The sequence below is a fragment of the Saccostrea cucullata genome, unplaced genomic scaffold (assembly GCF_032062105.1).
Source record: "Saccostrea cucullata isolate Sc308-1 unplaced genomic scaffold, CSIRO_AGI_Scuc_v1 ctg748, whole genome shotgun sequence".
Classification (NCBI taxonomy): Eukaryota; Metazoa; Mollusca; class Bivalvia; order Ostreida; family Ostreidae; genus Saccostrea; species Saccostrea cuccullata.
This window is the reverse complement of record NW_026924513.1, coordinates 128,682-233,164: the sequence shown is the minus strand read 5'-3', so window position 1 is coordinate 233,164 and position 104,483 is coordinate 128,682. Positions and strand designations below refer to the sequence as shown.

At 32.7% G+C, this 104,483-nt stretch overlaps 7 protein-coding genes across 9 annotated transcripts; 4 read left to right on the top strand and 3 right to left on the bottom strand.

Moving 5' to 3' along the window:
* The first annotated feature begins 4,666 nt into the window (after nucleotides 1-4,666).
* Nucleotides 4,667-13,266, top strand: LOC134266614 (vitamin D(3) 25-hydroxylase-like). 3 transcript variants are annotated; one of them, XM_062748835.1, is made up of 7 exons: nucleotides 4,667-4,786; nucleotides 7,199-7,295; nucleotides 7,847-8,013; nucleotides 8,194-8,718; nucleotides 9,462-9,902; nucleotides 12,283-12,463; nucleotides 13,188-13,257. In XM_062748835.1, the coding sequence occupies exons 2-7, from the start codon at nucleotides 7,201-7,203 to the stop codon at nucleotides 13,213-13,215; spliced, it is 1,437 nt and encodes a 478-aa protein (XP_062604819.1). In that variant the 5' UTR covers nucleotides 4,667-4,786; nucleotides 7,199-7,200; the 3' UTR covers nucleotides 13,216-13,257. The 3 variants fall into 3 exon arrangements, with proteins under 3 accessions (XP_062604819.1, XP_062604817.1, XP_062604818.1); XM_062748833.1 differs by lacking the exon at nucleotides 4,667-4,786 and adding an exon at nucleotides 4,952-5,768 and having other exon boundaries at nucleotides 13,188-13,255; XM_062748834.1 differs by lacking the exons at nucleotides 4,667-4,786; nucleotides 12,283-12,463 and having other exon boundaries at nucleotides 7,058-7,295; nucleotides 13,188-13,266.
* A 9,609-nt stretch (nucleotides 13,267-22,875) lies between these two features.
* Nucleotides 22,876-26,035, top strand: LOC134266604 (cytochrome P450 2D28-like). Its single transcript, XM_062748824.1, has 5 exons — nucleotides 22,876-22,967; nucleotides 23,279-23,445; nucleotides 23,852-24,376; nucleotides 25,084-25,524; nucleotides 25,851-26,035. The coding sequence occupies exons 1-5, from the start codon at nucleotides 22,948-22,950 to the stop codon at nucleotides 26,033-26,035; spliced, it is 1,338 nt and encodes a 445-aa protein (XP_062604808.1). The 5' UTR covers nucleotides 22,876-22,947.
* A 6,948-nt stretch (nucleotides 26,036-32,983) lies between these two features.
* On the top strand, nucleotides 32,984-34,406 carry LOC134266603 (cytochrome P450 2D28-like). The gene is made up of 2 exons (XM_062748823.1): nucleotides 32,984-33,476; nucleotides 34,186-34,406. Exons 1-2 carry the CDS (start codon nucleotides 32,984-32,986, stop codon nucleotides 34,404-34,406), a joined length of 714 nt encoding a protein of 237 aa, XP_062604807.1.
* A 1,210-nt stretch (nucleotides 34,407-35,616) lies between these two features.
* LOC134266613 (uncharacterized) lies at nucleotides 35,617-48,458 on the bottom strand. Its single transcript, XM_062748832.1, has 21 exons — nucleotides 48,069-48,458; nucleotides 46,978-47,137; nucleotides 45,998-46,064; nucleotides 45,810-45,885; nucleotides 45,530-45,625; nucleotides 44,641-44,716; nucleotides 44,367-44,550; nucleotides 41,035-41,101; nucleotides 40,874-40,940; nucleotides 40,548-40,625; nucleotides 38,990-39,092; nucleotides 38,781-38,879; nucleotides 38,534-38,587; nucleotides 38,356-38,423; nucleotides 38,057-38,241; nucleotides 37,887-37,943; nucleotides 37,631-37,691; nucleotides 37,402-37,530; nucleotides 36,229-36,336; nucleotides 36,061-36,138; nucleotides 35,617-35,782 (listed from the first exon to the last, which is right to left on the bottom strand). Exons 1-21 carry the CDS (start codon nucleotides 48,126-48,128, stop codon nucleotides 35,700-35,702), a joined length of 1,956 nt encoding a protein of 651 aa, XP_062604816.1. The 5' UTR covers nucleotides 48,129-48,458; the 3' UTR covers nucleotides 35,617-35,699.
* Nucleotides 48,459-49,768: 1,310 nt separating this feature from the next.
* Nucleotides 49,769-52,850, bottom strand: LOC134266598 (uncharacterized). The gene is made up of 4 exons (XM_062748820.1): nucleotides 52,490-52,850; nucleotides 51,925-52,037; nucleotides 51,590-51,640; nucleotides 49,769-50,495 (listed from the first exon to the last, which is right to left on the bottom strand). The coding sequence occupies exons 1-4, from the start codon at nucleotides 52,771-52,773 to the stop codon at nucleotides 50,107-50,109; spliced, it is 837 nt and encodes a 278-aa protein (XP_062604804.1). The 5' UTR covers nucleotides 52,774-52,850; the 3' UTR covers nucleotides 49,769-50,106.
* A 2,133-nt stretch (nucleotides 52,851-54,983) lies between these two features.
* Nucleotides 54,984-61,006, top strand: LOC134266602 (uncharacterized). Its single transcript, XM_062748822.1, has 2 exons — nucleotides 54,984-55,131; nucleotides 59,267-61,006. Exon 2 carries the CDS (start codon nucleotides 59,267-59,269, stop codon nucleotides 61,004-61,006), a length of 1,740 nt encoding a protein of 579 aa, XP_062604806.1. The 5' UTR covers nucleotides 54,984-55,131.
* Nucleotides 61,007-61,318: 312 nt separating this feature from the next.
* On the bottom strand, nucleotides 61,319-95,283 carry LOC134266611 (pleckstrin homology domain-containing family G member 7-like). The gene is made up of 17 exons (XM_062748831.1): nucleotides 95,022-95,283; nucleotides 85,918-86,034; nucleotides 78,488-78,564; nucleotides 72,087-72,244; nucleotides 70,617-70,663; nucleotides 70,305-70,403; nucleotides 69,882-70,034; nucleotides 67,723-67,818; nucleotides 66,645-66,746; nucleotides 66,106-66,222; nucleotides 64,948-65,122; nucleotides 64,676-64,791; nucleotides 64,141-64,234; nucleotides 63,506-63,585; nucleotides 63,160-63,271; nucleotides 62,883-62,980; nucleotides 61,319-62,478 (listed from the first exon to the last, which is right to left on the bottom strand). The coding sequence occupies exons 1-17, from the start codon at nucleotides 95,121-95,123 to the stop codon at nucleotides 62,281-62,283; spliced, it is 1,941 nt and encodes a 646-aa protein (XP_062604815.1). The 5' UTR covers nucleotides 95,124-95,283; the 3' UTR covers nucleotides 61,319-62,280.
* Between the last annotated feature and the right edge of the window lie 9,200 nt (nucleotides 95,284-104,483).

Here is a 104,483-nt window from a genome sequence, read left to right as displayed (position 1 = left end):
GTGGCAATTAGAGTAAGAATAGATTTGAATACGATATATTTTTTTCATATTCCATAGAAATCTTTCATTTACTGGGTTCGTTTTCAGGACCAAGAAACTGCGTGGGTCAACGATTGGCTGAAATGGAAATGTTTCTTTTCGTCACTGCCTTAGTGCAGAAATTTGACATCGAAAACGAGGCCGATACCCCACTTCCATCCCTACGAGGAACGTATAAAGGGGCACACATCACGATTCCTTATAAAACGTGCTTAAAAAAGAGAGCGCAGTGAGAATTCAGGACAATTGTTTAGTATAACTGCATTGAGAAAGTTTTTTTATATTCATATTGATTCCATACCACTTTTATTAATTGTCATACTCAAAAGTATCACCTATATATAATTGCCTATAAAATATATCTTAAGTCCTGTGTATGGCACGCCAAACTCACAAAAGTGAGCTAAAAATAGTTTCACAGTTGATAAACTAGGTTTATGGACTGTAAACTATAGGTTACAAACCGTGAACTATAGTTTTCATATGTAAATCAATATTTAACGGTTGTTAACTATAGTTTACGAATGCCAATCTGAGTATATCTGTCTGTAATAAAACGTTAACACCAGATTTTGTTGATAAACAAAGATGCACGTCTGTAAACTATAATTTAAAGTCGTGAACTATAGTTAAGAGTCGTTAATCATAGTTTCACAAAACGTGAAACTATACTTCTCAGATCGTTAACTATAGTTAAGAGTTGTAAACCATAGTCTACATATGAAGAAACTGTATTTATCCCATGTTTACCCCTTTATCCTGTGGATATACCTCATGTGATATCGTTTTCATATCCCACACTTAAGTGCAGTTATGACATCGCAATGGTTTTTGCATTAGCATGATGAAGTAAAATATAGCGGAGTCTCATATATAAACAGTGTAAAACATGGGTTGTGAAGTATTAAACATGGGATAAAAAGAATCTCCCATGGTTTGTAGCTGGTTTTGATTTTTATACAACTCGTTGTGTGTTTTTATCCCCTCGCCAAGGCTCGGGGATAAAAATCACACAACTCTTTGGATAAAAATCATATCCAGCTACAAACCATGGGGGATCCTATATATATCTGATAATCTATGTTTTGTAATCGCAAATGATTGTTTTCAGTGTTTGGTATAGTTAACAGTTCTGAAATATAGATTATAGGGTTAACTATGGTTTACAGATGTAAAATATAGATTAACGATGTTAACTTTAGTTTCTACCCGTAAACTATAATTTACAACCGATAAATTTAGTTTATCGACTGGGAAACTATGTTTAGCTCAATTTTATGAATATGGCGTTCCATACCTGTGTATAGTTTATTCTTAAATATTCCTAATTCATTGCTGGAATTTCAATGAGTAAAACTTAAACTGATAACACACAATACATATTTTTAAGTCTATATGATTTAATTATATATATATATTTTAAAGAAATACCTCATATATTATATCAATGACCAATTAAGAACATGTGTAAAATTATGTTTTTTAAGGTGAAATATCCCTCTGCTCCAAAGTTCACCATCTTTTTTTAAAATTCCTATTTTTGATTTTCATCAAGAACAACAGCATTAGATTCAAATGGAAAATAGTTAAAGTATGAAGCGCTGTTTATTTTTTTTCAGAAAGGAATACTATGTCTTATCATGAGGTGAAAAATTATGATATGGTAAATAGAAAAATCAATAATATTTTAGCTTACAATAAAATTAAAGATATGAGGTATATATGAAAATTATATTTTCATCATAATTTGCAAATATTGTCCTATACTCAGCACTCAGGGCCATTTAGCAGGGAGGGATCTTCTTTCGTGCCAGCGCCTACTGCGACACGAGACCTCGGTTTATACGGCCTCATCCGAAGGACCGGTCTCCACGTCCCAAAGTAGTATATGTATTCGAGCCTGCGACGTAAGGATCCACTCCTTACTTTGAATTCAAGAGCAGACACTCTAACCTATGTGCCACGCTGGCGACTAAATAGTTTGAAGTATTTGACATAATATTTTCCTTTGATATTGTGTAAATGTAGAATATCTTTCCAACGAATGAGTCATTTGGAACCTTTTTGGCTACCCAATTTAAGCTTTTCATTACAATATATCACCGAATTAATCTATGATTATTGTGCAAGCATATGCTTTTGATATTTATTCCTTGATTCTTTTTGTCAAACAAACTATGACTACAGAAAATGTCTTTGAAAAGAATATGCATAAGCTTTAAATTCAGGAAATTTGAAAGGGACCATATCTAAGGTAACCGCAAACAGGCGGAGATATTTAAATCACATAAATGTGGAAACAAATAGCACATGTGATTTTTTCAAAATCAGATTCTACACTACCAATTAAAATGGAGAAGAGAAAATTGTGTAGTATTATGGTGCACAAATAAAAAATGATTCCAGTGTTCAGGAATGAGGTAGATGTCTCACCCTGCAAACTGTACTGCACAGACGACGTGAGTCTATATTTACTATAATCACACTGTAGATACCAGTATTCTTTCAAAACACACCTAACGAAATATATACAAAATAAGATAGGACACATATAATTTTTAAACCATATTAAAATTTGCGCAAAAAATCTTCGATGGTCTAATTTGAAAGTTCGATAGATACTGCCACAATAGAAACCTCCAATGACAAACAATGAAATGTTCAATGAAAGCGTTATTGTGTATTGAACTGTGGAATGTCACGTGAGTAAAGTAATTATAATATAAATCGTTGACACTCACGGATCTCTTAATTTAGTGGCTAAATTGGCCGTAGTTTGGAGACCTTTTCAAAGAATTAGATATGAGCCGCAATTTGTCCAACGTTGTCCTTTAGATATGTTAAGGGTTAAATTGAAATACACATTTTGTGCAAATGTGATCAATGGACAAGTTGTGGCTCGATGCAAACAATGTCGTTGAAAACTGGTATACATATAAATAACAATAGAAATGTGACAAACATGTTAGACCCCCGTCTCAAAAGCCAGTGTCGCTTGGTATTACTTACTTAAACACTTCCATGTTATATACTAGTAATTTACCAAGACCTGCTCTTAAGGGGGGACCTACGTTGTTCTACGTCATGACAGCGTTATTTGACATCACAATAGATACATTTATATTGTACCATTTGACTTTTGCAACTGGGATGTAGACCAAACATTGTTTATAGACAGCAATTTACAAAAATAACTGTTTAAGTTTGTGTTTATTTATAGGGTTTGATAATATAAGAATTCTCTTCCGTTGGTTGATAGCTCGTAGCGATTTCAGTAGTGAAAAAAAACCACGATAACATGATGATATTAGTGCAAAAAGAAAAGATAAAATTCAGCAAAGAAAGCAGCTTAAATAAAAAAAAAAATTCTTGTTTACTAGTAATTTAGGCATTACATTAATTGCATATCCTCGATAAACTAAAATAAAATTCTAAAAATATACTTGTTCCTTTATTTGCTTATTGATTATTAGACTTAATCATGCTATATATAAGTATTGGTTGTTGACGGAGAGAAAAAATGTAGGAGTACATGCACAGAACGATCGGAATGAAGAAGAAAAGATTACATCAGTGCAATTTATTACTAGTGAAATCAGAATGCTTGTTTTTCGCAAAATATGTTGGTCAGTGCTTACGTACCTTTGTCTTAGTGCGGAAAGGTGAATATTTGTAAATTTAAGAAAACTTCATATTTCTCGTTTATTTTATCACAAACGTATTTGTTTCTTTATTAAAATTACAGATAATTCATTTCTTCAAAACTTATGACTTACAACATTTTCACACAAAGACCTTTTCATATATTGCCTATTATGCATGATGGAATTGTTAAAAATACGACAGAAAATGGAGTGGTTCTTACATTCCGTCATAAATTTCATGCAAGATGAATTGCAATCAATTTGCCTTCAATTTTAAAGATAAAAATCAAATATTTTAAATGCATGTTAATGTTGAATGTGATTTGACATTTTTGGATCTTTTTAGTGCATTATTATTCTGTAGAAAAAAATGACTGAAAATAATCGTATTGTTTTTGCACGTTCTCTTGTGTAAAAATTAGCATATAAAGTTATTCTTTGAATGCTTTAAAATTGAAAATTTCATACACAGAATTTTCGGACATAGGTTCACCTATTGTTTAATACCTGTCAAACATAAAGTCAATGAACTTTGGGATATTTTTTTGCGGAAAACACCGGATCCCAACTCTCATAGCTTAAGTTCACTCATCCTTTATACGAATATCCTTAGAAAATTAAAAGACAAATTTTAAATATCTTCCAATAATATATTAGACTGTTTACACTCGATTAGAACCTACAATTCTTTGTAAGGAGGTCTATCTGGCCTACATGGGTAAAGATATGGAATTGTTTAATATCTGAAACATCATTTAAATTAAATAACTAGATTCATAAATAAAAAAGTTTTTAATGACGGAATTGCAATCATTGTTTGAAATTATCACAGTATTTTTATTATTTGGTGAATAAAAACCCGTACTTTGCAGATTAATCGCCCTGATTTATATAACATCACATTTTGAAACAGATATAGCGCTTAAGATATTGAAAAAAAAAAATCAGAATTTTTTTTCATGCAATAAGAAGGAACCATTAAATCCAAAGAAACTTTATAGCAATTCTTTTTAAAAGTATAATTCTAGAAATCTGTTCTCTGGTTTTCAAGCAATTTAATAGAAAAAAAGATCTGACACCGGTGAACAGGCTATTGGGTACAGGTATTTTTGTTTGCTCATATTTTGCTTTAAAAATTCTACTAAGCAATACATTCAAGTCAACTAAAGAAAATATAAATGAAATATAATTTTATGAATACATTTACAGTGTATTTATCAGCTAAATTGCTTTTTCCTTGAAAAGCCGCATTCTTTCTTTTGACATATGTCCGAGGGGTCGAATCTTTCATAGCTGGACACATACGATTGTGAAAAGTTAATTGGACGTTGTTTTTATTTGTTGTTGATTTTTTTGCGGATAAGAGCAGAAAACATTACAAAACATTAAAAATACTATGAAAATGGAAATTTCTAATAGTAGCTGCATAGCAAAACTACAAATAAGATATCAATGGGACAAAAAGCTGACACTTAACACAATTCAGTGATATTATTACACGAGAAAATACAGTAACTATAAATGTCCATTGGAAAGTATACCTCGTACATTCAATTAATTGCGCAAAACTTGTTTCATTTCTAATACTGCAAAACGTCGCCTAATGTGGGGCAGTGCTTGGAGCATTTGCTGCATCACTGCGTCAAATGGGGGCGAGCTTAAAGACTTGGGCTTGAATAAAACTGCGGTACAAAGACAAGACAAACGTCCTTTAAAAGAGACCAAACACCGAGGTCCCGTTTGGCAGAATGTGTCTGTGTGAAATTTTTCAAAACCCTTAGGAGCCAAGTACAAGTCTCAATTTGCAATCCTCCACAGGCAAGTGGTGGTGTCGTAACAAAGTGAAAATGTCACATTTCGTTACGTTTCACAAACAAACAAAATGAAAAGAACCTGCTTGTACATGAATTGACTTTGACAGTAAACAGTAAACAGGATTTGGTGTTCACATACCAAGTCCGGTAAAGCAGGATTTCGGAGATCAACTCTCACATGCAATTACATACATATTTACTTGTTAAACGCAATTGATTACTGTTGTATTGCATTATTGTTCACTGTTCAGGCTAACAACCAGAAGAGAAGGTAGGTTTATTGTATAAAATGACCTAATTTTATCTTACATTTACTTCTTTTTGGTATGCAATCAATAAATAATTGTCCAGAATAACATACTTCAGAATTATACGGATGTTTGTTTTAATATCGAGCATATATGACCAATATAATTTTATGTATAATGTTGTTCATATTCATATAAATTATTAAAAAGTTGAATTTTTTGATAAATAGACACATCTATGTAATCACACTCACAACCGTCCATCCACACTCACTCCCACCCTCTCACACCTACACACGCACACACACACACACACACCCTCACACACACACACACACACACACACACAAATTTTACAGTTGGGTAAAATGCTATTTTACAATGAAGTATACGGAGATAACGAACACTCTTCAGGCTAAAAATAGTATAAACACTATGATAAACGTGATGAAATTTAACTTCCAATCTTTAACTTCTCTTACTTATGCAGTAACATACCTTCATCCACTGCTTATACAGTTTTTACCTCTCGTTGATTCGATACTCAAGAGCATTATCTACGTATGTACAATTTCTAAAAAGAATGAATGAATGAATGAACAACACACGAAGAAGGCAAATAAATATACAGTCATAAGTCACACTTTTACAATGGTTTCGTAACGTTTTCCTTTTCAGCCCCGAAGTGTGTCGTAATTAAGGAGAATAATTACGGAATTATTTACATACTCCGTAATTATTGTTTAATTTGTCGAGTGCAGTAAATCGCTGGTTTCCGAATTACATTTCAGCTTAGATGACTTAACAAATTTTGAATTAGCTGTTCGTTTATATATACTTTTTGTATATATTACTCTAATAAGGTAAATAAATACATGTACTCATAGCTTTAAAATGCTTTGGTGATTCTCATTGTACAGTCATTATTTAATAAATTAATACTGATTGATTGAATAGGGTCTATTGTTTAACGTTCTTCTCGAGAGCCGCAACCACTTGCTGGTAGAGAGCTGCAAATTTTGTCCTATACTCGGTACTTATAATTAGGACTATTGAGCAGGGAAAGATTTTTTTCGTGCCAGCACCCACTGCTACATTGGACCTCGGTTTTTACGGTCTCATAATAGATTAAGCACTTTATTTGTTTTTAAACTGAAGTCAAAAATTGACTCATACATCATTATTTTAGAGGAAATTACTTTGTGAATCATTTCACATATGTTCAGCATACATTGTTAACATAAGGCCAGAATCTGATTTAAAAAATGTAACTATTGCTCAAAGGTCATACATTTTACCTCCAATAAAGATATGCATGAACTCTTGTTCGTCGGTTGTGAAGTGTTAGTTAGCTTATGCCCGATAACAATCACAATACCACAAAGCGTTTTGATATTGTATTATATAACATTCGTTATTCATTAGTAATTGATTCATTTGTATTGATTTTCAGATATGTCTAGCCGGTGCTACGGCAATTTGCCTCCTCGGGAACCGGGATATCCCCTAATAGGAAACGTTGGTTTTAAAGCCGAGATTCCAGAAATTTTGTAAGAACAACTAAATTAAAGAAACGAAGATGTGTTTATGAAACTCTGATACCCAAGTATGGCAGTATTTGGTAAAGGTCGAAGTTTTCAACTGCAAATCAAATTCCTAGATCAAGGGATAAAAATATTCTTACCAAATGAATGTACTTGTTCTCAATAATATACACGTATCTGTATAATATGAAGGCTCAAGGACAAACAATAATAGTCATGACCAAGGTTAAAGCTTTTTAGAATCCGGTTCAAACACTGATGTCAAGGTCAAATGTAAGGTACCAAAAAGGTGACCTTCTGATAAAAACAGACAAGCCCAAGCATAAACACACATAAAATATGAGAGCTCTAAGATCCAATCAAATTTAATATTATTAGCAATATACGCTAAAGTTTTTACGGACAAACAGACAGGTAGACACTCCTAATCTTCGATACAAGGGGTACACAATTAAATTAATATAAAAAAATCAAATTTTGTTCTATTTCAAATCAATATTGATGATTAAGGTTTCACTGGTACTTTAAGAAAATAGTGTTGAATTGAAAAATTTCAGAAATCTATGGCAAAAACATGGAGACTTGTTTACATTGAAAGTATTTGGACAGACCATAATCGTAGCTTGTGGACACCAAACGTTACATGAGATGCTGGAGAAACATGGAGAATATTGTTGTGAACACCCTTGTGTATATGGATACACTGAATATTTTGAAAGTTCAGGTATAAATATTATGTTGTTTGTATCCACCAAATTGATATGTAAAATATGGTCATTGCAAATATGTCCTTTGTATGTATTAGGAAAAAGCAAATATCTTAAATAAGATATGCTATTGTCTTTAAGTTAATGATTTATCATTGCATTATAAAATGGATAAAATAATGTGTCAACTTATCTAGGTATAATTGGTGCCTTTGAAAATGTCTGGTATGTTCAGAGGAAATTCTTAAAAGACACATTGACATCAATAGATTCCGGAGGCTCAAATCTAGAGACCCATGTAGCCAATGAAGTCCCAGATTTTATTAATCATGTAGAAAATAGTGGAGGTCAACCTTTCAGTATTGATGAATTGCTAAAGAAAAGTCATTACAACATCGTCTCATCTATCATATTTGGGAAAAGATTCGAACTTGGAGATGCCACATTGACACGGCTTGTGGAATTGGTTTATGAATCGACAATTAATACTCCAGATCAAGCAGTCTTGTCTTTCTTTGAGTGGATGAAATACCTCCCAGGAGATTGTTTAAAAGTAAGACGTCAGCGATATCTTATCGACCAGATTTTAGCAATTATACAACAGGAGGTAGATGAACACAAGAAAGTCGAAGAAAAACCGAATTCTACAGACCTGATTTATAGCTTTTTTAAAGAACAGGAAAGGAGAAAACAAAGCAATGAGAATCTGGTTGGCTTCCAAGGTATTCTTATCTTTTCTGAATGAAAAAGTAAAGTTGATCAATCTTCAACTGTAAAATCACATATTTTCGTGGGTCATTTTTTCGTGGTTTGGGTAAAAGTTCTTGTTTCGTGGGGATTTGATTTCGTGGATGAAGAATTGTTTTATAATAATGCATGCAACAGTGAAAATTTCGTGGTGGACATGAATTCGTGGCTCTCTTCATACCTTGAAAACAATGAAAATTAACCCCCACGAAATTTTGTGATTTCACAGTATTTCCTTAAAATCTGCACGGATTATGAATGGGGCAAAACCCGTATCACTGAAAATACGAGAAAAGGATCGGGTGCTAAGTTGAAGTAAGCATCGTCTGCCGATCAGATGTAACCGCTGTAAGGCATCTGTACTGATCCGATACTTAACACGATACCCATAGGATAAAATGTCAAGATATGTCACTATAACGATCAAAAAATTTGTGAATGGTCTGTATTGAATTCAGAATTGATTATTACCAGATGTATATATTGCGTAACAATCAGATTAAAAATAAAACACCAATTGCAGGTGAAAATGGAATATAAGGAAATATATTTTATTTATTCATTCGTGTTTAAGTGTAATACATTTGAACTATTATTGATAATTTAATTCAGAAAGGTTTTGGGATGAACAAAATTTGAAAACTGGGCAATTTTTTTCTTTTATGATTATATATTATATTAAAATGACGTCAATCTATACACTATACGTTTTGAACAGACCGAGACTTGCTTCTGATGGGATATGGACTTCTCCTCGGTAGCATTGGCGGTATTCTGGCCCTTCAGTGGGCGGTGCTTTACCTGATGCATCATCCCAAAGTTGTCTCTCGCATGCAGCGAGAAATTGAGGAAAACGTTGGAAACAGCCGCCCTCCTACCATGGCAGATAAACCACGTCTTCCCTACTGTCAAGCGGTGATGTACGAGGTACTCCGAGCAGCATCAGTAATCCAAGTTTCCCCGACTCATTGCATTTCCACTGATTTAACGATAAATGGCTACCATCTAAAGAAAGACTCGTGGATACTGTTTGCGTTCTGTACGGTCAACATGGATCCGTCTATTTTTAAAGAACCAGAAACATTTAATCCAGATCGTTTCATTAATGAAGATGGCCAAGTATTTGGTTTTGAGAAGGTCAACGTATCTTTCTCTATAGGTTTGTATTACGCATTTTCCATTTATTCATACGTGTAAGTGTAGGAAATGAAATTGTAATGATTTGATTTAGAACTGGGGTATTTGATATCAAGAGTAAACATAGCACATATTTGCTTCAATTAATTTGATTTTATTTTGCACGGATCATCTCATATAATTTAATCTAATCACCAAAATGACGTTTAGTTTTAACCCCTCGACTATCAGAATTGAAATAAAATTTATTCCGTAATGTGACTTTTTCGTTCGAGGATTTGATTTGTAAATTATTATAAACGGAAGTTTTTTTTTGAATCTGTACATGTGATCTTAAAAGAAGATATTTAAAAGCTTAATGTATGTCTTTAATGATTTAAGTTCTTTATGATAATTAGAATACGAAGAAAATTGTATTACTATATATACTCAACAAAAAAAGAAACGCATATATTCAGATTAAACATGATAATCTAAGTTTTCAGTTTAAACCTTAATTTTTAAAGTGACTTAAGAGTGTGTTGTGATGAAAATCAAATAAGCCCTATGTTCCAAATTGACGTGTTAGGTTGATGTCATTGTCGTCGCCTCTAAATTCTAGAGGCATAAGTCTTTAACAATCCATATGTCCTTTGCGACCCCTCAGCGCTAGTGGATTTCCAATGTACGGACGTCTTTCACGAATACCAGCTCCTCTCAGTCTTTTAAGAACAATTGTGCATTCTATGCTGATTTCAGCAGTTTGTACAGCAGTTCCGAGTCGATTGCGCAGGTGCTGATGGAGGATCTGACGGTCCTTTCTGGGTGTGTAACCCGCAAACGGCGAGTTCTAGGTCTGTCATCTGTGTTTCTAGCTGAAGGAGACGTGCGTTTAACTGCTGCAAAACCGATTGATGTACACCAAATGCAGTTGCAACTTGCAGTTGCGTAGTTCCGGTTAGAATCATTATTAGAGCCTTATTGTGTACATCTTTGTTAATGCGTGGCATTGCAGCATCAACATTGCAATCAAAGCAAAAATATGGGCTTAATAGGAATGATTATTGTTTCTTTAAATCCAAAATTTCATTGAAATTAGACCCCCGAATTACCAGAAATCATGCAAAACACTATTTTCATAAACATTATTAATCAAGGGAAATAATTCAACAATTTGTGTTTAAAACCCCATGGTGAACTTTAAATAGGTCACAGGTATATAATGATAAAACGATGTCTGTTCCATATGCTTTTTAGCTCACCTGAGCCGAAGGCTCGAGTGAGCTTTTCTGATCAACGTTTGTCCGTTGTATGTCGTTGTCGTTGTAGTCGTCGTCGTAAACTTTTCACATTTTCATCTTCTTCTCAAGAACCATTGGGACAATTTAAACCAAACTTGCCACAAAGTTTCCTTGAGTGAAGGGGATTCAAGTTTGTTCAAATGAGGGGCCAAGCCCTTTTCCAAGGAGAGATAATTATGAATTAATGAAAAATGAATGACGTCTTTTAAAACTCTTCTCCTCCATAACCAATGGGCCAAGAAAGATGAAACTCATGTGGAAGCATCCTCAGGTAGTGAAGATTCAAGTTTGTTCAAATCATGACCCCTGGGGGTAGGGCGGGGCCATAATGGCTGATCAAATTTTTCCATAGAAATATACCGGGGGGGGGGGAGGGTATAGGAAAAATCTTTAAAAATTTTCTTCTCCAAAACCACTGGACCAGGAAAGATGAAATTCATGTGGAAGCATCCACAGGTAGCTTAAATTCAATTTTGTTCAAATCAAGACCCCCGGGGGTAGGGTGGGGCCAAAATGGACGATTTAAGTTTTCCATAGAAATGAATACATCAGAATTTTTTTTAAACTCTTCTTTTTAAGAACCATGAAGCCATGATTGGTCATATCTTTATGTAAGCATCCTCACGTAGTGTTGATTCAAGTCTGTTCAAGTCATGGACCAGAAGTAGGGTTTGGATAGGGTGGGCCACAATTGGGGATCAAAGTTTTGCCTAGAAATATAATGGAAATTTTTTTCCCCATAGAATAGATAAGCCATGATTAATCATACTGATATGGACGCACTCTCAGGCAGTAAAAAGTCAAACTGGTTCAAATGAGGGCTCCCAGGGGTAGCTGGGCCACAATGGGGGGGGGGGGTGTCAAATGAATAAATATAAAAAAAATCATCTGCTCAAAAGTAGTTGGTAGTTTAAAATTCCTGACACCCCTCCCCCATGTAAACTTCTCAATACTGAGGTGATTTCTTCTTTATTTCCTAGCCAATGTGCTCAGGTGAGCAATGTGGCCCATGGGCCTCTTGTTCAAAATTTCTTTGATGAGTAAAAATTATGCGTTTCTTTTTTTGTTGAGTATATTTTTCATATTGCATAAAAATCCTTCATTTAATTGGTTCTTTTTCAGGACCAAGAAACTGTGTTGGCGAACAATTGGCTAAAATGGAAATGTTTCTTCTCATCACTGCCCTAGTGCAGAAATTTGACATTGTGAACGAGGCCGATACCCCATTACCATCCTTAGAGGGAATGTATGATGGGGCACACCTCGTCATCCCTTATAAAGCGTGCTTAAAAAAAAGAGTGCAGTGAGAATTCAGAACAAGTTTTTATTTCAACTGCATTGAAAATGATATTTTATATTCGTATTGATTGTATACCACTTTTGTTAAGCGTCATACTCAAATGTATCACCTATATGTACTTGCGTATAAAGTATATCTGAGGCCCTGAATACATAATATCCTCAATGACTGCATGAATAACATCCAACTGTTTCTCAGTTTCTTTTGTTTATCAATTGCTATACTCTGAAATATAAAATTTCTAATCCATTACCGTAATTTCAATTTGTAAAGCTTTAACTGATGCAAATTATATTAAAGTTTTTAAAAAATTCAAGATTTGATTATGATTATACATTTAGAAAATATCTGACATATATTATGTCAATGACTAATTAAAACATTAACAAAAGTATGCTATTTAAGACGTAAAACAGACAGCGGAATACAAACACGTGAAATAGAGAGAGAGAGAGAGATATCAGGTGGGGCGATTGCTTCGTTTCAAAGCGACAGGAATCATATTTGACTTTGTTAAAAGACCCAACCGAAAGAAATAGTAAAACATTATACATTTATTGTCGGACCCAAGAACCAAAGTGTCTGCCTGAGGCCGTTAGGCCGAAGGCAGACAGTTTGGTTTGAGGGTCGACAAAACGCATTTTGCCCGAGGACTCAGTCAATAAATGTTTTGTTTTACCTTTCATTTTATTTATTATGTAATTTGTACTGTTTTCCTTGACCTCAGGTCCTCATCGTTGAACACCAGTGAATGAAAATGAGATTAGGCTCCGCTATTCTGTGACGTAGGTAAACGGTCCAAAATCTCACCAACCGGTCCAACATCTCACTCAGTGGTCAAACACTATTTTTTATGCCCACTCATCAAAACAAAAGAAATAGGTAGAACATGAATATTGTAGACTCCAAAATTACTTGTATTATAAAAGGCGCTCTCTAATGTTGCATGGCAAGAGTGGCGAACTGTGCTGATGACGTTCCACGAGGCTTGAGGAAACCGAGATAATTTACAGCGAAAATAATGGATGTTCCCAGGGTTTGTAATCCATATTGTGTATATTAAGGAATATAGCAATGTTTATGCACTATAAATGCAAAAAGTTTCAAATTATCGAGTCACAAATTCAAACATAACATAATCATTGTGTAAATGAAGAATTTATAGGCATACCCTTAGAAAATTAAAAGATCAAATCTCTATCGATTATATTTTAATCTGTTTACAATCGATTCGAAACTTAGTTTTTATGATGGCTCATATGGCCTACATTGGTAAAGACATGGCATAATAGATACGTCAAACGATGGGCCAGATATGGAAAAGAAGACGTTGACACCTTGTCAGTATGGTTAAATGTATCAGATCGATGTTAAAGTCGGGTATTAAAATCCTTCTGTGTTCAATAATCCAGAAGTGAAAAAAGAATTAGATTGATTACATGATCAGTACGTATTGGTTACTGCCGACAAAGCAGGTACATGTAACAACATTGTCTTCGTTTGTAAGGCTCATTATATAAACTGTATTTTAGAAGAAATTGGATTTAATTCTACGGGGGTAAACCTACTTATACTCAAACATTCCTTTCTAAGGTAGAAATTTTAATACCACAGAGCTAAAATGATTTGAACTACCCTATATGTATTGGATTCCGAAACTTCATAAAAATCCTTACAAACAAAGATACATTGCGGGTTCCTGTAAATGTTCAACAAGCCTCTTTCCTTTCTCCTCACTAAGATATTGACAGTTGTGAAGGAAAAACTTCAAGAGTACTGTGCAACAATATATTAAAGAAGTGGTGTGAATCAGATGTGGATACTCAAAAATTTCAAAGAACTTTTGGACAATTTGAAATCACAAGATTTACCAAAATCAGTAGCTTAAAAACTTACGATTTTTCAACTTAATACACGCCCCGTGGGGATCCGGGTTAGAATAGGTCCTCAGTACCCCCTTGCTTGTCGAAAAAGGCGACTATATGGGGCGGTCCTTCGGATGAGACCGTATGAACCGAGGCCCCGTGTCACAGCAGGTATGGCACGATAAAGATCCCTCCCTGCTCAAAGACCGTAAGTGCCGAGCATAGGCCTAAATTTGCAGCCCTTCACCGGCAATGGTGACGTCTCCATATCACTGAAATATTCTGGAGAGGGACGTTAAACAGTATACAATCAATCAATTAACTTAATACACAACCATTCCTCGCGATGAATTAAGTCCAGGCTTTTTGATATCATTGACAGCTGCTTTTTCAATAAAAATGAATCTCGGAAATTTACTTATCTGGTCATTGGTTATTTGCAAAATTATTTTTTTAAAACACATTCTGATTGCACACACAAGTACTCTGAAGTTGACATCAAAGAGTTACTTGAGTTTCTGATTGACAATATCTATGTGGTTTTTGGAGACCAGGCATTCAAACAATCTATTGGAATTCCCATGGGTAACAATTGTGCTCCGTTATAAGCAGACCAGGACTTGTGCAAAATCTTATGCGTGAAAAGAAGAAAACACTTTCTGTGGCCTTCTACTTGACATTTTGATATATCGATGACGCATTGCCAATTAACAGTGGTAATTTCCATTCCTACGTCGATACGATATATCCTGGTAAACTTAAGACAAAATATACCACAAATTCTAATACATCTGTTTCATACTTGGATATTTTACTAGAAAAAGACGTTAATGGTAATTTAACAACAAGCTCTATGATAAACATGATGCCTTTAACTTTTCTCTCATCAACTTCCCTTACTTATGCAGCAATATACCTTCATCACCTGCATACGAAGTATATATATCTCAGTTGATTCGATACGCAAGAGCATGCCCTACGTAAGAACAGTTTCTAAAACGACATAATTCATTGTCAAGCAAGTTGATAAAAGAATAATAGCAGTGTCGTTTAAAGTAAAAATTTATCGTTAAGTTAAATGCTGACTTACGTTTTTCATACTTATTGTTAGTCCATTAATTTTTATAACGCACTTTGAAAAATTACGCACATTGAAAAAAAAATCAAAGTGCGGTAAATTTGGGACCAAATCAACGCACTTTGCAAAAATAAAATTTCTTTTCAAAGTGCGTTAATATCGACCATATTAACGCACTTTGAAAAAAATGTGTATGGCTTGGTCAATATTCTTGCAAATCGTAAGTATAATAAATAATTGAATCTTTTTAATAACTCTTCGATGATGAGGTTACTTCAGTATGTGAAAGTGAGCGATTTTTATTTTTCTATGCTTTGAAAATTCTTTCTGTCTTAATTAAGAGGGCCGAGTGGGTTTTAGTGTGTGAAAACTATATTTTTATGCCATATATCACTTACAATAACCCCAGTGTACATGCCAAGTTCGAGGAAAATCTACCGTCCAGGTATTTTTAAGGCATCGTCTAAAAACACAGGTACATTTACTAGAGGATTATGTAGGAAAAGCCAATTTTTTGCACTTAATCAAAGCAAATTATACAAATACTGCAATAGAGTTTTTGTCCAAAGTATACTATTTGATAACAAATACTATATTGTATATTATATATTATGTAAGAAACACAAAATTCTACCGTCTTGTTACCGGAGGGAGCGTATCAAAATGCTAAAAATTAACGAATTTTACTGTAAATATCGAGTACTACAAAATCTGATGGGTGCAAAGGATTTATATGAAAACATAATACAAATAAAGGGAATAATCTCAAATTTCAATGTTTTAAATTTCAATAGCGTATATTTATCAAATTTTCTTTAATAACATTTTATTACCGCTTTCTTTGAGAGCTCCAGCTTATCATAACGTCAAAACACACTGTAACAACGTCAACCTACCTATCAAATGCAAAATCGGTTGAAATCAATTATATAAAATTTTGATTATATTTTTGAACCCGTAATTCCTTAATTGTGTTTTATCAATTAAGCGAAAAAAGTTGCATCAAAACAGTAAATACGCTTCATTTTACTACGATGCGCGAAATATTGTGCAATGAAAACCACAGTCGGCCCCCTTAATTGATTATTTTTATTTTTTTTCCAGTTTGCATGCATATTATGTAAACTAAATTAATTGAAAGTTTCAACGTCATATCATTTATGCAAATACATATATTTGTGTGTAATATAGGCATCGATACCAGGAAGGGGGGGGGGCTTAGGCACACAAATATTCTGCAAAGATAAACTTATAAAAGGCATTGAAAATTGGGCTTACCTTGAGAAGGGGGGGGGGGCAAAAAGCTGACACAATTCTAGTGCTATCCTTAAACAAAACATAATTATAAAAGCAAAATTGGGACGAACAGCCACGTACAATCAATCAAACGAAACTTGTTACTTATCTAATGCTCCAAAAACTCGCCTAGGTGGGACAATGCTTGAAACATTTGCTCTATAACAGCTTTGAAAGGGGGCAAGCATTACGTCGCGAGTTCGAATCAAACTATAGTACAAAGAGAAAGGTCCTTTGTACCACAAACCGAGGTCCCGTTCCGGAGTAAGGGCCTTCGTGAAAATGATCTCTCATTGCTCAAAACTCCTAAACGCTCAGAACAAATTTTAATTTGCAATCCTCCACAGGCAAGTGCTGGTGTCGTAATAGAAGCAGAACATTCCATATTTCGGAACGTTCAACAAACACACAAAATAACAAGAACCTGGTCGTACAGTCATGTTCTGTCTTTTGTAAACAGGATTTTGTGTTCATTTAGTGAGTCCGGTAAAGCCGGATTTCGGCGGTCAGTCTTCACATGCTATTCCATACATATTTACTTGTTAAACGTAATTGATTACTGTTGTATTGCATTATTGTTCATAGTTCAGTATAACAATAAGAAGAAACGGTAGGTTTAGTGTATAGAATATCTCCTATATTTATCTTACTTTTGACAGTCTTTTTGTCATCAATCAATATCATTATTAATTGTCCAGAATGATATGCTTCAAAACAGTGAAATCACAAATTTTCGCGGGGTTTAATTTTCGTTGTTTTTGAGGTCTGATTAGACCGACGAATTTATGTCAACGAAAATTTGACCCAAGGAAAATATGTGATTTCACGGTATTTTACGGATGTTTGTTGTATTTTGTAGCATAATATATAACCGGATGAAAGTAATTTTTTTGTGAATCGTTGAACATTTCCATATGAATTGTTAACTTTGTCTGTAAAAACACAAACCCGATTCAAACACTCCCACACCCGTATCCGTCCTTGCACACTCACATACCGTTATTGTGGCTCACATGCATACACACAAACAAATTTTACAGTCGGGTACATTTCTATTTGACAATAAAATATATGGAGATAACAAACAGTATTCATAATCAAAGTTCATAGAACAATAAAAACTAGGAGCAGAGCAAACACAGACCTCCAAAACATCAGAAGTGGGATCAGGTGCCAGTTGGGAGTGAGCATCCCTTGCCGACCGGTCACACCCGTTGTCTGCTCCTTCTCTTATTTGGGAAATGACTGAAAAATCAGTCACCAATACGTGGTGTATATAATAGACTAACAATTAGTATAAAAACCTCAGTCGGCATTTGACTCAATGACAAATATAATTGTATTTGCCGACATGGTCACTGTATCGACCACAGAACTTACGCAATGAAGACTTTAAATGCTTATAATCTCGTTTCATCAACTTGTTTGTTAAAGCTGACATGAATTCTTAAAAACACAACATTTTCATCTATGTACGACTTGTTTCATACCAACTATAGCCGTATTCCGCCATATTTCTTTCAGATACATTGTCTCATTGTAACGATATATACCCCGATGCGGTCGTTACACTTGATTGATTTTTTGGCTTGGGTATCGACTTGTGCACATCTCCGATGGTAAAGAACATGAGAACACATTAGGTGTTCGAGACATTTCAAAAGCACAACAAACAACATAATAATCATATTTCTGAATAATTATTGATTTGAATCAAAAGGAAAAAAAATGCAAGTTTGGAAGAGAAATTTAGATGCAAGAGTACGTATTTTACAGTGCGCAAATTTATGCAGAATAAACTTGAAATAAAAAGCAGTAAAATCTGCAAACATAATTTGAAATTATATCATTTGAATGGAACAAAACAACCTACGTCTTTGATTTGCAGGTCCTAAAGATGCAATTGATGCATATCGAGAAAACGCCTCGAACGCTGTAAACGTATCCATACCTGGAAATAGGTTACTGCATCGGTTAGAAGATATGCACAAGTCAAGTGATATACACCCTGAATCCCATTTATTGAAATATGCATCACAAAAAAAGAAATAAACTCCATAAAAGCTCAATAGTAAACACACTGTCATTACTCCGTACAGTCGATACACTGAGTCCGTGCTGATCAAATTTTGGTCAGGGAAAATATCACAAGTGGAAAGAGAAGGTATTTGCGCGGCTGAAAAGGGGGGGGGGTTAAAGTATTATAACTGCTGTTCATAAGCTATAATTGTGAATTGTCTATCTACATGTAGTTCTAACATTCTATACAAAGTCATGTATATAGTCTGCAGTTGGTTTGCATCGCAAAATTCATTTGTCAATTATAACTGATTGTTTTAGTACTAATCTCCAATCGAAACCAAGTAATTTTTATGTGTACATCTAAACGTTCTTTAACACACACGGAGAAAGGCCATCCCCTGTTCAATTTCACATTTAGGCATTTGGGTTTTTTAGGCGCGGGTGGGGGGGCATGCAAAAATAATTGACATGACCGTTATTTAAATATTCTTGGAAGACTGACATTTCTGCCGAATTCAATTTTGAGATTTTTTTTAAATGGGTCACTCCGACCACAAAGTATATGCATTTTGAGGGATGTAACTGTATTATGTTGTTACAGTGAGTCTTTCGAGACTTCAGTATTCCTGCTTGAGAGTCTAGCTTTTTTTTCGTATAAAAATAATTTCTTTAGAAGTATTTGAGAAATAATTTTAAGAGCTGGGGTAGGGATACTTGACACTGGTTGAATACGGATAATTTTTATTAATTCTTTTGTATATTGAACTCTCTCTCTCTCTCTTTCCCTCTCCTATCCGTTAGGGCAATAATAGGTATAAGATCCTACGCACTTTGTGATGTTCCATTTATTAAGCCTTAGAACTGATCAAGAATTTTTCTCAGGCGGGATGTCGAAACATAAATTGAATAATAATTTTAATTTGGACAAGAAATTAACCCACACGCCCAAATTGAAATAGAAACTAGAGATATTGTGAGCAATGAGCTCTCTAAATGATACCCCGCCTCTCATATGATTATAATGGCAAAGTCCATATTTTGCTGTTGTCGCTAAACCCAAAATATGTGTCGAATCAAAAAGCAGGCACGTAGCACCGTAATTTAAAGTGTTGGCCAGGCAGAGATTTTTTTTCATTACCTGAAAAAGTTGACAAGCAAAAAAAAAGAACAAAACAAAACAAAACAAAACCACACCTTCAATTAACATTTCCTATAGTATAAGTTAGGTGGCGGAAAAAAGTGGGGGGGCTCCCCCCCCCCCCCCCCACCCCCGTTGCTTCACCCCTGAAAAGTAAAATAAGATTTGCACAATGGTAATATGTAATAAACCTAAGATTCTGTGAAAGTTTCATTAAAATTCACCAAGTGGTACAAGATGATTTGCGGATAAGAGATTGGTACCCCAACGCGTATGAGACAGACGCACGGACAGACGGACGGACATAACGGTTACTATATACCCTCCCACTTTTCAAGCCGGGAATATAATAAACGTGAAATATACATCACAGGAATGGGAACATTGGGAACTTTCTCAAATTCCTTCTCAAACGTACGTGTCGAACCTGGCCTGGACAACAGACAAAAAAAGAGAATTTGTAAAAAGCTAATTGTAGGTAGAATGTGGAATGGGGAGTTTGCTCTCTCTTCTTATATGCTTTTTCTAATAATCATTAATTATTTATGTCTAGAAATTTAATTCACATTTAATTTTATTTTCATTATCATTGCACCACAGAAGCAAACTCATTTATTATACCCCTCGCAATAAGTTGCGTGAGGTATAATGTTTTTGACCCGTCAGTCAGTCTTTTTTTTTTTTCATTTTTTGGTTTCAGGTGGGTTACCCCAACTTCTCATAAAACACTGCACAGAGTTTTGTCGAACTTTGCAGATATTTATAGGAGAAAATGTGTGTGTAGATATGCACATCACCAGAAAATTCAGAATTCTTACATTTAGATTTTGGCCATATCTCGAATATAGAGATGAGCAATTTGTCAGCGCAATTCCTCATAAACCGCTGCACACAATTTCGTCAAACTTTGCAGATATTTAGGACACAATGTGTATAGATGAGCATATTACATGTAATGGAAATTACGATTCATTTATTTTTTTCTGGGAATTTCAGCACTTCGACTTTTGGGGGAGCGTGGGGTATGTGAACTTGCTCTCTTTTTTTCTTTCATTATGCACAAAATTATAAATAACTTTAAATCAAATTATATTAGGTCTACTAAAGCCTATACACAGTATTTATTTCATGATAATTAATCTGTTTCAGACGTTTTTCAGAAATATTTTAATGAGAGTGTTGATATGCATGTTTAATACCCCCCCCCCCTCCTATCACAGGAAAATATCTTCAAAAGGTACGAATGATTTGCAATCATGCATGCTTTTTTTTTCAAATAAATTTAATGAAGTTAAACCATGTATAATCATAATTTTTATTTACTACATTTACAAACAAGAGCAATGTTTATTTTTGAAAAAAAATTCAATCAACCCCACTCAGCTTTCAACCTTTGATATTTTCCCTGGCCAAATAAAATGATCGGCATGGGCCACGTGTGTCCAAGCATCTTTTACTTTTGAGTTAGCAATGGATTACATGACTTCTGAGATGCATTTTTCAATAAAAGTAAAATAGGATAATTCTTTCGACATGTGCACATCCCTGTAACGAAAGCAGTATTCAGGTAAATGTTTTATCACTGCGTTTGACGCGTTTTCTCGACCTGCATGGATTTTTGCTGTACATAAATGTATTCCGTGTTAGTGTACTTTTTATATTGCAGCAAATGCATTCAAAAATAATTTAATTCTTTATAGTTCTATTTTTGTTGAATTTTTACTTTTCAAACATGTATTGGTCGTTTATGGACTTTTAAAAACTATGCTATCGGAGATGTGTACATGTCGACAGCCAGACTAGAAAATCACTCAAGTGAAACAATTCGTCAAGGCTATATATAGCAGGTACAGGTGGCCAAAAATCTTCGATTAAATATGGCGGAATCGAACAAATATGTCGGACAAGGGCGTACAGGAATGTAGTAAGTCGTACAAAGATGAAAACTGATGCCTTTTTAAGAGTTCATGTCAGCTTTAATAATTAACCTCGTTTAGAAATTGTACATATATAGAGCGTACTCTTGCTTGTCGAATCAACTCACCACTACTATTGTTATTGAGCTTTAAATTCAAGGCAGTAGGTTTATTCATTCAAAGGTTCATGGTAGCCTAGTGGTAGAGCGTGATCGGGAGGCCCAGGTTCGATTCTCGTTCCCGGCGCCGCGCCAAACCTAAGACGTAAAAATAGGTAGTGACTGTTCCTAAGACGTAAAAATAGGTAGTGACTGTTCCTTCGCCAAGCGCTCGGCATCAGAAGTGAAAGTCACGGGTCTTTCGGATATGACCTTTAAAACGTAGGTCACGTGTCACGGTAGGCACTGGCACGATAAAGAACCCTCACTGCTCAATGGCCCTGAGTGCCGAGTATAGGTCTAAATTTGAAGCCCTTCACCGGCATACGGTGACGTCTCCATATGAGTGAAAAATTCTCAAGAGGGACGTTAAACAATGTACAATCAATCAATCGATCAAAGGTTAAAAAGTAGACCCGGTTTAAAAAATAATATGTACAGAAAGAAGGGTATTGCTCTAGTCTGTTTTCCTTTGAAAAATGTGTTTCCAGACCTTTCTGAAAGATTTTTATGATTTTAAACAGAAATGTTTGAGGGAGGGTGTTTATTACAGTCTACTTTATCTTTGCTTTTGTGATTAATCGTGGTGAAAATTGGAGCTCACTAGTGACAATTTCTCCAAAATCGCCCGAAACGATTGAATCTTCTACACCCACAAACTTTTTTTTTTACCTTTTATGGCTATTTGTATCAATGCACGCAGTGGATCTTACAAGAACAATTGACCAATCATTAAATGAATAGCAATGTATAAGCAAACTACATATCTTTATTACTTCGAACACGTAATTTAGATTTGTTCAGAACAATCTTTGATCGATATGATTTCCTTTAGATAACCGTTCGTAAATGTAGCTCTTTTCTGTACATAAGATTGTAATAAGCTACTGCAATTTTAAATAAATATTCACCAAACATCGATGCTTTATATTTTTAGACATGTGTTGCAGAGGCCAGTCCAATTTGCCACCGAGGGAACCAGGGTATCCCCTAATAGGAAATCTTAATTTTAAAATGGAGACACCAGTCATTCTGTAAGAGTAATAAGTAGATAAAGAAAATTGCAACTTCTAATTACTTTTTATTTGAATTTTTCTTAATTTTCAAAATAAAAATTAATTATAAAAACATTTATTCCATTTAAAGTATTTCCATACTCACAGTTTCATTGGTGAAAAGTAGAGAAACTTCATTCATATTCTTTATTACAACTTTAGAAAAGCATTCATCCAAAATATATATTTCTTTTGTGTGTATAAATAAGAAATATTGAAACAGTTTCTGAAAAAATATGACATAACAGAAAGATGGTAATAAAATTGTTTATACAAAGATTTTCTCCCAGAAATTTATGGCAAAAACATGGCGACTTGTTCACGTTAAAAATGTTTGGCCATCCCTTGATCGTAGTGTGTGGTTCTCAAACTTTACACGAAGTTCTGGTGAAGAATGAAGAACATACCTTTGAACATCCAGATCATTATGTCAACAAAGAATTTTTCGAAAGATCAGGTCTGTAGATTTACAAATATGATAGAAATTTAAAGAAAAGAATTGGTCTAAATTGTATTACCTGGGTTGCCAACGTCAGGATGACTGACGTCAAAAAAAAAAATCCGCTTGACGCAATGTTTAATATATAAATTATTTGAAGGCATTTTAAAAGGAGAACTTGTCGTTTTCTAAACTAAATGGTTGATTTAAATATAATGAATGAATTAATGCTATTTAATTCATTCCTTAAATACAATTGGTTTAACATGCATATGTAACTATTGGTTAGAAAAAGAATCCTTAAATAATATGAAAAATAATCTTTCGTTTTATAAAGAAAATGGTAAATTAAGTCTAAAGGTAATTATAACAAAATAAAGTATGGTGTGAACAATGAATTCAAAGCGGTAAATGTTCATTTCAGGCATACTTGGGGCGTTCGGAGAAATTTGGCGTATGCAAAGGATATTCGCCATCGCTATGTTGAAAAGCATAGATTCAGGAAGCTCAAATCTAGAATCTCGTGTACTCACTGAAGTCGAAGAATTTATAACACAAGCAGAAAAATTTGGAGGCCAGTCTTTCAAGATTAATGATTTGGTAAATATATACCATTACAACATCGTCTCATCTCTCATATTTGGGAAGAGATTCAAACATGGAGATGCCACACTGAAACGCCTTATAGAGTTGATAAGCGAGGCAGTAACTAACACTGCTCACCAAGCGCCTACCTCTGTCCTTCCATGCCTGAGATTTCTTCCGGGGGATAAGTTTAAAGTTAAACGCCACCGACATGTCGTGGACGGAATTCTAGACATTATGCAGAAGGCCGTGGATGAACACAAGAAAATTCCAGAGGAACCGAATTCTACCGACATTATTTACAGTTTCTTTAAGGAACAAGAACGGAGAAAGCAAAACAATGAAGATCTAGTCGGCTTCACTGGTATATCATGTCAATAGTTTAATTCTTTCTACATTTTCTTATCAACATCAAGTACATACGCACGTATTGCTATAAAACAAAACTTCGGCACATGAAGACATATATTGTAAAATTCTACCCGCAAACTGTAAGATGACATAATTAAAATTAATATTCTAGTATATCAACTTTATATGTTTTAAATTGAACTAGGAATATAAGTAAAAAGCGAGGGTAAAGAGTGAATTTGTCGAAGAGAGGTCTGCAAAGAAACAGGTTATAGTAAAAGAATAAGTCAACAATCTCGATTGAAGTCATTATTTCATTATTTTTAATAAATAAAGTCCACATTTTCGCGAATGTTGGAGGATAACCTCCGAGGTCGAGAAATGTAGTTTGAAAGATAAAAGCCGAGGAGTTAGCTTTCAAATAGCATTTTGAGACCGAGTAGAACGATACAATGGGGAATGCTCAGTCCTTAATTGAACTTGATATATTACCTGATGTTTTTATGCTTAGTGTTTGTCCTCTTCATATTTTTTATTGTTGATTTGGATTATGTGTTTTTTAAATTTGATATCATTTAAGTTATTTTAAAGGAATTGTAAAAACATCCTTGATTATTTTTCTCATAATACCTTTTTTTTTTTTGGATTTTCTCATACATGTATCAAAATGATCTATTAAAATTCTTAATATATGTATGACAAAAGGAATTTTTCTTACAGACCGTGATTTACTAATAATGGGATACGGTCTTTTGTTTGGTGGACTCGGCGCTCCTCATACACTCCAATGGTCAGTTTTATATCTGATGCACTATCCTGAAGTCGTCTCTCGCATGCAGAAAGAAATTGAAGAAAATATAGAAAACGATCGCTTCCCTAATATGGAAGATAAGCCACGCCTCCCTTTCTGTCAGGCTGTGGGGTGGGAGGTTCTCAGAATAGCGTCAGTGGTATATGTCGCCCCCTCACATGCTTCGTCATCTGATTTAACGATAAATGGCTACACTATACCCAAAGGCGCATATTTGCTACCAGCCTTATGTAGTGTCAACATGGATCCAACTATCTTCAAAGAACCAAACACTTTTAACCCGAGTCGCTTCATTAACGAAGATGGTCAATTGTTTGGTTTCGAGAACGTCAAAACCTCCTTCTCATTAGGTTTGTACAATGCACTCTGTTAGAGGAAATATATATGTATTCTCTATGTAAGAAAATAAGCTATAGACTTTCTTGTAGCTACGTTTCATACATGTAGTTGTTGATTTGCTTCAATCACAGCACTATAGAAGAAGGGTGATTCCTTATATTCCATTGGGTCCACACGTTGAACTCGTTGAAAATACACAACGTTTGAGTTTAAAATTTATTCTTTTGAATATTTTCACGTAAAACAAAATACGTGTTCACCGAGTTCAAGTTCTACAGTTTAATTTGAGACGAATGTCCAGTAGAAATATTCTTTTAATTTCTATTATTTTTTCCAGGACCAAGGAATTGTTTAGGTCAATGGTTAGCGGAAATGGAAATCTTTCTTTTCATTACTACCATAGTGCAGAAATTTGACATCGAAAACGAGGCCGATACCCCAGTTCCATCCTTAGAGGGAATATATAAAGGGATACACGTCACCGGCCCTTATAATGTGTTTCTGAAGAAGAGAGTGCAGTGAGAATTCAGAACATTGCATCCCACTTTCATTGTGTTTCAATACACTCAAAAATACATTTTCATGCCAATGATCATTATCAGACTTTAGGATTAAAAAAAAAAATTATTTAACAAGATATAACAAATTATAGTATTTTTTTTTTTTTTTGAAACGTTGATTTCAAGCCCTTTTATCCAAAAACAGGCAAATTGTAGGGAGGGAGGGAGAAAATTTATTGGTAGTGGCTTTTCGAGGTTTTTTTCCAAATACCGATAAAAGAATGCATAATTTGATGAATTCTTAAAGCTGACTTCTAATTGTTTTCAAGTCATGAGAATTGCTTTCCACTAAAGTAATATTATTTCTTGTTCAGACGATAAATTTAAAAACTTATAATTATGGACCAAAAGTTTGTATGCTCCCTTTTTCAATTAAATAAGATCATTCATTAAAATCTGTAAATTCAGACGGGAAAGGAGTAAAGAATATTGAATACCTTCAAAATATTGGCTCATGGGTCACATGGTCAACTGAACATGGTATACTTAGTTCAACAAGTACATGTACTGTGTAAATTTTAGAATAACGTCGGCTTTTTCCCTTTAATAAACTATTATGAAGGATTGTGCATTTTAAGAAGCAATCATCGTAGTTTATGAGACGCATATCAAATTTAATCAATAATGTTTGAATCCTTTAAGTACCGCGGTATACTGTATAGAATATTGCTGTATAGAGTACTTGAGCCTCAATCATCGAGATCGAGAGTCATGGGGTTGTCGTACATGTATACCTTCATGAGTAGAATCATCGTAGTACCAAAGAAAGACAACGACCAACCTTCAATCCCAAAAGGGCATCCAAACAATACCAAACCAGGAGCAGAGCAAACCGGGCCAACATGCAATGGAGGAAAGAGCACCAAAAGTTGCCATGAATGGGAAAACGGAAAAAATCTCTCGACAACCCAGTGTGAAAATAATAACCCAACAATTAGTATGCAAAATTAAGTCAGCATTTGAATTAATGATAGATTAAATTTGCTGACAGGATCATTGTATCGACCATAGAACTTAAGAAATGATGACTTTTTACCAGACTGTTGATAATTTTATTTCATCAACTTAATTTACAATAAGTGAACTTGTTATAGAAATTGGTTTTCATTTTCGTACAAAATGCTCTGGCGTATTTGAAATTGGTCCAGTGATCCTGGAGAAGAAAATGATGGCTCTGTAAAAGGACGCCGACAACAGAAACAAGAGGCCCACGGGCCTTATAGGTCACCTGAGTATCGTGCAACAACTTTCAAACAATTAAAATTGGTTTGTGTTTTAAACCATGAAATTCACAATTCACAATTTTGAAAGAGGCACCATTGCTCATCATAATGATAAACTTAGCATGCTTACTCTATTTACCTAATACCCAGATGTAGATCAGAGTAACAAAGATAAAATGCACTTCCACTTTATAACCAGTTGTGCACCTCATCCCAAAGGAACCACTGACCCTGGGGCCACATATTTCAAAATTTTGCAAATTTTATCATAAAATGGTTGATTAATACTAAAGAGCAGATTTCAAAGCATTAATTTATTTTCAGACTATGAACCCCCCCCCCCCCCCCCCCCCCCCCCCCCCAGACCAGGGGGCATAAAAATAACCATTTTGCTAGATGCACCTTTCTTCATCATAAATATATATACTTGGATCATTGGCATAAAACCCAGGAGCAAAGGAAAAGATTTTCTAAGAATTAATGCATTTTCACTATATAATAGACCACGCCCTAATACCAGAACCCCTGATCCTTGGGCCATAAAATTCAAAATTTTGGTAGAGGCACTCTTTCTTAACATAACTATGAACTTAATTAGTTTATTTAATACCCAGAATCAGAATAAAATATTTTCAAAGAATTAATACAATTTCACTATCTGATCAATAGAGCCCCGCCCTAACACCATAACCCCTGACCCTGGGGCCATAAAATTCACAATTTTGGAAGTGGCACTCTTACTCATCATAACTATATGTTTAGTTAGTTCATTTAATACCCAGAAGCAGAGAAGAAGATTTTCAAAGAATAAATGCATTTTCACAATATGATCAATAGAGCCCCGCCCTAACACCAGAACCCCTGACCCTAGGGCCATAAAATTCAGAATTTTGGTAGAGGCACTCTTGCTAAACATAACTATGTACCTAGTTAATTTACTTAATACCCAAGAGCAGAGAAGAAGATTTTCAAAGAAATAATGCATTTTTACTATATAATCTATATAGCCCCGCCCTAGCATAAAAACCCCTGACCCTGGGGCCATGAATTTCACAATTTTGGTAGAGGACTCAATACTCATTATGCCAACAGTTTGCCTGTTTGATGTCCAGGAGTAAAGAAGAAGATTTTTAAAGATTGCAATAATTTTGGTGGTTTTGGCCCCACCCCTCAGGCCCCAAGGGGGCAGTGACCATAAAATTTACAATTTTTGTTCCCCTTTACCCATAAATGCTGTATACCAAATTTGGTTGAAATTGGTTCAATGGTTTCAGAGAAGAAGCTGAAAATGTTCAAATGTTAACACACGACGAACGACGGACAAACACAGATAGCAATAGGTCAGCTGAGTTACTCTGGTGACCTAATAAATTTTGATCAGAAAAGTCGACTTGAGCCTTCGGCTCTGATGAGTTAAAAAATATTCATATCCGTCTTCCTGTACGAAATGAAAATGGCAGGGTGGTAAGGGTACAACAACTCGTTTAATATCCCAAAGATTTTCAATAGCATTTTGATAATTTAAGTTTTTAAGATTATTCAAAAAAATGCATAGGTAAGTAAAACTTATTGCTTTTTTATTGTTATCTCACTTTCATTCAATGTCATTTGCACAATTGTCATGTTTCGAGTCCTAAAAGTTGTCATAAGTCCTGAAGGCCTTCCAGCATATTTTCAATATCTCTGAATGAACTTTCAACTTCTTTTGATAATTTATTTTTGGGGTCTGTAATATAGAAAAAAAACATGTCCACTGTTGAAATTTTCCAAGACATATGCGCATATTTTAACATCCATTATTTAATATATAACACTTACTAGCATTGCTTATTGTCTAACAATTTTTCTAGTGTACAATGTAGTTTATTTTTCTAATGACATTAAATTCTTATAATCTCGTTTCATCAACTTGTTTGTTAATAATTTACCTCGTTTAGATATTGTACATATGTAGAGCGTACTCTTGCTTGTCGAATCAACTCACCACTACTATTGTTATTGTGCTTTAAATTCAAGACAGTAGGTTTAATCATTCGAAGGTTAAAGAGTAGACCCGGTTTTATAAAATACTAGTAATATGTACAGAAAGAAGGGTATTGGTATAGTCTGTTTCCCTTTGCAAAATGTGTTTCCAGACCTTTCTGAAAGATTTTTATGATTTTAAACAGAAATGTTTGGGGGAGGGTGTGTATTACAGTCTACTTTATCTTTGCTTTTGTGATTAATCGTGGTGAAAATTGGAGCTCACTAGTGACAATTTCTCCAAAATCGCCCGAAACGATTAAATTTTCTACACCCATAAACTTTTTTTTTTTTACCTTTTATGGCTATTTGCCAAGTATATTTTTAGTTTCTACATAAATAGTGTAATAAAAATTCAAATAAAAAAATGGGGGTCAATATGCTTCTTTTGGCGCTACAGTGCATTTAATAAGACCTTTTTGCACTTAAATTTGTGTCTTATCAAAAATAACATTTTCGACGTTTTCCGTCCAATATTTTTATCAAATTAAAGCATGAAACAAAATGAATTTTAAGTCTGTTTAAAAAAAAGACACTTTAATATTGTGACTGAGAAAAAGTTTCAAACTGCTTCGCATGATCAATTATTTGACCTTTTTGCACTAATAAAATGTGATTTTTCTGGCATTGAAAATTTAATAAGCAAGAAAAATTATTTTAAAGTCTTAAACTTTTTCTGATTTTAAGCAAATAGGTCAAAGTTATCTTGAATATTTAAAAAAGAACATCAAAAGTTGGGGTATATGATGTAAATTTTCAGATAAAGCTAAAAAAGTGTCAATTTTACGGTAAAATTGGCTCAATTTTTTCCCGGATTTTAAGAATATATTTACTATATTTGTCACAATTTGCTGATAGAATTCATAAGAAATAATTAAATAGTTATTTCAGAACCAGCAAAACACATTTCACTGCAAAAAACAGCTTTATGTGCAACCAGCATGGAAAAATAGGAATCCAAAATTAACAATTTTGGACTGTTATAGTTCAAAAGGGAAATCCTATCATTTTCGTCTAAAAAACCTTCCGCCACAAAATATAGTCCCAAGCTTAATTCTACTTGAATCATATTTATCGCGGGGTTTTTTTCATTGAATATAGTTCGATTTGCGTTGTAGAATTAAGATTTAATGTTAGAACATAAAAATGATGCAATATTTAATGAATAAAGGATAGGTCCAAAATCCGCTCAAAATCTCAGGATCGAACGTCCTTAATGCACGTAGTGGATCTTACAAGAACAATTGACCAATCGATCATTAAATGGATAGCAATGTATAAGCAAACTACACATTTATATTACTTCGAACACGTGATTTAATTTGTTCAGAACAATCTTTGATCAATATATTTTCCTTTAGATAACCGTTCGTAAATGTAGCTCTTTTCAGTACATAAGATTGTAATAAGTTACTGTAATTTTAATAAAACATATACCAAACATCGATGCTTTTATATTTTTAGACATGTGTTGCAGAGGCCAGCCCAATTTGCCACCGAGGGAAAGAGGGTATCCCCTAATAGGAAATCTTAATTTTAAAATGGAGACACCAGTCATTCTGTAAGATTAATAAGTAGATAAAGAGAATTGCAACTTCTTATGACTATTTTTTTTTTTTAAATTTTCTTATTTTTCAAAATAAAAAATAATTATGAAAACATTTTTTCCATTTAAAGTTTTTCCATACTCACAGTTTCATTGGTGAAAAGTAGAGAAACTTTATTCATATTCTTTATTACAACTTTAGAAAAGCATTCATCCAAAATATATATATTTTTTATGTGTATAAATAAGAAATATTGAAACATTTTCTGAAAACATATGACATAACAAGAGGATGGAAATAAAATTGTTTATACAAAGATTTTCTCCCAGAAATTTATGGCAAAAACATGGCGACTTGTTCACGTTAAAAATGTTTGGCCATCCCTTGATCGTAGTGTGTGTTCTCAAACTTTACACGAAGTTCTGGTGAAGAATGATGAACATACCTTTGAACATCCAGATCATTATGTCAACAAAGAATTTTTCGAAAGATCAGGTCTGTAGATTTACAAATATGATAGAAATGAGTACTAACATAAAAAACATACATGTCTGTGTCAATAATTTAATATTGGTTGAAACATGTAATTGGATCTGAAAAAAATTGGTCTAAATTGTATTACTTTGGTTACCAACGTCAGGATGACTGACGTCAAAAGGAAAACAAATCCGTTTGACGCAATGTTTAATATATGAATTATTTGAAGGCATTTTAAAAGGAGAACTTGTCTTGTTTTCTACACTAAATGGTTGAAAGTTAAGGTAGAATGCCACACCAATTTTTTATTTTATAGATCTTTGAGTCATCCTTTATAAACAATGGTTTCAGTATTGAAAGGCCGATATTAGCTCTTAATTATTTTATATGAATTTTTTTGTATTTTTTCAAAGAAAATGAAAAAAAAATTATTTATATCCAAATAAGTTGTTTTCGCGTTAAAAGTCTGCTATAAATGAATGCATCATATGATTATCTTATAAAATATGTAAAGAAAGCCTGGTTAGACTTTTTAATTTTTTTATATAAAAAATTATTAATGAAAATAAAAGTCATTATTTGTGAATATTTTTTAAATCTATGGTTAAAAACACCATTAAACTAGTCACAACTAAGGACAACATGTTTGTCAATCATATTTTAAAAAGAAATTGAAACGAAATTGAGAAATTTTAGAGAATTAATTTTTTTAATATTTGGACCTAACCCGATTGAATTTAAACTGATCCCGATCAAAATTAACACAAAATGAATAAAATGCTAATTTATTGCCTCTTAATGTATTTACAATGAAGAAATCTATTTTATTGTCAGTTTCCATAATGTTTTAACCCTTATAACACCTAATCAGACTAGTGTTCTTAGGAAAATGTTATTTATTTCCAATAATTGTACAATTATGGTCGGGATCGGTTTAATTTTGATCGGGATTGGCCAAAATTAAAAAAAATTAATTTCTCTTAAATTTGGCTATTTCGTTTCAATTTCTTTTATAAATATGATTAATGAAATGTTCTCCCCAGTTGTGACTGGTTTTAAGAAGATTTTAACCACAAGTTTAAAAAATATTCACAAATTATGTGTTTTATTTTCATAAATAATTTTTCATAAAAAACATTAAAAAGTCTTATCAGACTTTCTTTACATATTTTATTAGGTACTTATGTGATGCATTCATTTACAGCAAAATTTTTACAAGAAAGAATCTAATTTGGATGAATTTTTTTTTTTTTCATTTTCTTTGAAAAAATACAAAAAAATTCATATAAGATAATTTAGAGCTAATGTTGGCCTTTCAATGCTGAAACCATTGTTTAAAAAGGTTGACTCAGATATCTATAAATTAAAAAGTTGGTGTGGCATTCCTCCTTAAATTATAATGAATGAATTAATGCTATTTAATTCATTCCTTAAATACAATTGGTTTAACATGCATATGTAACTATTGGTTAGAAAAAGAATCCTTAAATAATGTGAAAAATAATCTTTTGTTTTATAAAAAAAATGGTAAAATTAGGTCTAAAGGTAATTATAACAAAATTAAGTATGGTATGAACAATGAATTCAAAGCGGTAAATGTTCATTTCAGGCATACTTGGGGCGTTCGGAGAAATTTGGCGTATGCAAAGGATATTCGCCGTCGCTACGTTGAAAAGCATAGATTCAGAAAGCTCAAATCTAGAATCTCGTGTACTCACTGAAGTCGAAGAATTTATAACACAAGCAGAAAAATTTGGAGGCCAGTCTTTCAAGATTAATGATTTGGTAAATATATACCATTACAACATCGTCTCATCTCTCATATTTGGGAAGAGATTCAAACATGGAGATGCCACACTGAAACGCCTTATAGAGTTGATAAGCGAGGCAATTACTAACACTGCTCACCAAGCGCCTACCTCTGTCCTTCCATGTCTGAGATTTCTTCCGGGGGATAAGTTTAAAGTTAAACGCCACTGGCATGTCGTGGACGGAATTCTAGACATTATGCAGAAGGCCGTGGATGAACACAAGAAAATTCCAGAGGAACCGAATTCTACCGACATTATTTACAGTTTCTTTAAGGAACAAGAACGGAGAAAGCAAAACAATGAAGATCTAGTCGGCTTCACTGGTATATCATGTCAATATATAGTTTAATTCTTTCTACATTTTCTTATGAACATCAAGTACATACGCACGTATTGCTATAAAACAAAACTTCGGCACATGAAGACATATATTGTAAAATTCTACCCGCAAACTGTAAGATGACATAATTAAAATTAATACACTAGTATATCAACTTTAGATGTTTTAAATTGAACTAGGAATATAAGTAAAAAGCGAAGGTAAAGAGTGAATTTGTCGAAGAGAGGTCTGCAAAGAAACAGGTTATAGTAAAAGAATTAGTCAGCAATCTCGATTGAAGTCATTATTTCATTATTTTTAATAGATAAAGTCCACATTTTCGCGAATGTTGGAGGATAACCTCCGAGGTCGAGAAATGTAGTTTGAAAGATAAAAGCCGAGGAGTTAGCTTTCAAATAGCATTTTGAGACCGAGTAAAATGATACAGTGGGGAATGCTCAGTCCTTAATTGAACTTGATATATTACTTGATGTTTTTATGCTTAGTGTTTGTCCTCTTCATATTTTTTATTGTTAATTTGGATTATGTGTTTTTTAAATTTAATATCATTTAAGTTATTTTAAAGGAATTGTAAAAACATCCTTGATTATTTTTCTCATAATACCTTTTTTTTTTTGATTTTCTCAAACATGTATCAAAATGATCTATTAAAATTCTTAATATATGTATGACAAAAGGAATTTTTCTTACAGACCGTGATTTACTAATAATGGGATACGGTCTTTTGTTTGGTGGACTCGGCGCTCCTCATACACTCCAATGGTCAGTTTTATATCTGATGCACTATCCTGAAGTCGTCTCTCGCATGCAGAAAGAAATTGAAGAAAATATAGAAAACGATCGCTTCCCTAATATGGAAAATAAGCCACGCCTCCCTTTCTGTCAGGGAGGGAGGGAGAAAATTTATTGGTAGTGGCTTTTCGAGGTTTTTTTCCAAATACCGATAAAAGAATGCATAATTTGATGAATTCTTAAAGCTGACTTCTAATTGTTTTCAAGTCATGAGAATTGCTTTCCACTAAAGTAATATTATTTCTTGTTCAGACGATAAATTTAAAAACTTATAATTATGGACCAAAAGTTTGTATGCTCCCTTTTTCAATTAAATAAGATCATTCATTAAAATCTGTAAATTCAGACGGGAAAGGAGTAAAGAATATTGAATACCTTCAAAATATTGGCTCATGGGTCACATGGTCAACTGAACATGGTATACTTAGTTCAACAAGTACATGTACTGTGTAAATTTTAGAATAACGTCGGCCTTTTCCCTTTAATATCCTGTTATGAAGGATTGTGCATTTTAAGAAGCAAGCATCGTAGTTTATGAGACGCATATCAAATTTAATCAATAATGTTTGAATCCTTTAAGTACCGCGGTATACTGTATAGAGTATTGCTGTATAGAGTACTTGAGCCTCAATCATCGAGATCGAGAGTCATGGGGTTGTAGTACATGTATACCTTCATGAATAGAATCATCGTAGTACCAAAGAAAGACAACGACCAACATTCAATCCCAAAAGGGCATCCAAACAATACCAAACCAGGAGCAGAGCAAACCGGGCCAACATGCAATGGAGGAAAGAGCACCATAAGTTGCCATGAATGGGAAAACGGAAAAAATCTCTCGACAACCCAGTGTGAAAATAATAACCCAACAATTAGTATGCAAAATTAAGTCAGCATTTGAATTAATGATAGATTAAATTTGCTGACAGGATCATTGAATCGACCATAGAACTTAAGAAATGGTGACTTTTTACCAGACTGTTGATTAATTTTATTTCATCAACTTATCTACAATAAGTGAACTTGTTATAGAAATTGGTTTTCATTTTCGTACAAAATGCTCTGGTGTAGTTGAAATTGGTCCAGTGATCCTGGAGAAGAAAATGATGGCTCTGTAAAAGGACGCCGACAACAGAAATAAATTTTGATCAGAAAAGTCGACTCGAGCCTTCGGCTCTGATGAGTTAAAAAATATTCATATCCGTCTTTGTGTACGAAATGAAAATGGCAGGGTGGTAAGGGTACAACAACTCGTTTAATATCCCAAAGATTTTCAATAGCATTTTGATAATTTAAGTTTTCAAGTTTATTAAAAAAAATGCATAGGTAAGTAAAACTTATTGCTTTTTTATTTTTATCTAACTTTCATTCAATGTCATTTGCACAATTGTCATGTTTCGAGTCCTAAAAGTTGTCATAAGTCCTGAAGGCCTTCCAGCATATTTTCAATATCTCTGAATGAACTTTCAACTTCTTTTGATAATTTATTTTTGGGCTCTGTAATATAAAAAAAAAACATGTCCACTGTTGAAATTTTCTAAGACATATGCGCATATTTTAACATCCATTATTTAATATATAACACTTACTTGCATTGCTTATTGTCTCGGAATTTTTCTAATGTACAATGCAGTTTATTTTTCTAATGTAGTAAACAGTGTTGAAACACATATCTTAATTCTTAAAAAAAATAATTCCTTATACTTCATCAATATAATAATAACAAATAATATAAAGAAAATAAAATAATTTTTTAAAAAACATTTCAAACTTACTTATTTGTATGGGGTGTGGAAAAGGTAGAACAACTTCAGGGTGTTCCACGCCTCGTACACAAACATCATATGTTCCCACTAAAATATATTAAAGAATCAAATTAAATTTGACCTTTACTAGGACTTAAAACTCATATTATAGGTATCAAAAGAGAGCCTAAACCGTACCTGAGTTAAGTGATATGTTTTTGAACACAGCAGTAGAATATGTGGGTGACGTAGTTCCATTACAACATAGCTGCACCTTTGTTTTGCCATGACATATTGGTTTGGCACCTAGAGACACAATACTTCAATTCAATAAAAAGTATGCTTATATGATGAATTTTTTTATTTAAAAAAATCTCAGATTAAGGAAATAAAATATATCTTTTAACTCTTTTATGCAGTTACATCTTTGTAAATTTTAATATTTATGAAACATTTCTAGTCAGATGTATATTTTTCTACTTTTAATGTACAAGACATCATGATCAGTATGTAATTTGTATATATAAAAAATCTTATCGGAAATATGAATATACTCGTATTGTTGCCAATTCTTACATTTTGACGGATATTACTTAAAAATGTCGTAAGAGATGCCTCAAGGATACTAGTATATGCTTCATAGATTCTTGAACAAAATTATACTTTGAATATACCGAATATGTTACATGGTGTCTCTGGTTGGATTTTTATTGTTGAATAGAATTGAACAAATCACGTCTAACTCCTTTGAAGCAATGAATAGACGATTGGGTAAAATAAAATGCTTCAGTTACATCAGTGTAGTGATTCATTTTATCTTTCCTCTGTTTTGATGGGGAATATATCACACCCAGAAAGTTCAGAATATAGTATAAAGGGAAAAAGGCATACCTCATTTACAGTAAAACTCGCTTACGTTGTACAACCACGATTGAAACTAATTTATCCAGTTATCCAATTTTTCCATTTTCATGACATATACTATTTGAACATTCCAAATTCAACTGAAAAAAAAAATTGCTTTTTTATGATTTTAATATGAAGCTTCAATTGTCAAAGTAAAAAAAAATGCTTTTTATAATTTTATTATGAAGCATATTTTCCAACAGTGTCTTGCAAAATACATCATAGATTAAAAATTTCAGAAATCCCTACCAAATTTGTCTAGAAAGGCAACATGTTTTCTATTACCTTTTTAGAGTAAAGTATGAAACAATTGATGTAAATTCGCCAAAAGAATTTCAAAAACACTTAACAGGGCGATAACATGTTATTCATACAAACAAGAGAATCTCTTTATCAACAATCAGAAAAAATTACTTGAAGTGCAACAATATCCACATCGTAATGTGTTTCCATTTGATTTCTCACCTTGAAAATAGAACTCCACCGACTCTGTGCAGGCAACATCTCCTCTGACGACGATATCTGGGAGATTCTCACCGACGTCAGCACTAACAGCAGGTGTGCGCTCCCATTTTAAAGATTTTAATACAAACTCTGTAAAAAATATTTTCCCTGATATAAAAACAATTTATTATGCATTTTATTACATAACTCGACAAATCGTCCAAATATCTTCATTTATAATGACGGAGACCTTTTTTCTTGCATTTCTTTATTTCTTGCATGACTTTCTCTAAATCTGAATCATCAGTTATCTGAAAGGAATCGATGCCTTAAATAAGACTCGAGGAATATAGACAGATAAAAAAGATAAGAATCCGATAACTGCACTATAGAGGAATATTTACAATGAAAAAATTGGCAACATTTTAAATTGATTTATTAATTAAAGAAACGTATGATTAACCAAAAAATATAAAAGATCTGAAAATAAGAAAATTTGAACTCACTAATTCACGTATTTTTGTTTCATCCATGAGTAGAAATTTCCTGTAATTATTATATCCCTAAAGAAAACCAAAAAAGTAAGAAAGAGAAGACAAAAAAAATTACAGTTTGTAAAGAAAATTATGTCTCTTGTGCTAAAATACATTATTATGTCATTTTTTAAGTAACATACCGCCTTTATTACTGTATCAGAGTATTTCTGTAAATTTAAATGCTCAAAAAATTCAATAATCCGATTGTCTGTTCCACAAAACTCCACTGCTTGAAAACAAGTACACTGGCCCCCATAGTTTGATTTGACATTAATCCTCCAGAATTGTGACTTGGATGTAAATCCAGTAAATTTTTGAGGAACTCCTAAAATAAACATGCCTATTAAAAAGGGTGAATTTTGAATCCATCAGAATGTATAAAACCAATTACATTTTCAAAAGTATACATATGTATAATGGATGTTTTTGAAACTCTTACCAGGGTCTTTTGCATTCTGACTGCCTTGTAAAGAACACGTAAAAACGTGGTTAGTTGTCCATGGTCCTCTACAAGCAGTAAAATTGGTATTACTTCTGATTTTCAATTCTTGTAAAAAAAAATCCACAACTTATAAAAAGTGATCTATTCCACAACTCAGTGTTTTCAATGAACTTACAGAAGGTTTTCTGCTGTTTGTAATTCAAATGTTTTCACCATTTGAGGACTTGACCTTTTCAGAGAAAAAAAAGTTACCTTAGAACTGTTTGTGTAACAAGAATGTCATAAAAAAGCATTTCAAGAATCGTAACTCAGAATACCTGAACTGCTTGGAATTAAAAGGGATTGAATACTCAGAAAGTCTTTTTTTTAAACTAAGAATTTTTCAAACTCAGAATTCTCGCTTTATAATTCCTAGTACTCACCATCCATATATAATAATGCCTGTTAAAGTGTAGATACTGTGAAAATCAAACACTGACCATGCTTCTGTTATCGCAGGAATAACCCAAAATGTACAGAGACTACCTACAATTGGGAAGAAAAAGAGGATAAATAAACTATTCTAATAGGCATTTTCAACCTTATAAAAAAAATAAAAATGATAAATTACTTCAACTCATATACAAGTAACTTGCCATCTAGTAGATTGGTGTTTGGGCTGTTTGCTGTGCATTCATTACAGAAATCAGGACTGTTCCTGGTCCAGGAAGGATCTGTCTCTATTGGGGGATAATCTACAAAATATTAAAGTGGGATAGTCTACAAAATATTAAGGTGAGTTAGTCTACAAAATATCAAGGAGGGATAATCTACAAAATATCAAGGTGGATAGTCTCTAAACAATTATCAAAGGAAAGTCTACAAAAAATGAACGACGGATAATCTACAAAATATTAAGGTGGGAAAGTCTACAAAAATATTAAGGTTAGATAGTCTACAAAATACATGTATTAAGGTATTCAATCCCTAATAGCAACAGATTCAATGAAACTGAATAAATAAAAGATGTGTAGGTGTTGAATACTCTGTATATTTAGACACAAATCCCATTTATTACTTTTAGCATTAAGGGCGGGATGTACGTGTCCTAATTTATGACCTTGAATTTTGGTAAGAGTTATCTTCCCCTAATTTTTAATTAATAAAAAATCAATTTTGAAAAAAACTTGAAAGGGCAAAAAATTATTTTAAATTGTCATTCTATTTTTAATGTTTCAATGCATCTTTCCATCGCAGTATTTAATGATATATTTATTATTTGAAGTTTTACTTTTATTTTTAAAGAATGCTTTTTCTTTTAGACTTCAATGCAATCTTTGTTAATTAATTAATGCTTAATTAGTGAAACTTCTGAAACTTTCTCGTGGGAAATCTTTTCCTACTAAAATTTGCTTTAATTTAATATGAGAGTGTTATGTACATAAAGGCCATTTAAGGGTAGAGAATTTGGTCTCATTAGGGATGGAAATCCTTAAGGTGGGATAGTCTACAAAATATTATAGTGGGATAGTCTACAAAATATTAAGGTGGGATAGTCTACAAAATATTAAGGTAAGAAAGTCTACAAAAAATATTAACTTGAAGGTGGGATAGTAAAATGAAAGAGGGACATTCTTAAAGCTTCAAAAAATGAACAAGGGATAATTTACAAAAAAAACCTAAGCAGAGGATTGGCTATAAAGAGTGAAAAGGGAATACTAGTAGTCCACAAACAAAGACTGAACGAGGAGTGGGTATACAGTCTGCATAAATGAACAAATGAACGTCTACAAAAGTAAGCAACAGATAGTTTACAAACAAGACCGAGGGATAGTCTACCAAAAATGAACAATGGATAGTCTACAAAACTGAAAGAGTGGATTGTCACCAAAACAGAAAAAATGGATAGTCTAAAAAACAGAAGGAAGGGAATGTCTACAAATTAAGTACAGCGTTACAACTGCAAATGGTGGCGTCTCAGTATGAGTGAGAAAATCTTAAACTGACATGAAATAAACAAACAACAAAACAGGGGGAAAATGATCCTCTCCAAAAAAGACATCTAAAGTTCTTTGCTGGATACAAATGCTGCTCAAGATGCATGAAAGAAAATATTTATTTACTCGTATTTATTTCATTGTTATATTTTCTCATTTGAAAGGCCTTACACATTTACTTCCAACTTTGGCATTTTAAATGTCTATATTTACCTTTTAAATCTACGTGGACTTTCCCGGAGGAAACTTTCATAAACTTTGGCATTTTCGTAGGACCTTTTTTCTTGTACTCTAGAATTCAACATGTTAAAGATTTATCAGTATCCAAAACACTGCCTCAGCACAATGACAATGGCGTGACATAATTTATAGGTTACATGTAATCTAATTGTTTCACTATCACATCAGATGATGGCTCGTCTAGGATTAGGATACAGAAATACAACCCTGGAAACTTACTGAAAATATGTTTTTTTTTAAATCAAAACAAATCTACGTTAGCAATCAAATCGCACAACTATTATTGTAATTGGACAAACCGTTAAACATTTTGGTGAATTCCTCTGACTTTTTAGGCGGGAGTTGTGACGATATAGAATAAGGAGTCTACAAAATCAAAAATAATACCTTTACAAAAAAGAAGACTTTAATGTATCAAATAAATCAACTCAAACTATACGTTGTAGAAGGTCTAACACACCTCTTGTTTTGCATTTTCTTTTCCTGGATCAGCTCCATACTTAAGCAGCTCCTCAACTACATTCACCCTTAAAATAAAATAATATTTTGAGAAACCTCAGTTGATTATTAAACGATATTTACAGTGTCTAGTATATATAGTAGAAAGTTTTGAGGCAATGATGACCAAATACGGAAAAAATAATTTATTAAATCATGTAGGGATGTCAACGAATAGTCGACTATTCGACTGTCAGTCGAATGGACCGACGATCGAATAAGGAAACAACATTCGAATACTAGTTTTAGATAAATGCAAGAAAATGGGGTGATAATGAAATTTTCATCTCAAAATTGAAAAAGGGTCCTTCCTCAAACTATACAGCTGTAAAGTGTACGTTTTCAGACGAATAAAAACAGTCACAGTATAAAAATAATTTTCCACATTGTACATATGGAAAATACAGTAATTACATACTGCGATTATTATTTCTCAATCACTGACTTTTTTTGTTATTGTACGTATTAAATTATGCAACGCTTTACTGGACCATAAAATTATTTAATTGACTTGTATCAACTATATTTATAAACTCTAGGAATTTCAAATGCTTAGGAACACACAATATTTGCATAGCCGTGAAGTTTTAAAGTTCAATAATTATTAAAACAACAATCTTACATATAAGACATTTTGATATATAGCTTGGGCAATCATTAATTAAAACACAGTATTTAACATTTTCATCGGAGGATTTGGAAAGTGTGTGTTTACAATTCCCCATTTCCAATTTATTTCAATTTTCCAATTTATTTGAATTAATAAGCTTTCAAAAAAATGTGCTATTATATAAATATTGCATGTAGTTGAGTGTAACATTGAAAATTTTCACCCCAAGAAAACCATTGTCAACCGAGGCGCAGCCGAAGTTGACAATGGTTTTCGAGGGGTGAAAATTTTCAATGTTAACCCACCACATGCAATATTTATTATATTATACTGAATGTTTTATACAAAGACATATTACAGTGAACCGTGCGCGCATAAATTCCGCGCAGTCGCTATTTTTTGTAATACCACCCGTCGTCAAGCAATGTTGACTGTTGCTACGCAGGAGGGCGTGGCTTCATTATTCAGCGGGTAGTAGTGTTTTTTATCAAATGTTTCTCGACGAATCAGATTCAAGTAATTTACATGAAAGTATAATATAAAAAAATAAATGCTCCGAATAGTCGACTGTCGTTCGAATAATGCTATCCAATGTTCGACTAAGGAAAGTTAATATTTTGACATCCCTAATTTAAATGTATTAAAGGATACAACAATAAACAAAATCGAACAAATTTGGAGGAAGAAAAGGCTATCTAAATGAATCTCACAGGCTTCTTCGTCTATTTTACATAACTTCTGCAATACCTTTATCAACGTCGACAATGTTGCATATAATGCATCCGGGAGTTTATTTGCCATATTTTATTGAGAACGTACCGACTTTAAGGGTTAATAGAAAAGGATTTCAATAGCAATGCTGCAAAATGGATCATTACAATTACGAGGGGTTATCAAAAAGTTCGTGGACTGAGGCGATAAAATTAATACTACGTAGTCTGTGCTTCCAAAATTTATAAGGAACATAAAACAACAAAAAATAAAGAAATGTTGAAATTTTTAGCTTCATACGTTCATTATTTGCCAAATTATAATAAAATAAAAACGACATTATATGATCACCCGGCGCTGTCGTCGTTTAATTTTATGACGTCCCAAAGCATCGTATTTTTCAAAGTCCGATTCTTCTACCTCATACACTTATCGTGATGAAGTTTCCTGGAGTTGAGTAAGGACTTAAACCCTTCTTGTTTGTATGCCTTTACAATGTCATGAAAGGCGGCTTTCAATGCATATAATATTGCGTATGGATTTATACATTGGGAGAGATCCTTGCTTGATTGTGTCAATACAGTTTGCTTTTTGTGTTCAATATCAACCACAAATAACCAACGTCATTTTTGACGTGAATGATTTTTCGTACCATGAGTACAAATCGACATAAACTGTTCATTCCTTTTCTCTCGGAATCTATTTTGGCATTAAAAACAAGTCCTCTGGATGCATTTTATTTCCCTGTAGCCAGATTTAACATTTTGTAGGTGTATAACAGTTTTTTCAGGCACAAAACTTTATGAAATGTTGGAAAAAGAACTCCCTTCCCCCTTTTGACGTCATCTGAAAGCCCTTTATTTTTGGACATTCCAGACAAAATGTACGATAACATTTTATAGAACTTACCGAATGATGTAAAAATTACAAATTTTACAGGGTAATACCGTCCCATCACAAACCAGAATTAATGGGATTTTTTGATGTCAGATGTTCATAACAAAGGAGTTTTCCTCGGTAATACCGAGGGCGAAAAAAAAGTCATTTTCGAGGTTGCGCCGCCTAAACAAATCATTGCTTTCAAAAACACTATTAATTTTTTTAAAAAAATAAGATCTATGATTTGTGGTTTTTTCTATAGATAGAAAAGATGATGCTAACTAGATGTTTTAAAATTCATTACTATGCCTAAAGCGGTTTTAATTTTATTGCGCCAGTCCACGAACTTTTTGATAACCCCTCGTAATTAAAAAGCAATTTAAAAAATCCATGTCAAGTAAATTCACTGTGACTTATGCTCATTTTTATATTAAGGTCATACGCAATGTAGTTTGAACTTTATTGGGTTCTTCCCTGGAGTTGAAGAGTTCCACTAAATGAAGGACCCGTGTGCAATACTTTTAATGTCTATATATGGATTTGTACAGGTCTTCTAAAATAAGTTTTGATGAAAAAAAAATCTGGAATTTATGTTTTGTAATATTTGTACATTTTTCTTTGAATAATGCAAAAATTTTCACAATTTGATATCTTTTCAAAACCCCTGGTAACGCATGCTGATTTTTTGTCTAAGAACATGTAATGATATTGTACGTTTAAATTTAGAATATCTTGAAAAATTATCAGTAGGTGAGGTACGTTGCGTACATGTATGTCCTTAAACATACTCAATAAGAGAAATTTACACACGATATGAAGATACTCTGAATGATCAGATATCTGAAATAAATTAAAATTTTTGTAGAGATATTTCTACCCGTAGTTAGTATCTGACTTCCTCATGTCAAATTTGATCTGAGGTTTAAATCTTGCAGTTTCATCACATCTATTATCTTGGTACAAAGGAATTTTATAATAATATGCACTGGATTGCCAAATACAATTTTCTGTAACCGAATGACGTTAAGGACCATTTAACTATCAAAAGTATATTTAACATACTGTACTATCTAAAGTATGCATAATCAACAAACCTTAAAAACCTCGTGGCTTCATGGAGAGCACACGTTTTGCGATCCGGGTTGATGCAGTTGGGGTTAACCCCGAAATCTAGAAGTAGCTGTACGATATCCGTGTGACCTCTGATGGCTGCCTCAACAATGGCGGACGTGTTTCCGGTCAAACTTGAATCACTATCCATCAGACAAGATACGAGGTCTATAATATATTAAGACGAATATATTTGAATTTTTAGTTTTGCAGAATATGTATGAATGACATGGCATAAGATGGGAAATGACGTCAGACCTTTTCTATTGTACATTGCAGCAACATCCAATGGGAGTTCTCCCTTTTTGTTCACTAACGTGGTATCAGCATCTGCCTTGAATATGAAAAAATAATTTGATAACAAATTAAAACGAATAAAACAAAAACTTGTATAATTTATACATATTTCGAGGATTTTAAACAAACTGATGTTTTCCTTGTTTGCTTTATTTTAAATCATGTCACAACAACACTTTAACTGTAACAATATCAATGTTTGAAATTTAAGGACAGATGATACGAACAAATTCTGTCAAAAAATTTTAAAATAACAACTTGAGTCATGTTTTCATGAGTAGAATGAACAAGTTTGACGGCGTAGTTTTCAATTTTTCATTCATAGTTTCACAATAATGAGATTTGAAGTGAAAAACATTATTTTGTAAAGGTTAATAAGGATGGTTGTTGAAATGAACAATTTTGAATATCATAAAAGGTTTACAATTTCTTTGTATTTTAGAAGTTTATCATTATCATCATTTGCAACAAAAATAGGCTCAGAAATACATAGTTACCAATCCAGGCATCCATTTTTTGTTAATAATTAAATAATCCCCATTATTTGAAAACAAAAATTACTATGTGTGCAAAGCTTATATTCACTCCAAGATAGCATACCAGACTTTTAAATGTAATATTTAAAAATATAACGATGTGTTCAGGTAATTTAGATGACGGTATAGGGTTGTGTCGCGCTACATCTTAATCTTTACAAAAGAAAGATTTGCTTTAGACAGAGTGTCATCATTACAGTGCATCTTGAAACTGCGGGAATGATTGGAGTAATAAAAACATGCAAAAGTATAGTGTATACAATTGCTTAATCGTGCAGAATGAGAAGGGTCGGTCATTCCCGGTATGCACGTACCCGTAATAAGGTGTGCACGAGTTGCACGCTGTCGTCTGCTCGACTCTGACAGACCACGTGAAGTGGCGTGTTTCCATCACTGTTCTGTATATTAACCTACAATGAAATACAAATTTTAGATACTTAATTGATGCTCGTTTTACGTAAAGTCATATCTTACAAACAATCTCAAAAATGGGAGAAGAACTATCAATAGAGTTAGTAGCTACATGTATGCTGTCTACAAGATTAATCAACACAACATGTTTCCGTTGAAATCTGAATTGTACTAAAGCTATACCTTTGCACAGTTTCGAAGCAATATATACACAATATCTAGTCTCCCCATGAACGCAGCCAAATGTAATGGTGTGTTCCTGTTGAAAAACAAAGCTTCATTTTAACATCAACAAAACAATGAAATATGGTTTTATGTCTAATTAACACACATAAGATTTAATATATATAATTCTGGCATGTATACTTTACCCTTTTTGATCGGCAAGATTGACGCTCGCTGAGTAAAATAATAATGTTTCCATGATTTCTTTATTGCCTAGAAATAGAAAATGAACATTTTACATATTGACTATACCGTCAAAATGTTAAAGCATGTATGCTTTGAAGAATGACGACAAAATTAAAAACGATAGAAACAATAGGTCTTTCGACCACAGCCTTCCCCAAAGTACCCAAGCCTGGCTGTTATTTTTCTTGATATTTTCCTTTTTTTTAATTCAAAAAAGGTGTGGTCTCACCCATTCTCCAAGGGGGGTCATTACATAACTTCAATTCACAAATCAATATTACTAACATGAATTTTATGTTCTGAAGAGTGATTTTCATTTCTTTTCAAGTGTACACACACTTAATGAAACTTTTGGTCTCCCTTTCCATATCTTACCTAATTGCAAAGACCATTATTTTGACATGGAGACGTGAATCCGCATAAATAGGAAACGTTTGCATCTGAATTTAGGTTGGTATTCTCTCACTGTACTTAAAGCCATTTAAAAAATAATACCCCACGCATCCCCATTCCCCATTGTAAATGTTTAACCCACCCTGCCTGTGCTAAACACAATTTCAACATAAAACGAATATACACTGGGATGTTTGCACGTTAAAATTAGCATCATAGCAGTGCTTTATTTATATCAATTCCTTTTTAATTTCCTCCGAAAATCGAAAATGTTTTTCTCTATACATTCCACGACGACTGTAGAATTTGTCTGTTTGTTGTCCTAGATCCCTTTTTTCATGGTTTTAACAAAACTGTCTAATTATAATTAAGACAACGGGTGTCAGATCAGAAATACTCACTAGAACCTATGGATTAGAACTAGTCAGTACAATGCTTAGTAAAACATATATCAAACATTTTTTAAACATTTATTTCTTGAAAGATAATAATAAAAATATACACATAAAATATACTGTATAAAATAATATAGATTATTGAACATTACCATTGAGGACGGAGATTATAAGGGGGGTGTATCCCGTGCCATTTTCTTTACAGTTGATATCCACGTGCACCACTTGCATCCGGATGCGCCCTCCTAGAGCGCCGGAAGTGGGCACATCTACCTTCTTGATCTGGAATTCCTTCTCCGGAAGTAAGAGTTTCTTTAAGTTAAAAAAAAATACATTTTAAGAAAAGTCTGAAGGGGGGAAAACGTGACTAAATTACTCTAAGAGGGATTTTTTTTTGCATAAAACCTATAAAGAAATCGAGGATATTAATTTAGCCGCATGGGTTTCTACAATAAGCAGTTATCAGTTTATACTGTTCGTGTAAATTACAGTTATGCACACAATACACATGCTTAATATTTCGATCAATTCAATTTAAAGAAAAATATTAACTTTTTTCCCCAGTGCAACATACACTTAAAATTTAGAGTATCTTAGCCACAAACTACATTTAGTGATAAACAAAGAGGCGGAGTCCTCATTTGATAATTAAAGTATCATTGACGCTCACAGTTTTAAATTAGATACTTCAGTTTAATGATAAACATATGTAAGTGCTGATAAAAGAGTATACAGTTATGCTGACATTATTTTACACAGTTTAAATCTCTATGTTTATAATACACGGAGAATCACTTTTGAGAATAATTTATTTTTAATCCCAATATTTTGTAAGATCAAAATTATACCACCAGTGTTTGGTAAAGATTTGTTTATAAGATATATGGAGTTTAAAGAAAAAACTGTTTTAAAAATACTTGATACCTTACATGTGTAAAAAAAAAAGTGGTTTATAAAACATGTTAAGAATTTTATATAGAGAAAGTAGAATCAATTTACATCCATTGTACATTGTCGTATCTGAAAACCATCAAAGCGTAAAAGATGAATGAAAATGTAAACGCTGTATGATATACACATACAAGCTCAAAAAGTTGGTCAGTAGAGACACTTTTTTAAATATTGTAAATTACAATAAATGGACACAAAGGAATTAATGAGTATTTTTTTTCCTCCTAGCTTATACCTCGTGTTTTATCAACAGAGCTCGCAATTAAGTCACTTCCGGGTCCCCATGACTTACCTGTAATTTTTTCTCGTCGTTGTTGTGAACTGTCTTTAGAAGTTCTTCTTCCTTCCCCATCCTCCTCACCGGAAAGGAGATGCCGACTTTTTGTTTACGTCCTGTATATTTCCTCCTTCCCGAGAAATGAAGTATCCAGGAAGTAAGGTGTAAATTTCAGGAGTGTGTCACAATACCGCGGTGGATTCTATTTCGAGACCAGGAGATGTCATCTTTTGTTTACCTGTACGTCGTGACTCGATTGATAAATAACGACACGAGAAAACGTATACATAAAACTCAAGTAGACACTGGTTTTCGTAATGCTATTCAAAAAATGTACAAGTACTGAACGTTTAGTTTATAAACACCGGATTTGGATAATTGCATTCACTTAACCTTGTAAAGCCTTTTAAGTTTTGTTTATTCTTCCTTTTTAGGAGCGGATCACATTTGACGAATCAAACATGTGATGCACTTCCCGTGTGCATTTTTAAGCAATCTGTCTCCGATATGCTGTGGAATGCTTGATGTTAATTGTTATATCTAATATGCCGAAGCAAAACAAACAAATAATGAGGTGGCATTGCCTATGAAAGTCGAGCGCTTATTTGGGCTCTAAACTTCACAGTGCATTCAAGAATAAAACTGAAGTGCTCTAGAGTAGAGGCACTTGTCAAAATTGGACAAGGACATCAGAGCAATTCGTGTCTGTAAAGCACAGATAATTTGTACTCCATATTTAGACGGAAAACTCCCGATGATACTCTATTTATGATTAATTTACAGATATGTAATTGTCTATGTATCGTCTTCCTTATTCTACAATATTAAACACAAATCGTAAAGTGCATTAACAACTCAATACATGTATATGTTAGCCTATTTAGGTGCCGTTGACTGTTGGAATGGTCACACTGATGCTTAAAAAATTATCCTTAAATGAAATCCATAAATGAAAAAAAAAGCATTAAAAATATTCGAGTTCCATGAGAATACATTGAAATTTTGATCCAATGAAACATCTACAAAATCAAATGTCCACGTCTAAAATTACTAGAATTTGTTTTACTCTAAACAATCTATTCCGAATAATCAGATTTCTCAATCATGGTGAAGATCTGATGAAAGTTTAAAGGCGTACCTCTGACAGTTTGAAAAAGTCTACATAACTTCCACGCAAAATGAAGAATTATAATTTTCACGAATACACTAGATCCATCTATGCTTTTTTGTGTGAAGGCGTGTGTGTAGGGGGGTGGGTGATTGTGGATAACATAGGACGCAAATACGTCCAGAGAACTTATTACAAAATCTTGTAAGCGGACAACTGAAATACATTCCCGCGAACCTGTGAAGTTTTGATTGACCACGAACGTTTATATATAATTACCCACATTAGAGTTACTTTGTAATTAATTATTTTAAATATTTCAATGTGAATCTCACAGTAATCTCACAGTAATTGTAATGAAATATGAAAAATCTTTGTTCGATACATTAATCGACTCTGTCAGCAAATACAATCTATCATTAAGTCAAATGCTGACCGCCTTGTTATATACTTATGCTAAACTATGATTTACAGACTCAGTTGTCTACTAATTTTCACGTTTCTTCTTCAATAATGACAAGGAATACAATATTAATGCAGATGATGTTTACTCATCCATGGTACCAAGCTACGAGCCATAAAACTTAGACGTACTGCTCATTTATGATCCTAGTCTGAATTTTACATATTAAAAAGGAAAATATAGTGGAAAAGTGAGAGATCAAAATGAACACGTCTAAGTTTTATGGTCCCGAATCCTGATCCTACATGTTCTAGTACCTGTGATGTCTTAGAGGTCTGTGTTTGCTCTGTTTTGTTATAATTGTTGGAATGGACAATTGAGCCTGAATAATGTTCGTTTTCTTCATATTTCATTCCACCAAGATTTTTCCGATTCTCATCTCAATATCAATACGACTCCAATCTAAATTATGAAGACTTACAAGAGTACATTGTTCAGAATTCAAAAAAGTGTATTTCGTACCATTGGAATTATGAATAAATTCAGCGAATCAAAAATCCCGTGAAAGATGTATCACCACCAATGGTAGCCTGACCAGTTATACCATAAACTCTCAACCATACGGTATCACCTGCAGACAGAACAGCAGTAGCCATGGAACTAGACACAACCCAGTGATCTCCTCCGTGCCCACTGCAGTAAGTTCTTCCTAGCTGAGTGGAGTCCTTAACAATCTCGACAGATAAATAGGATTGGTTGTCGCAGTTAATAGAATAGAAAAAGACATAAAGCCCTGGTATCCTGGCTGCAAATACACCGTTTGTATGCAGACTTCCTCCGATGTTTTGTCTTATATCACTGAGAGCAATCGTCTGTCCAACGGTCATTTTCTCATCACTTCCACCGTGAAATGCAGTAAATGCTACACGATCTGAAAGGTATGATTTTTGCAAAATTTAGCAGGTTTTGTTTCGGAACCAACTACGTCCCGTTTTTAGCATACCTACTTTTGTTTACATATGAAGCAGAATTTATTCAAAATCTTGTACAAGAGATGAAGAAAACAATTGTGGCCTTCAACTCGACATTTAGGTTTCGATGAAGTATTATCAACTAATAATAGTTACATGTATTGGCATTCATTATATGTCGACAAAGAAATTGAGATTTAAGACAAATATATTATATATCTGTCTGACCTATTTGTTCTATATTTGATAATTAATTTACTAGAAAATGCCGTAAATGGTAGTCTAACAAAAAACCTTGTCAATTTCCCTTACTTATGTAGAAATGCAGTAATATTGTACAGTATTATAGTAGTATCACCTTCAAATGGGGTTCATACCTCCCAACTGATTTGATTTGCGATAGTATGCTCTACGTATGAACAATTTCTAAAACGAAGTAAGTTATTCACAAAACAGTTAATTAAACAGGAATATCAATTATACCATTAGAAATCATAATTTGGTTCCATGGTCGATGCAATGACCTTGTCAGCGAATACAGTCTATTATTATGTCAATTATATACTGATGTACGTTTTTCATACTAACTGTTAGGCCATCATCTACACACTGATCGAATAGTAGATGTATTTTCCATTACCATTATTTCCCGTCATCAAGACAAGGAGCACCGTGGGTGTAAGCGATCAGCAAGGGATGCTCACTCCTCAACAGAACCAGATCCCACCTCTAATGTTCTAGAGGTCCATGTGTGCTCTGCCCTTGATTTGTATTGTTTGAATTGGCTATTGAGCTTAAATATATTGTACATGGTCCTACTCAGGTAGCTGAATTATTGTGAGGGTGGGACATAATAACCTTCTACAGATCTAGAGTCCTTGAAATGTCATCTAATTAACTGGTGTAACCAGCCAATGACTTTCTAGTTGTCTAAATTGTTCAGTTCTAGATAGTTATGCTTTCTCGTTCCCACTTTAAATATCAATATATAACAAATTTTTGTATTATGATAATCTTTCAATTAAAACTGACTGGTTTTATCATAGAGTCGTACCTTCTGGAAGACTCCCAGTCAATAGTCGAATTGCTCTGCTTCTCAAATGTTCTGAAAAATTAAGAGATAAAAAAAAACATAAAGTAAAACGAAATAGATTTTTTTCAATTTCTGTACCAATTAATTATCGAAGGGTTCGACTCATAGTAGAGAATAAGTTCAATCAAACATCCATCAGTATAATTTCTGTGCCAATATTTGTGTAGATAAGGATAAAATTTATATTTTTAAATTTTGCATTTACTTTTATCACAGTAAATGAAAAACTGACAACATAATAGATTTTAAGGCTGATTTATCATTCAAATGCTCTAAAAAATTGTATGAAAACATACCGTGCAGTTCCTCATGCTGGGCATCCGTGGATAATTTTGCGGAGCTTTGAGATGAGTCACCCTCCTGCTTTTGAGAGTCCTTGGTGCTTACTTCATGTTGGCTCAACTCGACTCTAAAATGTTCATTTAGCTGTTGAAAAATTGATAAAATTTTCTATATCAATGTAAAGCACACTACGTCATAAGATCATTTTTTGTGTTTTGAGGAGGGTTATATTTTGAAATTTAATTTCATGGATGACTGTCACTTTAAATTCTCTTCAGAGCGCGAAAACAACGAAAATTAATTTGATAACTAATGATATCTGTAAATAATATACAATTATATCTCAGTTTCCCGATCATGACAAAGATCACACAGAGGATGTGACCAGTCGGCAGGGGATGCTCACTCTCCCATGGCACCTGATCCCACCGCTGATGTTTTGAAGGTCAGTCTTTGCTCTGTTCCTGTTTGTATTGCTTAATGGGCTTGAGAACTTTTCCTTATCACGATATTTAATTTCTTAATATTTACCCTTACGCATTAGAATTTTTTTTTATAAATAATATCCTTTCATTTTACCTCGAGATGTTGTTTGGATGGGATACGTGTTGTTGTTTCTGTTCTTGTAATGTATTTTTCAGCAACTGAAGCTCATGACCTTGCTCTACATACGCATTTTCAAGGAAATCGTTTTTCTTCTGAAGTTCTTGAACACTTGCTTGCAATGATCGCAGTAAAGTAGACTGCTCAGCAACCACGGCTCTTAGTGCTTCAATATCAGAGTGAATTTCAGATGAGTGAACGGAATTTATAATCCCAGGTGCAAAGAAAATAAAAAGCAGGCACCAAGTTACCCTGAACATATCTTGAGGTAACTACTTTCTCTACTCAGATTTGTTACACAGACGTCTTTGGTTAACGGAACGTTGACCTGTCGTCCTGTTAGTACAGTCAAGGTAATCCTTATCACGATCTATAAGCTTAGAGTCAAAGTTAATCAATACAAGACAAAGGATTAAACAGTATATCATGATAAAGAAAAAACGTTTATTTAATCACTATATCTCTGAAAATGTATTTTAATCTCTTTTTAATTTATAAAGATACTGAATTACATTTATAAACTAGAGATACTGTAAGCAATGAGATTACTAAATGATACCCCAGCCTTCCATATGAACATAATGGTAGTGTCCATGTTTTGCTATGGGAAACCAAATATATATAAAAAGTAAAACAGGAGGTACGCAATATGTAATAAAGATTCTGTGAAAGTATCATCAAATTTCATGCAGTGGTATGAGAGGAGTTGCAGATAAGAGATGGGTACCCAAAGCGTAACAGAGGGATGAACGAACGTACAGACGGACGAACATCTTGATTATTGTATGCCCTCCCGCTTTTCAAGCGGGGGTTTAATGATGTAAAACATAATTATGAAGTCAGATATATTATAAAATTAAATTTAATGAGGTACGGACAATAAAAGTGGAATTAATGTAATACATGTATTTATAAATCATAAGAGCAACTTTCCCGTAAAAATATCAAATTGTCCTTGCCAACTTCCGCTGAGAATTACTATCTTTTCTACCTTTTTCTGGTAATTGTTGCCATGGAAATTGATAGAACGACATTTTATGATGTATAAAATACTGAAGACAAAAACTTTAAAAACGAGAATAATAGTGCAAAGGGAAACGATAACGAACAGTAATATAGCTTCAAATGTCTGAAGACATAGAAATCTGTAAATTCCTAGGAGATGGGATACGGTGCTTAGGATGAGTAAGCATCCCATGTCGACCGGACACATCTGTTCTGAACCTTGTATTTCAGATACACATTTTTGAGATGGTAAGAGAAAAAGGGGCAGGCCAAAAACAACATATAAGAGATAGAGATGATTTGGAAGGAAATAGAGAAAAAAAGCAAAAGATAGGACTGGGTGGGGGGGAGGGGGGGGGACTGTGTGGTTGCCTTATGTGCTACCTGACATGATGGGACCTAAGTCTCGTAAGTGAGTTTCTTTTCTTAGGGACATATCAGAGTTATATTCGTATTTTTAAAAAAAGACTAGAATCATGATGCAATATGCTTTATCAGCTGCCGATCAGGGAAAACATTTTGTTATAAATCTCTCTGAGGCATTCTTTATCTATTAAACTGTTAAAGTTTCTATCAAATTGAATGTACAAATAATGTTAACGACAATTGATACTACATGTAAGTAATCAGGTTTCATTATTAATAACTTTAGAGATTACATGTATCTGCCTATCTTGGGAAATCTAATTATATAGTTTAACGAACATACCATATTAAACTTTTTGGAACTGCTCTGAAATGTGTTATTAAAGATTGCGTTATACTACATGTAGTAATTTAGTTTTCTTTACCTATGTATTACAGCGTCCACAAAATATGTGCCGCTAATCAACTTTTCTATTTAGCAATAAATTATAATTACTTTAATTAACAGTTCATTTATGTCTTTCACATGTTCGTCGTTCTTTACTCATACGTTTTTAAAAGCATTTGACAATTTTTGACACATATTAATTATAACTTGAAATATTCAGATATGAGACATGTAATTAAAACACAACTGTTATTTATTGCAATCAATCTGCAAATTACACATGTACATCCTTTTTTTTTTCAGAGAAAAAAATAAACTGACAACATTGCATATTTAAATTCGTCTAATTATTTGATGAAGGAAACAAATCATGCGTTTGACTTAAGTCAATATTACATACTAATGAAGTTGGATCCCTAAAAGTAATTTTTTAGGTAATTATTTCCTAATTTTACTTTCTAATATATTCCACTCGAGTACGGTAGTTGATCAAATCAACTACATGGTAAAATAATAGATTTTATTTGCATCCACGTCCAAAGGGAAATTAATCTGAGTTAGTCTAACACTTGCCTGCAAACGATGTTATTGATCGCACCATACTCACTGTCTATCATTTTACATTGAAAAGGAAAGTAGAATTATTCGGATATTCTCTGGATTTATGCTGAGGAGATTGATAAACTATCGGTTGAAATTCATTATTTTTCAGTTAGCTTGGTTATCTGTCTCTGGTTATGCTTGCCTTGACGTGAAACAGCCAGGGAACAATGATTCAATATAAAGGTGTGACTTAAATCGAGATACTATCATCAACGAATTAAATGGTAAACTTTTTACCAAAAAATCTCCAAAAGAGGTATGTACTTTCTTGTTTACAACCATCTAAATCAATGCTGAGTTATATTTTTTATGTGTCAACGCTATTGATTAAATATGCATATATCTAAGTGTAAACCACAAATACGTTTTGTATCAGCAGCTATAATATTGATTATTTATCCCAAAAAAATGAAGCAGAAATTTTTCCATTTGAAATTAAACTTGGGATGCAGTTTTAAAATAATGGTGCTTCTAGCTATAGAAGGATATATTTTATGTGGTGTGTATTTCCCAGATAGCAGGATGTTATTGGACCTTTGTTGGGCCAACAACGCTCCTTATGTTGGGCCACTGTTTGAATTCAACATTGGGCCATCGGTAATTTGCTCATCGGCCCTTAATCAAACCAACTTGTTGGCTTATTGTTGGACCAATGTAACAGTTAAAATTGGGCCACTGTTGGGCCATTGTATTATTTCAGTATTGGGCAAACGTCATTTTTGAACAATTGGGCCATTGTAAGCAACTAATGTTGGGCCAACGGTAATTTGCTCATCGGCCCTTAATCAAACCAACTTATTGGCTTATTGTTGGGCCAATGTAACAGTTAATATTGGGCCACTGTTGGGCCATTGTATTTTTTCAATGTTGGGCAAACGTCATTTTTGTACAGTTGGGCCATTGTAAGCAATTAATGTTGGGCCATCGGTATTTTGCTCATCGGCCCTTAATCAAACCAACTTGTTGGCTTATTGTTGGACCAACGAACGGATATCATTGAGCCATTGTTGGGCCACTTATTCTTTCAATATCAGGAAAACATCATTTTTGGGCCAACGTTGGTTTGTATCTTATTGGCTCTCCATCATGACAACTCATTTGCTCTTCACTGGTTGGCCATTTGTCCTCAAAATTGACAAACAAATATATACAATAAGGTTATACTAGTTTTGTAATACAGTTAAATGGTAAAAGCCTTTAATACTATCTATATATGCTATATATGCTAGATTAATAGTTTAATACATATTCTCAATATTCTCATAGAATTGCCATCAACAAGTATTGCATTGTAAGTAGCTCTACATTAATTAAAAAAAACTGTGAAAAAAGAAATCAAAATATAAAATTCAATTATAACATACTATAATTTTATTGCTCAGTGCATGAAGAAAACATTAATAAAGAATTAAAAGTGGATGCTCACTTCAAGCTATACATGTAGGGTTACATGACTGTATACTCCCTCTCTGATGTAAATTATGCACAAGTTCAGTAAATTACAGGTATCAATAAGCACGTCTAACAAATAAACAAAGCCCTCCTAGCTGTTCTTAAAATAATACTAGAATGAATCCCGTCATTTTGTTTACTTACAGAAAAAATTTTTCTGGCATCTGCATCGAGTTTATAACCAACAAACAGACATAAAAAAAAGTAGAACTACAGGAATGTCATACTATATCACAGAAAAAAGTTAGGCACTGCCACTTTCCATCTGATCCCTCTCCTAAGTCTCCATTTCCTCTTCCCGAGTCTCCTCCTCCCCTTTCTTTTCTTCTCTGTCCGTTTCTTCCTCCCTCATCCCTGTCCTTGGCATACCTTAGCCATTCTTTGATTGTGTTCTCCATGTCTTTTTAGAATCTCCAGTAGCACTAGAATTGTAATATTTGGTACTTAATATATTTGTTACTTTTCTCAGTAAAGAGTAAACATACGATTAAATTTACAAGTATATCACTATATGTTTAAGCTGTCAATTAAGGAATAACCGTCTTTTTTGTTTCATGGTGTGATTAAGTGATTAGCTTGCGTGATGAAGGCATTTATGCATAATATTTATACGCTTGATATCATCATCAAAACAATTTTGATTCAATGTTGCCCCATATAAAATACATGTATTGAAAATTTGTCGTTACACTGAACAAATTTTAAATGAAAGAACCCAATTAATTTTTAGTACTGAATAAATTTTGTTTTAACTTCAGCAAATTCAACATTTTCAAAATGTTTGATCATGTTCTCGACGTTAAGTGTATATAAGTAAATTAAGTGGTAGACTTCGGAAATGTATTCTACTAGACACAAATTTCAATTTAAATAACGAGCAAATTATTAATTGTTTTAACTGTATCAAAACACATTTTTATACTTTCATTTATTTTTCTTGTATATAAACAAAAAATTTAATCACTGATTATTTATTTTGTTTCGATAAATTATGAGAATTTTAAATTTTTTTTTAGCTAGCTTGATTTTTCAAGTAGGATTGGTTGTAGATTTATTTCTGATTGTAGAGACGATCAGATTTGTTAATATACAGATTTGTAACAATCAAATGTTTATACACATTGGCCCAACGTTGGTCCAATATATCGGACCAACATATGACCAAGGAGCAAAATGACACTGGGCCAACGGCATTTGCCAACATCGGCCCAATGTTCTTGTTGACGTTTCGCCAACAATGTCGCATTTATTTGGCCAATGTTGGCGCGACGTTGGGCCAATATCTGTAGAAATAACACTCTACATTGGGCCAACGTTGGCCCAACATATCGGGCCAACATTGGGTCGATGAGCAAACTTAAATTGGGTCAATGCCATTTGCCAAAATTGGCCCGATGTAACCGATTACATTGGCCCAACGTTGGCCCAATGTAAGCATGCTATCTGTACAGTGTTGACCCAACAGCACCTGGCCTCTGCATTCCCCGTGTCTGATTTACACAGATTTGTACATGATATCGTTTAAAAACTAAACGTTAATTCAGCTGTGCCGGGCAAACATATTATTAATACTTACAAAGTGAGTGCAGATATGCAAGGTATCAGTCTCATTACGCTCGTGTCAGATTAAAAATGGCGCGGATATTACAAGAAGCCCGGTTGTTGTCTACCCATGATGCTCAGTCCGATTCATGGTATATTGGGCCAACGTAGGGCCGATGCCAATCTCCAAACAAATATTTTCTCTCATGATAATAGTTTTATGATATAATGCCAACAGTAAGCCCAAAATTAGCGCACTATTATACATGACCAGCTATCAATATTCCATGTTGGGCCATTGTTGGCCCAATCAAGGTAACCCAACATAGATAATAGAACCATAATGTAAGATTTGGCCAACGGTGTTCTGCTATCTGGGTTATTACAAATAAATAAGCATATACACAATTCAAAAAATAGAATAAAACACTCTTTGGTGCTTGATCTCTTAAGTGCAAAGTTAAAATGTTGAAAATATCATATCTAAACAAAAGCAGTCATCCACTGATAAGCATGGACATAGAAAGTCCTCTCAATTATTTCAGAATGTACCAACGTTGTCCTAACGTAAAGCTCAGCAGCTAATTATAAAATTGACTCCATCAATTAGTTGGCAGTATAATAATTGGGCCAACGTTGGCCCAATATAAATATCCCATCTTTGAAGACCTAAACAAAATAACACTTGTGTGTATTACAAACATTGGGCCAACGTTGGGCCAACATACTACTGCCAACTTGATAGGACACGTTCTTTAAGGGTGTATTACAAACAATGGGCCAACGTTGGGCCAACATACTACTACCAACTTGATAAGGCACTTTCTTTAAGGATGTATTACAAACATTGTGCCAACGTTGGGCCAACATACTACTACCAACTTGATAAGACTCGTTCTGTAAGGGTGAATTAGAAACAATGGGCCAACGTTGGGCCAACATAATACTACCAACTTGATAAGGCACTTTCTTTAAGGATGTATTACAAACATTGTGCCAACGTTGGGCCAACATACTACTACAAACTTGATAAGGCACTTTCTTTAAGGGTGTATTACAAACAATGGGCCAACGTTGGGCCAACATACTACTACCAACTTGTAAATACACTTTCTTTAAGGGTGTATTATAAACATTGGTCCAACGTTGGGCCAACGCCATGATCCTTCCTTCTTTGGAAACTAAAGTGAATGGAAGTTGCTTACGTTGGACCAACAATGGGCCAGCATAGGAATTCCGTCATGGTCGAGAAGGTTGACTTGGTAACATTGGTCTAACGTTGGCCCAACGTTGTTCCCCCAACGCCAACCATACAACCTTTAACAAATGTTGGCCCAACATAGTCATGCTATCTGGGTTAATAACTGTTAGATGTTTAATTTAATTGTACATTGCAGATGTTTTATTCCCATGGATTAGTGGTAAAACTCTGCGACCTTTGTCCTGAACCCTTGAGTCTGTTCTGTACAATTTGTAACAAAGGACTCTGTACTTCCTGTTTATCTGGGCACTTAGAGACAGAAAACATAGGTGGCCATTTTGTTTGTCGGTACAGAGAGAGATTTACCGGGATGTGCAAAGGATATGTGTGTAGAATACACACAAAAGATAAGTGTGAATGGATGTGTACCACTTGTTTTCAGCCTGTGTGTGACATATGTTTAAAGGTCCATACAGAGCATAATGCGATAAAAATACACACATTAATAAAGCAGAATATCAAACAACTAAAAGACGATCTTTCTGTATTAAACACAAACTTTAAACCATGTTACGAGAAGATGAAAAAAGACATAAATTCATGTATTGGGACGCTGACAGGGAAAATCGATACTGTAAGTCATGTTTTGGCGCACTTTTCAAATAATCAAACCTCACAACGATCTGCCTTTAAGTTTGAATGGAGAGAATGTTCCCGGCAGCTATTAAGGAGAGTAGATACTGCATTGAAAAAGTTCAATGTAACTCTACCTCAGGACATTTTATTTCTTGCTCTTAAGATTGAAAGAAGGACAAAAATTTTAGATGATTATTTGAAAGAAATAACAAGAAGCCTTCTGGACTATAACTTTCTACAAAAATTATGTGTTCGTGTAAACTTCGATCCAATTATAGCAAGATTAAATCCCCAAAAGTGCATTATCGAAGTACGTAAAACAATTGAATCATATAAAGCGAAATATTCAGATAGAAAACAAGAAAGTAGGAAATTAGAATTAAACTATAACTGTTATAAAGATCCATCATATTTATCAGAGCGTCCACACCTTTATCAAAAACCAGTGAAAAAATCTACAATTATCAGAAAGAGTGAAAAAAAGCTTTCTATTACAAACGTATACAATGATTCTTCTCATTTTCTCGTTAATACTGCGGAAGGTCCAGTGCACTTGGTAACAGTACTTGTTTTTGCTCATAATGGAACATCCCGTATGCATGGTCTGACAGTACAGAATCTCCATGGCAAAGTTTTATGTGAAAGAGTTACTGATCTTATAGCTCAGACAAGTCCTCTACACTGTGCTCTGACACCTACACCTAATCAGAAATACCTCCTAGCCGTCTATGATGTGCTTATGGAATTTTATCTGGAAGAATCTTCTGTTAAAACATTGCATGAAGAACCATACTGGAAGTACGTAGATATAAGCTGTACATACACAGGCTTCCTACTCACAGTCCAGGAGAAAAAACGAAGAGGTCATCAACGAGAATACAGGATTTCAAGATGCGATTACAGCGGAAGGGTACTACAGGTGATTAAATTTGATAGGAATTTTGTTATTGACCCGTTCAAAATTCAGGAGGATTTACGTGGTGATATTTGGCTCATAGATAAAAGTGCAGGTAGTCTGCTTATTCTAGATCCGGCAGGAAAATCAGAAGGCACATATCTAGCCAGAGATATGGGAAAACCACGTCTTCTTCTGTGTGACGGATTTGGAAACACTGTTGTCTACAGTAGTGGACCGCCAGCTATTCATTTTATTGGTGAAAATTTGACGGAGACGCAACCAATCAAATTGAGAAAAACAGTAATAAGAAGTCTATGTTGTGACAATGAAGGGAGACTAATCTGCTTGTGTGGCTCTGGCGAGGAGGAGTTTGAAATTCAAACTTTTACTTGTGTACAATAATGCCTTATGTTCAATAAGGCGTTACACATCTATTTTAGCTCATAATTTTAAGGGCATAAGAAACGTACATTGCCTTTTTTTTCAATACTGATTTTATCATCACTAATCCACGTTCGTTCATTTGAACGGAATAATTTTAACCAAATTCTAGATTTTCTTTTTCTCACAAAAAGGCCTTAGATTGTTTTTTTTTCAATTTCAATTCATCAAAAGAATTGAGCCGAAATATGTTCTTTAATTTTCACATTCAATACGAAAATACAAAATAAAGTTTCAAATTTAATATTCAACAAACATGTTAACATCAATGAATACAGCATGATTCAAAACAACAATAATAAGATATAAAGGACAATAAAAGACAACAACAATATAAAAAAATGTTACATGTATATCATTTTAAATAAGATCTGTGAGAAAGAAAAAGGATCACAGAATTGAAATAGAATGACAACGTATATAATCTGAGAAATTTCGTATAACGTCAGATTTTGATAACTACAAACACAAAATCTGGAAAGCTTTTGGCCGACATCTAGCTTTTTAAAAATCTAGTTGTAACGTGTTTTATTGGAAATCATTACGTCATCTCAAAATGGTAGACAGAACATTGAATATGAAATTCGAATTCTAATTCTAATATCATTGTAAGTATCACAGTAAGCGGTTAGGTAGACAAAACTCGTAAGTATCGATAACTTAATTATCCAGGGTTTCAAACTAAAATTGTCCCTTTTTTTGAAAAATATGAAATAAATTTAACCAGATGAGTACATGTATTTAATCGATACAAAACAAGCTTATTATAATATTCATAAAATCATCTTGCTGCAAAAGAAAAATATTATTTTCTTACTATGTCTGCAAAAAAATATATTAATCGTATTTTTTTAAAGTGGAATCTAGTTTATATTAATAATTAACATACATAGATCTCTTAATTGGTGCGATTTCGAGGGGGAAAATCGGACATTTCCAGTGATGTTAAATCGAACGATAACATTGTGAAAATGAAAAACAAAATTATAAATGACCTTCAAGCACATATCGGTATTTTTGATGACACACATTTTGACATGCTCTTTGGATAAAAATTCATTTGAAGAGAATGAAGGACGAACATCATGGAAACATTGTGAAATTGTAAATAGGATGATGTTTTGCTGTATATTGTAGATTTTGAATCTTTCATATTATAAATTCACTGAGTATTTGCGTATGTCAAAGTTTACTTTCACCCAGTAAGTATTATTAATACTAAATAAAAGACAATGTTATTCACTACATGTAAATAATGTGTCCATGGAAATGGATTTCTTTTTGTGATTCCTGAGCATGCGTATTCGTCGCCTCGTTTTGGGTGACTGTTCTTTGACCGGAACAGGATCTGAAGCCTCGATCTCCAGACATGGATCTTTTCTCACCAGGTAGCATTTTGATTTGGCGTCACTTAATTTTGATATCCACATATCCTGGTAAACAAGATGATAATTGAATTATTAAAATTCACAGAGATAAAATTACTGGTATTTAGTATGAATCATTTTATTGCAAAAGAAAGGGATTTAGACAACTTCAGCTACATGTATATTTAATTTGAATGTTAAATTTTGTTGTAACACAGTAACTATGGCTTACTTTTGTTCATTTCTTGTATTTACTCGTCTAGTAAACTTGAAGTGCTAACTTGTTTGAACACATCTTAATATCTAGTTCACAAAGTATATTTGTTTTATCAGTTCTGTGATACTTAGATATTACAAATAAAACTGTTTGTATTGGTTTTTACTTAAATACAAAATTATCATTCAAACCATACTAAATACTATAATTCTAACCATTGAGTATAATAAACAGTATTATTCATAATTATTACCTTTGTAAACTCTGAGGGACACTGGAGCGTATATAATCCTATGACTTGTTGTAATGTACCCACTTGTACCAAAACTAACGAATTCTTTATACTACTTCCTAAAGTAAAGCTGATTAATATTACAACAGAGGATTATCTCAAAGAAAGCATAAATAGAAAAACAAAAGAACAAATTTTGTTAGATGAGAACATAAAAAAATTGATAATTTTTATGTGATCTTTTTTCCAAGCATGGGATTAATTTTCTAGATACATGTTTATAAAAATGGGAGTGTACCTGAGTTGTCATATGTGTCCACGTCGTGAATCTTTAGACATCTTAGTTCAATAGGCTGTCTGTATACAACGTAAACAGATTTATTGTCTGTTTGACCGAGATCAGACGGTTTCTAAAATGAGGCGAACATTTAAAATTCTTTTATCAGCTTGACAAATCAGTACTTATGAATTTGGATGCTTTGATAAAAATGATATACAATTGTGCATATATTTTCTTACGATCATAGATACATTCACAATTTTCAAATTGTTGAATGATATATTTTTTTCTAATCATCAGAAATGCATTTTGTATGAAAAAAATCTAAACTGATTGGACATAATTTTTTCTGATTTAAACTCACCTTTCTTCCTCGTTTGGTTTTTGTTATTAACAGCAAGTCATCAAATAAAAAGAGATAAACATCAACATTTTTCGTTGTTTCTGAAATAAATTTCAATCTATTATATCTGCAAATGAAAATGATATACTAGTGGAACAGACGGGGACATCAAGATGGTTCGAAAAATTTAATCTGTGATACTAGTATTAGAAATTACAAATGGCCAAACGTCTCGACAACCTATTAAAATTTAGCAGTAACTTTTAATACACACTATGAACTGCTTTGACTTATGCATATTGTCAGGCAAAATATATATTTTTTATCATTTGCCAGATTCGTGGTTCTGGGGTATGTCATTTATTAATCGAAATGAATAATTTACACATTGCTAAGTGCACAAAGTTATATTTACAAACAGGTATAAATCCTCTGACCAAACTTAATTTTCACAATAAAGAAGATTTTCTGATCAATTTGCTTCAATGAAGGCAACTTCAGTGAACTAATTACCTAACTGACATAAATCAACAACATGATAATAGGATCGAATAACAGTTACATTTATGAAAATAAAAGTTTCCCTGGAAAATTGTAATTCATTTAACATGTTTAAAAATGTAAAAATAAATATTTTTTTTTCAACTGATACTTACGAATAAGAGTAAGTGGGCCTTCGTGGAGTAGGAGCCGGTGTGGACAGGACAGAAGTAAGGGACAAGGTTGTGATGAAAACGATGAGCGTAAACACTACAACGATATATTGTGATGAAAACTAAGATTGTAAACTCTGCTACTATAGATTACTATGAAAAAGAAGAATATGAACAGAAGAAATGAGCCTAAACATTACAACGATATATTATGATGAAAATGAAGAGTGTATATACAACAACGATGGATTGTGAAGAGAAGTATATATGAATAGAAAAACATGATTTTGTTGTTTTATTCAATTTAAGTAAACAAAGAGAATAGAATGCAAAAAGATTTACACTGATAAACAGTAAGGCTATTGTCATAAATGAATGGTAAAACTTATTTTGTCAATATACACAAATAGTTTTAAAACGAAAGATTTAATCAGATTTTCGATTTTTCAACCGAAGATTGAAAAGTTTGTTAGTAAGGTAATTAAAGAGTATAAAACATAGCTAAATATTGATTCACAATTATGTGTTGGGAACTAACCTCTGGAATGTATGTACGAGGATCGAGATCAGTCACAATGGGCCACACGATCTGTTGTCGGAGTTCCTGTAGACGCTGTGTGTTCCGCTCTCTCCTCATTTTTTCATCTAAGCACTCTACAACGTACAGAAACATAACCCGGGTCTGAATCGATTTTAAGTATAATATACATGACTGTACTCTTAACATCTTTATTCTTTCGAGAAAGGGATTTTATTCTTCTTAAATGCGTTGTGTGATGTTTCAAATCAATTATGTTCAACCTTACTTACGCAGTGATATTTCTACTTTGCCGATAGTCAACGCCAAAATACTTTTATCATAATCTGATGACGTGTACTTCCTAATGTTGGCGAGGAGCAGAGGGAGCTTTGTGCAGTGCTGCATCGGAGCCACCAAGAAATCATTTAACTGTAGTCTGCGACAACGAGGATCCTGGGAACACCACTGAAAAAAATACGGCATTTAGATATTAGACAAAGAGCATACGGTTATTACCAGTTGACAGGATATTCTTTCTTCTTTATGGCATCTAATTCAACCTTTGATTTTTTTAGTTGTTTGTGATTGCATTTTGCCTGATTTGTAGTGTTTCAATGAACAATGAACTTTTTTTGCGTGTTTACTTCATTATCTTCATTTTTCATGTATGTTTATAGTCAACAGGATTAAAATAAAATCAAACCAGACTGATCCACCCAATTTCAAAAGAATTGATGAAATATAAATGATGATATTTTATTCAGACTGTATGTTTAGTCTCATTACTTCCTGTTCTAGATATGTCTTATAAATTTATACTGTATATGCCAATATTCTGTAAGGAAATCAACATTTTTTTTAAAATTCATTATGAACTATACCTACATAAATCTTGCGATTTTTATATAGGGAAATGTTTAACCTATTATTCAGAGGAACCTTAAACTTTAGCTAAACTCCGTGAACTAAATCTAAAATCTTCTGAATCAACATCATTCCTAGGGCACCAAAGTTAGCACGGAAAAAGTGTCAATGTATCAGTTAATTGACTTGTTATCCTCAAACGAACAAACTACTACTAAAGTGTCAATGTATCAGTTAATTGACTTGTTATCCTCAAACAAACAAACTACTACCGATTTAAATTTTAATTATCCAAATCTTCCAGAGATTCCACAGTGTGAGAGGAAAGAATTTTGATCAAAAACATTAAGTAAAAATAGACTTTTATATACATCAAAGGATTTTTTTTATCATTCGTTGCACATGTTATATGAAGAATAAATTATAACACCTTTTTTGAATAATGTATGCATTTCTGTGAAAACTTTTGATAGAGGTTTTGATGCACGTTAATCATTGAAATGAATTTTTAAAAAAAGATATTTTGTTACATTTAAAAAGAACACCAACTGAAAAAGAATCAGAGAATCTTTACATCAGCTTACCCTTTCAAACTCCACAAAGTTCTCGTTCTTCCTGAGTTTCTCTACATACTCTAAACACTTGGAATAGGAGATGCAGTAAGTGTGGTAGACATTACCATCATCAGATAGTTTGGAGAACTGAAAAATCACCCAAAAAACAAAATTAAAACCTTGTAATCAGTTTTATTTGGAATCATTTCGTATTTTTTATTCATATTAAAAATGTGCTAAATCTTTTTTTTTATGTATTTCTCAGTACCTCTTTCATTTGTATACAAATGTTTATGTTAAATTTCGATATAATATTAATGGATATTGACGTGAAAAAAAATGAATTTAATAACTGTTTTTTATAATTTATTTCAAAAGAGTGTAAAATAGAATTGATTTATTGAAAATTGTAATTGAAATTTGATATTTATAAATTCTTAACACAAGCAATAAGCACAATCTATCTAATATGAATTTATTCTGTACAATCCTTTTTTTTTGACAGCAGAAATTTACAAATAGCATAGACACCGTCAAAATTAGCCAGTTACATTATACATATTATCTACCTTATCTAATGCTTCAACCAGTGACGAGGCTGGCCAGATCTCCTCAGATTTCATGCTTCTCAATAATACCGTGATGAGTTCCTTGCAAAATGTATAGCTTACCTACAATAATGATACCAAAAACCAAATACAAAACGTATAGCTTACCTACAATAATGATACCAAAAACCAAATACAAAACGTATAGCTTACCTACAATAACAATACCAGAAACCAAATACAAAATTTATAGCTTACCTACAATAATAATACCAGAAATCAAATACAAAATGTATAGCTTACCTACAATAATAATACCAGAAACCAAATACAAAATGTATAGCTTACCTACAATAACAATACCAGGAACCAAATATAAAATTTATAGCTTACCTACAATAATAATACCAGAAACCAAATACAAAAGGTATAGCTTACCTACAATAATAATACCAGAAACCAAATACTAGTCATTATACGACAGTTCATGAATGAACAATTGGCCAATCTCGGAATTTATTTTTAGAGAGTATTATTTCAGATCATGAATTCTAGAAGAATAAGGCTGTGACTGGTACACGGGATATGCGTAGTCTTTCTGCACACCTTTGTTACCTCTGCAGTACCCTGCAGAAGCCGTGGTATATGTTCGTGGGTTTACTGGTATTTTTCAATGTTTTTAAGTTTTCGTTGTCATCATTTACACACTGAATTCAGTGTCGATGGATACTTTTGGTAATTTCCCGATAATGACAAGGAACACACGGGCGGGTTTGACCGGTCGGCAAGGGATGCTGACTCCTCCATGGCACCTGATCCCATCTTAGATGTTTTAGGGGACCGTGTTTTTTCTATGTGGGGTAACCCCTTACATGTATTTTGTTATTTGTATTCTTAATCACTCCCTTTACAAAAAATGTTAATAAAATTAGCTAACATTTAAACAAATCGGGATGAAACATGTTAGTTAATTATTTTCCTTTTACTTTGAGTTATATTGATCAGGAATATATTTACGTAAGGAAATGAATTATATCTGTCTTATAATAAGATTAAAGAAAAACAATAATTATATAATGAAATTAAAACTAATGCTCACGTAACACAATTCGTCTAGATTGCTGAAAATCTCATTAGGTTCTGCAAACATCAAATGATCGTCAACTTGAAGCTTCTTTAATGGTTCCATGAAACACTGAAATGAGATTAAAAAAAACAAATACCAAATAAGAGTGTATTTAAAATCTTTCAAAGATATTTCATAACACAATTGATTGTTGTTTATTCATAAACACTAAAAAGATAATAGTGTAATAAAACATATTGATATGAACAAATGAACCTCAGTAAATTTATATTTAAAGAATATGAAGTAGGTTTGTCAACTGGGCTGTTACACATTATATTTTCAATGACTAAACTACTTAGAGAATAATATTAGTTAGGTTTACAATTTATTATTTTAATAGTTATTCCTTTCATGGTCATTAATCAAACTTTGAGTTCAAATTATGTGAAAGAAGGACATGGAGATAATGAACAATATTCAATATCAGTCCATAAAACAATACCAAATATTAGCAGAGCAAACACGGACCTCCGAAACATCAGAGGTGGGATCAGGTGCCATGGAGGAGTGAGCATCCCCTGCTGACCGGTCACTCCCGCCGTGTGCTCCTTGTCATGATCGGGAAATAACTGGAAAAATCCGTCGTCAATTCAGTGTATAAATAATGGACTAAAAATTAGTTGAAAAACGTCAGTCAGCATTGGACTCAATGATAAATTGAATTTGATGACAAGGTCATTGTATCGACCATAGAACTTACGAAATGATGACTTTAAACGAGACTGCTGATATTTTTGTTTCATCAAATTGCTAGACAATAATTTACCTCGTTTTAGAAACTGTTCATACGTAGAGCATGCTCCTGCGTATCGAATCAACTGAGATATATATACACCGAACTTATGGAAGTTGACGATAGAAAAGTTAAAACATATAGCTTGGTAGTTATATTAGCATTAACGTCTTTTTCTAGTAAAATATGTATGAAACAGATATGTTAGACTCTGTGATATCTTTTATCTCAAGCTCACCAGGATATATCGTATGGACGTAGGAATGGAAATTACTATTGTTAATTGAAAATACGTCGTCGATATATAGGTGGAATTGAAGGCCACAGCAAGCGTTTTCTTCTTTGTACGCATAAGATTTTGCACAAACTTTGCTTCACATGAATACAAAAATAGGTCTGCTAATAACGGAGCGCAATTAGTACCCATGGGAATTCCAATAGATTGATGGAATACCTGATCTCAAAAAACCATATAGATATTGTCAATCAGAAACTCAAGCATCTCTTTGATGTCAATTTCAGGTACTTGTGTGTGCAATCAGAATGTGTTTTAACAAATAATTTTGCAAATGACCAATGACCAGGTAAGTAAATTTCCGAGATCCATTTTTATTGAAAAAACAGCTGTCAATGATATCAAAAAGCCTGGACTTTAATTTATCGTGGGATATCGTTGTGTATAGAGCTGAAAAGTCGTAAGTTTTTAAGCTGTTGATTTTGGTAAAATCTTGTGAATTCAAATTGTCCAAAAGTTCTTTGGAATCTTTTAGTATTCACATCTGATTCACACCACTTCTTGAATATATTGTTGCACAGTACTCTTGAAGGTTTCCCTCACTACTGTCAATATCTTAGTGAGGAGTAAAGAAACAGGCTTGGTTGAACATTTACTGGAACGTACAATGTATCTATGTTTGTAAGGATTTTTATGAAGTTTCTGAATCCAATATATATAGGGTAGTTCAATGAATATTTCAAAGTTAGTTATAAAATTTATTTTCTTGAAGGCGAGTAGTATGGATACTTTAACTAATTACAGATGACGCCAATTAATGTTGATATTTTTCATTTTTATCATTCTGAGTCATTAAACTTTGAAAAATAAATATGATTGGAAGAGACATAGGTCAGTGACTGCTCATTATAATCGGACAAAATGTCAATAGGGAGAAGAAAAGAATATTTCTTTCATTTTTTTCCCCATATAATTATCTTCCTCATTGAAATTGAAGCTAATAACAGATACGAAGACTCGGTCTTCTTCTCAACTTTCAACTTTTGCTAAAGTTATCATGAAAGTCTGCAGTGTGTATGTAATTAAATTTTTTTTACGTCAGATCCTTAATTACTAATATTTTGAATTAATTTATTTTTTCATATGTTTACCATTACGTACGTGTTTAAGGACCATGAGATGATCTATAAGAAATACACATTCGCTGGTGAAAAGTTCCCAGATAGCCTCTCTTCTTTTTCTTTCTATGTCGGGGAGTTTCAAGGGTTTTTCATCGTTTTCTGTCCGTGCAATCAGATCAGACCAATGGAAGGACTTTGGAGAGAGAAAAAAAAATCATCAATATCGAGCATAGGAAAAGATGGCAAGTCACAATATCATAAAATATTTTGAGCATTTGAGAATATTATCACCGAAAGGAATTTGTATTTATTGTTTTCTATTATTTTTCATTAACACATTCAATATAGTGTTTAAACACAATATTTGCAATAGAACTGTGGGATTTTCGGCTCTCTTACTTTTGAAGGGATCGATTTCTTTGTCAAAGGATTCTAGATAATTTTCCACAGTAAATCAACTAACCTTATAGCCTGACAGATCATTGTCTGAGAATTTTGAAGGAGTTAGTGTAACAAGAGCCTCGCTCAGCTTTGTGATCTCATCTTTACTTCTGGCGCGGATCTAAAATAATGCATTATCAATTTTTTCTGCAAATGTAATAATGCTCGTATCTTCTAAGAAATAGTGTTAGATACAGTGTACCTGACCTTACGTAATAGTTAGATCTCAACTTTACTCTCTGGTTTATTTAAAGCCTTCAAAAGATATTTTCAATTATTATGTGATTTTCCAAATGAATGTGTATTTACGACTGGTAACGGAAATACTACTTACAAGTTTGTTGAATGAAAACGGAAAGGTCTGTCTACCTCTTCTATACTCTGCAATCGAGAAAAGATTTACTCAAATGAAGGGACATATGATCTTATGTAAAAAGGAGAAAATAACTACTAAGGATCTGTTTCGTATATCTGGAAAACAAAACAAAGCGAAGTGCGTTAACTTGGTCCCAAATTTAATGCACCTTTTTTTTCAAAGTGCGTTGTAACACGCGAGTGGAACTGACATGAATATGTATGATTTATAATGAAGGATTTGAAGAACGCCCACAAGAATGGATAATTCTATTTATCATATAATAAAAAAAATCATAATTGATTTTTTTCTTTTACAAAAATAAAAATATTTCACCACCTTTTCATTTTACGTTTAATTAAATTATATATTTACAGAAGATTGAGAAAAAATCGTCATCGTGGTCAGATTTAAGAAAAAGGAGAAAGAGAAGTCGGATGAGAATAAATAATTTAACATTTTTTGAAAGAAAAGTTCACTAGCTGTCTGTTAATGGCTTCAAATTAAGACTTTTACCCGGCTCGCAGCCTTTTGAGCAGAAATGGTTAATTTGGTTAATTTTTCAAATAATAATTCATACTAAGGAACACTCTATTTCCTGTTTTTTACATATCGTTCATGGTGGATTTTCCCACTTTATGAGTTATGTTAATTCTCGGCATCTACATGAACCTCCGGTTTTTCTTAATATTCTTAAAATACTCTATGTGGTAATGGCCAATTTTTGCCCCCCCCCCCCCCCCCAAATCAAACTTTGGCGGAGGAATATATAATTATGTTTTAAATCAGGGATGTAACTGTAGACTTAAAAGCACTGCATACGTTCAAAAGCCATGACGTCATATGTTTGATATGACTCGGGGAAAATGACGTACGTTTAAATTGTCGATAGAACCTATAGAAAATGGAGTACTTTAGTATTCTGATTGCAAGTCACCGAGCGCAGGTGTGCTCAAGCTCAATATCTTGATATTATGTGTAGAATGATAATATCAATAAAGTATGTAAATATTGTTAAAAAAAATTCTTGAGCAGACCTGCGCTCTATAATTTATTTTAAAGAAATTGAGCAAATTTTCTCTATTTTTGGGAATAGTTTGTGAAGTTATAAAAACATAAATTGTCAATAACGTACTTTGAAGCTTTATTATCTCTTAATTGTGATTTTTTTTTCATACAATATATACACTTTAGCACAATTCAAGGTAACTTTCAAAAATAATATGGCTTTTCCGGGGGGAAAATATGCAAAATAATATAGTTCTTTTAATTTAAAATTGTTCACAGTCTTTATGTCTGCGATGAGCAAACATTTAATAGTTTATATAATTTATAAAGTCGCATACAACGTATCCAAAACATACTTCAATGTTTCGATGAGCAATGAATAAAAACAAAATAATGAGTTTTATTTCAATAATTTAACAATTATAAGCTAATACGACTCACCAGTTCCGGTACTGTCTAGGTTAGGATCATGTTTGTAGAAATCAGCAATAGTGTTCCTTTTGACGAGTTTCTTTCTCCTATCCCTCAGAGCTCGGTCCGCCTGGTAGGTGGTCGTCTCTAGGTCCACGGAATCCCGCCGCTTTAGGCCTATCATTCCTCTAAAAGAGAACAGATTTAATGGACACTCTGTTAGCCAGGAGCATCGTCTAGTCATTGCGACACAGAAATCGAAAAAGGTCAGTACCAATCGGACTCCATCGTAATCCAACACAAAAACAAAAATTGAGTTCTGATTTTGAGCAATCTATCATTCCTAGGACTCACTATTACAGTACAAGCATTTCCTTTCACTTTCATTGAACGGTATGATAGGTTTCATATGTGTTTGTTTCAGAATTACGATATTCCAACAATAATTGAAATGGATAAATCGAGGAAAATATTATTTATCCAATGAAAAACTGCTTTAGACATGTTATTCTATTTCTTCGATTAATTTGCTGAATAATGTGATAATTGAAGTGATTATTGCATTATCAGTGGGCTTCCTAGCATTTGCTTTCTTATTTTAGTTTGGAAATCATGTTTTGTGTCAATCTATCGCCTAAGTTGATAGTTAAAAATAGATCAGGCTACATTGTATAAACACAAAATAGATGAACGAATGAAAATAAAAAGATCCTATTTGTAAGACACAACATGACTATCTGTAGATTCCAATTTGGCTTAACAAAAGCAAAAGAAAATCTACAAGTAGCCCTGTTACAACGCACTTTGAAAAATTACGAACTTTTAAAAAAAATTTCAAAGTGCGTTAAATTATGGACCAAGTCAACGCACTTTGAAAAAATAAAATTTCTTTTCAAAGTGCATTAAAAATAAATAAAATATTAAGAAATTCCACGAACTTTTGGATCAACCCTCGTAGGTACATATCATAAAGTCCAGAAATTATTCATTTATTTGTTCAACCTTTCAAATAAGAATTAACGAAAGTCTAAAAAAAATTGTAAAAGGTGAAAAGAACGGCATCTTACCATCCAAACTTGATCAATTTTATACTGATAAAAATTTCAAAAAGGTGAATGGGGGGGGGGGGCATATTTTTAGAAAAAATATTTTCGTGATATTTTGGGAAAAAATTGTGATATATCGTTATATGAAATTTTTGGCGATACCCATCCCTATATAAAATTACCTCAAACTTCAAAACCTTTTTCAGGGGTTGGGGTGGTCTATTTTCATAAGGTATATGACTTCTTGACATTTTAATGAGTCCTGGGGAATGGGTTTATGGACATTACATACCGGTAGAACCTTTTTACTCCAAAAATCTCAGAGAGGGGGCTCAGCCCCCTCCCCGAAATATCTTCCTTTATAGCAATGCACATATACGGGCCATTCATATCTATAGTTAAGTATAACCTGAACGAAGTCTTAAAAGTCAGATCCCCCCATTGCTTTTATTTGAAACGTTAAAGATATAAAAGGAAAAAAAATTAAAACCCACTAAAGATGCCATGGAATCCCTAAAAATGCATTAATGATGATTATCTTGAAACTGGAAATGGTTCTTCTTCTATAAATGTTAACCTCAATATAGTATTCAAATGTTTCTCGCTGTATTTAATATTATGTTCATTGCTAGTTTTTATATTCTTTCGGATTTATTTTGTAATTGTTTGTGTGCTGGGGGGATATCACATTGTTAATTAAGCTCTTGACACTTTGAAGTAAACATTGCAGGTCTTCCGGATGAGACCGTTTCATGTTATATATAGGCGTTGGCATGCTTAAGAATTCTCACTGCTCAATGGCCCTAAGCGCCGAGTAAAAGTACAAATTTGAAACCCTTCGGTATATGGTGAAGTATTTATTTAAGTAAAAGTTCTTAAGCGGGGAGTAAAATAACATACAATCAACCGATCTGGATCCTTTGAATGAGTCCTTTAAAACGAGGTCCGAGTAAAGGACAAAATTTGCAGCTCTCCACTTGCAAGTGCATGGTTGCGTCTCCTCAATAGTGAAAAATTCTCGAGAGGGATGTTAAACAATAATCAAACAAACTAGCGTTTACTTATTTATCTATGGCATAGAGTCTTTCTTGTGACAATTAAAATTTATATACAGTTTTAAATGATAAATTCTACTTACTGTGATAGGAAAATAGTATTTTAAATAACGTTTCCTATGTACATGTATGCATGTGTATTTTGGATAATTTTCATTTAAGTAAAAAGTTCTCGAGCTTGAGCAGGGTGAAAAACAACATACAATCAATCGATCTGGGCCCTTTGGATGAAACCTATAAACAGAGGTCCCACGAAAAAAATCCCTCAGTCTGCTGTAATTTGGATAAGTCGAAAATATTAAGCTGAAATGCACGAATCTATTATATAATAGGATATGTTTTAAAAATATATATGAAAATCTTACAATGCGGCCTATTTCAACGATTTCCCATAAAATTAAATCCCTTGTGTGACCCTACTTGGCTCCGGGGTAATGTTAAGAACTGACCAGAAGCCAAATATGAATCAAAGTGATTCATAATGTTTAAAAAATATATTTACAAATTACATGTACAATAAAATAAACTGTACATAATGAGCACCATTGCAATACTGAATACACACACACACAGGTCAAGAATAAGGCTATCTTTAGAATAATGCTTGTTTAATGCAAATAAACAATTTAATAAACAAATAATGCTTCTCCAGACTCAGGGTAAAATTATTTGGAAAAACCCTTTTCCAGAAAATTTCAACATATCTGTTGACGAGATAAGAGGGATACAAAGTATCTTGTCCTGGAATGTAAAGTTTTGAGACAGGCCATTTTAGTCAGTCAGTCGGGAACGGGCAACCAAACATTTTTTTAAGATGTTCAAATCTATATTACATGTATTTTTACTAGCAAAGTAGATCTCACCAATAGAATCAACATTCTGAAGAAGAAAATAATCTTTAAACAAAGTCAAACAACAAAAGTTTTCAATGTAACTTTCAGCTAATAAAATATTTTTATGTTGCAATAAAATCACTAACGACACTCCATAGATTATTTCCCCAAATGTTTCAAACATCTAGTAAAGGAGAAGTTAACACTACATTTAGACGTATATAAAATTCTCAATCTTAATTATATCTTCAGTAAATAGGTGAAATTTAAACCCTGGAGTGTATACAAAATGAATTATTAATTTTATTATGCTTGTTTAAAATGAAAAGAGGTTTGTTTTCAGTGGATTAATTGTCTCCCTTATTGCATATGGTAGCACATTTCTGCAATATATATTTTTTTCAAACTAGTATATATTTATTTCCAAAACAGACATATTTCGCCATTATAAATATTTTTCTAGAGTTTTTATATGTAAATTAGAATATCATTTACTAATTATAAATAAAGGAAAAAATTCTGTTGCAATTCACTGAAGGTTTATGACTGAACTAAAAGACCCCAAAACGTTAACGTTAAGTTTGCAGTCATCCTTTATCGAAACACTTCCATTGTTCCATGTATACATTTTTTATTTATCTGAATGAACAGAATTTTCAATGAATTTTACCTTGCCTAACTCATCATTTCTTGTCAATTCCAACCAGCTCTCGTTCTTGATGAAGATGAGCCAGGGAACCAGTCAAATCTAAATATCCTTAATGTTCATGAATATTTAAAACGTATTGGAACTTACCGATATCGTAATAATACTTGGAATAATAAATACGAGAGACATTCAATAAATAGTGATACTTCTTCAATAAAGTAAGAAATAACATATGAATCTTTTATATTTTATTTTCATCCCTTCAAAATAATTACCCTTTACTTCAACACATCTTTGATGTCATTTTATCCAGCTTTGGAAGGCGCCTCTATACTCCGAAAGAGGTATACCCTTTAGACACTGATACACAGCTGAACCCAATGCAGAACGAGAAAAAAACGGCTTCCAGATAGCATCTATTTCAATTTAGGGAATAAGAAAGTCACATGGGGATAAATCTGGTGAATAAGGGAGGTGATCCAGTTGCTGTATTCCATTTTCCAACAAAAATCTTGCGTGTACTTGCAGTGTGTGCTTGGGCATTATCATGTAAAAGCTTGATCCCCCTCATTCCTGACTTTGGTTTTCTATTTTTGCAGTGTTTTTTGTACCTCAGACAGTATCTTTTTCACGTGAAAATTTTAATAACACTTCTGCCCTTTTTTTTTTATTGGAATCTGAACAACAATCCCGTTAGAATCACAAAGATTGCATACAAAACCTTCCCTGCTGTTTTGCCGCGTTTAGTAATAGTAGGTCGTTTACTTTCTTTAAGGAGCCATATTTCTTTTCCCAGCTTTCTCACAGGTTCATAAAATATGTAGCCAAGTTTCATCCTCCGTAACAATTTCATGCACACGTCTTTTATCACATTTTCCATAAATTTTCGAGTTTTGGAGAAATCTGTAATCACTTTCTCTTTTGCTCGTCATTTAAAATGTGTGGAATCCACCTTGCCGATACTTTTCTGACTCCTAAATAGTGTTTTCAAATTTAAAAATGCTACCAAATAAAATGCTCAGCTTCTTGGCAATTTGGTTCATGTAGTTCACTCTGCCTTCTCTGTCGATAATATTTTTCATTGCTGCAACGGATTTCTCATTGATAATTGGTCTAGGCCTTCCTGACTGTTTGATATTTTCAACCGAATCCCTACCAAGTTTGAAATGCATTATCCATCGATAAACGGTTTTGATCGACACAACAGAGTTTCCATATAATGAAAAGAGTTCTTTGAAAATTTCTTTTCCCTTGATATTCATTAGAAAACGATATTTGATATACGATCTGATATTCAAAATGAACTTTAGGGACTTTCTTTCTGTCTTCATGTTAACAGCGTTCACAGAATGGATCCAAAAAGATGCTTTCTTCGAAATTTGCTTTATAAATAGGTTAAAACTACGTTTCAAATCAGAAATATGAAAGACAATAAACATTTTAAAATAAGTTCCATTTTAATTAAATGTAAAATTTAAAAGGAGTACGTGTAGTGTGACTATTGAATGACTAGCCCTCGTAGGTATTATACATTTATTTGATAAGAAATCGGTATTAGTCCAGTGTGTTTTGGTAATTAAGCAGTACAAATCAGTTTTCCCTTATAAAGTGAAAAATCAATTCAAACATAGAATTATAATAAATGAATATGATAATTTTTAAACATTGATAAACAAAATCTCATTTTGTATCGCATAATGTATTGTGCAGTGAAAAAAAAAATTTAAGTGTCAAAAAAGAACCTAAAATACACTTGTTAGACTTGAGACAAGTACAATAAGGTTATTCCATGTCAAAGTTCCACTTAGAAACTGTTGTATCTCATACGTTTCACTATTATCACATTGTCGGACGATTAAGGTACTGTACTAACAATAAATCGGTCGTTAGTGATTACCTGACAATTTATTATTGTTTTTGTGAATTGCAAAAGACTTCAACAAGGGTCATGTAGTATAATTGCACCTGTTGTCTTATTTCGATTGCTCATTTTTAGATACAAACCTCATTTGTCCAACATTAGTCAACTTATTTAATTTTATAAATTATGGCTATTACGACCTCACTTCTGGGCTGCACTTGATACCAAAAGCCAGTTAACTAGTACACTTAGTACAATTTTGTGTATAGGCTTGATGCATTCGTGGATATTATAGAAATTTGTCAGAATGCATTGATCTGTAAAACAAAATTTTGATTGGAACTCCGTGGCTTATGTTCTGAATAATTGATTGTTATGCATTAGTAAAAGCACGTTTTTTTTTTGTTTTTTTTTGTTGCTGAAACAAGGAAGTATTTCAAAATGACTGCGAAATGTAAAATCTATATAAGTTGATACTTTGTTAGGCAAACAAACACTTCAGTATACGATAGAGCGTAATACATTAGGTATGTTTTCCCTTTGTTCGCAGACTAAAACAGAATATATCAGATAAAAAATCCTTTCCGTAGTACTCTCACATCCAACAATGTCAATAAATGCTTGCCAAAGATGATGCATGAGAGCCAACTGTTCGACATGAAAGACACTAGAAATAAGAATAATATACTTAGTCTTCTAACATTAAGTAACGGTTATTCCAGGTTAACTCAAATCAGTGTAAGGAATAAGATATATCAAATTTTTGAGAAATACACATACTATATATCCATAGACACATTAATCAGAACGGAAAGTGATGCATTGACATGTACATATTACCGTAACATTTTTATATCAATTAATGTTTAATGTAAAACACCAGAAAAATTTAGAATGAAAGCACTAATTAATGTTTCAATCATTATTATCGCTTTTCTCTTTTTAGATATATTTATATATATATGAATAGTCTTGAAACCGACTTACTTGAGTAGATCAGGCTCCTCGTCTATGGATGTGGAAGGCGTCAATTCTGTAGAACGGCAGATCAGATCGCCCACATTCTGAGAGAGAAAAAAAAAATCATCGATCGTGAGACAATAATTAGAATGGATTTAAATTCATCTTTATTACATACATAACACGCAACAACAGTCTTCAGGTCATTTTTTTCCCGAGGAACTTCTGTCTGACTGTGAGTAAAAAATCGTTGATATCTGACTTGGACAGAAGTACTAGATCAAAAACCTAATCTTAATTATACACATAAATCTGGAGTATTGCCCGAAAAGCCATAAATCCAGGGGAAGAGTATAATTTGCAATGCATTTTTAATGTGTATGGAAAACAATATTAACTGGTTCTTTGTGTTAAAGTTTTTTTTTGAAGAATTATTATTTTCTGAATAGCAATAGATTTTATTTATTAAGGTATAAATTAATAAAAGCTTTTATGAATTTGGAAATTTCAAAATTGTTGTATGAATCATATTTCTTTCCTTAAGAAAGGGAAAAAAGCAACTATGAACCAGTATTCGGCTTTAAAGCGTACTTATAGCTATTTCTGACCTATATATGGAATAATGTCAGTACACCATTATAGGCACTGGAGGTCATTGATCATTTGTACGCTCAATAATGAAATAAACTTATTTCTTCTTTGTCCCCTAAGACCGTCAGACATGGTTATTATATACAAATTAACCCGGTGGGAAGACCAGTTACGATCTGTTAAATCGCCACCTCAGTAGAAATTTTTGTTCAGGAGCTCACGAGGTCTCACAATTTTGGTATTTTGAGGATTCTTTTATACTTTAATCTTTTTGTATTCCTCTCTAGAATTCAGTTGTCGTATCTCTGTTGCTATATGTATTTGAATATTATAATCTTTGTAATCTTAATATAGTTGTCGAGTTACTAAGTTGTTAAAGTAAACGTTAACGTAATATAAAAGAATGCATTTGCCTTATAATGTTTTCTAGTCATCTGCTTTTATTAGTTTCTATATGTGTAGATTTAATACTATTTATTTTCGTTCATTAAGTGTCACGTGCAAAATCCAAGATCATTTTAATACAATAAGGCCATTCCAAGTTTTTTCTAAGTTTAGCGTCCGCGTACGCATTGGTTTTTGACACCCCATATGAGAAAAAACACACAACAACAGGAGTCCTGAAATTGATAAATTTAGTCGAAATTTTTGAATTTTGTAAATTTCTCCAAATAATTCTGTACAGTAAGTTATATTGGGTGTATTGTAAGCATTTAATCCGTTGTTTTTGCTTAAGAATAGATATTTCTTCCATTAACGCAGTTTAGTTAGTTTAAATCATTTGAATGACGTAATTTTTATGACTTTTAAGCTTGTGTTTTCTGTTTTGGCTTGTATGTTTTTTGCGAATAGGTAGGTAGGTTTTTGAAAGATGAGTGGAAGCTAAACAGAGAAAGAACTTGGAATGGCCTAAAATAGTTTTACAAAGCTTAAGGAAAAGTTAGGAGAAAATATCTAAAGTTAGTTCGCATGTGGAATTACTGAACACTATTGGAAAAGTTATGTTAGGCTTTTATATACTGGAAACATCTAATTGAACAATAAACCTCAACATTAATCAGCTGGGTTTTAGCTCTGTCCAACTGCCTTTCTGTTTATCTGTCTGTTTGTCTGCAAAAACTTTATTCTTGTTCCCAACTGTATTTTTTGTGACAAGACCTTTCTTTTGGTATCAAAGTAATTGACATTTGGACCTTGACCCTAGAGTTTAACATACTTTTGAAAAAATTTACCAAATTTTAGCCCTGGTCATTTTGAACAGTTAGCACTAGATCTATTATATTTAATGTATATGTTTATCATGACAAGACCTTTCCATGAATAAAAGAAGTGTATTTTATTCCTTTACTTTTGAGTTTGACGTACTTCTAAAATATTTAAACGGACAATGGTCAATACTGTTAGTACATGTACAAGAGCCTCTTTATTTTACTGATGAAATATATGGAGAATAATACATACCCTTTTCCATATCACATCCTGTATCAGCCCGAGACACCAATATCAGCCAGAGGGCCGAAGGCCCGAGGGCTGATATTGGTCGAGGGCTGATACAGGTTGTGATGTGGAAAAGGGTATGTTTTATTATATTTATTACATACTTAGTAATAAAATACAGCATGCATTAAGTTGAGAAGAAAATAAGTGAATAATCATGCATGGACTTCTTTCATACATATACATGATCTATTGTCTCATATGATTTGGGTTTGTTTCTACTCCTATTTCAATGCACTCGATCCGTAATTTGAAAATAATCTATTACATGTATTTGTAAATTAAGATTAACTTTATTTTCAAAAAGTTAAAATTAAAGAGAATATGAACCCGCCAAAAATTGTGTATGATCACAAGTACTGTTTTTGTGGTTTAATTTACTAAGGGTGTGATATTGACGTCACAGTAGCGTATCAGCCCTGCAGGACTGATATGGATTTGCAGGGCTGATATAGGTTATCAGCCCCGCAAATCCATATCAGCCCTGCAGGGCTGATACGGCTATTGTGACGTCAGCTATATCGTATATGCAAAAAACCTGTATTTATTACTAAGTGTGTAATAAATGGATATAACGAACAGTATTCAAGCTCAAAAGTCCATAAAACATTTAAAAATAGGATCAGAGGAAACACGAACCTCCAAAACATCAGAGGTAAGATCAGGTGTCATGAAGGAGTAAGCCTCCTCCGCCGTGCCGTGTGTTTGTCATGATTGGAAAATAACGGGAGAAAATCCGTCAACAATTCAGTGTGAGAATAATGGCCTAACAACAAGTATTGAGAAAACGTCAGTCAGCATTTGACTTAACGATAAATTGTATTAGCTTAAAAGGTTATTGAATCGACCATAGAATTTTCTTGTGGCAAGGCCTTTCGATGGATTTAAACAATTTTGAACTTTTGACGTTTACCCTGATCTACTTTTGAAATTAAAAAAACGTTGCCATTACTTTTGCACAGTTTGATCTAAGGCTTTAATATTTGACTTTTTTCTGACCCTATAATCTTGACTTTTAGAGTTTTACCAACATTTAAAAGCTTTGATCGTGCCCATACCTTTTGTTTGACTTGTGCTGGGTTTTTGATATTTCACAGGTTTTTTTTAATGATACAAGTCTTTTTGGGGGTTATTATTTTTTTTACTTTGATATTTCCCTGTTTATGAGAATAAACGTTCGTTTTGACCAAAAACTTCAATTTGGTGGTTTCAGTGTTTCTCAAAACATTTTGTTTGGAAATGGTATCTAGTAAATGTTCTACCAAATCTGTCTAATTTTAGGTTGATACGTAGCAGGAGCTAATATGTGCTCTACCAACCATCTCTGCTTATCTAAGGTAATGATACAAAGTGGGATCTAGTCAATGTTTTAATAATCATTTTCCAAACATAGTAGTATGTAGCAAGTGTTAAACCCAGTCTCTGTAAGTACATCATTTTAGCATTTTTAAATGCTTAAAAAGATATTGTAAATGTTATTTCGAGTCTTTTCCTTACTTTTCGAATATGAAAGATAACTGGATTGAGAAAATGTTATACTAAACATCTCCCTTTACTCGTATTTACAAAATATATTATAGTACTCCATATTTGTCAGTGATGTTTAATGTACATAGATTCAATAAAGCTTAGCATGATCTAGATAGAAATATTTCTAGGCAAGTGTATGGTGTGGCAAAGGTTGCAATATTTGATCTGATATTTTCTATTAATTTTGTAGTCTTATATTTTTGTTATTTTTCATGGTGATTTTAATTTATTTTCCATATTCATCTTTTTCTTCAATATTTCTTCTATTGTCTATTTACAGGTTTCAATTCTTTTCATGATTTTTTTCAAATTTGTATATTCTACAATTTTTTATTTGTGTTTTTTATTTAAAGTTTATATTGTATAATTTTCTAAAGTATTTTTAATATAAAAATATGATATGAGATATCAAAAAATATCCAATGAGTCATATTCACAGGATGAATGGGTCAACATGGGATAAACAGTTATATAAAGAGTTAATCATGATGTACAGTACGTATACATTGTTGGCTGAACATGTTGTTTATACATGTATTGGGTATTTTCCTATATGATCAGTCGCCCGCATGGCTCAGTAGTTAGAGCACTTGCTCTAGAATTGCGAAGTAAGGAGTTGATCCTTATGTCGCGGGTTAGAATCTCACTGTGGCAAGTGGAGACCGGTCCTTCGGATGAGACCGTATAAACCGAGGTCCCGTGTAGCAGTAGGTGCTGGCACGAAAAGATTCCTCACTGCTCAATGACCTTAAGTGCCGAACATAGGACAATATTTGTAGTCCTTCACCGGAAAGTGGTGGCGTCTCCATATGAGTGAAAAATTCTCGAAAGGGACGTTAAACAACATACAATCAATCAATCATATATGATCACTCATAAGCTTTAGTTCATGTTTGTTTATTTTTAAAGGGGATCTAATACCGTAAAAATATATTATAGCAAATATATTCAAATTTCAAGATAAGTATAAAATTTGTGCAATCTTAGCAATAAGAAAGACTTTGTTATTACATATAGTATTACGTTCGTGAGAAAAACAATATGAGCAATCATATCCGCAGAGTTCAAACGTACGTGCGATTGACATTTAACCTACCGATGTATGTAAATTAAATATTGAACAAAAGCTGCAATGGATGTAGGACATTTTTACTGATCCTACGGATCTCCATATAAATTACTTTTGGATATATCTGTGATGCTTAAAAATAGAACGCGTTCGATGTGTGCAGACAACAACTTCAGTTTATGATGTAATGGAAACGGGATTTTTTTTTATTTGTGTTTCCTGCCTTGCTAACAGTACTATGGTGTTTTTATAAAAGATATATTTTTATAGGTCGGCCACTGCTCATTATCTTCACCTTTTGACAGCATTAAATAATTTTATCTTTCCTTTTTGCTATATTTTGTGTTTCTTGAACGAATTTAATAATAAATGCATATAAATTAATACTAATGAATTTTCTCATTTAAAACAAACACATAAATGGAATTCTGGCTATATGCTGTTGTCTACACCTCTTGTTTGAATTTTTTTTTATCTTTGAAATACACCTGACGAAAAGATGTTTTTAAATGATTCATCACTTACGATTAATTAAATTAATATTTTACTAGGTGATTGTTTAAAAAAAATACTTCGTAAATATAATAAATGTACTTTTTTAAAGATGACATACTGTCCTGATAAGACATAAAAAATTGTTTAAGAGAATATAAAAATTATCTTAGAAATAAAAACCACTCTGACACATTTAATATTCTGAGACAAAAGAATTTTTCTACAGGATATAAAAGGCTGCTTTTTCATTTAGAAAATATATGTTGTCTGCCAAAGAGAAAACACATAGAAAAATCAATATTTCTTATTGCGTCTCACATTTTTGTGACATTTCGATATCTGTGGAAACTTAATTACGTGGCTACAATCCGCTTAAATAATTTTATAATTTTATTAAAATAAAATTCATTTTTTTCTTTCATCGACTTTTGCTCTCCAGAAGAGACTAAAAGTACATTTTCAATTTTTTTTAAACACTCTAGAAACCTTTCCCCCTCAATAATCATTCTTCTTTAAACATATTTAAAAAAAAAATTCCATACAAAAATTGTTTGTTTATGTCTCTCTGTCCAAACTACAGTCCTACTACAAATTGTTTGGTTTTGTCTCTCTGTCCAAAGTACAGTTCTACTACAAAGTACACAGAAGATAAGCAGAATATCCAATACATTGTGGCAACACAAATTATAATAATACAATATAGAGTATTTCCTTTTCTTCTCAAAAATTACCCGCTATTTACCATTTAGATGACAAAATGGCTCACATCTGCCTTATCTTTATAGGGACAATGTCAAATAACAATGGATTGTAAGACCTTTCAAAGGGTACATTATAATCATGAGAGATATTGCAGATCTGAAATAGTTTTTTTTCGGTATTTTTTTTTAGTTTTTTCACACAAGCAAACATTTTTCCCAAGCCAAAATTTCGTCTAGCCAAAAATACATGAATTAATAAATGATGATGGGTATTCTGATTTTGGTCCTGAATAAGTAATTACACTGCCGGCAGTGGCAAAATGGGCGAAAATAAAAATGAAACAAACAGAAACAATGCTTTTCGACATACTGTATATACATATATAGAAATACTATAACAATTTGTTTATCATAAGACCTTATAGGGAATTCTACTACGTTTATTGCCGAGATCAAAGAAATGCTGCGGACATTATTCTCCAATAAATCACGAACGTCATCAAAAAATTATCAGCTCAGAAACACGTATCAAAACTGTACATTTTAAATGCATATTTGACTGTAGAATGAAATACTTGTTTAGACAACATCGATATGTCGTCTTTTGCAGTCTACACACTGTACATTGCAAAACGTTGCTGATGATTGTCGGTTTTTATAGTTAAGCGGGGTTGTTCCATGGACCTCCCTATGCAATTTTAGTCCTATTTTTAAGCAATAAAATAGAAACATGATTTTGTAATTCAATTTATATGTGTAACGAACAAATTTGTAATTAACAAATGCTATTTTTAATCAACGAAGGCTCAAATCGTCTGCATCCACACACAGGTAAGAAAACAAATTTTCTCTGTGGTGTAAAATGGCACAGCAAAATCGAGACTTGGTAACCTAATTCGTTTCTCTATAGAGGATACGATCAGCCGTATTTTATAGGTCTTTGTAGAACAGAAATAAAGTCCTTGTTGTCGTGCATGATGCAGGATTTCGGTCTCGAAATGTTGTTGAAATATAAAAGCCTCGGCTTACGCCTCGGCTTTTATCTTTCAAACAAATGCCTCGGCTTTTATCTTTCAAACAACATTTCTCGACCTCGGAGGTTCTCCTGCAACATTAAGAAAAATGCGGACAATATTTCTTTACTATTAATTCATTTAAAACTGCTTTTAATCAATAAATTATCATAAAGATATGACTGATCTTCCACTCTTTTCTTGCCAGGAAAACTTGATAATAAAAAAAATCGGTTAGATTTTTCAAGTCCATTTCCCTATAAATAAGATCAATTATAAATGTTTAATATCTTACTAATAATTGAAAATCTTAAGTTCCTATCCAAGATGACAAAGACCTTCTACTCACTTGTAACTGATATCTTACCGCTGTATTGAATTTATTGATCTTAGGGGATCAGTAACTGAAAAGATCTCACATTTGTCACGAAAAGCCGAGATCTTCTTATCAATTGAAAATAATTCTTTTCTTTGTATCAAAGATGCCTGGTCTATTCTCCCTTCGGAATTTTTACCTTTGTTTCAAAGATGCCTGGTCTATTCTACCTTCAGAATTCTTACCTTGGTATCAAAGATGGCTGGTCTTCTCTCCCTTCGGAGCTGCGTGGGGGACGGGGAGTCGGGGTCACTTTCGGAGGAGATGGATGTCAGACTGGAAGAACTCAGGCGATGCTCGAGCTTAAATGGTAAATAAAACTTTTGACAATTATCAACAATCAGTGATGACGTTAACTGTTCGTCAGAGTAGGTCAGTAGTGTATAAATAGGCAATACTGTTTAAGCTTAAGATGAAAATCTACAGTTTAGTGCTCGGATGTTTATATTATTGGAAAGTTCCTTATCAAATGGTAGCTCCGGTAATTATACTTTGTTTTTATGTTCAAACAAAAGAATCAAACAGAAATGAAAGCAGCTCTTTTGACAAAACATCATTTTTTTTGTGTAAAAAATCATTTTTCATAAAAAATTCATAACAACAAGAAACAGATTTTCCCTAATTCTTCAAGCTCTAAGCAGAAGCCAAGACTTTACCTCATATTATCGAAAACAACCATGTTCAATTCAGATGTAGTGAAAGTTACACAATAATCCATATACTCCTCAAATTTTTCTACGATCTGTAATATCACAGCAATTTATATTTTGAAATTACGATGTATATATAGAGAAGTGATAATATAATTAGTCCGTAAAGCGGGATTCCTTAGGGTACAGACAGGAAGTCTTGCCAGAGAGCTTGCAATCAACCGCTCGTTAACAGATCGGGAGGAACGTAGTGACAAATTACTTCTGACTGATATCAGGAAAAAAACCTCGCGGATATACTTTTTGGATTAAGGATAAATTTCTGATAAGTGTCATAAACAGCTGATATATGTCGTTTAATTTCTCCATCACTGTGTGTATTCTTTCGTAATAACAGATGATCATGTTTGATATTGACCCCCTTAAACGTCCGAAGTTAATTCTTTAAAAAAATTAGAAGGGAAAATAATAAATCGGGGTCATAAAACTAAATAAGAGCAATTTAAATAATTAAGAACTCGGATCGATTTTTGCAAAAGTTTTTTGTTCTTTCCCCATGGTAGTTATTTATTTTAAAAGTTGAGGGGACTATTTTTATAAATTCATTATTCTCAAGCATTATAGAAAATAATTCCACAAACATTGCTACATGTTTAGTTCTCTAGTCTCCTTTTATTTGGAATAACATTTCAAAGACTTAAGGATTGAGACATCTTGTTAATAAAATAAGAATAAGATACATTTCGGTCAATTAATATGAATCTATAAATCTAATAAAGATAAACCCTGAAAATTTCGATACATAAAAAAAAAAAACATCCGTTGTCTGCTAGAATAGCTTAGTAAGGACTGAAGCAAGGATTAATGTAAGATGATTGAAGGATATGTAAATAACGAACAGTATCAAATTCAATAAAACAATACAAAATAGGAACAAATCAAACACGGGACCTCCAAAACATCAGAGGTGGGATCAGGTGCCATGGAAGAGTGAGCATCCCCTGCCGACTGGTCACACCTGCCGTGTGCTCTTTGCTATGATCGAGAAATAACGGTCTTTTCGTCTATTTGTAATTATATTTTGCAATAACTGTCCATAGATTTTCATAAAAAAAGTGTAATTTCTGTATATAACATTCCTCTTTTATGGGCGTTAACGTGCAAATAGCACTTTGAGTTAGATGCACTAAGAATATAAAATAAAATCCTTGAATCCTTCTATAAATATTATTCACAAGAAAGCTTGAGATCCATTTTTCTTCATTTTACAAAAAAAAACCCTTTCTGCTCTTTCTTAGAAAAATGTGTTTCACGCGAAATTATCACTCATGCTAATATTAAAAACAAAGTCCAGTGTAAAGAAGATCGGGAAACGATTCTGATCTTCAGGCTATTTTCTTTGGAATGTTTGTTGTTTTCTTTACAGCTATCCCTTGATTCCTACTTTTCGTTATATCCTTTTGAATTGTGCGTTTGGGCAGCTTCTGGAATGTATTTTCACGAAACGAATAAGAAATATCCAACAAACTTTCTCTATAATTAATCTTACAATAGTTAAAAGTTTTCTGACCGCTGTCTTTTAACTGCTGTTCCAATTCTGCCAGATTTTGACTTTTTAAGCTTCTTTTTTAGTAAACTTATTTTTGTGATATTTTCTCCATTTCTAAAGTGAAACTGTAAAACAATTAATTTCTAAGATTTTTAGCAAATCACCGCTGTAACCTTCACTTTCGATTAAGGAATTTTTTTTTCAGTTCTGTCCTCTCCCTAGGCATCATTACTTATTTTCTGAAAAAAGATTTGCCTCTCTTTGTTCATTCAGTATGTAACACCGTGATTTATACCTTCATTCTTTAATTTTAGTTGCGTGGATAAAAAAAAAATATGTTTTATATCGTATCACATAAGATGCCTACGTCACAATGAGTTATGTCTATAAATTGTTACTCCGCTTGAATTTACTTTTATAATATGCTCAATTTGAAGCCATCTTTTAAAGGGGAAATTGGCTACACTAAAATAAAATTATAAGGAATGAAGCTTATTTTAACTATAGTATACGATATTACATAACTTGGGACAGCTTACGCTTTATTATGAACCGCCTTTCGGTTTATAAAGCGTAAATTGCCCCATATTATGTTATATATAACATATTTCGTATAACATACATGTACTTCATTCCTTAAATATTTAAAAATGTAGGTTTGCAATACTGGACAAGTGAGAATAATTTGATACATTGGGATATTTACATAATTTTCACAGAAAGCTCGGCAACACACTGCAGATGTTATTTAGAATACTAGTATTTCTAAGACCCATAATAACACCCATAAAACTACGATCAGTTTACAGTTTTTGAATGTGTTCCTCTGATTTGTTGATTAATTATGCAGTTCTGTGTAAAAAAGATGGTTTTATTTCATGATGAATACCAGGCATTTTGGCAAGCTTTAAGGTTAGTTATGATTTTCTGACACAACAGAAATTCCCTAATGTTATTATCTAAAACATATGGTTCATATTTAGATATTTTTATAGAAAAAGATGTTCATGGTAATCTAACAACCAAACTCCCAACCAAATGATAAATGTGATGATTTACTAACTTAAAATAATAATTATAGTCAACTTTCCTTACTAATGCAGCAATATACCTCCCTCAACTGCATACAGAGTTTATATATCTTAGTTGATTCGATACGTAAGAGCATGCTCTACGGATGAACAATTTTTTAAAAGAGATGAATTATTGACAAACAAGTTGCTGAAACAAGAATACCAGCAGTCTCGTTTAAAGTTATCATTTCGTAAATTCTATGGTTTATACAATGACCTTGACAGCAAATACAATTTATCATTGAGTCAAATGCTGACTTGCTTTTTCATGCTAATTAATAATCCATTATTTATACACTGAATTGACGACGTTTTTTTTCGTTATCTCTCGATCATGACAAAAGGAACACGGCGGATGTGACCGGTCGACAGGGGATGCTTGCTACTCAGTGGCACCTGATCCCACCTCTGATGTTTTGGAGGTCCGTGTTTGCTTTGCTCCTATTTGTATTGTTTTATGGACTTTTGAATACTCTTAAATATTGTACGTTATCTCTATATGTTTCATATAGATATATATATATATATATATATATATATATATATATATATATATATATATATATATATATATATATATATATATATATATATATATATATATATATATATAGATATACAGGTAGCTAAAATGTATCTTAATATGCGAAGATACCGAACAGTATTTAAGCTCAAAAATGCAAACAATACAATTCAGAGGCAGAGCAAACGCGGGTCTCTTTAACATCAAAGGTGGAATCAAGTGTCATTGAGCTGTGAGCATCCCCTGCAGACCGGTCATACCCGTCGTGTGCTCCTTATCATGTATCTGTATGTAGTTGATGGCTATACTATTAATATGAAAAAAGTCAGTCTGCATTTGACTTTATGAGAGATTGTATTCGCTGATATTGTTTTGAATCCTTTAACTGAACGGTACTGTTGATATTCTTATTTCAACAATTAGTCAATATCTTTTCTCGTTTAAGAAATTATTATTTCATGCTCGAATCAATTGCAACTGAAAGGCATAAACCCCATATAAGGTGGTAAGGGTATTCTAGATCTGTTATATAAATAATTGTGCGAAGTTAACTTTAGAAAAGTTGAAATTTCATTAATTTGTTTGTTAAAAAAAAGTCCAATACACTTAACCTAAAGTCAAAAGAGTTTACTACACTTTGATATAGAACATGTATATAATACATGTAGTATTTGTTAAGAAAACCCAAGACAACATTGCAATTATTTTGAAACGTTGATAAGGATTGGGATCAACTACTTGAAAAAGTTAATAAATACTTTAAAATACATTGATAATTTTGTCAATGACTTGCAATTACAATCACATTAATTTATCAACATATTTCTCTCAATTATTTTATAGAGTGTATTTAAATACAGATTAATTACTGTTCATTATATGTAATAATTAATATTCTGCAGCATTATCGTTATGACTTTTTCATTTGAAAAATGCTGTACATTTATAAACTTTATTAAGCATTTATTTATTGAATAAACACTAGCTTGTTCCAAACAGCATTGGTATGCATCGTTATGAAAGATCTTTTCAATATGTCATTTGGCAAAAAAGCATTTGAAATGAAATTAAAAAATACCTTTTCATTTTTGATATGTACTTATTTAAATGCATTCAATTACCTTTAATTGAAAGCAAAATCAATTACAAATGCTTTCAATTATTTTGATAAAATGTAATTAAAGTAAATTATATTTACACTTTGATATGGAAACATTTATTAACATTATTTTAGATAATATTAAAAATATCTTTCTATAATATTCAAGGATATGCATATACTTGTACATGTACTAACACATTTTACATAGGGAAATATACTGGTAGAGACAATGTTCAGTTGCCTTGTATAATAAAAATCTATTGGAACTACTTATAAGTTATTTTTTTCTTGTTTCGCATTACATTCATATTTTTCGCTATTGGATGGAAAATTACAATTAGAAAATCATTAGCCACAAGTGGTTTAATCAGGGAATCTGTCAGGAAAATCAGACGTATTTATTAATTGGAAACATGATGAGACTTTCGTTTTACCTCATTACACCAAAACAGATCAATACTTAATTTTCTCTAAGATTTTCCCTCTTCTCTGATCAGAAATCTAATTAAATGTCTATCAATGCTAGAACCAGCAGCATATTTAAATGTACTTTTTTCGATTCGACTCATTTCTCTTGATTTTAAGGTAAATAGCGAACATATAAAGCCTCTGGCGCATGGTGACACCACTTAGTATGCAAAATGCTTTTATACAGTATTTATGAAAAATGACTTTCAAGCCAGAATACAGCGTTATATCAATAATTTCCTGTTCTTTTATAGAGTTGTTTGTACAAATTTGGATCGTTTATCACTTAATCGAAACATACCGGTATACCACTGCAAAATGTTAATAATTTAACTTATTAGCAGCAGTATTTCTCTGTTATGCTTATAATTACTTTACTAATTGCAATTTAAGGAGACAATGAATTTCATTTTATTTTTTTTTCTTAAAGAAAGATACTTATCTGATTCTACGAGATTTACAAAGTACCTGAATCAAACTTGACAGAAAAAACGAGAGCATCTGACTAACTATAATATTTCAAATTTAGATATTTAATGAGAAAATAAGACGTACATTTTGTATAATCTAACGACATAAATTATGCTAAACCTGACGAATTCAAAACATCTACATAAACTTTCCTAGCATGTACAGCAATATGCCCTTAACACCTGCAAAAGGGGTTTACACGTACGTTTCCCGTTGATTCGATACACAAGAGCATAATTTACATAGAAATAATTTTCAAAACGAGGCTCGGTATTGACAAACAATTTGAAAAAAATATTACGTATATCAACAGAACTGTCGTATAAAGTGGTCATTCTCATGTTCTGTAAACGATACGGTTACCTTTTCAGGAAATACAATCTATCACTCAAATTCTGACTGATTTTTTTGTCACGATGACGTGTTCACGGATTTTTCATTCTGTCCGATCTGGACTGGAATTACACAGTGTATGTGACCGGTCTACGGGTATGATTTCTCATCTATGGTACCTGATCCTACCTCTAATGTTTTACAACTGTTAGATAATTGTTTTCTATCTCTCATTGTATGCATTTTTTTTGTACAAAGATATATATTGATTAAAAGAAAACACGTTCTTTATATACATAATTAAGATTTCTAAAAAGCAATTTAACCTTGAGGAAAGATATTTTTATTAGTTTCAAAAGATATGCTTACGTATTATAAAAAGAACGGCTTTCCTCTAATTTTCATCTGGCTGTTTCGTTAAATTGAAAAGAAGATTCGTAAAATCACAGAGGCTGCACTGAAGCTACTTTCAAAGAAAGACAGACATGATATAACCAGCTTTAGTGTCATTCTATGTATCAAAAGCCGAAGCTTACTGGACTAGAATACTTGTTTTAATTCAGCATTAGCTATTGATTATATTCTACAAGAAAGATACATATATATGATTCGTATGATCCAACAAAAGATAATAAATCCGTTTTGCAAGATGCTCTGTTATTGGTTCTCACATTTATATAATTGAACCGGTTTCCGTTAAGCCCTCGGCATGTCATTTATTTTGTATCAAGGAATCTCTTATGCTTCTTTAATGGCAAAAAGTTCCTCCACAGAATGAAATGTTTGGTTTGTTGGCGATAAAAAAAGATCGATTGCCAAAAGCATTATAGGTAGGCAAACTTTAAATAAAATTGTTTTCAGATTCATTCAAATTCATTAAAATTAAATTATAGAAAATGTCCTTTGCACATTTTTTTGTGATATTGCATATAGCTCTTACAAATCAATTTTATTTGTTTTTAAACTTTTCATTTATTAACAGAATATTATGAAAACTTAGGATAAGTTATTGACCTTTGACTTTCTTGTTCATTTTAATGCAGTTCCTTTGGAAAGCTAAGGTTATGAGAGTTCGAGGGCTCTACCGACTGAGCAACCGATAATCAACGGTGAGGGTGATAATCAAATAAAAGGTTTTGTTAAAATGTGTCTCATACCATTGGAAAATTCACTATCAATTAAGATTTCAACAAAAATCACCTTTTCCTGAATGTAATAACGGTTTGATCATATATTTTTTTTTACAAATTGTTCGATTATATATCATACATTGTTTTAAATATGGACGAAATAAACCGTGGCCCATCTCAAAAATCCAGTTAATGATCCTCTCTAATATTTCTACTGCGCCATAAATTTTATATCATTGTCGATTATTTTTTGCTTTCAGAAACTCTTCGTGAAAACCATGATCTAATGTAAACATTCGACTGCGAGACTTTATACATCATCGAGTCCTTGAGACTGGATTACAGGCACCTGCTGGGGAATTAACTATTGTTATTACAATCACTTTATCTGTGTTCCATTCACTGTATCAGAATTTTAATTATATTGAACATTTCGGAGACAAAGAAGATAACTGAAGTGGAGTTTGTTCACTCTGTATAAGTACAGTCATTTGCTTGCTAATCACTTAATGAAAAAATACCAATGTACAGGAAAATGATCAAAGATAATGAAGATTATAAATTGCGTCTTGTACCCTTGTACCTCAGAGTCTTGACTTAAGTAACTGTAGAAATTGACTTTTCTTGTTAATATCTATGAAAGCATGTCCTCTCAGTGTCTCGCTATGCAAAAATTGAGTATCTGTGTTTATCCATAGAACAATATTTACATTCCGTGTATTTTTCCTCATGAAATTCGTTAGAAATCCACGACATTCAAATTTCTATAACACTACTGAAGGCAAGCGTTTTTATAACTGTGTAAATATAGGTATGGGGTCAAGAGGTCATAGATGTGCGTTTGGATAAACGTTCGACGTAATTTCTCTGTGACGTCATAAAGGGTCGACGCGCGTTTAGTGGATTACATACATGCCGTTGGGTTTACAAAAATTAACGCATTTCACACGTTAAAAGTAACAATCAGGCAAATATAAAGTATGAATAAGTCACAAATGTAAATATAAGTAATAAGGTATCATTTTTTGAAAACAGTATTATCCATTAAACATTACAAAATAGATGTAAAACGGGTTGGCACATGATCAAATCTTCCATAAAGCCCTTCGGGCTTTATGGGATTTCAGTTAACAATTCAGCGTGACCAACAATTCGTTTTACATCTCAATTTAAAAAATAAAAAATGATACCTTATTTCTTAATTAAAGATATTGTCAGAATAAATTTTTTTTAAGTCGCAAGACTGCAAGATCAAGTTTAAAAAAGGTCAATGTTCTGGGCAAAGGAATGGTCTAATTACTAAGAATACAAATGTAGAGCATAAAGTTGTTGGTTTTTTTTCAAAAATTATATCAAAATTTGATGAATGATTTTGTGAGTATACCTGCAAGATGAAGGTCAAAAGGTCAATATATCTGCCAAAAGAAGCGTCTTATCACATACAATACATTGATGATCTAATTATGTCTCCGCATAAACGTTTATACAACTTCCAAACGCTGACCATGCCAAATATCTCCACTTCACCATAACTGATGATAGTAAAAGATCGCAGTTTAGATTTATTTAATATTTAGTCACTGAAAATATGTTCGCACTATTAATGATAGCAATTAGAACAGCATTTCGAACTAATGTTATTATTGAGTCCGTAATAGTATTTCTGAAACACCAATATTTTAGAGATTCTTTTTATTCCCTCTTTCGCATAGATCACCTAATATAACATTTATTGCCACAAACAGATAAGGTTGGAAATACATTTTTTTTAATCTCCAAATATTAAAATTTTTACTAACATTTTATAAGTTTACATGTATGTCATATAATATAAAGTAATACTAAACTCCTGAAAGTGGACATTAAAGCGAAATTTCTATTTTTTAATACCGTGGTTCCATTGTTTTCTAAATGTATATGCTTCAGAGTATAATAGAGATTATAAGACCTCTCGTCTGAGACTATTTAGATCCGCCCCACTGATGCTTACCTTTCCGTCATCAGAAGTTAGATCCCCAGAATCCTCATATTCTGAACCTCCGGGTCCTAATGAACCCTCCTTTTTCTTTCTTATTCTTAACAATGAACTCATATCGGTGATATATACCCCCTGTTCTTCGACAATGTCTAACTTTCATCACCCATGGAACACAACGTTGCCTATATTGTAGATCCGTTGCCAAATAACTGTCTCAGACCAAGCTAGCTTCCATCTGAATGAATTCACGATGACTTTAATTGAATAAGAGCGAGGTGTTTCCTCGACATGCACGGAAACCGCTTAATCCAATTCCAGCATTCAGAGTGTCAGGGTTCAGTATCAATTCTTTTCGTCTTATCCGTCAAAAGTCCAAATGATTAGCCAACAGAAAAATAGACACCAAAAAGTCTCTAAATGAAATAAATTTTTCCCTTTTTCATAAGTTTTCAGTTTTCCTCATTTTATGCATTTTCCGGCAAAGTACGATCAATTGCTTTTTCCCTTTCTTAACGAAATCTTGTTTAAGCACTATTTGATGAAAACTTCTTCAACCGTCGGCTAGACCTGCATGGGCTTCTTCATTGCGTTATTTTATAGTGGTACTAAAGTGAGGGAGAATTGGAGAGAGGATGTATCATTATCGTCGTGTCGGATACTGCACCTTTTCTCTTGTCTAATGACAATTGATTGAATTGCCCCCATTCTGTGACGGCGCTGCGGTAATATTTAGCAGTTATAAACAGCTATCATTAAATCTCTGAAAGACATGGCCCTGATCTTCCATTTCACCTAATGGAGTATTGTAACACTTGATTGCTTGTTTACGATGGTGTTGCACACCACGACAGTGTATTTATGTAGATCTTTTTTTTTAAATAAAAGGCATGCTCTTATTTCAATATTGATCTAATAGGGGCCATTACATTGTCTTTGTGATGGACGATAAGAACAATGTTTTGTTCAATTGACCTATTTAATGTTTTCGATGGAAAGCGTACACTATTTGATTCTGGTTGTCCCTGTTTAAATCTTGATTGCAATTGTTTTTATCAAATTTAACAAATACTCTCATTGACTGGTCCTGTAAAACTGTAGTAGTCTGACTAGTCGATCGGGCAACGAGGAACGCTTTAAATGAAAAGACCAAAATGCTTCACAAATGTTAAATTTTATACATAATTATTATGTATTGTCATTTGTGGGAGTATATCGAAGAGATATATATAGATAAAGGGTATATCGCTGCATAAGTAAGGGAAATGGACAATTAAAAAGTTAAAATCATCACGCTTATGATGAAGGTTTTATAGTTGGTTACTATCAACGTCTGTTTTATAGTGAAAAATCCACATATGAAAACAAATATGCCAGGCTTTGTGATATCTTTTATTTCACGCTCAATGGGATGTATCGTATCCAGGCAAGAATGAAAAAAAACATAGTTAATTGACAAATTGTCTACTATATACATAAATGTAAAGTTGAATGCAAAATGAATAAACGTTGACTCCTGATTTTGAAAAAAAAAATCCGTTTAAATTGAACAAAAAATAGGTGTGCTAATAATTGAGCGCAATTGATATAATTGGAAATTCCAATAGATTGTTTGAAGACCTGGACTCCAAAAACCACGTTGATATTGTCATTCAGAAAATCCAGCATCTTTTATATATCAACTTAAGACTACTTGTGTGTATTATCAGAATGTTTTTAACAAAATAGTTTTCAAATGATCGATGACAAGGTATATAATTAAACGAGTTTCATTTTTATTGAAAAAACAGTTGTCAATGATATCAAATTCCTGGACATTAATTTATCGTTTGAATAAATGTAAATAAAGTTTAGAAGCCTAGAGTTTTTATGTTGTTGATGTTAGTAAAATCTTTTGATTTCAAATTTTCCAAAAATGCTTAGAGTTTTTTAGTATCTACGCTTTTTGAATGTATTGACAGCACTCTTGCATCTTCTCCTTCACTACTATTAATGTCTTAGTGAGGGTTTAAGTAGAGGACTTGGTAGAACATTTACTGGAACCAACTGTGTATCTTTGTTTGTAAGAATGTTTATGATGTTTCGAAATCCAACTAATATAGAAATAAAATTCAGACAGATTGTTTGTTTGGGTATATTTAAAATATTCAAAACTGACATATGATTTTGAAGAATTTCCTCCTTAGAGAGAAAACAATGGGAATAAGTTGGATTGTCACATGTAGAATTGAATCCTAGTTTCTCTACAATACAAAAAAAAAATAATGAGCCTTTTAAAAGGGATCACTGATTATGTAATTTATCTATTATTTTCACTTTTAAATTATTGGTCACAAAAGGAAAGTTGGATTTCATTTTGCCCCTTAATCGATTAATGCATCCTAAAGTAAAAGTCCAAAGTCTTCTACTTTTTTGGAGCCAAAAAGAGTAGGGGAGGGGGGGGGTATTGAGTGAAAACAAGGAGGTGACAATGCTCACCGCTGTACTTTGAAAATCTGCAATTTATTTTGACTTTTGCCGAGGGCAACATCATGCACATGCAACAATAAAAGAGCTTTGCTACAAGTTTAATTTGTATATCTTATGTATTGCTTTTTCAAGTCATGGCAAATTTTGTATTTCTTATTTTTATAAATGTATTTAAATGAAGCAGAAGTTTTCCAACATTTTGTACATGAAAAGAAGAAAACACTTGCTGTGGCCTTCAACTCGACATTTAGATGTATATCGACATCGTATTGTCAATTAACAATGATTTTTTTTTTCATCCTTACTTCGATACGATATATACCAGTGAGGTTGAGATAAAATATACCACAGAGTCTGACACATCTCTCTCATATTTAGATATTTTAATCGAAAAAGACGTTAATGGAAATCTAACAACCAAGCTCTATGGCAGCTTCCCTTACTTATGTACATGTAGCAATATACCACATACGGGGTTTATATATTGAGTTTATATATCTCTGTTGATTCGATACGCAACAGCATGTTCTCTATATGTACAATATCTTAAACGGGGTAAATTATTGACAAAGTTGATGAAACAAGAATATAAGCAGTCTTACTTAAAGTCATCATTTCGAAAGTTCTTTGGTCGATACGATACAATGACCTTGTCAGCAAATACTATTTATTATTGAGTTAAATGTTGACTGACGTTTTTCATACTTATTGTTAATCCATTATTTACACATTGAATCGACGACGGATTTTTCGGTTATTTTTCGATCCTGACAAGGAGCACAAGGCGGGTGTGACCGGTCGACAGGGGATGCTCACTCCTCTATGGCACCTGATCCAAACTCAGATGCTTCGGATGTCCGTGTTACTCTGCTCCTATTTTGTATTTTTTATTGGACTTTTGAGCTTCAATACTGTTCGTTATCTCCATATATTTCATCTTTCCATGCAAAGTAGCACTGTTTTTCTGTGGTATTACATTTTAGTTAGTAATTGAGTTTCCCTATGTAACCACGTTGCATAGAGAATATGTTCAGGCGCTGAGACAGGGCTTGACAGTAAATGCACGCTTTCCATGTTTTTCCGTCCAAACCTTTTCATTTTTTCAAAAATCTGGAAACTGCCTACATGTGGGATATTGATCTCCATAATCATTTATATCGCTTATTACCCTGTTTTTTATCTTCGCCTTTTTAATTTGAAATATTCTTTTGCTAAATTTTTAAGTTATTTACAGGCTTCTATGCAGTTTCGCATTCCAGTTGTTTTACTTACTTTCTTTCCTATGAAAGAAAATATTTCACAAAAAGGATACATGTACTTGCATAAAATCATAAATCATAAAAACACATTCAACCAATTATTTTTCTACAAAGACAATGTTGCATATAAGAAGTTCAACCAACCATTACACGTGCGTTCTTGATTCAATCTTGATTCATATTTAAGGCATAGCAAACTGGATACAAACATTTCAAATGTCCCTATTCACTTATCCTTATTCTCAAATTATTTTTAAGATATAATTAAAGGATAATTGTGGGTATTTTGTAAAACTTCTTCCGAAATTAAGCCATTTTTATTGAATATGTTATTCGATAAACTTGAAAACATATATACAGTTAAATAACGCTCTATAGAAAAGTCCCTAAATATATATATAATAAAAAAATAAAAGCTTTAAGAAAGTTAACGATATCTCTCTAATCTTTGGTTAAACATGGTAATCATTGCTAGCTTTAGAGATATATTATTTGGATGATTAAAAGAAATAAGATGTACTCTATACATAATACAGATATTGGTCTAGGGTCATCTCAACCGTGCACAATATATGCTATCCGGATTCCATATAATCATCTTAGAGTCCCTCAAGAGAAATAAAACTCCCATTAACATTGTGTACCTCAGACGTCGCAATTCCATTTACGTTATCACGACAGATTCCTAATGCCGATTTTTCTTCATTTCTGTTCCTGTATGCATGCACGGACACTAAGAGCCCTCGTGTGGAAGATTTTATTCCTGGAAATATTGGTGGGAGGGCAATCAGTCAGGCTCGTTTATGAGCCTGTCGGTGGTTGCCTTCTATAAATTCATTTCTTATGACATTGATCTGTAGAGTGAAAGCTTTCAAAGATGTTAAAAGTAAGGACTTGATTACATGAGAGATTTGATTGGCTGTTTTATTGATGCAGCTAGACTTGACTATCAAATTTAGAAAACTTTACTCTTATCTAATCAAATATCAATGAATATTTTTTTTATTTGAATATTTTTTTCAAAGTAACTCATTAAAAAGTATTCGAAAACAAAGTTTTAAGTAAAAAGTACTCGTCAACTTCAATTACTTGTTTAGAAATATCCCTTTATCACTTGCATATGGGATTCATGTCTCCCAATAGATATCGATCATGCTCTACGAACGAATAATTTCTAAAACGATCGATCGAGTAAAGCTATTTACAAACACGTTGATGAAACAACGCTTCATGGTCGATACTATGACCTTGTAAGAATTTGGTACAAATTATCCTTAAGTTGAATCCTGACTTACTTTTTTCATGCCAATTGCTATATATTTTTCCTAATTGAATTGTCCACATAATTTTCAGCGGCTCAGATCATGACAAGAACCACATGGCAGATGTGACCGGTCAAATGGAGATACTTACTTCTCACCGATACTCGATCAAATCTCTGTTGTTTTTTAAGCTAATGTTTGTTAAGATCCTGATTTTTATTGTTTAATGGTCTTTTGAGCGTTATTGCCATATATTTCAATATATTATTTAATTGTACACGAGGTTTGTATTATTCACAACATTATTATCACCATGAGAAGATGGATAAGGTTTAAGACTCAAGAATATATTTAAAAATCAAATTAAAAAAAAAACGTCCATTGTTACTATTCTATTGAACCTAGCTTTGGACAATCATGCTTCATTTTCTACATTTTTTTTATAAAACTGATAACTTTTCCAGCTATGTTTATACCAATCTAATTCCGATAGCCATTTGGTATTATTTCCTTTTCATTTGAATTTCTATAATTACGTGTAAGAAATTAAACAATTTTCTTTTCATCATGGTTTAAAAAAAAATATCATTTAAATGTAATGTTAAGCAGATTGATGCGTTTTATAATTTTTTTTTTACATTTTGTGTGGTAAATAATTCAGAACTATGAAAGACATACAGTAGTAAGTTCCGGGGAAAAAATTATATGCATTTAACTTATGCACAGTAAACAGACAATTTATTGTAATATTAAAATAGCTTTGTATTTAGTTAACAACAAATAGAATATCTGTAACTTTTAAATAAAAAGACATCATCCCATAATTAAAATATATCTAAAAAATTACAGTCAAGAAATTATCAGATAAAACTGGAGTTTATAATTACGAGTATAGAATAAATTATAAACAGGTTCCCTTAGACTAGGTTGCTACATGTAGATCTTAGGATTGACTTAACACATTCCTACAGTAAATGATTGTGCAGCCAAAAATAATTGATATTTCAATTGAATTATTTCAGAAATCACGTTCGAATAAACACTGTCTTGAGTTCATTGTGATATTTATTTGTTCTTTGGGGAAACAACAATAAACGAACTGACGACGTTAAGTAGATGTGGCGGGAATCTTCTATAAACAATCGAAATAAATTGTTTCTCGTCAGGGAACAAAAAATCGGCGATACAGCTTCGTTCAGTGTTGTTATTAATACTTGTTTATCGTCAGGTATCAAGAATGACTTATGGTGCATGTAAATCATCAGAATCAAAGGTACGGAGGAAAGGCATAGCCTCGCAGCACCTGCTTAGCGGCGGGGCGGTATGAATAATTGGCCGTAAGCATGATTGTTAATACTGTGTTAAGTCGCTGATGTACACAAGAGAATAAATTGATAATTAAGTTGTCTGCGGATACCAGTATGAACAAGGGTCTACAAAATGGTGTTTAGTCGTTTACGAGTACATTAATTAAGCGTCGCAGGGATAACTATATCTTGTGTTATGAAAAACAAACTGAAACTCATTTATAAAAACAATAATTATTAAAATACTTAAATACCACGTATATCAAATAGGCTATCAGTATAAACAGTATAACTGTTTTTATGATTTCTGTTGTTCGTTAGATTGTCATATATCTTTTTTTCTGTTGTCTTTTCAATTCTCAATTTAACAAATATTTTATGTTTAAAAGCAAATGTGTCATTATGGTTTAAAAATACTAATGATATCATTTTTCTAACATTTACTTAAATCTTATTCTTTAATTACTTAAAGTATCAAGTCTAAAAACAACTTTATTACGCATACATGCAATTATTCTGAAAATCGTCATGTCGAGTTTTTATATTGATATAATAACTTTGTCGGCAAATACAATTCATCATTGAGTCAAATACTGATTGAGGTTTTTCACAATAATTGTCAGACCATTATTTTCACACTCGTAAATTATTTACAGATTCCCAACTTTATTTCCAATCATGACAAGAAGCTATGGTTGGGAGTAACCGGTTGACAGGGGATGCTAACTCCTCCAGGGCACTTGATCCCACCACTGATCGATGGTTTAGAGGTCCTTGTTTGCTCTGCTCCTGCTTTGTATTGTTTATGTACGTTTTAGCTTGAATACTTTTCGTAATCTACATTTATATTTCATTTTTAATAATTCATCAATGTACCAGAAACAAACTTTGATGTAAAAGAGGTCTATCTTTCTTCTACATGCTCCTGATTTGTATTGTTAAAATGGAATTTTGAGCTAGAGTGTCGTTTATGATCATTGTTATTTAATATAATCAGCCTGCTTCAACTTTTACATTATTTTTCATTCTATAAAATTTCCTCTATGCACAAGTCGAAAAGTATAAAGTTGCTGTATCAAGTATAAACATGCAACATATATTATTATTAAGTAAAATAAATCATTGAATAAAAAAAAGATAAAGGTTTGACCCCTGAAAAATTTGCCTTCGTTCCTCAACATTTCTACCTCTTATCGGACAACAACTTTTTTTTAAAGAATAATGACGTAGTAGTTTTCAACAACGTTCTCAATGAAATATATGGAGATAACGAACAGTATTCAACCTCTAAAGTCCATGAAACAATACATAATAGGAACAGAGCAAACATGGTCCTCAAAACATCAGAGGAAGGATCATGTGCCATGTGGGAGAGAGTATCCCTTACGGAGCGGTCACAGCCGCTGTGTGCTCCTTGTCATGGTCGGGTAATAACGGGAAAATCCGTTGTCAGTTTAATGTGTAAATAATTGACTAACAGTTGGTATGAAAAACGTCAGTCAGCATTTGACTCCATGATAAATTGTATTTGTTGACAATGTCATTGTACCGACCATAGAACTTACGAAATGATGACTTTAAACGAGACTGTTGATATTCTTGTTTCATCACTTGTTCGTCAATAAATTACCTCGTCTTAGAAATTTTTCATCCGTAAAGCATGCTCTTGGTCTTTTCACGTAGATTTTTCACAAGATTTTGGACAAATTCTGCTGTATATGATCACAAAAATATGTCTGCTAATAACGGTGTGCAATTGGTATACACAGGAATTCCAATAGATTGTAGGAAGACCTGATCTTCAAAAACCACATCGATACTGTCAATCAGAAACTCAAGCATGTTTTTGATGTCAGCTTCAGACTTGTGTACACGTACAATCTGAATTTTTTAAACAAAATAATTTTGCAAATGACCAATGAGCTAGATTGTAGGAAGATCTCCAAATATGTTAAATCTTTCATACATCTTTAGTTACATCAATTCAATAAGCTTCCTTACATGCTTTATTCCTTACACGCTTTATTGTTTTATACACTGTATATTCTTATCTTAGACTAGTTCACTGGACAATGTTTTAATTTGATTGCTAGCATGTTAGAATTTTCTGTCTGATGTTATTTCCTCGAAGCATTCAATATACATGTATATAACAGGTAAATTGTACACTCTGAACACGATTGTTTACTTCACTGTAATGCATGTGATCAATACAACTGTATTCACTTAAGAATAGTTGATGCAGAATTTATAACCGCAATGAATAAGAACACAACTCAAATACAATGAGATGTACTATACTTTTATATATTGAATTGATTGCCTCTCTTTATTGAGATATACGATACATATTCACCATGAATTATCCACAACAGGTTAATTACCACCCTTAACCGAGCCCACTTCTTTGTTTCATTTGAGGAATCAAGATAGATCTAAAGTATCGACAATTAACTGAAGACTATCAGGATGTATTGATCATTGTAATTTAAGCTCTCCTGTGTATTTTACAGACAATTGCCGGCTTGGAAAAGTTAATGGTACTCACCCGCTTTTGTGTTGGCATCGAGGCGAATATGGTGTCATCTATTGTGTTCCATCGTAAAATTTTAGTCCACTGTCTCTGTCGCCTTTTATAAAGGGACATCTGCAAGATATCAAAAATTAAATATCATCTTTACACCTCAAAATTGATATACATGTAATAGAGATATCAGTTACAGGGAATTCTAAATTGAAATATGTTTTCTACACATTACACACTACTTAATCACAGCTAATCTTAAACAATGTTTATATCCACTGAAATAAATGATTATGCAAGGTAAAGCGAATGTCTTCATATATAATATGACATAACTTTAATTTTTTAAAGGCCGGATTTTGTTTACTCACTTTCTCTTTTAAAATTAATGTAAACCTTTTATTAGTCTGGATTTGAGATGTCCAATAGAATGATAAATATTACCTCCGTTTATGAAGTTTTTTTCCCTGTTGCTTGACAATAACGGAAAACAATATCAAATCGTCTGTTTCAAAACACCTCAATGAATCCACACATACCTCTAAGCTGTTTTCGGGATAATTATATCTTATAATTGGTAAAAAAAATATTCATTGAAAATAAATCCTCTAAATCAAATAACACCTTTTCTCCTAGTCCAATTCTGAATAAAGCTG

What these genes read in the sequence shown, in the direction of transcription:
- LOC134266611 (XM_062748831.1), bottom strand. Translation starts at nt 95,123, where the DNA reads ATGAGTTCATTGTTAAGAATAAGAAAGAAAAAGGAGGGTTCATTAGGA. An exon ending in GAGGAGCCTGATCTACTCAA is followed by an intron (nt 72,245 to 78,487) that starts GTAAGTCGGTTT and finishes GTTCTCTTTTAG; the next exon opens with AGGAATGATAGGCCTAAAGC. An exon ending in CTCGTACATACATTCCAGAG is followed by an intron (nt 64,235 to 64,675) that starts GTTAGTTCCCAA and finishes ATATCGTTGTAG; the next exon opens with TGTTTACGCTCATCGTTTTC.
- LOC134266602 (XM_062748822.1), top strand. Translation starts at nt 59,267, where the DNA reads ATGTTTTATTCCCATGGATTAGTGGTAAAACTCTGCGACCTTTGTCCT.
- LOC134266603 (XM_062748823.1), top strand. Translation starts at nt 32,984, where the DNA reads ATGCAAAGGATATTCGCCGTCGCTACGTTGAAAAGCATAGATTCAGAA. An exon ending in AGATCTAGTCGGCTTCACTG is followed by an intron (nt 33,477 to 34,185) that starts GTATATCATGTC and finishes TTTTTCTTACAG; the next exon opens with ACCGTGATTTACTAATAATG.
- LOC134266604 (XM_062748824.1), top strand. Translation starts at nt 22,948, where the DNA reads ATGGAGACACCAGTCATTCT. An exon ending in AGATCTAGTCGGCTTCACTG is followed by an intron (nt 24,377 to 25,083) that starts GTATATCATGTC and finishes TTTTTCTTACAG; the next exon opens with ACCGTGATTTACTAATAATG. An exon ending in CAAAACCTCCTTCTCATTAG is followed by an intron (nt 25,525 to 25,850) that starts GTTTGTACAATG and finishes TATTTTTTCCAG; the next exon opens with GACCAAGGAATTGTTTAGGT.
- LOC134266613 (XM_062748832.1), bottom strand. Translation starts at nt 48,128, where the DNA reads ATGGGGAAGGAAGAAGAACTTCTAAAGACAGTTCACAACAACGACGAG. An exon ending in TGCTTCGAAACTGTGCAAAG is followed by an intron (nt 45,626 to 45,809) that starts GTATAGCTTTAG and finishes ATTTCATTGTAG; the next exon opens with GTTAATATACAGAACAGTGA. An exon ending in GGTGGAGTTCTATTTTCAAG is followed by an intron (nt 36,337 to 37,401) that starts GTGAGAAATCAA and finishes TTGTGTCTCTAG; the next exon opens with GTGCCAAACCAATATGTCAT.
- LOC134266598 (XM_062748820.1), bottom strand. Translation starts at nt 52,773, where the DNA reads ATGTTCAGGGTAACTTGGTGCCTGCTTTTTATTTTCTTTGCACCTGGG. An exon ending in CATCCAAACAACATCTCGAG is followed by an intron (nt 52,038 to 52,489) that starts GTAAAATGAAAG and finishes TGAACATTTTAG; the next exon opens with AGTCGAGTTGAGCCAACATG. An exon ending in CCAGCATGAGGAACTGCACG is followed by an intron (nt 51,641 to 51,924) that starts GTATGTTTTCAT and finishes TTAATTTTTCAG; the next exon opens with AACATTTGAGAAGCAGAGCA.
- LOC134266614 (XM_062748835.1), top strand. Translation starts at nt 7,201, where the DNA reads ATGTCTAGCCGGTGCTACGGCAATTTGCCTCCTCGGGAACCGGGATAT. An exon ending in GAATCTGGTTGGCTTCCAAG is followed by an intron (nt 8,719 to 9,461) that starts GTATTCTTATCT and finishes CGTTTTGAACAG; the next exon opens with ACCGAGACTTGCTTCTGATG. An exon ending in CAACGTATCTTTCTCTATAG is followed by an intron (nt 9,903 to 12,282) that starts GTTTGTATTACG and finishes GTTCTTTTTCAG; the next exon opens with GACCAAGAAACTGTGTTGGC.